The sequence below is a fragment of the Zootoca vivipara genome, chromosome 3, assembly GCF_963506605.1.
Source record: "Zootoca vivipara chromosome 3, rZooViv1.1, whole genome shotgun sequence".
Taxonomy (NCBI): domain Eukaryota; kingdom Metazoa; phylum Chordata; class Lepidosauria; order Squamata; family Lacertidae; genus Zootoca; species Zootoca vivipara.
The window spans coordinates 37,716,078-37,835,614 of NC_083278.1; the positions used below are offsets into that span (position 1 = coordinate 37,716,078).

The window sequence follows — 119,537 nt, forward strand, 5'->3', positions numbered from 1 at the left end:
ACCTGGAGGGGGGAATTAAATGCTGGTGACCAGGGCAAAGAAGGGAGTTGGGATGGAGCAAGGGGGCAGAACCTTGAAGTTTGAGACAGGTATGGTATAGAAGGTAAAAGGTAAAGGATCCCTGGACGGTTAAGTCCAGTCAAAGGCAACTATGGGGTTGCGGCACTCATCTCGCTTTCAGGCTGAGGGAGCTGGTGCTTGTCCGCAGACTGCTTTCCGGGTCATGTGACCAGAATAACTAAACCGTTTCTGCCACAACAGGACACTGTGATGGAAACCAGAGCGCACAGAAACGCTGTTTACCTTCCTACTGCAGTAGTACCTATTTATCTACTTGCACTGGCATGCTTTCGAACTGCTAGGTTGGCAGGAGCTGAGACAGAACAACGGGAGCTAACTCTGTTGTAGGGATTTGAACCACCAACCTTTTGATCAGCAAGCCCAAGAGGCTCCGTTGTTAGACCATAGAACTACCTATTTGTTTAAGTTGCACAGTCAAAAATAGAAGAAAGAGCCTTGTGACACCTTGACAAGAAGAAGAAGAAGAAGAAGAAGAAGAAGAAGAAGAAGAAGAAGAAGAAGAAGAAGAAGAAGAAGAAGAAGAAGTGGAGGAGGAGTTTGGATTTGATATCCCGCTTTATCATTACCTGAAGGAGTCTCAAAGCAGCTAACATTCTCCTTTCCCTTCTTCCCCCACAACAAACATTCTGTGAGGTGAGTGGGGCTGAGAGACTTCAAAGAAGTGTGACTAGCCCAAAGTCACCCAGCAGCTGCATGTAGAGGAGCGGAGGCATGAACCCGGTTCCCCAGATTACGAGTATACCGGTCTTAACCACTACACCACACTGGCTCACACATTTACTATGGCATGATCTCACTTCACCAGATGCATGGAATGGTAATCCTCAACTGCAAGTAGGCATTTGAGGGAGTGTCAGGCAGCAGGCCTACCAGTTATTCAGTAGGGAGAGGAAAGGGCTTTGATGCTGTGTAACTTGCGTACCTGCATCCATAAGAATATGGAGGAACGAAGATTACAGCATGAAGGGGAGATCTTCCGCAGGCCTGTGTTCCTTGCAAATACGCAAAAAGCAGCCCACACATTTTTGTAACTCTGTGATGCAATTTTCAAGACCATCTGCACATTTGGGAGGTTGAGGCTTTAAATAGCTGCAAAGCAGGGCTTGTTGCTCAGCTGTGTATTGACCTTACTTGCATATGTGAGAAGTCCCTTACGTGGACTTGCAATCAGACAAGGAGACACCGAAGTAAGTCTTACCAGTTCCTCTTTATTGTAACGCGTTTGCAAAGGCGGGCTCCTCGACCTGAGTGGTACGAAGAGCCCCGAGCAATGTACAGGCTCAAGCTTATATCCCTACTGCTGCCGCCCCTCTTTTAGAGGCTTGGCTTACAATCTATCTGAGTAAGACACATTTCTATACATTAACCAATCTACGCTCGCTATTTTAAAGTTTAACCTTATTAGGAAGCAAGCAGGGGCTATACTTCCTTATCTATACCCTAACTTAGCTGACATAGCACCCTTTAACTTTGGCTGACGTGGAACCCTGGAACTTTCCACTGAGTTTTGAGACACATCCTGTCTTAGTCTTTCTCACAATCCCCCCTATTTTTGTATCTTGTCTCAAACTCACAGAGTAGTTCGTGGCCTAGCCCACTTTCCTCATCTTCCTCTAGACTACCTTCTGGCGCACCTGTTGGGAGGGGCTTATAAGCCTGCATTAGCATCATTATGCGAGGGGGAACAGTCCTATCCATCATTCTTTCCATCATTGTCTGTAAACATCGTAGCAAGCAGGGCATACAGAAGCAGAAAAGGATTAAAATCACAAGGGGTCCCGCTAATGCAAGAAGGATCCCCCTCAACCATCCACTGGGTAAAAACTTCTCTAACCAGGACATGTCCCACCCTTCCCAGGTCTGTACTGGGACATGTGCTGTTTTTTGGATTTTATCCGCTAGGTCTCTTATGGCTTGTCCGTGGTTGGAGATGTTAAAACAACACGCCTCTCCGGTCAAATTAAGGGCTCTACAGAAGCCCCCCTCCTTCGCCAGAACAAAGTCCAGTCCCAATTTCAATTTCATTACAACTGTTCTTGTCTCGTCAAGCTGGGTGGCGACCAGCCGAAGTGCCTCGGCGGTGGCATTTGCTACTATTTCTACCACAGCCTGTAGCCGAATTATACGATTCAGATTGTAGATGGGTTCCCTTGCTCCCGCTATTGGCTCATTTTGATTCCATGAGGCTGGGTCGTAATGGGCTATTATTCTTTCAGGGGGCCATGCTGAACCCCAATTCTGTGTGCTACCACTTGCCACGCTGAATTTACTAGTGTCCACGCTGGTGCTTCTTCGGCTGCGTCTGGTAGGGCTACCGGGCAGGACCCACATGGGTGGTAACAGAAACGCAGGGAAGCAGGACCCATACCACCGACTGGGTAGAGTCGTATACGCGGTTTTCCCGCATACCCAATAAAGGCCCACTTTTGCCTGCGTGACACGCGTGACACCCCTCCCTGCGAAATTCAGCACTACTCGGTTTAAAAGCTCGACCAATGATTGGCACTTCCCATCACACCCACTATAAGTAACTTTGCTATTCGCGACTGTCACATCGCCGTCGTCACAGGAACAATTACAATGAGATTGGCCCACAAAGATGGACTGAGTGGTCCATCTCCGTCGGTGGACACACAGGTGCCCTCGGACCTCAAGAACCCTCAAGGGGGACGGGTGCTGCCATGTTGCCCAAAGCTCGGAATCTGGGAGCCTGGAAAAGTTGCGAATGGATGACTGATTAAATGGTAGTGGGAGGAATGGCATTCCTGCTTGTGCGTCTGTTGGGCCAAGGGTACATACCAGGCACATAGTTTTGTTAACCGTTTGTGCCACTATTTCAGCCACTTGTAGCCATTTATTATAGGGGTTCCTGGCCCCCCACTCATGCATTCGTTCCGTGATGTTATAGAGGGAAATCTTGTCCCCTGACCTTATGTTCCCAGCGCATTCTGCTGTGAGGCAAAGGGCAAGCACCCCCAATGGTATTGCGGTACCACGTCGCCTCCCACATATCCGGTATCTTTCATGCCAACAAAAATAAGTGACCATATATATTATTAATGCAGCGCACACCACCCCTACCCACCACCACCAATGGTTCCAGGGTTCTTCCCACATGTCTGTCATTTCTCTTTGTGAGGTATAAAGGAATAGGCTCTCCCAGAGGACAATGATTCCAATGCTTGTATTACTGTTGGGCTTTCTAATAATTCACACTGAATTTCCCCCCTTCTTTTGATCCTACAATGCTGAATTATAACCTCCTCTATGAAAACTATATTACACTCTTCAGTACAATGCACACACAGCACACACCCCTCACAATGCGCACAGCAACAGCATTCAAAGAAACACTCACACGTGCAGAACAGACACATTTACGGTCTAGGAGTGCTCTGCTGGATTCTGGTTCCTGATTTTGTAAGAGTCACTCTTAGCGGGTTATCTGGACTGGCCGTTGCCGTCCAACTCTCCGGCGGGGCTTTCTTCACCCGGTGGTAGTGGGTCCATCCATGCTCTCTGGTCCGTACTGCTGACTCAGTGGTGAGTAGGACTTGGTATGGGCCCTCCCAACTCGGGGTGAGTTTCTCCGACCGCCACGCCTTTATCAGGACCAGGTCTCCAGGTTGGAAGCTGTGCTGTTGCTCCAAAAGTGGGGGTCTCTGTGCTAGTATGCCTTGCCTGTGAAAGGATAACAAAGACTGGGACAGTGACTGCAGGTATTTCCGGGTGAACTGATCCCTAAATTCAATCTGAGGGTTTCCTAGGGGAGCTAGATAGGGGTGGCCCATCATCATTTCAAATGGGGACAATCCAGTGTCCTTCCGAGGAGCCACCCTCATTCTCAATAAGGCCAAGGGGAGATTCTTTGTCCAGGGCAACCCATTCTCTAGATACAGCTTGGTCAAATGTTTCTTGATTTCTCCATTTGCCCGTTCCACTTTCCCACTACTCTCAGGATGCCAGGGGGTGTGAAAGTTCCATGTGATTCCCACCGCCCTCATCACCTCTTGCATTGCCAATTGGGTGAAATGGGTCCCCCTGTCTGAGTCTATTGCTTCCGTTATCCCATAGCGAGGAAGAATATGCTCCAGGATGGCTTTTCCAACCACTTGGGCCGTGGCTCTGCGGCTGGGAAAAGCCTCAACCCACCCTGTGAGATGATCCTTAAACACCAACAAATACTTTTGCCCCCCTCTTTCTGGTAACTCAGTAAAATCTACTTGTATCCTTTGGAATGGCCACACCGCTAACGGTCGCCCGCCTCTTTCTGTCTTCCTGGCTCGGGCCTTATTAACCTTCTGACATATTAAACATTTCCATGCAATAGTGTGCGCCATGGGCCACATGTCCCTGCTCCAATACAGGGGTTTCACCAGATTAATCATTCCCTCCGTGCCCAAGTGGCTCCCCCCATGTATTTTCTCTAAAATGCTTAGCATCACCGATTTAGGAAGGACCATCTGTCTCTCTGGGGTTTCCCAACCATCTCCTTTCTTTTTCCATTCCTCCTTTTCCATATATTCCTTTTCCTTTTGAGTAAAGACTAAATCTTTCAGGTCCTGCGGATCTATCACCGGAACCTGTAGGACACATTGCCTAATTACTTCGTCTCTGGGCTCTCCCTCAGCTGCTTCTCGCGCCCTGAGGTCTGCCCATGCATTTCCCTGCTCCTCTGGACTATGTCCTTTGGTATGAGCTAAAATATGCACAATCCCTACTTTCCGTGGTCCCATTAGAGATTCTAGCAACCGTTCTAACAAGGCTACATGCTCAATCTGTTTCCCATCCGCCTTAATAAAACCTCTCTCCCTCCATGTTCTGCCAAAAGTGTGAACCACTCCCCACGCGTATCTTGAATCTGTCCATATGGTTACATCCAATCCTTTTGCTAATTCTAGGGCACGAGTCAATGCCATCACTTCACATTTTTGAGCTGACCAAGTGTTGGGGAGCGCCCCGCTTTCTATAGCCTCCCCATCTTCCTTTACCACTGCATATCCTGACCTCCTTCTGCCTTCCCTGACGTAGCTGGACCCATCCACAAACCACCTTTCTCCTTCCTTCAACGGCACTTCACTTAGATCTTCCCTTACTTTTGCCATCAATTCTATATCTCTCAGGCAGTCATGCTCATCTGGCTCCCATTCCTTTCTTTCTCCCCTAAGAAATTCCGCGGGATTCAAGTTCCTGTCTGTCCCAATAGTGATGTCTGAGCCTGTTCTCAAAATTCCCTCATATTGTACCAGACGTCTGTCCGTCATCCAGGTCGGAGCGGCTCCTGTCATGACCGCCCCGATCTGGTGAGGGCTGTGTACAATCAAGGCCCCCCCAAAAGTCAGTTTTCGGCTTTCTAGTACTAGTTCGGCTGCTGCGGCTACTGCTTGTATGCACGCTGGCCACCCTCTAACCACTGGTTCTAATGTTGTACTCAAATAAGCCACCGGCTGGTATCTTCCTCCCCTTTTCTGGGCTAGCACCCCCACTGCGGTTTGGGATGCCACTGTCACATATAGGTGGAAGGGCTGTTGTAAATTGGGTAGGGCCAATGCCGGACTGGCGATTAGGGATCTCTTAATTTCTTCCCATCTTTCCCTGTCTCCTTCATCCCACAATACTTCCTCTTCCTTCCCAGTCAGCTTCTTATTTAAGAATTGGGTTAGTTTTGAATATTGGTCTATCCATAATCTGCAATATCCCAGCAATCCCAACATTCTTCGCACATCAGTCCTAGTTCTCGGGGGTCTCAATTCCATGATACCTCTTACCCTGTCTGGATCCAATTGTCTGGTTCCCCCATCCAATATGTGCCCTAGGTATCTTACTCTCCTTTCTGTGAACTGCAGCTTTTCCCTTGATACCTTGACTCCCAGATCGCCCAGCCAATTCAACAATCGTATGGAATCCAATTTAACTTCTTTTTCCTTTTCTCCAATTAATAACACATCATCAACATATGACAAGATTTTATTGGGTTTGGTGGGTCTAAACTCCTTCAGCCTTTCCCCCAATGCCTGTCCAAACAACAGGGGACTCTCAGTATATCCCTGGGGCAAGACTGTCCATCTATATTGTCTCTTTTGACCAGTCTCCACATCCTCCCACTCGAAAGCAAACAGATCTCGACTCCCTTCATCTAGTGGGCATGCCCAGAAAGCATCTTTTAAGTCAATGACCGTGTACCATCGAGTGGAGGGAGGGATTCTACTTAACAGGGTGTAAGGGTCGGGCACTGTGGGAAATCGGGGTATAACTATCCCATTGACATTCCTCAAATCCTCCACCATCCTGTATTTACCGTCTTTCTTTTGAACTGCCAGGATGGGGGAGTTAAAAGGTGACATTGTGGGCTCTAGGAGCCCCTGACTCAAAAGGGCGTTTACTACTGGTTGCAGACCTATCCTTCCTGCTCTCTTCATAGGATATTGTGGGGTCCAGAGATGAGTAATTCCGGGCTTGACCATAATTTTTATAGGTTCCATATCTATTCTTCCCATAGTTTTCCCATCCACCCACACTTTGGGGTTAATCTGTTCTTCAGTCTCTGTTTGGAGCACATACATTGGTGTCCCTTGTTCTTCATCCATTAATCTAAACCCCAGGGGAACCATTAGATCCCTTCCCAGTAAATTTACCCCTGATTCTGGTATAAACAAAAGGGAACTTTCAACCCCCCATTTTCCTCGGGTGATTCTGCTTGGTTCTAACTGCTGTACTTCAGTTGGTTTCCCACTTACTCCCACAACCTTAATCGTTTTGGATGTTTTACTTACTCCCGGTATATTTACACAGACTGAAGATCGGGCTGCCCCAGAATCCACCAGAAACACAATAGGTTTCTGGGAGGGACCCACAAATAGATTCACCAATGGCTCATTCCGGGTCCCGGGGCCTGAGCCGGAGAGTCCCTATTCATCATACAAACTGTACAATTCAGCCCCCACTTCCCCCATTGTCCTGGTGGTCTGTGGCTGTTCCTGTCTCTGTCTAGGCACATCAGGTATTTGCTCCCGTGGTGTCCTACAATCCCTAGCAAAATGACCTATCCTTTGGCACCGGTAGCACATTATTCCCCCAGGCCTGGGTCCCACTCCCCTAGTTGGGCCATAGGAGCCTCTCCCTCTATATCCTCCTCTGCCCCGATATCCTTCTGTCATCCTCTGTTCCTTATTTTCTGTCCGTTCCTCTGACTTCTTTCCCCCTTCCCCCGCCTTCTGTATGGCTGCTACCATCATCTGACACTTCTGCTTTTGTTTCACAACATCCCTATTTACAAAAACCTGCTGCGCAGTTCTCACTAGTTCACTTATTGTGGCATTTTGCCAATCCATCTTTTGCAGCTTCTTCTGAATATCCGGCCAAGCTTTGGTAACAAACTGCATTTTCAATAAGTTATCAAAAGCTGGCGAGTCTGGTCCCACTCCAGAATATTTGGTCAGATGTTCCCTGATCCTTTGTACAAAATCTCCAGGTGACTCTTCTTTAGTCTGACTTACCTCAAATGCTTTAGTGAGATTCGTGCTTTGTGGCACTGCAGTCTTAATTCCTTCTATAATCATTTCTTTTAAATCTTTCATGTGTGTCCTGTGATCATTATTATTAGGGTCCCAATTGGGATCCGTCATTGGATATTTCACATCAGGTGCTACTACTGGGTGGGCGGGCTGCAGTGCATGTTGCCGGGTTTCCCAGTATGCCATTGCTGCCCTTCTAATCATAGCCCTTTCCTCTGGGGTGAAGAGGTGCCCCAGAATGTACATTAATTCAGTGTAGGTATATAGGTGAGGTCCCATCCACATCTGTAGCAGGCTTGCTACTTCTTGACTATTCTCATGTAATTTTGGTAGGGTTTGCTTAAGTTCCCTCAATTCCGAGGGTTTGATGGGACTCACTACATATACCATCACTGGATTTCCTGCCGCAGTCAGTCCACCCGGGGTCTCTCGAAGTGGGAACGACTGTATGGATGACTGACTATCAGGCTGGTTGTCAGGTCCAAAATTGCAAGCCATTCGAGGGGTGGGGGGGCTGAGTGGAAGATTAATCACATCCTTCTTCAGTTGGTCTATTCTTTTCCACATACGGGGATGAAGGGGGGCCGCTGGGGTGGAGGTATGAAAGGGAGGTGCGGTCGGTTTAGACGTCCCCAGGGAATATTCTGGGGGCTCATCATCCATTCCCAGACTAATTAGTGCCAAATCTGGATTCAGTAATGACCCTGCCCCTCCTTCCTGTGCCTGGTGGTTGTCTGGTTGGTTGGGAATCCTTTGTGTGCTGGCCGGTACCGACACCATCTCATCCTCCGACTCTTCCTTTTTCTCCTTTAGGGGAAATTGTTTTAAAGGAGGAGGAGGATCTGGGCCAAAAAAGGTTATATGGGACCATAATTCGATGTATGGTTTTTCCCTATCCTTCTTAGACCTAATCAAATAGTACTTCAGCTGTTTTATCCAATATGGATCTGTTTCTCCGTTGGAGTTCCAATTAAATTCCCCTCCTGGCCCTATAGGGTATTCTGGCCATATTATCCGGCAGAGATTTATCATAGTTGCCTTAGATAGTCCCTGGCTGTATGGCTTGATTTCCTTTTCATCCCACTGTAACAGTACTTGTCCCAACGGGCTATTGGGGTCAATGGGATCCTTGTCCCTTGTCCCTGACGTTCTTCTACACGTACTCTGTGCCTTCCCCATAGCAAAATGTCTCTCAATCGCTCACACAAACGCACGGAATCGCCTGGCCGTTCCCCTCGCGGGAAGACGGAACCGCAAGCTAATCCTCTCGCCGGGTCCCGGGCCCCGGTCCACACTCACGCGTCCGTTTGGAACCTCTCTTTCACACAGAGACTTCACACATACACAACCCTCCTTCTCCCAAGTCTTTTCCTTCTCAGGAAATCACACAATACTCACCCCTTTCAGTCCAGTGCCTCCTTCTCGGTGGCTGGTGAAACTGGCAGGCGTCCCTGCAGGGCAAGGCAGTCCCTGACTGCAACGGTCCCTGACCGCTTCCTTTCTCTTATCTCCCTTAGACACACTTAAATCGGTTCTCCGTCGTCCAGCCCTCGGGATCTGTCACCACGGGGTCCGGACAGTGGGTCTCTCCGAAAAGAACGGAGTGCCGGCCGACCCTCTCCCGAGATTCCCGTCGTGCAGACCGTCGAGGGCCCCACGTTGGGCGCCAAATTGTGAGAAGTCCCTTACGTGGACTTGCAATCAGACAAGGAGACACCGAAGTAAGTCTTACCAGTTCCTCTTTATTGTAACGCGTTTGCAAAGGCGGGCTCCTCGACCTGAGTGGTACGAAGAGCCCCGAGCAATGTACAGGCTCAAGCTTATATCCCTACTGCTGCCGCCCCTCTTTTAGAGGCTTGGCTTACAATCTATCTGAGTAAGACACATTTCTATACATTAACCAATCTACGCTCGCTATTTTAAAGTTTAACCTTATTAGGAAGCAAGCAGGGGCTATACTTCCTTATCTATACCCTAACTTAGCTGACATAGCACCCTTTAACTTTGGCTGACGTGGCACCCTGGAACTTTCCACTGAGTTTTGAGACACATCCTGTCTTAGTCTTTCTCACACATACATCTGTTGGGATTACGGAGCTCCTTTTGCCTTTTGCACATTCAGGACAAATAAAGGGTGTTTGAGAGGTTTGTTTGTTTGTTTGGCAAGCTTTGTAAAAGAAAAAGTCAATGGAGAAAATAAAAAGGTGGAATTTGAGTTACTGTGAATCTACAGGAGCTTTGTATGTCCACGTGATTGTATGTGTGCTAAGGGTTTATAGCTGCGCTTGTGTGTATATGGCCCCCACCTGCTTTCTACACATTAATACAGCCCTCAGCATGAGAAATGTTCCCCAAGGCTGGTTTCTAGAGTTTACCCAGAGTGTTTAACAGAAATGGTAAAAATGTGACCCTGTATCCATGCCCCAAACCATTGGGTCGAAATATCCATGCCCCAAACCATTTGTCTATACACATGTTTTCTGATTTGAACAACAAAAGGGTTAAAGGATACAGCATTTCATTTTAAAGGATCAACCACTCTCTGTATATGTATATATGAGCAGAAGGAAATTTTGGAGAAGACCATCTGAGAGGATCTGCTTAGAAAAGGGCAGGTCTCCAAGGCTTAGGACCCCGGTTGCTAACTTGCTAAGCAGCACCATATATTTCAAACAGCTGCTGAGTCAGCCCCCTAACTTTCCAAAAGGGTATTTAAACAGAAGAAAGACATCTCTCCTAAAATATTTAAAGTCATATGAGCATAAATAAATTAGTCTGCGGCTTGGAAAGATCCTGACATGGTAGACATTAAACTCTAATTAGTTATACTAAAGTCTGCAATCCTTTTGATTAAAAGGTTAGACCAGCGAGGGAGAGACAGCTGTTTCAGTGCAATTTTGGCATAGCACAGCAGAACAGATATTATTCTTCCTAAGCACAAGAAGAAAAGTGCATTAAAGAAAGCACATCAATCCATAGCTTAGCTATGACAGAGGGGGTGGGGCAGGCCTTACCTTGCAATACAATCCACTGTTTTCAGGACCATCAAAAGCACCAAGATTTCAGTGTGAAGTATCATGAAAGAGTACATCTCCTGACCTAGGTAAAGGGACCCCTGACCAGTCGTGACCGACTCTGGGGTTGCGGCGCTCATCTCGCATTATGGGCCAAGGGAGCCGGCGTACAGCTTCCAGGTCATGTGGCCAGCATGACAAAGCTGCTTCTGGCGAACCAGAGCAGCACACGGAAACACCGTTTACCTTCCCGCCGGAGCAGTACCTATTTATCTACTTGCACTTTGACGTGCTTTCGAACTGCTAGGTTGGCAGGAGCTGGGACCGAGCAACGGGAGCTCACCCCGTCGCAGGCATTCGAACCGCCGACCTAACTGATATTAAATGTCAATGCTTTCAAAAAATCTCTCTGTTGGTATCTTGCCAAGATATTCCAGAGTACAAAACTCTGTGTTTTAAGCTCCAGTCCTAGACCCACTTATCTGGGAGTAAATCCCATTGAACTCGATGTGGTTTATTCCTGAATAGACACATTTAAGATAGCACCTCACATCTTTCAAATTAGGGATTAGGATGCTGTGGCTTTCCAGATTTTGCTGGACTGGCAGGGTATAGCCATTACCCGTGATTTAACCTTTCTTGTGTTTTTCCCCATTGTAGTGGCAGTGCACATGTGGACCACGGAGTTCAAGGACCGGCAGGTCTGTTTCTGGTCCGATAATCAGGCTGTGGTGAGTGTTTTGGCAAAGCAGTCATCCCGCTCCAGTAGAGATTCTGCCCTGTTACGCATGTCTGTGCTGCGGTGCCTCAAATTTAATATTGTATTTTCTGCCTGTTTTATTCCTGGCGCTAATAACGATATTGCTGGTGCCCTATCCCATTTTCAGATGGAGCGCTTCAGATCCCTGGCTCCAGATCCCCAGCAGCTTCCGGAATATTTCCTGGTTCAGCTTTGGAACCTTGGCAGCAGCTAGTCTTTCAGGGAGTAGTAGCATCTGTTTCTCCTTCCACACTGAGGTATTATAAGAAGGCCTGGATGGACTTTTTAGCTTTTAGAGCACAGCTTTTGACTAGCGACAGTACAGAGTCACCATCCACACAGCAGGTGTTGCAGTATTTGGCTCACCTGCGTTTTACGGGTCTTGCTGTGAAGTCCATCCAAATTCAGTCTTCTGCCATTTCATTTTTCTGTAAATCCCTCTGTTCTAGAGACCCTTGTGCAAAGTTTGTGGTGTGCAAGGCTCTTGAGGGCTGGGCCAGGTTGCAGCCACCTAAGTTGCCAGGTAGGAGGCCGATCACATTTGATATTTTATGAGCTGTGCGCACCAAGCTGAGACTAATTTGCTGGTCTATTTAGGAGACAAGACTCTTTTCGGCAGCCTTTTTTTGGTGCACTGCGTGTGGGTGAAGTGGTGCTGGAGTCATCCCAAGGAAGGGCTCCCAGGGGCTTGCTTTTGCAGGGCGTTCAGCTGTCTGATGCTGAGCTGGTGCTCATTATACGAAATTCCAAAACGGACCAGTTAGTAAATAAATTTACTAACTTCTTTATTGAGAGATACACGTCATTCTACATGGTTTTCTGATATTATCCTCAGGCATATAGGGATTGCAATGGATTCCCTTCTTCTATCAGATGAGTCACACATCTTCTCATCAAGCAGAGAATGTTAGACCATGAAATCCAGAAACTCTACCATTTGTATGTTCATCTGCTTACTTAGGACTGCAGCCCCACCATGGTGCAATGCCTAATTACTTCTATGATTTAGATACTCCAATGCATTGCAGAACTTTTATGCCAGCTCATCTAAATGCATTGCCCTCATCTGTTTTGTTCAGAAGGTTTCAAAAAAATCCCCTTCCAGAACAGATGCTGCTCCTGTTATGAGAAAACACCAGATACAATACATCACTTAATTATGGACTGCCCTCTTCTCAACACCCTTCACAGAGATCTCCTAGTGACTCCCTTACAGCTTAAAATATTGGTTTACAAAAAGTCTGTAATCCAGTATTGGTTTGGAGTGTTTAGCCAAGATCTTTAAAGCTAAAGCTAAAGTTGCATGGTTTATTCAATGGTGGCTATCTAGCCTTTTATATATTGTATTTGTTTGGCTTATCAACATATTTGTATGGTTTTATGATTTTATTGTTTAAAATTATGCCACTAATAATAATAATAATTTATTATTTATATCCCGCCCATCTGGCTGGGTTTCCCCAGCCACTCCGGGTGGCTTCCAACAAAATATTAAAATACACTGGTCTGTTAAACATTAAAAGCTTCCCTAAACATGACTGCCTTCAGATGTCCTCTAAAGGTCTGGTAGTTGTTTTTCTCTTTGACATCTGGTGGGAGGGCGTTCCACAGGTCAGGTGCCACTACTGAAAAGGCCCTCTGCTGGTTTCCTCTAACTTGGCTTCTTGCAGCGAGGGAACCACCAGAAGGCCCTCGGCGCTTGACCTCAGTGTCCGGGCAGAACAATGGGGGTGGAGATGCTCCTTCAGGCTCCAATAATGGCTAGTAATAATAAAATAACTTCTATGCAAAGCAACCCACTGAAATTAATGGACCTAACTTAGTCATGTATCTGTAGTGTGTATCTGAAGAAGTGTGCATGCACAAGAAAGCTCATACCAATGACAAACTTAGTTGGTCTCTAAGGTGCTGCTGGAAGGATTTTTTTTTATTTTGTTCTAACTTAGTCATGTTTGTTAATTTCAGTGAGTCTTCTAGTGAAACGTAATTGAATACCAATCAAAAAATGTTAATGTAGAGAGGTTCCGGTTTCCGCCGGCAGGAATGGCGGACCTGTTTTCCATCCCTCTGACCTTCGTAAGGAATTTGGCGGTTGCTAGGGGAGTAAATGGCAACCCCCTACCCTCTCCGGGGGTTACGGAGAGGGGCCGCTGGCCCGCGATGCCCCCAGACCCACTCCGACTGTTTATGGAGTGGGGGGAGCTTTGGGCTGAAAAGCACTTACGAGGGCCAGGACTCCCGGACGCTAATCTGCATGGCGGGGATTTCCATGGTTAAAGAAGATAATTAGGCTTAAATCTATGGACATACTTCAGAAGGAGGGGAAGAAGCGCTGTTTACTGCTGAGAAATCTATGCTGCTGAGGGAGAGGAGTTAAAGGCTGTATATCATCTGGAAGAAGGATTGATGGGGACGGAGCGATAAGGGAATGGAGTTTTATTTTTCTTCATATGAGTTACTTCGTACCTTCCCAGACGCGATGTCCTGGCTTGTTTGGAGTGAAAGAGAAGCAAAAGACTGTGTGAGTTGAACTTTATAAACTGTTGTTACTGAGCATATTTTTTAAAGATGTGGAGTTGCCGATGAGAAAAGCCCCCCCCCCCCTAGTCGGACGGAAGGAGTCCTGGACGCGTTCGGAGGATTTATGAGCTGTGACGCACTTTGAATTGGAGCAGCGACCTGAAGCTAAGTTCAGCTATAGGGCAAGGAGATCCATTAATTTACCAAGAGTTTATGGTTTGATGTTTGGGTCTTCTGCCTGGAAAAGCTGTAAATTTTATAAAGATCGTTAATCTTCATGGCTATGAGAGAAAACGAAAGTGATTTGAGCTTTTTAAGATGGCGCTGCTTCGACGCAACAGGGAGCTACAGACTAAGAAGATTTATGGGGAGGCTGGACTGATTAACCCACACAGGAGAAAGAACATTTGTGAAACCTCGTTTGATATTTATCTCAGCAGCTGGGAAACAATCGGTTGAAAGTGGAAAACATCTATGTGACTGTAAGGGGAAGATCTGGATTATTATGAACTTGGAGGACGATTTGAACTTTAGAAAAAAGACGGCAGTGGACGGTTGCGAGGAATCCCCAATTTCTTGAAGCATGGGAACCCTAATAAAAAATTCTTTAGACGATTTGGCATAACATTCGGTTTGATTGATATATATATGTGTATAATTTGAAATAATGAATGTGATATAATTGGTTTTAATTGGAAAATTAATAAAATATATTTAAAAAAAAATGTTAATGTAGATTCCACACTGATAGTTGCCTTTCAAGTATAAATGAATTGCCATGACCTTCTGTTCAGGAATCTTTATTTCTCACAGATCAATCTAGATCCAAAATTAATACCCCACACTAAGTGTTAGGTATTATGGCAAGCTCTGACAGGAATTAATTTTCCTTTTGGTAGCAATTTTATAACGATGAAATGTTTCACTTTGAGTGCTTTCTTCTTCTTTTTTCAAATAATCCAGGTTGAAATATCACCTCTGGTACTCACTGTTCCTATTTCACACTTCTCAAATTTTCTTGATGAATTTCTTTTAAGTGCTTGTGAATGAATTAATTAGTTAATGCCATGCAGTGCTTTGAAGACATCAGCAGCCATAAAATGCTAAGTATTAACTTCTGTGTATTGAGGAAAGTTGTCTTAAACCTGATTTGCCATGACTAATATGCAGATTATTTCCAACAAAACTTAACTTTGCATAAAAGTACAGGCTGGAAGGCTTCAGTGTCAATCTAATCCACCCACTGAGGCAAGATTCTCTATACTCCCGAAATTCCTGCATTTAACCCAAATTACAGAATAATGCAGGCGTTGATCATTTTAATTACAGTATGACACAGTTAGAGAAGAAAAAGTATCCATTTCAGCACCAGCCATTTTGCTTTCTTTGTTTCCTTAGGACATAAGAACAACCAAATGTAATAAACAACATCTCACAGAACCTGAGATATATAGATTTTAAAATTTATTTTAAACCCCCTTCTCCATAGCGTCCTCTCCCTTACCATCTGTTCTTTGTTAAAGTTTGCTAATTGGTTATAATGATCATAGATATTGTCTATTTTTATGTTAATGATTCTGTTATTCTGAGAAATTTGCATTTCGCAAAATTATGTGTGAACATTGGGAGAGACAATGAGTATATATTTTCTAGATTCTAGAGAATGGCTACTCCTTGTTTACAAATGCTATTCATTTTCAAAAGTTTGAGCACCCATAGTCTGCCTGTTCTCCTAAGCCATTGACCATGATCAGTGGTGGAGGTGGGACAAAATATCAGAAAGCACTGATGAGTGATGGTTTCCCATATGAGTCACAGCAAGAGTCCAAGAATCCATTCTTCCCTTAACAGTTTTTCTCTGGCTGGCTGGCTGACTGACTGTCTGACTGACACACACACACTCTCTCTTACACACACACACACAGAGAGAGAGAGAGAGAGAGAGAGAGAGAGAGAGAGAGAGAGAGAGAGAGAGATTCCAGTGACAGGACACTTTGGTCCTGCTCATGGAAAGCCCATGTTCCACAGGAACATATTTTGGGAGCCACGAGTTTAAGGTTCTGATACCCTTGCACCCAACCCTGAGTGTAGCATCTCTTAGGACTGAGCAGCAAATTGCATTTTCATGCTAAATATCCCATAAGTTCCCTGTGTATTTTTACATTTTTAAATGCCAAGAATACACTTGAAGTGTAACACACACACATACACACTTCTTTCAGGCATGAAATGCATTACCCAGCATAAGCTCAACAGAAAAAAAAAGCTTTACAATATTCATCTCAGGTGGCACAGAAAGTTAGCTGGCGAATTTTGAACAGCTGAGTCAAGCCAATGTTGATTTATTTATAAACAGATTTTCTTTTTAAGCGGGGTGGGGGGAAAGAGAACAGGTGCAAGGGATTCAAAATATCTTCTGGAGAGAAGGCAATGATAGCTACATAAAGAAAACTTGCACTTAAAGCTCCTGCCATCTGTCCTCTTTCCTGTACCTACTAGTCTTGCATAATCGGCCGATCTTCACTTCCAAGGACCACAGTGCCATTCACTGAAATCTAAGCATGCATCCAAGTTTATTAGCATTATCTGTTTTAAATCGTATCTATTTGCATCTGTCATATTATTGCGCTTACTGAATGATCACTTCTTTTCCTTTTATTTTCCGATGTGTCCCCAAACAAGATTGTCTTCACAATTTTCCCCCCTGCAAATCTGAAAACCAAAAAATTAAATGGTTTAAAACAGACACAAAAACAATATAACTGCAATTTAGGAATCTTGAAACAACTACGTAGGACCATCTTGTGCTAGATAAGTGGTGCAAGTATACTCCTGAAAACACCCCTTTTATTAGATTAATCCTTGGTGCACATGATAGTAAGTCCTTGGATTTACCAATGCTCACATCATAATTTGATAACAACTTTCTACCTACAACTGCCTGGAGGTGGGTGTTCCTCACTGCTTGGCTCTGATGGACCTTAATATATGAGTGGAGAAGAGAAAGCTTGGTCTTTAATTCACCTTGAGATGGAATCTGCAGAGTAAAGATCTTGCTGGGGACTTTGGGACTGTTCTTGCAAATCACATTAAAATGTCATGCAACATGAGGTAAATGGCAGCATATCTGAGGCCACATATGTACATTTTGTTGCTGCTTCTCATTTTTCCTATCTTAAATTCAGTTCCCTGCATCTCTGCATCAGTTTGTGATTATTTTAAAATCCTCACGAACACGCACCAGCATTTTTGTGTGAATTTCCCATGTCATTTTTGTATGCAGTGTTCACATTCTTGCAAAAAAAAAATGAAATGCATTTTTGTATGTGTGTCCGTCCCCCCAATTAATCTGTATGTACACTTTCCCCTAATACAGTATATGCATTTTTGCAAACATGGGTTGGAGAACTGTTTTGCATAATTCGGATAAGTGTGAATTTCCAAGGCTAGCTGGGTTTCCCTTCTCATATCGTTTTGGGAAAAGCAAATTTTAAAGATCTGCCTTTATATACGAACTGAATTGAATTTCACTCCATCCCTGTTGCACACACACCTCTTTCCATGGCGGGAAGCAAAAGGTGTTATCAGAACTCAATGACACATTCCAGTCTGGCAAAAGCTCATGAGAGCTAATGAGGGATGTGGCCCAAGGACTGGATAGAGAGATCTGGAGGGCCTCATGGAATTCCCTACCCCTAATCTAGGCAGCTTACCAGTTAGTCCTGTGGCCTGTCACAGGGCTGCAGGTAAAACACAGCATATAGAAACAAAAAACAAAAACCCACATGTTTCCCTAGAAAACTAGAGGTGTCCGGGCAAAAGCATGTCATTTGATTTTCTCCCCAGCATGGCTCATTTTCTGTGTGTAGGGTGATAGTTTCTTTGTTCAGAAGGCATCTGCATTCCTTTACATGTAGTCTGAAATAGTGCAGCATGAGAACAATTTTACTATTTGATGAACTTTTTGTCTCCTTGAGGCTTTACCACTCTTCCAAGTCTATTTTGCCACTCAACAAAAATTCAAGTGCACAAATCTTTTATAAAGAGGACCAGATGGAAACTTCAGCTCAATTATTTCAACTGACGTTTGCATAAGGCAAGTATCAGATAGCCGAGACCAATTACATTATTTTAAAAGGCTTATAAAGGCAAAGGCAGGGAAGAAAAGGATTTAATGTTATTCAGTGTCGCATTACATTTCTTAGAGAGAATTTTAGTTTTTAGGCTTTAAGCAGTTTTACTCTGAAAGAACTTTATTTGCCTAAAAACATAAGTGTAAAACGGCTTGTCAGCACTTTACAGCGGGGGTGGGGGGGTGGGGGACTTTTGGCGCTCTAGATGTTGTTGAACTGCAACTCCCATCAGCTCTAGCAAGCATGACCAATGGCTACGGATGGTAGGAGTTGTAGTTCAGCAACATCTGGAAAGCCAAAGGCTCTCCATACCTGAACTCAGGAGAAAAGAAGGAAAAGCTAAGAAAATCAAAGTTAAATGAGCACAGACAAAATAAAGTTCAAGTTAAGTGTTTAACTTTGTTTGGATCGTGTTCTAAAACATAATTTTTATTGATTTTACAAATTACAAAAGATGGTACATACATATACACCTTTTCCACCTTCTTCCCACCCCCCTCCATGGGTCCTCCCCTGCCACAGAAGTATCCCACGCAGGTGAACAGTCAGAAGTGGTCCATTTTATGATTGGGTTTCTGTCCTCCTCCCCCTCCCCTGCCCCCGAAGCCCCCCCCTGCCACCAGGGAGCTCCAGTGAACCAGGGCAGTACGCAGGAGTTCATCCATCCAACCATCTATTGTCATACCAAAAAAAAAGAAAATACAAAAAGAGAAAAAGAGAAAAAAGAGAAGAAGAAAAAAGACAAAAAGGAAAAAAGACAAAAAAAAAATTCATCATAATTGTTAAATTCATAATTGTTAAACCATATTTTGTGGGCTTCCCCACCCTCCCCCCTTCCCCGGTTTTCCTCCCTTATTTATCATCTTCAACAGTTTCATAGTTCATATTTTATAACATACACCTTTATATCTTATACCACTTTTAAACTAACTATTATCATTTTCGCCTATTGTCCACTCACTGAGAAATCAAACTCCCATTTTTTCTTCCCGTGCCTAATTTTTACCCCTCTATAGGCCTCCATATTTTCACCTTTTTCCAGAATCAATTCACTTTTTAAACCTATAATTATTCCCAAACTAACCTTACACCCCCCCGAGTACTGGCTCCACCCCACCAATCCAGCAAGTTCCATAGTCAGCAGTCCAGTTATAGTCCTATTAACCCATCCTTACAATCACAACTTCACTTTCCCTTCACCCCACCCCCTGTTTACAGTCTTTTGCCATCCAGGCCTCCATATCAGACCCCTGAGCTTCTTCTCTTCTCTGCTTAATTTTTCCTTCTTCCCTGTGGTCATTCTGGAGTTCCAGTAAGTCCAATCGTGCCCCCCTCGAAGGGGAGGCACTCCATCCAACTTTTTGTAGAGTAAAATCATCATTTTTTTCGTGATGGGCTTCATTTTGTGTTAAGTCATCACAGTCCTCATCATTGTCATTCTCACATTCGTCTTCTTCAGTTTCAAAAGCTTCATCTTCTAAGAAATCATATTCTGCCATCATCATCTGGAATTGTTTCTGTAACACTTGCCGTTGTGTCTCCTCTTGACATAGTTCTATTCTTGCTTCCCACATTAAGGTCAAAACAGTCCGCTGAAACTCAGGCGGGTACCTTTTTGTTGACATAGTTCAGTCCTGTCAAGGTCAAAACTTGTCACATGGGGTGGAATATAATCGCAGTCTATTTTCTCGACTCCATTTTAACAAGCTGGCTGCATTCTTAAAAATAAAGTTCGAACTCGCATTTCAAAAGTATATAAACCAAAAAAGAATTTCCAAAAAGTCCAGAGATAAAGATAGAAATAGAATTTAACTATAAATCCTGATCAACTCACTGGATTGTCTGGGCTGCCGGCTCCCGAGGAACAGAAAGGTCTTTCTTAGTCTTAACTTCTTTCTGCAGGGCAATCACAACCACAGTCTCTCTCCCCTTTTACCCTGCATTTAGGGGAGATTCTCTTTGATGCCTTTGAGGAATCCCTTTAAGTTGAAATCTTCTGTTTACGGCTTCGGGTTTCTGTTTACTGTCTCTTATGTTACCGTAGGGGGGGGGGTGGCTTCCTCTTTTCCCCTCTCTCCCAGGTCCAAATTGTTGCCTTAATTTACATTCCAAAGAATCCAAATTACTCACAGTCTATTCATTTGCTGAATGTTCTTTGAAGAATTGGCCACCTCCACTTCCCAGACTCGCAGCTTCGCACTCTCAGAGCAGCAATGTCAGCCTGTCCGCCGCGGTTCACCTCCTCGCTCTCGGGGGCTTAAACAAAGCCGATCCGGGGAGGAGAGAGCCCGCTTTTGGCGCCGCCAGGCAAAATCTGTCCCCAAAAAGCTCGATTTGGGGCTTTTAAGGAGGTTTCGCTTCGCTGGAACGATTCCCTCCACCTCTGAAGCGCCGAGGTCCGCTCCGCTGTGCGGACCCCCGTCTGAGCAAGATGGCGTGGTCAACCGGAAGCCTGTTTGGATCGTGTTCTAAATATTTACTAATAAATTTGTGAGGGTCTGGTGTCCCACAATTTCCTTTGCCAATAATGATAACTCAGTTGGAAGACTGCCCCTGACCGTTCTCTGTTTTTGGTCTGATGCTTTGCCTTATATTTCTCCTCACCCTGGCAGTCTAAACGTAGCAAAGGCAGCTTAAAACCTGGTTCCTTTTCTTACTGTAAAAGAAGCAGATGTGGATGTCCGTTATTGATATAGACATATACACAGGTTTTTATATAATAATCAATTGTTTTTATCCAGGAGTTACTTTGGAGTTTCACACCGGCAATGTCCCTTCACCAAAGGGAGGCAATGGTCCGAGCAAGGGGAGCAGTCAGTACTTTCTGGTTCCTTAGACAGGCAGGAGAGCAGCAGGGCAAGACAAAAGTCAGAACCATGGACAGAGATCAAGGTGTGACTCTAGCACCATGGACAGTGCTCCTGAAGCTGAAGTGAAGCATCCCATTGGCTCAGATCCTGGAGCAACTGGCTGAGTTTCATAGCAGGCATAGCCAGTCATTCACTGCCTCCTAACAATTTCTGGTGCCTTCTTCTGCAGCTACTGACTCCTTTGAGGTAATGAGGGGCTTGGGATCTCTCCTCAGGGAGAGTCTGTGGACTGGCCTCCAATCTGGCAGCAGAGGTGACACCTTAGGGCTCAGGGGAGGAGAGTAAAGCTCCAGCGTCCAGAGATACGCATGAAATAGACCAGGGCATGGAACCATTTCATTTCAGTTGCTATTATGGATATGAATGGATAGCCTCTGACCTTCTTGGTAGCTCTGTACGTAGCAAAAGACTCCATATCTTTGCACAATAGAGAATGTAGAGGAGATGGGTTTATCTCTCACGAACATTTTTTTAAAAAACATTTGTATCGAGTCTCTGCATGCCAAAAATACACCCTTTGACTTTTATGCATGCATTGGCCCTCTCAATGGACTTGATTCTCATACAGGGCTCAGAACCTAGATTCAGTTTGCAGTGCCCTCCAATGTGTAAAAAGAATGCCTTGAAACATGTACATTTCTTCACATTCAAGCGTTAACCCAGAATGTGTTGATTTAGGAGCTCTAGCATTTTCCAGAAATGAATTGTTAGGATTTTTGGCCTGCAATGCAGCTCTGACCATTTTATACCCTGTCATGGTCACATACCTTTTCAAATATCACTCTCCCGAGTTTAGTTTTCTCATATTGCGACTTGTTATACTGTACAGGCATAAGCCTTTCTCACATGGCCATGATCAATATCCCCGTGTAAAAGTAGTTTGCACAGAACTCAAGGATATTGTGCTGCAATTTTCACCTGTTGGGAAGAATCCATATCCTGGAAAAGTGACATATATGCCCTGAGATTTAAAGAAATCACTATGAGGCCTCTTACTGCAATCTCTCTTTGACGTATTTCATACAGTTTTCCTTGTCGTGGTAGGTAGCAGGTTCAGTCTTGTTAAAAAGCGACATGAGCTAAGCTCTTGGAAATCAATTAAATTGTGATTTTCTATGGAGAAATGTAGACCTCTCCTGCTCAATTGCTTGTTCTGCTCTGTCCCTATCAGATCAGCTTGAAGTGGTTTCCAGTGACTTTGCATGAGAGGCTAGAATAAAAAGTCTGCATATATAAATAACTGATTTGCCTCCTTGCTGTGCTGTTATCAGGTATGTAAATGTATGTCATATTCCGCTATTTGAGCAAACAGGTCGCATCATTTCTATCTTCCTGAATTGCAGGTAAATAATGTCCTAGTCTGGGCAGCATACTAAATCAGACCATGCCTTAGTGCAAACAAGCAGCTTCTCAAACTGCCAATCATGGCCACAGCACTTTCCCCACAATCTTGCTGCTGCCTTAACCCAGGGCTAAGCCGTGGTTTGGCTCAGCATCACATCTGAATGGGGGCTTGCAGTTTGTCTGGGGGGAGACGAGCCTGGGTTCAGGTGTATTATTATTGCTATTGTTCATTTCATTTCTAGACCACTTAATATTTTAGAGGGAAAAAATCATAAAGCCGTTTACAACACATTAAAACACTGAATACAGCAATCCAGAATAAAACATTACTGAAGAAAATCAGATATAAAGTATACCCTCAAAGCGACATAATTAACAGGAAACTAAAATATTATCTTAAAGATTTCAAAATGAAACATTGCAAAGGAAGTAAACTACCGAATGCACACTTAATGCAGAAAAATTAAGAATAAGAAAATCTTAAAACATTTAAAAGGATCCTGGGAACTGTAGTTTGTTGAGGGGGCTGGGAATTGTAGCTCTGAGGGGGAAAGCCATGTCCTTTAAATGTGTGTTGTATATGCTTTCAGTGTTTGGTTTGGTATGGCTCTGCCCTTAGTTGCTTTCAGTGAATAATGAATCACTGAAATGTGTCACTCTGAAAGACTGACTATTTCGTAGTCTCTTACTGCCACCTTATGTGATTTCTTGCCATTGCATATAGTGAACTTTATTTCCCCATCCTAGTCAGTTGTTTTTAGGGTGACCAGATAAGTGACAGGACAGGTCTTCTGTACTGTGGCGCAAATGGTCAGTGTCTGGTTGTTAGCCAGAAGATTGGTGGTTTGAGCCCACCCAGGGAAGGATGTGGGCTGGATTCCTGCATTGCATGCAATTGGAGTAGATGACCCTTGGGGTCCCTTCCAATTCTACAATTTGAGAGAGAATTACAGCAGCTGCATCTTTTCTCAAAATGTATGGCAGTATGACACAATAGCCTGTTTCTTCTCCATAGCTATTAAAGATACAAGAGCTTTTCTGTTGCATGCAGTGACTCTAGCCACCTTCTCAAACAAGGTGAGTTTAAGGTATATACGATACTGGAAGATCCTCGTCTTCCAAATTTAAAGTGCCCAACTTCTGTCCTCTCTATTCTTCTGGGAAGAGTGCAAGTGCCAGACGTATACTTTGTCCCTTGTGGACAGTCCAACTCAAAAGTAAATTCAAAGCACATAGACACAATAAAATCACAGTTATATAAAATCAGTGCTCTTGGGGGGGAATACCATTTAAAATAATAAAATTCATTTCACACTTCAATACTGTAATTGACTTAATGCTTTTGTTAAGAAATTGCTAGCATAGTTATCTGGCATGGCTAAATAAGTAAACTTGCATATGCAATATTAACTGTTGCTTGAGCATATGCAGTTGGTATGTAGGGTATGTATTCTACAAGTTGTTATTGATACAATAATAGTGCATGCGTGGTGGATTTATTCAGGACTGTCAGCACTTAATTCCATTAGTTCTGATATGCTCCTCCAATGAACTATAGCACAAAAAGTGGAACAAAACAAAACAAACACCCTGGAATGGCTTGTTTTTTTGGGGGGGTGAGTTTTCACAGGAAGCTACAGAACACGCACTGATTACAATGAAGTAGTATGTTTATTTCAAAACTTTTGCATGTGCAAACAGTACTGAAAGCCGGATTGTGTGTAACCACCCCAATAACATTGTGAACACAATGCACAATAAAATGCACAATAAAATGATTTATTTGAGATTTAATGAACAATGCACAATAAAATAATTTATTTTAATTTTTAAAAAATTAAATTACTGAAACCTTTGAGTACAACCACTTTTTAAATGATATATTTTTAAAAGATATATCATATAGCCCAATGTCACCCAGCAGCTGCATGTGGAAGAGCAGAGACACGAACCCGGTTCACCAGATTATGAGACTACCGCTCTTAACCACTACACCACACTGGCATCTCTGCAATTGCAATCTTCTTCTTATTTCCGAACAATCACAAACTAGCTCATTTTTTCTTTGATATGCTGGTCGCAAGCATTCTCAGGCATTTTCTTATCCCAAAAGCAAAACGCAGGTCAGATTTGTATTGATTTTTATGAAATGAACTACAATCTCTTCTTCTTAAACACACTTCAGTGATCACTCTAAATGACAATGCAATCAAATGAGCACTGCACATTGGATAAGCATTCTCCTTGTCTGTCTGTGGCATGTAGGTGACTGCTGAATCTGCTACTGGAAGCACCAGTCAGGTGTTTCAAATTTGTCCTCAACAGCAAAATCTGGTCATCAATTGAGATGTATATATGTATTTCTAAAGCACTGGACAGCCCAACTGAATGGAGGTGTTGAAGAAATGGGAGAGATTACTTTCCATCAGTAAAAGCTTCCCAATGCACATGCCCAACGGAATCATCTTACAGTTTCTACATTCAACTGATGCATAATGCAAGACTGACGTGAGGCCCTCTGTTGCACCACAAACTGATTTGAGGGGAAACTGCTCAAACCAGGTTTCTGTGGGTTTAACTAGCAAGGAGGGCTTTATTAGATTGCACTTGTGCTCATTATTATTAATAATAATAATTTTATGTCCATTCTTCCTCCTGCTGAAGTCCATGCTTACGTTTAGGATCTGCTTGTAACACCAATTTGAAAATACGCTTTTAAAAATTGTGCCAAAAAAGTATTCTAACAAAATAGACCTAAACACATCTTTGTAGAAGTCCTCTTGAAGTCAGTGGGATTTACTCTCGGGTAAGTGGGGTTAGGACTAGAGCCTAATTCAGTTCTTTAAGATAGGGGTTATGGAATCAAAGACATGTACACCAAGTCATGGTGGTGATAATATATTATTTATACCCTATCCATCTGGCTGGATTTCCTCAGCCACTCTGGGCGGCTCCCAGCAGAATATTAAAAACATGGTAAAACATCAAACATTAAAAGCTTCCCTAAACAGGGCTGCCTTCAGATGTCTTCTAAAAGTCAGACAGTTGTTTATTTCTTTGACATCTGATGGGAGAGCATTCCACAGGGCGAGCGCCACTACCGAGAAGCACTGGCGGAGAATGAGGAGTGCGGGGAGAGCGCACCACCCCCAGCAGCACAATCCTGGCAGGGTGTCATCACGGCTGCCACCACCACCCCCGCGCTGGACACCACGCCCCCACAGGGGGCGTACCCTGCCCCCAGGACACGCACCAGCCCCGCCCCCACCTGCTCTCCACCACCACCCTCGTGCTGGAGCATGAAGCTCTGCCACTGCCGAGAAGGCCCTCTGCCTGGTTCCCCGTGACCTCACTTCTTGCAGTGAGGGAATCACCAGAAGGTCCTCGGAGCTGCACCAAAATGAAGTGACTATGAGTTTTTATTTCAGTTCACTCCATGTGAAAATAGAGAGCTGGTTTAATCTTATGCATAACAAGCCTCATGCATGTATCTGAAGTGTGCATGCACATGAAAGCTCAGGTATCTGAAGAAGTGTGTATGCGCACGAAAGCTCATACCATTGACAAACTTAGTTGGCCTCTGAGGCGCTACTGGAAGAAGAAAATTATTCCGTTTCGACTAAGCCTCATACAGCTAGACGGGCTTCTCCAGCACTTAAGTAGGCAAACATGCCTTGCTTTTGCATAATATTTTCATTTCTAAAACGTCGCCAAAGAAATTCAATATGTGAAAGGGTGCATGTGCAGCCTATGCTAGCTGGCTCATGTGCAGGCGAGTTTTCTCCCGTGTTGCTAACGAACCCTTTCCTTGGAATCGAGCTAACGCTGCTTGGAAGGAAAACTACCAACTTATTCTCTAAGGACACTCCACGTAGAGAGAGAGAGAATAAAAAACTCGACTAAGCTGCTTAAGGGAACTCCCACAAGCTCCGAGCACTCAAACTGAACAGGGCAGCGGGTTCCCTCGGCAGAACAAAGCAGCGCACCTCGGCAGGCGTCACATGTTCGGGAAGATGGCGCTACGAATCCTGGGACGCCGCGCTCCCAAGCGCCGAGGAGCCACTCCCGACAGGGGACGCCGGATAGGCCACGTGACCCGGCCGAGTCAAGAACTACATCCCCCGTGATGCTTTGGGCGCGGAGGGCTCCGTTGCCATGGCGCCTTAACGGTCTCCTTTCTTCAACTCCCTCGGCGCGGCGGGAGAGATGCCGTTACCGCCGCTTTCTCCAGCCCGGGTGTTTGCCGAGCTGGTCCCTCCTCCCGCCGGGGGGGACAACAGCCGGGAGAATGAAGTCCCGAGGCCGCCGGGGAGGGAAGTTCACGTCAGTGGCACCTCGGAGCTCAGCGCCAGCCCGGACCGGGCGAAAGTCACCGTTTACCTGAAGAGCAAGAAAGGGGAGGCCGGAGCGGCGCAGAGCAGCGTCACTCGGAGGCTGGATTATGTCGCCCAGAGCGCCCGGCAGCGCGGAGGAATCTCGGTGGGTTGGAGGGCGCGAAGGAGATCCGACCCACCTCTCGCGCATGCGCGCAGCCTCAACGGCTTTCTCTGCGGCTACACCTCAGCTCGCACTTCAAAAATGGATGAGGGTGGAGGATATGGGCTTCTCCATCATCACCGTCTTCTGCACCCGAAAAGCTTTCACTCTCTTTTATAGTTGGGTGGGAGGGGTGGGCCGCTTGTACCCCTAGAGATATCCTCAACACCACTGACCTGATGGGAGTCGAGCTGCAACACGTGGAGGGGCAGTGGTTCCACACCATACCCTTCAAACCGAGCAAAACCAGTGCAGTGGAATGATTAGGCTAGAGAGTAAACCCTTGGCTACAAGCCCAAGTTTATTGTGTATTTCCTGATTGTGTATTTGCTGCATTTCCATCCTGCCCTGCTGCCAGTGAACTCAAGGCTGCACACAGGTTGAAGATGGCAACCAGGTTTTTAAAATTGCTCTCTGTATTCTGTGCAACGAGATATATTTATACAGTAACAGGCTGGATGATAAATTATTTCATGCTCTACTTAGGTTGGGTTAACAGTCCAGAATAGTATTTGATACAGTAATTGTGGGTGAAGACAATATTTACTCATCTATGCTAAGCCAGATTTAATTTTTATTTTTACCTTGAAATAGGATGCTCTGCTGCGTTGCTTAGTACTAATTAAGCAACCATAATGTCACCAAAATGCATTCTCTTCCTTAGTTTTGTACTTAAAGATGTTCTGTTTTTTTCCCTAGGAGAATGACATGACTGTGACAAAGAACTTTAGTAGAATAGACAACGTGTATAAGATGGAAGCAGAGGCAAGTGTCTTAAGTATGAGTATTGGTAATGTTTCTCAAATACCATATTTTTTATACCTTGAGCATTAAACAAGAAATGTGAAACTATGTCCTAATATGCTTTTTTGCTCAAGGGTGAAAATGGTTCCACACCCATGCATTACAGCATTACTGCTTGTGGTAGTTTATATATTATCTTTTTTGCCATCCCACTCCTGAAGTATTTTCCTGCAATACCATCTTAATAGCCTTACAAAACTACCGGTATGTCAGCATCACAGCACACTGGATAATGAGATACCGGTACTGGTGGTTATTTATGGAAGCAGAAATTGAAACATCTACCAAATTTACAATCCAATCCTCAAAACATTCATATTGAAACTAAGAAAAGCTTTCTTTATGCGAATTGTGTTTAGAATTGCAGCCTTGGATCTAGGCTTCAATCCCATACATGCTTATCTGGAAGTCTTATTGAACACAGTGTACGGTAGTAAAAAAAGTTGAGTTGTTGAGCTTTTTTTTTAGGAAGGCCCAAAAGTTTGCTGTTTTTAAAGGAAGCCACTGAAATTGTTGAGCTTTTTACAAAAACGCCAAGACGTCAATTCCAGACGTATGGCAGCCCTAACACAACGGGACTTCTCATGCACTGTTCACTGTTTACTTCTAAGGCAGTTCTGTAGCATGGTTATTTGGAAGTTACTGCCAAGTTTAAAAAAAAAAGGATTGAATTGTCTTAAAATATTAGGAGCATATCGATGTGCGGTTGTAAACCAGGGGTTAATATTGATTTCCTGAGTGTCTTTCCAACTCTGTAAATTCATTGCTTCTCAGTAGTTGGTTCTACAAAACAATTGTTATTCTAAAAACTTGAATATGACAAAAATTGTCTGCTATAATTCCATATGATAATAAGCATACAGATATGAGTATTTTTCATGTATTGCTGAAAGCTATGTAAGCCACATGGAGCAAAACTTCCTCTGTACCGAGGTAGCATATAAATGAAAGTATAATCTAATTTAGCTTTGTACAAAATGCATATTATAATTGATCTTGTATTATTCATCTTTAGCCAATTTTTAGCTAAGGCACTGAAAAGACCTACAAATTTTTACATTCCCATATAGGTCTGCATTACATTCCGTGATTTCGGCAAAATGCAAGAGGTCTGTAACTTCCTTGTTGAGAAGCTAGGTAGCTCTATCATAATCAGCCCACCTCACTTTTACCATACAGTGGAGGCAGTAGATGCCCTTCGGTAAGTTATGTCTTCCTCCTTTTACCAGAAAGTTACGTCTTGCTAGCTTGATTTACCAGTGCCATGCCTCTGGGAATCTGTTCTCATAATAAGTAGCCAAAGCTTCTATTCTGTTGCCCAGTCCAAGAAAACAGCTGGTGGAATACACACGTTCATATAGATATGACTCCTACATAATATTAAAACCATCATTAAAATAAATGATGGTTTAAAGTGAATGTGCTAGTGCACACAGTTGGAAACTGCAGGTGTTTTACTTTTGTCCCGTTGCTGGAAAGCAAGCTGTATTATGTAAGAATTCAAGCTCATCTTTTGTTTTCCCCAAATAAACCATGAACAGTAACCAAGAACAAACCTTGATTGCTACTCATGACTTGGAGAGAAGCAGACCAGAAGCACTAAGCCAAGCCATGGCAGGAGCAAATCCCCCATGATTTCAGCAGAGTGGCGGTAGCACTGCTGACATGTGAAAGAGGTTGATATAATATTAAAGTAGACAAAAAAGCGAAACAAGGCTCCATATTCTTCTGAAGGTTCTAAATTGGAATGTATCATTAAGATGACAAAACATTCAGTCAAGCACCCCAATGCTGATACATGAATAACCGTGAAATCCTGTACTCCCAGTAACGTGGGAACAGGATTGCAGCCTATGAGGAGCAGGATGCCAGGCTAAAAAGAAATGAATGAAAATAAATGCAATCACAAATATGTTGACTTAGTTTCAGAGTTTTGCCTTTCTGGTATGGAAAGGTTGAAATGACAGTGCATGTATATAACACCACCACTGAAGTGTATATATAGGCCTTGATTCAGATCTGAAGCATAAAGAACTATTAAACTGTTTAACTGCAGCAGCAGGGTCTGTGAAAGCATGCAGTTGGTAAAACTTTCAAAGAGTGAATCTAGATCAATGGTATCAAAGGGTAGGGCAGCTAACTTTTCATGCAAAACTAACACAAAAGTTAAACGTTGCCTGTGGGAGAAAAATACTTTTGCATTAGTTTGTTACGTGTTTATTAATTGTGTTAACATATCAGAACATGAGAGATTCCACCACCAGCATACACCTCCCTCTGGACACATTGAGCTGGGTTTTTGCTCTTTCCTCTGGAAAGAAAAGACAAATTAACTCTGTTCTGTGTGAGATCGGAACTTTATTTGCCTTTCTCAGCCTTTGACAAACTTACCTTGGATTTCCAATCTGACATGGAACATGTATGTTGTTGTTTTTCACAACAATGTAAACTGGTGGAGTGGGGGACAGGGGTTAATTTAGTTGTTTAAGTTGCATAAATTTTAAATGTCGTAAAATGGGGGAGGTGATAACATCACTGAATATAGAGGCTGAAATCCTACACTGATACCTGGAATTAATCTCATTGAACTCAAAGTAGCTTACTTTTGAGTAAGGCCAAACCCTACGCCAAAGGATAAATGGACATAAATCTGACATCAGGAACCATAAGACTGAAAAACCAGTAGGAGAACACTTCAATCTCCCAGGACATTCTATACAAGATCTCAAAGCAGCTGTTTTATTACAGAGAAATTTCAGGAACAGACTGGAAAGAGAAGTTGCTGAATTGGAAATCATTACCAAGCTTAAAACCATGGAAGCACCTGGGATGAATAGAGACATCGGATTCTTATCTCATTATGCATGATCAAGCTTTCTTTAGCACCTCAGCCCAGGACTAATTGCAGCCATCAGCAGCCATTAACAGCCATCTACAGGTTTACCACTCCCATCAGCCCATCACCCATTCCCACCCACCCCCACCACCCTCTGTATATATATAGGGTCTGACACTTCTGTTTCTAGTGTATCTGAAGAAGTGTGCATGCACACGAAAGCTCATACCAAAATATAAACTTAGTTGGTCTTTAAGGTGCTACTGAAGGAATTTTTTTATTTTGCTTCGACTCAGACCAACACGGCTACCTACCTGTTACTTTTGAGTAGACCTGTATAGGATTGTACTGTTAGTTGCTTTGTGAAGTTCTTTCTCATTGACAAGCAGAGTATACAGTACTCAAAAGTAGGTACTACATTGGTTAATGGTTTTAATTGACACACTCCCTTTTCGTTGCTTTAATTAGCTAAATCTTTTTTTGTTTATTTTGCAGTCGTCAGGTTTGTCTTGCTGCTGTTGGGAGTGCCCAGCAAAAAGCTCAAGAAGTTTGCCAGTTGCTTGGCCAGCCCCTTGGGAAGCCTTTGCTAATAAGGGAAGAGGAAGTGAAAGAGTGGGAGGGCCACCTGGAAAATCACTTGGCCAACACCCCAGACTCACTGGGTTTGCAGCAGAGACTCCAAAGTGCCACTATCTATGTTTCCTCAAGGGTATATGCTGTTTTTGAAATAAAGGGGGAAAGGAAGAGGAAAAAAGCAGCTCACATAAATGTAAACTGATTTATTACTGAAGTCCTGAATCATTGTGTTTTCCTTAGGGAAGAGCATTATTCTTGGGAAGCTTAACTTGCTTTTCCATAATCAAAATGTTAAAGTGACTCTGACGTTTGTTCACTTTTTAAACGGTTCCATGAAATTGTAGCACGGGTTGTAATTCTCCGCACTTGGACGCAAGCTGCGGCTTGGATCCCAATTTACGTTTCGTTTCTTGGAAGAAAACTTCCTGTCATGAAGAAGCCCTCATGTTCATAGAAGACACTTTCCATGATCAGCAGCTCCTTCCATGAATAAAACAAACTTTGGAATCAACCTAGTGAATGCTTGTGAAAGCCATAGATAGAAGTACATTTTTAATATACTGTTTAGAATAATTTAAATACAGGCAACTCCCAATTTACACAGCGGTTATGTTCCAAGGCACTGCACATTTTAAGTGAAATCATGAATATTTGAAACTAAAATAAACTCTGAAAATGAATACTACTGGTAGTTTTTAAGGAACTGGTCTGCCTTTTTAGCGTGTTTCTGGAGCAAGGAAGTTTTTGCTTGGTAACTTAAGAGAGATGAACTTGGAAGTTGTCTCCTACAACAGGAAGCAGCAGCTCTTTGTACATGTGGATTATTTTCAGATTTGCAAATGAATGGAGGCATGCTTTCTTCGCATAGGTCTTTCAGACCTGTGTATGTGGGGCAACAGTTTTGTCCAGATACCCTCTTACTCCCAAGTTTGAAGAGATTGCATAAAGGCCACTTGGTTTTTCTTAATGGCTGATGACAGAAACCAGGTTTTTTTCCCCAGTGTTTTACACTGGACAAATTGCATTTGGTGAAATGCCACATTGTCAATGTAGTTCCAAGAAATCTCTGCTGAGAGCAGTTTAATCAGGGGAGAAATCCCTTGGATGCCAGCTCCTGGGCTTCAAATTTATTTACCGCCTGACATGAGAAATTTCTTGAATATAACCAGTCTGAGTTAAGAAATTATGAATAAGAAATGGAAATACTGTAAAACTGCATTGTTGATGAAAAACTTGCTAATTTTTGGGTGTTGGTGATGAGTGATTTCTACTTGAATAGTTTCACAGATTAAGGAATGCAGTTTAAACAAAAAGGATAGAACTATACTTACAACTCTGCCTAGTGTTTCTTAATCTCCAGTTTAATAAAATTCTAACTTTCCAACCTGTATGAACTATTCACACTTCATCTGCAGTTTGCTATTTTTGTGGAATTTATTCTGGCTTTGCTAATGTAAGGAAGCAAAGTTAAGGGGGCGGGGCAGCTTTTCCTAACAAGGAAATGATGCAGATGTTTTTCATTCTCCTAGCCCAACACAATGTCCATTTTATATTTTATTATCATACCTGCCTATGTATATGTTAAGAATAAGTGTCTTCAGAAAGTTGATCACACATCTCCAGATAATAGAATTTGTAAGGCTGTCTCACACATGTAATGATGGTAGTAAAATTTACCAGTTCCATTAGGGCATTTGTGTTAAGAAATTAAGTTACTCTCGTTGCCAATCAATATCCTTTATATTTAAGTCATTGAGGCTGTAATCCTGTAGAAACTTACCTGGGACTAAGACTCATTGAACTTGATGTGGCTTATTTTTGGGTCAACGTAGGATTGCACATTGGTTCAAGTTGTTAGACACAACTTATGTACGTCACACATTTATATTAGTTTAATAACAAAAGCAAAGCTTAGAAAAACGAGTTTTCTATTTATTTAAAAATAGGTTTGTAGTTACTACATTGCAGTGACAGTAATTCATACACATACATTCTAGTTTGTATAAAAGGATTCCAAGTATTATTCATCAAAACCAACGTAAGTGTTTCACATAACAATAAAAGTTTCGATCAGTAATGTACAAAAAGAAAGGGCACTGTTCATCCAGGTGTGAGACTGCACTTTATAACTTGATAAAGCAGAAGAGAAAGAAAATAACCTTGATAAAACCTAAACTTGTAAAACTGTATGTTGGTTACATGAACATTTTTGGGATTTACACCATACTGTACAAAGTAAGCAAAGCCTTAAAATGTGTCAGTTTCAAAATTAGATGTTCCAGACAATTTCCTTAAGTTACACTACATTATATGTTTCAACATTAAGTGGCAAGATTTAAGGTATTCTCTCAATAACTTTCAAGTTTTGCAGTGTAATGGTCCAAAAATGTAACTTCAACATGTGTGTCAATAGCCTATCCTTAAAACATGCATCTGAGATAAATATACCATGTTAAATGTCTTATGTGATAGTGTAGAAATTTGGTGCTGTATCTTTAAAGGTGTAGTAATTTCCAGCACTAATTATATCATGAACAAAAATTTATACCATATCCTGAAGCAATTATCTGCATTTATTTAAAATTCAAATATTCAGCATTCGGCTCCCTTTTTGGTATCAAAAGAAAAATGATTTTTCATATAAATAGCTCCTTAAATTATTTACCCTTTAAAAAGGCAGATTTGGGGTTGGGTCTTTTAACAGAAAATATGCTATTTCCATCTTCAAAATGCCATCTCACATCTACGATACTTTAGCAAAAATATCCTGCAATAAATGTAACCTTCCTGAAACAGAGGGTACCTTTTATTCCAAAATGTTGTGAACCAAATGGGAAAATGAGAGCAACAAAAGTAAATCTCTGCTTCACCATTATTCCATGAGTAATTAAAATTATCTTAATATACAAATTATGTAAAGTTAGCACATTAAAAAAAAAGCACAATACCAGATTTTGTTATATTAGAAATAATTTTCAGACTTGGCCACTATATATGAAATGTACACCTTTTTTGAATTATAAACATATGTACATTATTTACAGCAGAAACTGAACAGCCCTTTTATCAGATGAATGCTTAGGTCCAAGAACATGAAATGCAAGATTCAGATACATAAAAATTTACAACAAAGCTCAATCCAGTCGGTCCCTTACACACACACTAGGACACAGGTGTCCCACAAGTGCACCTCTCCAGTTGTGGGAAGTCTGATAGCCGGGGGGTGGGGGAGGTGGGTAGCAGGAAACTCCTGCATGCCCTATTCCATCTAGAGGATGCAAGGCACGACTGGATTGTGGCCCTAAGCTTTCACTAAATAGACCACCGGGAGCTCTTGATTCAAAGCAAAGGATCCACATTCTTCAGCACAGTAGATTCAGCTCTTTGCAGAAATCAGCACACTAAGAGCTGTGTGTATTGAGTTCTGGCTGGGGTCTTAATATCACTTTAGAGGTACTAAAGCTCATGAAACTAAAAGTTCAAATTGGTATTTCACAAAGAAATGTAACACAGCACATGACTTATGTACTGAAACTATGTCCCCATTCATTTTTAAATGTTGAGAAGTACTACATGCTTTTGAATCGGTACTTTACAAAAGATCAATCCAAACTAAGATAAGTGTGTTAAACAACTGAATTAACCACACATGGAAAAATTGACAGTATGGTACGAATAATTTTGTGCAAGTTTACATCACAGCAGTACTATAGGAAGACGGGTTTTGTAACGCTGCATCACTACTCATACCACAATGATAAAGATAATTTCTTCAGTACCCAGTATTATACCAATGTAATTCAACCTTAATCCCTGGGAAACCATTAAATTTCAAACCCGCTTAGCCAAACAAGGGACTGAATACTGGAGTGAAAATGAACTTATTTCCCAATCAAAGAAAATGGAATGTGCAGCTATCAGACATCGCTGTATAGTAACCACTGGTTAATATTTGAAGTAATTTAATGTTCAGCATTATGGAACTAATGGACCGCTCTGTATCAGAAGCTGTATCAGTAGACTGCATTTTACATTTGTTTTCATTACTGCCAAGTTTAATTGCTTAAACTGCCAAGATAATTGCTTGTGTGAATATCTGTAATTACCAACAGAAAGAGTGTCTACATAGTATTTTCCATGTAAATGTGCCATAAAATAAATATTACTTTGCTCTCAATAGTATTATCCATAACACATTTCATTACGGTTTCCCCCTCCAAAAGTTAGTGAACCAGTATTTATTGCTTATATTAAAATGTGCTAAATCAAAAGCTCTTCTGTGTTGGTACAATAAAATTTTTGCAAATCAGTCAAATCTAACCAATGACAGTAATTTAAGTCAAACCAATGCAATTTAAAGCACTTATATAGTATATCTAAGACAATTACAGTTTTATGTGTTTCTACACAAATGTATTACCAAAATAATGTTAGAAAAAAAATAAGCTTGTGAATTCTTAGTACAAAATTATTCATGAATGGGGAACAATTCATTTGTGTACTGCAAATAAGAATTCTTTTGTTCTGAAATGTGTAATTTTCAGACACTACGATGGTGATGTGTACTATTCCATTCTCCAATGTTACATACACATACTTGATGTATACAAGTATATACATAAATATATGCTAAGTGGGACATAGTTATAAATGGAGTAACTTACAGCAATGGGGTTTCATGTTTCTTTGCCAATTTCTTTTATATAACAATGCAGATAACAAAAGGAAATCACACATTTGAAATTGATTGCCTTCATCAACAGTGAAATTCTTAAATGGACAAGATAAATCTACTGTAATGCTTCCATTGTGAAATGTGAAATGAACTATCACTGTACATAGGCTGCTGAAATATTTTCATGTTTAATGTCTGCATTAGTAAGAATGCATGTATAAAAACACAAAGTCAGTGTCCCAAATCCCATAATTATAATATGCTAATGAAAATAGGTATCCAAGGATGACTAGTGCCAGTAGAATTTATTATTCCACTGCAAATCATGATTTGGCAAATACTCTTAGTTGGAGCTATTTTCTTAAAAGCCAATGGGTTATTTAGAGGAGATGGTGATGGCAACTACCAACCAAAACAGAATCTTCCATGCCTCCAAATCTTCTAAACTGGCCTGATCATAATGTCAATTAGTCTACTTCAAATAAAAATGAATTATCTTTAAGTTTAGGAGTATTTGCGATAAAATCAGAACTGCATTTTAAAAACCAATTGCCATGGACACAGTTCTCCAAATGAATAAAAGATGCATATTAATCTTGAACCTCAGATGCCATCCACTGCACGCAACATATGTGCACTAATGAATTGAGTATCATGTTGATAGATGTGTTGCATACATAGTTCCTGAAGTTGCTTCTACCTGCAGTCCTCAAACCCAGACTGGAAACTACATATTAACACAGACTGTCAATGTTGCCAACATGGTAGACACACACACAAAACGTAACAGGCTGTTTGTGACTATGTAACTTCTATTTCAAGAACAATTCAACATGTAATATACAATATCACAATGTGTAATTCCATAAACATATTCTGATAAATTAAAGTACAATGGATGATCAGGAGATACAGTCCATTTGGTTATTAATTTGGCAAACAGGCAATAACCACGATATGGTATGCTTATCCTGTGGTGTTCGTCTCGCTGCTTTGAGGATTCTAGCGTTCTAGTGTTCCTTACATGTAGATATCAGATGGAAAGCTTGAAAGTATGGCACAACAAGGATTCCGGGATAATACCTTGTTTCGCCCAATCAGGCTTCGTCAGCCGTGCATAGGATAAGCATACCATATCGTGGTTATTGCCTGTTTGCCAAATTAATAACCAAATGGACTGTATCTCCTGATTATCCATTGGACTTTAATTTATCAGAATATGTTCTGTTGATTTATGGAATTACACATTGTGATATTGTATATTACATGTTGAATTGTTCTTGAAATAGAAGTTACATAGTCACAAACAGCCTGTTACATTTTGTGTGTGTTGTTACCAGTATTATATTCACATAACCTAAGGTTTAGCTGTGTTCTGCCAACATGGTAGAGCCAATAATCTATTTGGAGGTGCAAAAGCAGCCCCTTAAACATTTTTCCCCCACCAGTGGAAGCATGGGAGGTTATATTCAGATCCTTACTCTCCAAACAGCTATGTTGACAGCACCAATTATATTTTGAACAGGTATGTATACATCTGAAACTCTAGATCGAGGCTTACTTCTCCCAAAGGGTGTTAAATGAAAAGTATGGTTACATTTTTGTACCATGCAACTGTTTAAAGATGTATTTTGTTTTCTTTTAAACTGGACTATACTTTCAAACAACGGAAATGGTATTAAAGTTTGTTGTAACACAAACTTTGTTTTAAAGGTATAAAATAAGTAAATGTACCATAAACAAATAAATAACTGTTTCTTTTTCCATAGCAGTACATACAGCAATACATTCCCCTAAGTCATATAGTCATTTACAATAGACAACTTAAGTTTACTAAAGATGCACGAAATAATAGACTACAAGGCACAATCATTAAGTGGGATTTTCCTTTAGGGTGTATATATTGACTTATGTCAGCTTGATAAGTACACTGTAAAAAGTGCAGAAAAACAATGTGCAATGAGAACACTGTATAAAACATGATTGCATAAAAAGTGATTTGGCCTTTTTATCTTTAATAATTGAAAATAACCAATCTTCCCCTTAAAATAAAAGTATGACATTTTAAAATTTTATCTAGTATTATCTAAAAAATCCTGAAAAAAAATATTCCTGGGTAATATTGTATATATTTATGCACTTGTGTACATAATATATACATACACACACTTTTTCAAAATTTTAGTTAGTTTTAACACAATTTGTATAAACTATCGATCTGATCACATCGTAAACATAAGAATCTCACACTTTTCCTGCAGTTTCCTTGAATCCTTTAACCCAATTATACATTTTGCCTAAGGATCCCACCAGTGCATTAATTGTTTTTACTACAAAGTACCAGTAGAGATAATTTTTCAGAACAGTGTATATTTAGAACATAGATTCATAAGCATAATCGAAAAATGTATGCTGCACTGACACTAAAAACTTTTCTACTGCACCGGTTTTCAGTCTTTGGCACAATAAACAGAGATTTGATTGATACGAGAATGAAGGTCTGAAAAATTAGACATATTAGTCAAACTTCTTCCAATGTGGATATATATATCTACATAGTGTGATTTCTCTCTCTGGCTGAACCTACCGTGTTTCTCATATTTTAAGGCATCCCTAAAAAATAAGGCATGGCAGGATTTTCAAGACCTTGCGAAATATAAGGCATACCCCAAAAATAAGACATGAGCAGGACCCGGCAAAGGCAGCAGTGCGCGCTTTGCCGAGCTCCAAGCCGGCGGCGGGCTGCTGCTGTCCCGCTCAATTTCCCTGCCCCCTCTCGCGAGACTCGCCGCCGGGTCCGCTCTCGCGCACATGGCCCGGTGAGAGGGAGCCTCCCCTGCGCGCGCGTCTGCGCTCACCCTCCCCCCTCCCTCCCCCTTTTCGGCCCAGCGCGCCGCCTTGCCTGTTCGTGTGCCGCGCGTGTGAGGCGAGCGGGAAGGCAGGAGACCCAGGAGAGCCTGGCGGCCGCCGAGAACCCCGCCACCGCTCTTCCCGCCCAGGACGAGGGGCCCGGAGGAGGAGAGCCCGGCGGCGGCGGAGAAGGAGAAAGAGGCGGCAGCAGCAGCGGCGACTCAGAGGCCGAGCTGCTGGACGGGCCTTCCGCGGAGGAGCCTGTGGGGAAGAAGGAGCTGGAGCCCGAAAAAGGCGGCAGTGAGGAGAAGGAGGAGGAGGAGAAGCCGCGAAGCAGCAGCCCGCCGCCGGCTTGGAGCTCGAGCCGGCAAAGGTACCGTAGCAGCGGCGCTTTGCCGAGCTCCAACAGAGCGGGAGCTGGCAAAGGCAGCAGCGCGCACGTTGCCGAGCTCCAAGCCGGCGGCGGGCTGCTGCCTTTGCTGGTTCCCGCTCAGTCGTGGCTCGGCAAAAAATTAGACACCCCCGAAAATAAGCCATAGGCTTATTTTCTTCGGAAAAAAAAAAATAAGACATGTCTTAAAATATGAGAAACACGGTAGATAAACCAACAAGCTGCTCTAGGTTTGTTTGTACAAAGCTGTGTGCCCAATTACTACTGAAATTAAACATCTTATTAGCAATGTTTGGAATTTTGCATTTGTTCTCAATGGCATTTACTGCCACTCTCTGCTAATATCCTGCAAAACACAGATACTACACTCTATACAAATGTACTGTACCTTGCTCATTCAAAAATAGGAGTTCTGTTCTCAGTCTGTTACATTAAAAATTCTATCAATTTTAATCAAATAGAGGTTACTGACTGTCCAAAATTACAGTAACATTTCTGCAAATCAAGAATTTCCATTTATACAATCTTCAATACCAACTGAACAAAGTGAATTGAAATGTATAACCTACTTGGAGAGCAATAAATAGCAAAAGTTTAAAATACATACTTCTTTCAAAGAAATGTTCAGTTTGTTTTTGCTATATTTTTTCCAAATCAGAACGTATTCTCATTTGTAAATAGCAGCAGAAAGCAGATATCCTTAGTTCTACCACTTCCTCAGCTGTACCTGTTCATTAGCATTTTTAAATGCTGGTTACCAACCAATGAGATTAGCCTTTGCTTTTTCAGTCAACTTGCGGACTCTGCCTCTGCTAGATGTCCCAAAAGTCAAAGAGGTGTCTTCAAACAATAGTTGTCTTTGCTCCTCCTCCGAGTCATCTTCATTGTAAAAAGCTGTCCTCCTACCCTGATTTCTAGTTCTCATGTGGGGTTCAGAATCTTTAAGTTCTTCATGCTCTTCTACAATAGGCTCTTCTGTCTTTTTTCTCTTGCTTCTCGTCTGAATCTTAGGATCTGCAGAAAACGCAAGTTCTAATCCTGGCTCTTGGGCCTCTGGCTTTCTTTTAGGCTTTCTGCCTCCACGCCCTTTTCTTTGCAGCAAGTCTTCCTTCACATTATTTTCAGAGAGAGAATTGCATGCAGTGGAAACAGATGCTTCCTCTGGTGGTGGTGGTGGTGGTGGTGTTAAGTCTTTAGCAGTTTGGATTGTGTTCTGCCCTAAATTCTTTTGCTGAGCAAGTAATAGGTTTTTTGGTTTCCTCCCTCTTTTCTTGTGCACCACTTCACAACTATTGTTGTTTGTTTCAATCTTGGGTTTCCGTCCAGGACCCCTCTTAAACATAGGCTTTGAAGACTGTCCCCCATGTCCATTTACCTGGATGCTTCCTGATGCCAAAGCCATGACATTATTCTTGCAATCTGCTATAAAGACAGAGTAACATGTCAGTGATTGCATTACCCATCTCCTTTGCAAACAAATAATAACTTGAGTGCAGAGCAATCCTAAGTATAGGACCAATCAGGCCTCAATTTAGTTGCATACAAATGAGACTCATCTGAATGATTAAACACAAAAAAACCCGTAACATTTTCTAGTATTAATCAGGGCTGTAAACTGATAAACTAAAAACTTGCCTTATAAATTACTTAGTGGGAATTACTTTTAATCAATCTAAAACTGCAGCACATTATTATATATTCCATAATAACCAACATTTAAAACTACAAGAAGCTTACCTTGTGGGCTGAGAGTGGAAGATTTTGGTTTACGTTTAATTTGTTTATCCTTCTCCACATTTTCTCTTGCAGTATTATTCCTAGTGTTATGAGTATAATTGGTTTGATTATGGACTGATAAAATATTCTGGTTCTTGGAATGTTTGGTGGAATCCTCTAGTACTGGGAGACAACAGAGAGCAAGAGGTAAGTTTTAAACAAGATTTTCAATTACTATATATTTGTTGGCCAAATAAATACATACCTTATTTCTTCTGAAATATATTTTCAACAAAACATTGTTGAGGGGTTCTATTTAATATTATTTCACCCATTTATCCTCACTCTATGGTTTTCTATACTTCCACGATTTACACAACCCCCAAATCTGCTGACTGTATAGGGTCTGGAAGGAGACATGGCTCTCTGCTACTGAAGAATATTGGGACATGTCCACAATGGTACTTTGACAAGAAGTAGCTGGCATTAGGCCCCAAAATAGTGTATTTGGGAGGGGGAGGTAGTACCCAAAGTCCCTACATTCATTAGAGAAGTGCTGAAATCAGGCCCTCTCTCTACAAGCCTGCAGCTGACAACTAAATTTGCCTCCATTGGAATCTGCAATGGGAAAGGGGTCAGAAATGAAAATTTTACATAGTGAAGGAAAAAAGACAAGTCTGCTGCCTTGAACCCCCCACCCCACCCCCGACAGGCCTTTTGAAGTAGCAGTAAAACTTCCCCTTTGCATCCCCAACCCCACTTCATTTAGGGATTGCATTCCTAGTCTTCCTAATCTAAATACGAACATATAAATGTGATGTTGCATCTGCAGTGGAAGCCATAATATTTTAGGTTCCAGATCTGTACCACTTATTAATAAGTTTACCCACCTGATTTACCTGATGTAACAGTAGCACTAGGTTTCACAGTTGTAGGCTTTCCTCCTGAAGAAGTAGATGGTTGTTCATTAACAGCCATTTCTGCTACTGCCCTGGTACTCCTTGTTCGGACCAAAGTCACATCTGCTTTTCCATTCATCTGAGCAGCAGTGTTTCTCAGGGATGTTGAACGTGACGGTGCAGAGGGCAAAGGTTTAGCAGGGGGTTCAGCTTTCAGCTGTGGTTTTATTATTTTTCGTTTCCTGTCCGGACTACAAACAGATGACAAGTCTGACAACTCATGCTATTTTATAGTGCAAAGTATGTAATAGCAATAGGCCCTGGTTATCAACTAATTCTATCCATAAGCCAGTTTGTCTTTATGTGGTCCAATTCACTCACACACATCTCTCTCAATGCCTCTTCAGCAATTCAAATGCTGATTGTAACCTTTAAAGGCCTAAATGGCTTGGGCCACAAGTATCCAAGGAACTGCCTCATCCCACATGAACCTGCCCAGGTCTTAGCATTATAATAATAATAATAATTTATTATTTATACCCGGCCCATCTGGCCGGGTTCCCCCAGCCACTCTGGGCGGCTTCCAACAAAACAGAAATTCTAAAATACAGAAATCCATCAAACATTAAAATACAGAAATCCATCAAACATTAAAAGCTTCCCTAAACAGGGCTGCCTTGATATGCCTTCTAAAGGTCTGGTAATTGTTGTTCTCTTTGACCTCTAGTGGGAGGGCATTCCACAGAGTGGGTGCCACTACCGAGAAGGCCCTCTGCCTGGTTCCCTGTAACTTGGCTTCTCGTAGTGAGGGAACCGCCAGAAGGCCCTCGGAGCTGGACCTCAGTGTCCGGGCAGAACGATGGGGGTGGAGATGCTCCTTCAGGTATACCGGACCGAGGCCGTTTAGGGCTTTAAAGGTCAACACCAACACTTTGAATTGTGCTCGGAAACGTACTGGGAGCCAATGTAGGTCTTTCAGGACCGGTGTTATGTGGTCTCGGTGGCCGCTCCCAGTCACCAGTCTAGCGGCCGCATTCTGGATTAGTTGTAGTTTCCGGGTCATCTTCAAAGGTAGCCCCACGTAGAGCGCATTGCAGTAGTCCAAGCGAGAGATAACTAGAGCATGCACCACTCTGGAGAGACAGTCAGTGGGTAGGTAGGGACTCAGCCTGCGTACCAGATGGAGCTGATAAACAGCTGCCTTGGACACAGAGTTGACCTGTGCCTCCATGGACAGCTGTGAGTCTAAAATGACTCCCAGGCTGCGCATCTGGTCTTTCAGGGGCACAGTTACCCCATTCAGGACCAGGGAGTCCTCCACACCCGCCCGCCTCCTGTCCCCCACAAACAGTACTTCTGTCTTGTCAGGAATTCTCAGTAGAAATTGATTGCCTCTGCTGCTGTATATTAGGTGGGTGGCAAACTGGGGAAAGGCATTGTATGTTGTGGTTCTATGACTCTAGAATGTTCTCCCTTAGCCAATGAGTCTGATGTCTAAAGCTTATCAAGCTAAGACCTTTTTAATGTCTAGGTTTCTAAATATCTTTTTAGTAGGCTTTAAGTTTTAACCACTGCTTAAGTACTGGTCTGCAAGTATTACCTTATGGTTAGTAAGTATTAACCTTTTGGGCCGTGGCCCTGGCCTGGTGGAACACTCTCCCACAAGAGACCAGGGCCCTGCAGAATTTGACATCTTTCCGCAGGGCCTGCAAGACAGAGCTGTTCAGTCAGGCCTTTGGGCAGAATGCAGTTTGACTTACTTTCCTTTGTATAAAACAAGCCTGAAGGAGGCCTTGTATCAGGCATCCCCAAACTTCGGCCCTCCAGATGTTTTGGACTACAATTCCCATCTTCCCAGACCACTGGTCCTGTTAGCTAGGGATCATGGGAGTTGTAGGCCAAAACATCTGGAGGGCCGCAGTTTGGGGATGCCTGCCTTGTATGATCAGTGGAAACAGTTGGTCCTGGCAATTATTAACCACTCTCAATTCCACCCTGGTAATTGCCACCTGCCTGGATTTTAACCTGTCTGAATTAATTTTAAGATGTATTTTAATTAATTGATGTCTGTTTTTATGCTTATGGTGTTGTTTTTATTATGTTAGCCGCTCTGAGCCTAGCCTCGGCCGGGGAGGGCAGGATACAAATAAAAATTATCATCATAATCATCTTCTCAGATGGGTGTGGGTGAAGCTCAGGGAGAAAACAACTCCTAAACCAAGGGGCCTAGTGGCCTCATGTTTGATAGTGCCAGCTTTGATAACTGGACTGGAAGAATCAAAGCTAGCCCTGGGCCTGTTCATGGGAGTAAGCTAGGAAATATCTTTTTATGCAGTGAACGATATTAATAAAAGGAAGCCACAAGTGCTGCCACACCAATGTAAAACATTCAAATATTGCACTTGGGAGAATGAAGAACTCGTATCATACCTTGATGCAACGCTACTAGAAAGAGAACTGCTTCTGCTTCTTTTCTTCCTTATCTTTTTAATTGTGCTTCTTTTATGAAAACGCAAGGCTGATTTGTAATCTGATAAGATGGAACTAATGTGTTCTTCAAAGAAGGCAGACAGGCGCAGGCTCATGCTGTAAATCTATTAAAATATTAAAGTGTATTAATATGACAAAAGAATTGAAGTTTGTCTCACATGTTAATTTCTGCCCGTAGTAGTTTACACAAATCAGTAGACACATGAAGCAAGATTAACTGTACAGAAGATCTCCATAAGGCTCCACAGCATCACATTCTCTGTTTCCCATGCACTCCAATGGGAACATTAGAAGGAATGTGCACAGTTCTTCACCCAGCCTTGTACTCTCCACAACTTAGCAGGTGCTTTTGGTCAGAATGTAAGGAGCCAACACGGATAGAGGGGAACACTGGATGGGGACAGGAAAGGGGCCACAGACTTCACATCTACACTATTGTTCTTTCCTGTTACATTGCTTGTCTGTATGTCCAAGTGCAGGAAAAATAGGTAGACGGGGGGGAATAAGGATCTGTTGAATTGTATCAAGATTCTCCATGAACAGGCACAAGACCCAAAATAAGGTATTATTTCAGGTAACACCAACTATATCTTTAAATATGCTTTAAATTTAACGTCTGAGACCTGTTTTGTTGTCCATATTAAAATCAATTACACATTCTCTAGCAACAAACCCAACATTTAAAGAACATCAGTACATATCCAGAAATAAATTGCGAAGCCATACTCTTGATCTTTTGCATGGTGTATACACTTTGGAGTTGCTGAAGATTAGCCTCACATCTTTACACAATTCCATTGGCGATTCATAGTTCCCTGCTTCTAGTGTTTCCCGAACCGTGGCAAAATCCATTGGTGTATCAATGATGTCTCTGTAATCCTTTAGAAATGTTTAGAAACATTAATGAACTGATTTCAACAATCTAATGTTATATTACTAATTAATGAAAAAGCAGAAAATAACTGCACAAGCCTGTATGAAAAACCATAAATCTTATACTGTCTTTTAAGCCTAGGAGCAAAATCCCCCAATGGAAAAAAGGCCTAAAATTTCTGAATGTACTACAAATCAGATGTACTGGCAGATGAACAGCCTCAACAAACAGAATGCATGAAATACCAAATACAACCACACCTGTAAGAGAGACAGAGAATAATATTTTGCTGAAAACTCAACATCATTGTCTTTTACTTAATAAAATGTTATCATTATTCTTCCACTTCAGTTTTCTAAGGTGAATGTTTCAGAAGAACATAATATTTTCAAAATACTCACTGGATATTCAAGAAGATCCACTGGTTGGCGAAAAGGTTCAGAATCCTCACACTGAAAAATTAGATTCAGCAATTCCTGGCACTGCCTCTTCCATGCCTGAATATCGTATGATTGAGCTCTATTACGTAACCTCCGCTTGGGCTGATGATCCTGGAACAGCAATATTGAATACGGCTTATCAAATAAGTAGCTGTTCTTGCAAATTAAAGAGAAAACTGATTATCCCCTTGTGGAAAAATGCTGAAGGAAAGAACAATATTCTGTGACCTCTCTCAAATTTTGAGGCCTTGCACTGTTACTTGAATTGAACCCAGTCAATTTTTAATATCTATCTGGTAAAAATCAGGAGAAGGAAGATGGGCTGCTGGTGGTACCCACCATTTGGAAATCAATAGTTTTAACATTTATTGAAATAATAAATAATATTAAACATGAAGATACACATAAACAAAGAGGCCTTATTAAATTTGTTTGTTCCCACTTCATACATAACCAAAGCAGAAATCTGATGTAAAACAAATATTACCTTCCTCTTTCTAGTAGAAGTGCCTGGCATGTTAATGTCTTTCTCTTCTTCCTTTGGGCAATAAAATATTCATGACATGATGCAGAAATACTAAGCATTTGAAATATACTTAACTTCTTCATATTTATTTACTTCTACTTCAGGCATCCCCAAAGTGCGGCCCTCCAGATGTTTTGGCCTACAACTCCCATGATCCCTAGCTAACAGGACCAGTACTCAGGGATGCTGGGAATTGTAGTCCAAAACATCTGGAGGGCCGAAGTTTGGGGATGCCTGTTCTACTTCCTTTCTATTAAGAACCTGTAAGTCTGAAAATATTTTTACACTTTAAGAAACCAGCATATGTAAACAGCAGCCACGGGCACTGCCTATGCTTGCTACTGCTGCTACTAGTTCCAATCGTTTCCTTGCCTGCATGAAGTTCAGTGTGTGATACAAGGTCCACAAATACCTGTAAAGTTATTACTAGAGTCGCTTTGGGGGCGGGGTATAAGCACAAACTTTATTATATACAAGGAGTACCCTATGACGAATCTCGTATTAAGATAGGGATGCATTTTCCAGAATCTCAAATTTTTAAATGGTGACTGTTTAAAACACACACACACACACACACACACACACACACACACACACGTGTATAGGGACAGTTATAAATTACATTATATCAGAATTTATGGATCTGATCAACATTTTCTTATACAGTGGTACCTCGACTTACAAACAACTTGACAACCGAATTTTTCGACTTACAAATGGGGGTAATGGCCGTGCGCTTACAAATGTTTCCAGTGGCGTTTTTCGACTTACGAATTTTTCGACCTACGATGGTGCCTTCGGAACGGATTAAATTCGTAAGTCGAGGCACCACTGTACTAACATAAAGAACATTAACCAGGCAATAATTTATCTTTCTAGCTTAATCTGAACTACACAAGTATTCTTTGTAAACTAGAATCCAAATTCTGCACTTTTATCCAAAAATGCACTCTATGGACCCAGTCAACTGGGTTTTATGTTGCACACTATGCTCCAGATGTGAGAGAGCTGGCAAAAGTATATAGCTTTGTACCAGCATATCATCAAAACAATAGCAGTGGCTCTAAGGACAGAGATTCTGAGGAAGCTACACACCTGCAATGAAATTCTCTGCATACAGAATGCTTAAGGCTTAAATACTTGATTTTACTAGAATTGCATTATATTTGGGGACAGAGGTGTGTACATGTATGTGTGATGCATAAACTTTCATGCAGCTTGTATGTAGAAATAATGTTCTCATAATTCACATTAAAAGTAAATTGTTGTTGCAATGAATAAAGCACACAAATACTACTTCAAATAAATTAGGGACTAAAAACCATCCTTCCTGTAAAGAACATGAGGAGCTTGAACTAGAAGGAATTTGATTATCATTGCCGAACCCCTCTCTGAAAGCTAAATTTGTGCAGAAAAATACTTTAAATAATATATATAACTACTTTCTAAAGAAATGCATGACATATTGAGTTAGCTTACCTCCTCCGAATCAGACAGGATTTTTTTCTTCATGGCATTATACAGTGGGATTATGTCATAGCAAGCCTGATCTCTGTTCAATAAAACACTTTGGATTAATGAGTTTATTTGCAGCCACAGATGCAGGGAGGAAGCAATTTTGGCTGATTCTTTTTTCCACTGCAAGCTCCTTGCTCACTGGGTGACCCACTAGAGTAGACTGGGAGACGGCACTGGGGGCTGGAGGTGGAACTGAAGAGTCTTCCCTCTCCCTTCCACCAGTGGGAGCCTCCACTGGATTAGAGTCCCTTCTATTAATGGAAGGAACCCTTACGCTCATGGAAAACCAAATCAGGATCTAAATGTCTATACAATACAAAATTTTATTGTTTCATGTTATTGGATTATAGCCAAAGTAATGCCAGCAGAGTCCCCTGGTGCAATGCTTCCATTCCCTCTCCCCAATCTTCTGAAGAAGTTTCCTCAACTTTCCAGAGCTGATTTTGAGGGTGTGCACCATAGCTGCCAAGTTTTCCCTTTTCTCGCGAGGAAGCCTATTCAGCATAATGGAAAATCCCTGAAAAAAAGGGATAACTTGGCAGCTATGGTGTGCACAGAGCTGCAGGGGAGAGGATAGAAAGTTCCATTCTGCTATCACAAGGCTTTTGCACTGGCAGAATGGGAGCATGGGATACTGCCCAACATTAGGAAGGTTTTAAGTATCAATATGCCATTTTTTTAAATGGTAATGTTAACAATGTTTTCTCCTCTAAACATGTAAAGAATATGCCTAGTATAAAACATTGTCTTTCTTTGTATCTTTCTCAGATTATATTTTTCCTGCCTCTCTATCCAAAGCCACTTCTACTCAAAAACAAAACAAAACAAAACAGGAAAACCCCATGCACAAGCAGCTTCTAAGCTTTCAGCAATTAATTTGCAGGATTTCAACTACCCGGCTTTCAACCACACCAAGTTGAAATCACACAAATTAATCACGCATAAGATGCAATCGTACTATATTCCCAATTCCTTGCCTTCCAGTAATAAGAACACGATTAAATGAGTCCACAATGGAATTTACAACACACTACTTCAATGGATGTTGTTTCTGGAAGAGTGGTAATTGCTGAAAAAATGAATTCTCTTATTCACAATAACAATTAATGGTTCACTCTTACCCATTGTAAACATACATTGTAAATAATATTCACTATAGATTAAAAGCATGTAAATAATTCCTATGGTTTATGCTATTTCCACAATATGCACTGTGGGTCTGTTCATTAGCTTACTTTATGAAGTGCAGCAGCAGATCTGTGACAAATTTGGCAGATTTAACTATGGGACTTCCTGGTTCATTGAACGTCTGTGTATTGTATTCAATATACCGAACTTCCCACATAAGTGAAGAAAGTCGCCTTTGAAAAAAAGAACACATGCGTATCACAGAAAAAAATAAGTTTTGAAATTTTGTTCAAAATATGTAAAGACATGGAAACGAAGAGTGATGTTCAGTGTTGTACAAGCAAACTTCTGATAACCTTCCTCTCTGTCCCTTCCACATCCCTGAAATCTTCTAAAGAGGGTCACTTCTGGAACAATTTTTGGGATACACATTTCTCAAAGTAGGGCTAAATTAATAATATGGACAAATTGTCAGAAATATAAAACCATCCTGAGAAGAAAAAATTGTGAGCTTAATACATGACTGCTTCAGTCAAGGCAGGCACAAACTGAATTATGGGACCTACCTACTTCCTGCCTTTGACCACTAGGTGGAGCCATTACATATTTAGATTTTAATGGATCGGATTGGGGACAGGTCTTCCATAACTGCGGCACCACCAATGAGGAAGCCTTTGTTCTGTTAGCTGCCCACTTTATCTCAGATGGCAGCAGCACTCACTGTAGGCCCTCCACTGCAAATGTATAGGTATGTATATCTGGCAAACGGCAGCCCTATAATTACCCTGGGTCCAAGCCATGAAGTTTTAAAGATCAATGCCAACACTCTGAATTAGTCCCAGAAATGGACTAGAAAACAGTGCAGTTGGCCTAGAGAAAAGAGATCACAGAATACAGTGGTATCTCGGTTTAAGTACACAATTGGTTCCGGAAGTCTGTACTTAACCTGAAGCGTACTTAACCCGAGGTATGAGTGTAATTGATTCCGGAAGTCCGTACTTAACCTGAAGCATATTAACCTGAAACGAACTTTCCCATTGAAAGTAATGGAAAGTGGATTAATCCATTCCAGACAAGTCCGTTGAGTACTTAAACTGAAAGTACTCAAACCGAAGCGTACTTAAACCAAGGTATGACTGTACAGTCATACCCCGACATCTGAACGCTTCGACTTCCGAAGGTTTCGACTTCCGAAGTCGACAACCCCGGAAGTCTTATCACCACGCGCGGGGGTTCTGCACCTGCACCTCGACTTACAAAGACGGCTGCAGAACAGATCGTCTTCGTAAGTCGAGGTACCACTGTACTGTGTTGGTTGGTTCTGGTTGCTTGGGTTATAAGGACAGGAGGCTCAAAGGGATAAAATTATGAGCTTATAATCAAAAACACCTCCTGCAGCTTCCTTTTAAGCAGTTCCAAGAGGAACAGCAGCTTTAACCTAAGTACTTGCTCAGTTAGAAAAACAGTTAAGAAAAGAAGGGACCCATAAGCCATTTAGGATTTCCTTTAGACAAGAGGCAATCTACATCAAGGTACAGTAGGCTAGCATTGCGATATTTAACCATAGGACAAGAAAGTCTTATACACCAGTTTGACTTTTCATTGTACATCACAGTAATTGATCTGTGCTGTACACAGCTCAGCTAGAAGCAAAAGCTGCCCAAGAAATTACCCTAACATATATAAAATCACAAACAAAATGTCTAATAATTTTTGGAAACACCAACAATAAAATAAACTTAAAACAAACCTGTAAAACCTATTTTCCAGCCTCTGTTTAATTGTACTAAGATCAGTAGGATATGCAATGACAGTGCAATACATTGGATAAGCTTGGAAATCCACAGGAGCCACAAAAGCAGAAGCAATATCTAAACACAAAACAAAGATGTCATTACTACATCAGTAATAGGGAAACAATCCTCTTAAGGTGCAGCAGTAATTTGAGTGAGAGAGTGCCTAGCTAAAGAGGGAAGCTAATTCTACTAGTCTTTCAGTAAGAATGTGATATAGAAGTGACACTTTTTTTTTACTTGTAAGGTACTGAATATTTGTATTCTATGACCAACACACACAAAAATATTTTCTACAAAGTCCATCTCATGCATGCCATTTTCCTGCATAAAAATGAATGCCACAGATGAAGTGGACTGAAAAACTTGAATTTCAGTAAGTGCTTTGAGAAGAATTTTAATACAGAAAGCCAAATAAAAAATATGCAGGAATGTGACACTATCTTAATGGATAGAAATGATTAAAATCACTCTTATTTTCCCTTCTTTCACATTAAACATTACCTAAAGTCATCAGCTGGTTTATCCCTGAAATTATTCTTTCACATTCATCATCACGAGTCCTGGAACCCCACTCTCCTTCCAAAGGCTTGTAGATTAATGATCTGCTTTCAATATTAGTTAAAGGAACACTAGTTCCAAGCTCTTCTGGAAACACAGCTGAAATAGACACAAAATGAACATAATAGCTGATATAATTATCCTTGCAACTTAAGAAATTCCATACCAATTTTTTAAAAAACCCACAATGATATGAACAATTCACAGCCCACTCTTATTTATTAAGAGCAGCTAACAGATTGTGGAATATTATAAATGCATTTGGAAGAAAAACAAATATTTCTGCATTACAGAGCATCTTCCATTATTAACATGCAGGTTTCTCTCTCCCCTTTTACTTATACAGAGTCATAGCTAGCTATGGTGTTTTTTTGTTTAAAGAATGAAATGTCTTATCTATCCTTAAGGGGCTGGACTCAGTTATATGGATGAAAGGCTATACAGTATACATTTGAGCTACAAATCTACATTTTTAATATATATAATTATTTTTACATTATTGCAAATCTTCTTGCTTGAGGTCAGCATGTAAATGAATTCCTCTCCACATTACACAAATATAATGATAAACATTCTTGTTAACCAGTCTGGAGTCTGGCATTAAGCATTTAGGGTTTCTAGGGAAGAGCTAAAATGAGACTCTTAAGTAGCTAAGTTTGAAGAATAATGTTAGAAGGCACAAAAGAAACTTATAGTTAGGAGAAATTATGTCTCTCCTAGCACTAGGGTACACTAAAGCATTTTGTAAACCATTAAACCACTTTGTAACCTTGACAATTCCAACATTTAGTAGTAAAAGCTTTTCTTTATAAAAGTAGAGGCTGTTCCATATAACAAGCGGTTTATGAAGTTTCTACTTTTCTTCTCACTGCACTCAACATGGCAAGTGATCAGCATTACTTCCACCTTTGGAACTATGGAGATGGGTGGGGTACATTCTTGCAGTTGCATAGATTCCTGCCCCTTTTCCAAGCTCCAAGGTTGGAACCAAGGCAGAAAGTTATTTAGTTGCTCTGTTGAGGAGGTGACTAGCACTTCTTGCCTCTTGCCTTTTCTCTCTTCCTGTTTGTGATGAATTGTTTACATTGATTGAGATTCTTTAAATTACGTATTTTAATGTTATTTGTATTTTATAGGAAATGACGTGTATAACAATGTATCACTGATGTTTATTTATTTCCCTTTGTTTTTCATACTTTTCTGTGAATTGCTTTGGGGTGTACTTGTATAGAAGAACAGAATACAAATATAGTCACTGACTGAAAGTTGTATCCAAAAGCATTGCTCAGCAGACAGATTTTTATCAGTGGAACAGGAAGGAATGCAATTATCCACGATTCCCCGTCTCCCTTGCAGCTCTCATCCAATCAGCTCTGGAGGGTTGGGGACCCAAATAGCTTGCCAAGTGCCGCTATCTCCATACAGCTGTAATTCAAGTGATCACCAACAGCAAAGTGGGGGATTTAACTACAGTTCACATCAGCCAAAGCAACCATGACCAATGGCTAAAGTTAATGTGAGTTGTAGTTCAGCAACATTTGAAGGGCCAGAGGTTCCCCACACCTGACCTACATAAACAAATTAATTTGGACAGAGTCTTCATTCTACCACTTTACCACTCATGAGTAGGAGCAATCATCATAATACTTCTAAAGTGTTAAATTTAATCAATTTATATATCATTATCTGTTGAACTTAACAGAGTAAGGATTTATTACAGTGAATCCAGCAGTGTTATGAACTCTGACCTTGGAAATTCACCCCAGCAATGCATTGGAAGGACAAGTTTTGGAATCTTTGCAAAATGTTTGCTTCCAAGTAGTTAAACAAAAAAATGTTTTAATTTCTGAAAACCAGGCAACCAAAATGCAATGTTCATTTTTTAAAAAACAGGTAACTAGTTATTTCACAGACATTTTATTAATGTAATAAAGAAATTGATTCGTTTTTCCTTCTTTTATAGCATAATCAGCTTAACTTCTTTATAGTTCATCACATACGTACATAGTAAGTTCTGTCTCCTTTCTGTACATCTAGGGGAAAGTAGACACATACCATTGTTTGGTATAGGCTCCATATCCCAAGGACTCATTTTCTCAGCATCTCCATTGTCCCAACTTCAAGAGAGCGAGAGAAAATTACAATCAAGTTAAAGTTACTATTACTTATCTGAATATGTAGATGATCAACACTTTACCCCAAAAATATTTTCAACAAAATGCAGGTAGAAAACATACCAGCTAATAATTAAACACACATGAGGTTAAAAACAAAAAGAGAAAAATAAAACCCCATGTATGAAGCAAAAGCTACTAACCAGACATTGTAGCACTGAAACAAGCTGTCAGGATAATCAGGCTGAAGAGGTTCTTGGCTTTCTATTGTTCCGAACCACCAAGCATCATCAATTACTGATCTAAATCGATCACCTGGACAAGAATACAAAGTCACGTCATTACTCCAGAAGGGATAGAACTGTATCTTAACAGTTTCTTATAATCATTACCAATATTATTAGAGGTACGTTTTGCCAACTATTGAACAAACAAGAAGATGAAACACCCTGACAACTTTCCATTAGCAGGACTGCATAAAGCTTCAGCACTCTAATGACACTGTTACAACCAGATAAGCTTGACAAAGGAAGATTCATTTCAGCGGGCTGCAAAATACTCCCAAAGGTAAGATGCCACGGAGGCCTTTTGTTATTAAAGAGGTCTGTGTCACATCCTCTAATCTCATGTTGAGACTGTATGACAGAAGCAGTCTGTTTCCAGATATAAAGGCAACCATAAATTTGGCCCATATTCCTTCCTCCTACTACAGCATTCATTTTCTCAACATCTAAGACATGAACAGTTCAAATACAGATCTGCATTCTGCATGTGGGCTTTAGCCAGCTCTGTTCACCTGGCTTAGAGGGCGAGGGCTGTTTCCTCTCCATTCAGTCCTCTCTCCCCTCCCCTATATGTGATCAGTACTGACAGCACTAACTATCTGTTCAGCACTAACTGCTGTTCCAGGGATAAAAGATGGGCCCTGAAATCCCATTTTCTGACTTACAATTACAGGAGAAGACAAGGCAGACAATACCGTGTTTCCCCTTTTTAAAGACACAGTCTTACAACTTTTTTCCCTCAAAAAAACACACAGTGGCTTATTTTCAGGGGGTGTCTTTTTTTTAAAAAAAAGTGCTGGTACAACTGGGACCCACTGGCTCAGGATGCTCGGTGCTCTCTTCTGCGCGCTGCTGGGCGCGTTGTTGGCGCTGCCAGTTCCGAGCGCCTGCAGGGTGGGGTGGGGGTGGCAGTGCTTTCAACTCCCAACCCTGTAGAAAGCAATGGAAGTTATGGACCGTAACAATCCTTAAGAGGCGCAGGTCTTAAAAAAAACCCTGGTAGCACCCTTGAAGCACAGCCTTCCAAAGTCAGGGGGGAAGAGGTCTGTTTAGACAAAGGAAAGGATCGGGGGTGATTCTGCACCTCGGGACCCACAGAACTACTTTAAAAATCCCAACCTGGGGGGGGGGGGGTCAAATAGTGAAGCCCCATAGCCCTGTAGCAACAGAAGGCGCATTCTGAAGCACCCGAGCTGTTCGGTTCCATAAAAAACCCAGGAATTGTAAAATTAACAACAATAATGGGGGGGGGCACTCTATCCAAAGAGTTAAGAAGGAATGGGAAAGTGTTGAGTTATATATGGAAAAATATGGAAAGTTAATTAAAGATAAAAAATAAATAATTATCGCAAGGGAAAAAATAACATCATAAAGGGTAATAATGTTAAATATAAAATAGACAACACAACAGAAAAAGCAAGTATATGACTAAATGAGATCGCACAGGAGTGAGGGAAGTGGGGAGAGAGGGAGGGGGGGTAAGGAATGGAAGGAGGCAATGGTTGGAGGAGGGTATAGGGGGATGTATTAAAGGAAAATTAAGACTGAGAAGCGCATGGTTTTTGTTTTTTAAAGATGCAAAGGCTTGCAATCAGGCAAAGTATAGAGCCCAACTTCCAGGAGACTGCGATCTACTCGCGGACTTATAAACTAGAGGTGATCTACCCCCGTTTTATTGGTGTTCAGGTCAAAGTTGTTTTTAGAGAGGGGAAATATCCCATTTTTGAGGTTAAAGTAAAAGTTCCTGACCTTTTTTTTATAATGAGGAAATGCTGCTAAAACTCCGTTCTTCATTCCACGAAGGGGAGAGGGGGCGGGGCCGGGTGCTCAAAGACAAAAGAAATGGAAAAGGAGCCAGCGATCAACTGCAGCCTCCTGGGGATCGACCAGCCTCGCATTCATGCAGCCGCCGGGAGAGGCAGGGGCTGCAGCCGAGTGCTGCTTCGCAAACAAACGGGGGAAAGTGCTTAGAACCCAGAGAATCCGGCTGAAAAACACGAAGCAGCAACAGCAATTGCACACACACAATCCCAAGCCAGCACAGTAACCAAGTCCCAAAAGCAAGAAAGGACTCAGCAAACACTGCTGCGGCCGGCGTTGCTGCTGCTGACTCGGGGAGCTCAGTGCTCTCTTCCGCACAGCGCCTATCACTATGGCTTATTTTCGGGGTACGGCTTATATTTCTCAAATGCTTAGAAATGCTGCTATGGCTTATTTTATGACTATGTCTTAAAAAGGGGAAACACGGTAGTTTATTCATTCAGAACATACTCCTAAAAATATTCTAAAACAAAAATGTTTAAATTCTCTTCAGTTAGTTAGGTTTTTTTTTCATACCCAACTGTATTGCAAAAGTAATATTGATTTTGAATGTTATCTATGTTAGTATTACTAATCAATACTAATATTGATTAGTATTGCCAAGCAATAAAAGATTGTATCATAATTCTATAGTCAATTGTATAGTATAGAAACGAATTTTTAAAATTTTCCACTTTAATAATTACTTCTAAAATTCATGTGAGGTAACTTGTTTTAACGTGACTCTCTATATGGCTTCCTGTTTCACTCATCCACCCCAAAATCTGAGATCTTGGTTCAAAGGACTTCTGTTCTTAATCAAGAAGCTCAGGCTTTGCAGGCCTTTAATTAGCTGGCGAATAAGCCATGTTGCCACAGTTTTCTGCGTTGACCTAGTCAGCTCAGCTTTTACCTTCCTTAAAAAAGTAAATGCAAAATTGGGAAAATACATTAAACCTGGCATCTCTTAATTCAAAGCAGAAAACTTAGCTGGTTTGAGTAAATAATCCATATTTATATTTAATGTTCAGAATTATAATTAACGCCTCCCAAAATTACTGATACAGTGATTGTATTAAAGGTACTGTCAGGGGATTGTTGCGGCTACTCCCAAGTAAACACGCCCAAGTCTGTTCTGTCTTTAACGGTTTTATTGTGCATAGTATTTACAGAATACATGACCTCCTAGTCACTCGCAGAATCCGGCAATGGTGCCCTTCTGCTCCTGGGCCAGCATAACAGCTTGGGAACCCCGAAACGCCGCCCTCTAACCTTGCGTTTGGGCGCGCCTCAATTCGGGCACCGGAAGCGGCTGTGCTCCCTCTCCTACTTGTTGGCTGGAGTAGTGCAGGGGCTCAGATACATCGCTGAGCCGTCCCTCCTCCACTCCGCTCCCATCCTCATTTCCTCTCCCTGACCCGCTGCTGCCGCTTTTGCTGGGCGAAGTGTTGGTCGGGATGATTGGGGGAGGCTCCCTGTAGGAAGGCCCCCTGACAGGTACTTTACCTATGTTCCAGCGTCTGTGTTTTGCATCATCAAACTGCTGCCTTAAGACTAGGAAATCTATAACATCTGGCATGTCATGATACCTGGATATAACCAAAATAAGACCAAAATATTAAGAAAGGCATTTGCTATTTCATAGCCAAAAGTATTTGAGAACATATCAATGCCAAGTAAAGATTTAGTAGACCTTGTAGAAGAACTTCAGTGTTTTTCCCCCACAAATACACTGAGGGATAAAGTAGAAATTTGGTAGGAGACCAAATTAACACTGAATTGCTGGGATGTTGGGGGGGAGGGCTGATTAAACTGAAGCGCGCACACAGAAGTATAGCCCATTACTGCTCTCTTATCTTCTCTTGACTTCTATTTTCAACAGGTAAAAGAAAGGGAAGCAGGAATGTCTTTCAGAAGCTCAAAGAGATGAATATTTGAAAGTTACTTAGGAAGCCCTTTTAAGCTTCATTTTATAAGGACCTTTTAATTTAGATCTATTGAGAGCATATTACAAACACTTATTTAGCCACAAATATTACAACAGCCATATGTGAACAGTGGTCCTTACTTCATTGTAAAAGATCCTCCAGTCAATTTACCAGTATCTGGGTCAAGAAAAGCAAGTTTAAGGCAGCAAAGTGTAGGTAGCCCAACTTCATATTTTATTCCAACTATTTTCATGAGTTCTTGTTCCTGATGGAAACAAAAAAAGCCCTTGCATTCAATATACTAAGAAAACACAACAGAAATATCTAACATATGACAGCATAAGTAGTCTGAGAGTTCTAAGCTTTATCATATATTTCCTTGTATTCTGAAGTGAAATGGAGTCTACTTTTTATTAATTTTTTGATGTATTTACTGTTGTACATTGCTTCAGTGTCTTAAGATGATAGAGAATGTGATTCAAATACTACAGTACATGAGAGGGTGCTGAGGAGAAGGCAAGGTGGTCTATGAATTATACAGAAACTTAATATGCAAACATTATACAAAAACATAAGAAAGAGGACTGTGTTAACAGCAACTCTTCATTTGACAATATATTTATCCTTTGCTGTCATGTCCACAAAACATTGGAACTGCCCCCTACTTACAAGAAGTTAGGAACAGTCAATGGCAGCAAGGGATGGGGGGAAATGCACACAAGATAGGAGAGGTTCAAGGAGAAATAATGCCACCTTGCCATGGTTTGTTTTAGAGGACAATCCTATTTATGTCTACAAAGTAATAAATCCTTCTGAGTTCAGGGGAGTCACTCCAAGATAAATATGTACAGAACTTAAAGGGGGAAACAGAAGAGACATACCCGTAGTTCTATCTTATGCCATGGCTGTTTCTTGGGATTAATGCTATATATTTTATTCTTCTTTGCCATTAAAACATACGCTTCATGGCCTTGTCGGAAATAGTATACCTTAAGAAAAGAACAGAGACTTTTAAAAAATGCCACCTGACTTGATGTGTGAAGAAGTTGGTGATTCAAAAACATTAAATGTCTAGAGATATTTTTCTTGATATTCTTTTCTTTTTAAAACTTGGGAAGTCCATTTACCCAGCTGCATAACGCATACTTAAATATCAGAGAACATGCAATTTGTCATTTCTACTTCCTGACCAGCGGCCCCCTCTTCCCTTACCTCATTTTCACTGTTCCAGTCATGTCCTCTGCTACAATTCTATTTCTCCTCCCGCTAGCCTTTTCCTTTTTAAACACAACAGTCAGACAGCATTCCATGGCTACTGAGCATGCTCCTCTATCACTGGGGGTTTTGATGGTGGGGGTCCTTTAAGAATCTACCCCCCTATATGATTCTTTGCACTTCTGCAGACATAGGGATTCCTCCAAGCCTGCTGCTACTTCTGCAGGAGTGGTGCTGTTTTAACTATCTAAGCCACTGTACTCACACCTGAATATAAACACAGAGAACAAGTATGGCTCTGCAACAAAGTGTTATAGCGTGGCAAATTCTGTTAAGGGTTCCAGCTACTGCATTCCACTCTCTCCCCTCTCATTTTTATTCCACAACATTCACGTAGAATTCCATGGGCACAAAATATACTGCTCTTATTGGGCTACTTTTGTTTTTACCATCCACGGGTTATGTGGGGTAGACAACTGGCGCCCAATCCCAGCAACATTAAAAACTCAAGAGTTTTTCATAAATGTCCAGAGGCAGCTCTCTTCCATCCCTGAGGACATTTAAAATTAGCTTTTCAGTATGAACCATAAATAGCCTGTGTAAACAATGGGACAGTGAAATGGTTCTCTCTACCCTTTTCATATATGTGTTTTTTCCTTCTATCCTCTCCTGACAGCAATTCTGTTCTATTATTTCTCTCCCTCCCACCCCCTCATCTTCTTTCTTCCTCCATCTCTGTTCCAGGGGCACTTTCCATTGTGTTGCCCCCCTCCCCGGGCCAACCCCCCCCCACAACTCCATTATTTTCTTTGCACTTCTGCAAACCTCAGGGTTACCCCAATTCTGCTGCTGCCATCCCTTTTGTGCACAATTGATGCCTAGACAGAGCACAGCATAAAGGGGGGGGATTTTATTTATGTACCTCATCTCCCATTTGTGGTACAAATGGACATCGGCGAGGAACAAGGTCTGTGATCCACACAGAAGGCAGCCAATCTTCCAATGTCAAGCCATTTTCTGCCAACACTCCCACAGCCAACCTCTAAAAGAAACCCCCCCAATAAATCCAAATTAATCTCTAGCATTTTTTATTTTATTTTTTAAAAAACTGCATTTACTGAAAAATATATTTTATTTGAAATATTTTGGTTAGCCATCCTGGGGTAAAAAACGAAATAGGAGAATGTTTGTAACACCCCTTGCCTACATAGGACTCCCACCACAGGTCCTGCTTCTTATGCTAGATTGTGATAGAACTCTGGAAATGAAAGATTGTGTATGTACTAGCACAGGCATCCCCAAACTCTGGCCCTCCAGATGTTTTAGACTACAATTCCCATCATTCCTGACCACTGGTCCTGTTAGCTAGGGATCATGGGAGTTGTAGGCCAAAACATCTGGAGGGCCACAGTTTGGGGGTGCCTGTACTAGCACATCTGTTCCCATGTGTGCATGGAGGGACCATGGGAAGGCACAAGTGGGTGGGTGCTTTGTGGGAAGCCACATATTGCACTACTGTAAGGCAACTCAACCACTTCCGCTATACCTCAATTTGCAGTTCATTTGCTTCATCCCATTGATCCACTGGTTGCCACTAAGAATTGACCCAGACTCTATCTGCATAATTTAGCTCTGTTGCAAGATTCAGTTCTCATTATGATTCTAAGCATAATGGAACCCTGGGAGCTAACTTTTTTCAATGGGTGGATATATAGAATAGTGCAGGGATGAAGAAACAGCTCTCTGTAATACAGAGAGAATCTTCTTATTGCATACAAACTGTTATTTACTGAATCTGTATTTTCTAACTATCAGGTCTGAAATAAATTCAATTGTGTGATTTGGGAAACTACCCAAAATGTTTTTCATTAATTTAAAAAATGTCCAAATGCAACGCTGCTCTAGCTACACTGTTCTCTGTCACACCACACAGCCATTAACAGCAACTACAGTCTGGAAAGGATTCCAGGAGGGAGAGGGAGAAAGGGAAAGCCTATGTTAAGTGGCTGATCCTTTTCCAGCTCAGCTGCTTGTTTGTTTGTTTTAAGTATATGGTTTTCAATGTGTCCATTCCTTTTCCTTAATGTTTGGAGTTGCTTTGAGGAATACAGTTGGAAAGTAGAAAACAAGTCTATTAGAATCTAAACGCACAGTATCAAAATTTTCTACAAGCTTGAATTTACCTTGGTTGTGCTTACATCCACATTATTAAAATAAAGCCTAATTGAGGTCTTCAAAGTAAATTTTCAGAAATCTGCTCTGGGATTGGGAAGCCCTAATGAACAGTGTGGGATATGGTACAGAGGGCTACAGACAGAGAAGGGGTTTGACAGAAATGTCAACTTAAGATCCAAACCATTATCTGGAAAAGCCCTACAAAGTAGTAGAAAACACAGAAGCAATACAGGAATACAACCAAGGTTGTTGTTGTTCCAAGTCCCCAAACAGCTTTTATGTGGCTGTCCTCTATGACAATGGATTAACATAAAAGCATTTCACAGGTGAATGATTAAAAAAACACCAAAGTGCATTCAAAATGCACAAGGAGGACAGCTACCATCACTACATTTAATCTGAATGAAAGTCACACTGCCTGGGAACAAAACTACTCTACTAATGGGTTGGATCAAAGAGATTCTCTTCTGTTGATGAAAGGATTCCTTTCCTGTGTATTTAACACATGCAAGACTTCAAAACTCTTGCAAAGTAAAAAAGAAAGTAGCACGTTCAAGTTCATAAACATGTAAGTACATTAATGTAGTGTGGTGGGTGCCTAAAAATTATAACTGCCATTCATAGGGATCAATACTGACGACAATTAAAGTAACATTACTGCTAATCAGAAGAATGTTTATACTGTATTAGCTAATATTCTACTACTATAATACAACCTTTTGCTTTCTCTCTTTGGGTTTCCTTTTCTTTGGTGATGTTGGACCGTCTTTGTATTCAGTATCTTTTTTTCTTTCCTTTCTGATTTGCTTTTGCCTCTGTTTTTCAGGACCTTCCTCATCTTCTGAGCTGCTTTCTGCTTTCTTAGTCTTAATTTTAGGAACTTTCTTTGGTGGTTGCAGATTAATTCCAGCATCTGCTGTCCAGTCCGAATAATCACTAGAATAGTCACTAGAAGAAAGAACAAGCCAATACTAAATTCATGCAATTCATCCAGCTAGGATTTAAAATCTAGAGAGCTATGCTAAGAAGATTTAAGTGTTTCCTACCCCACCTTTACTAGAACTAGAATTGATTGAATCTACATGCATTTCCTGAATGAATTGCTAAGGGATGAACAGATGGGATTTCATAAAACATAATCCTAAGCATAAAAACAGGTATACAAGAGCAGAATGTATTTTTAAAAAATAAAAACTACCAAATTATGAAACTTTCCTTAAATATTCCAATTAACACATATTTAATCTTGTTTCTAATACAGCAGTTAGCTTTGGATCCCAATTACAAATATAAGCTTGAAAATATAGGTTAATGCTACTTATATTTAACATTTACTGTACTTAAAGTAACATTTCTAATGTTTTAAAATTTCCTGTTTTCTAGTTTATACTAACCAGGTTTAGGTTACCATTCTGTGTAACACATGAAATCAGTCACTTGCAAAAATGGAGAACTACTTTTCCAATCTCGTTAAATATACTTCTGCAATTAAATATTTAAGAATAATTGTCCTACTGAACGCCTCAAAAAATAGACCCACGAAGTACTGCTTTTAATCACTGTTACACTGCCTCTTCTGTTATTTAAATTTTTTCATTTTGTGCATTGGCTCAACAATGCTTTGCCTTTATCTAGTGACCCATGTATACAGACTTTGCAAAAATATCAATACAGAATATTTTTGACAAATTTCCAGCTCCTTCATTTACTTAAACTAAAGTTTCCCTCTAGACCAAAATATATTTATGCATGTTTCTTCAATGTCTATCTTAAACTATTCAAACTAGAGGAAATCAACTCTCAATGTTCAACTTTTGCTTTAGCTTAGACCAGAAAATCTTATAGACTATAGCTGGGACCTAGAAACACTTGAACTATATATGCAAGGGATATAGGACTGCTACCCTAGAGCATCTCACTACCTTGAAAGTGGGTTTTGATGTATGGAAGAGACTGGTGCTTAAAAGGGGAGGACGAAAATCCCCTGTGCATGTACAGCAGCTTGGATACAAGGCTAAGTATTTTCTGTTCTCTTTCTTTTCCCTTTTTTTTGCATTCCATAACTGTTAATCCATCTTTTCTTAATCTCATTGTTTTTATTTTTTTCCTTTTTAAATTTCTTTCTTTCCTTTATGCTATATAGAGAGTGCACACACAGGCATTTAACAGCCTTTATGGACCTTTATATTCAGTCTCTTACCTAGAACTGCCATCACTGTGCCATGCTTTCCTCTCATCTTCAGATGTTCTGCCATTTGCAACAACTACTTCTCCCTCCTAAGAGCAAGGGAATATAATGTTTGTTTATAGCAAGTAATACATACTAGAATATAATATCTATCCACATAAACAACATAATATAAACATTATATATATATATATATATATATATATATATATATATATATAATGTGTGTCCAATAATATTTCTTCTAATAAATATTAGTTGGGTTGGGTCTAGACTTGCCCCCCATGAGCAAAGGGCTCCTTCTGTTCACAAAGGCAGAATCAGCTTCCAGCAGAGGTCCCTTTGTTGTAGATTCCTCTCCAATTTTCATCTACTGCTCCCTGCACTCCCCCACCCACATGCTGTTTCCTGGTAGAGGGGTCTGGCTGCCTGGCATGATGAACAGAAGCCCTCCACACTGCAGCACTGCCTTGCTAAAGCAAGTATGTCAATTTTGATGTATACTTAAATGTCACACAAAAATTTTGACCCACCACCAACATAAATTTGAATGAATGCTACTGTGACCGTCCCATAAAATATAATTCAGTGTCTTACTTCTGAGGAACTGCTTCCTTTTTCCGCATCTTCATTTGGCCTGGCAGTTTCTTCCAATGCAAATCTAGTACGGTAGTTATGCTGGTTGGCCTGTTGCTTTTTTGAATCACCAACATCTAATAGATGATCATGAGAATGATTCTAGGAAGACATGAAATAGCCATTACAAGAAGATACACAAGAAGTCACTGTTCCCAAATTATTTTTGATGAACGATCTTAACATGTAGATTGAATTTTTAAAAAAGATTTAACTTTATATGGTTTTTATGATATAGAAGATTGGGATGAAGCAACTGCAACATTTTATCTAAGTATACAAAAGTAGGGTTCTGCTTGTAGCAACTGATCCAGTTCACATACTGCTACAATGTCCTAGGGCATGTTGAATTTTTCATTTTTCAAATTCAAAAAATGAGTGGTACTAAAAAGTGGTAACACAACTTGGGAATTCAAAAATGTTTTGTTTAAATTAATATAATTTAGTTTTGCTTGGTAAGTAAAATGTGTGTAGAATTACACAGAAATCAGTAAAAATAATTTCCAAGTACTTGCAGTTATATATTAATATTATTCAGCGTTCACATTTAGCTTACATTTTCAGAAAGTAAAATTAAAATTATTTGGTTTTCCAAAAGCAATTTATGTGCTGAATTCCTCACACCCAAAAGCATATTTTAAAGACGCCCTCATAGAAGAAATTTCGCAAAAAAAAAATCACCCCTAAAAAGCCATGCCCTACTATCCCATATACCCTCAGCTTTCCATAAGATCTGCCTTGATATGGTTGAAATCCTGTTCTAAATCATATCAGACTTCTATCCCAATTATATTTGAGTCTTCTCAGCAATAATTCCTACTGATGGCAATGAGGCTTAGTTGCAAGAAATTCTGTTTAGGGCTGCATCCTTCATGAGGGATTACATTAGAGACAATGGTTCACTGCTTACCTTAGGTAAAGATGGTATTTTATTCTCTCTAGGAACATGAGCAATAATGTGTTTTCTTTTCTCTTCTGACATGTATAACTTGATTTCTTCTTCTCCCTTTGCTGTTCTCCATTCCTCCTGCCTACTACAAAAGAGAAATTTAGATACTAATGTGCACGTTATTTTACAGTATAATTCTACATACGGTAGAATTACAAGGTCCATGGCAATTCCTGAAGAAGAGGCCATGTGCCCACACACTTCAATATGTTCTATGTTTGACAACGTAGGACTCCAAAGTAGTTATACCAACATAAATCAAAAACTCCTTCTGCAGTTTTAAAATAGCATACCAAAAATTTTAATCCCCTCAAAAGGTGAAAAAGATGATAGATCTGTACACACATTTATTCATATTCACAAAACTGAACAATTTTGTAATGAACATTTTAGAGTTCTAAAATGTTCTGTCCAAAGAATGCACACCCACTTCTGGCTCACAGAATTAACCCATATTTTAAAATTAACCCATATTTTAAAAACAGGTGATTTTTCCCTGTGTCATAAAGATGAACTTTTAACAGTACCGTAGAACATCTCTTTCTGCAACATTGAATAGATACTGTAAAAGATAAAGAATGATTAATTCAAGGCTAGATGTTCAGGACTCTAATGGTATAGATTCTCCAGAACCAACATGGGTGGTAGTTTTTTGTTTTAAAGGTGACCACTAAGGACATAATAGATATACTCCGGGCACAGCAAGTGAAAGAAGAGATTCTGTATCATCAGCCAATCCTCCCATAATAAATTTGGAAACACTGCTTGTTATATGGATTTAAAGAAAAGCAAAAGCATCCTGTGGAGACTGATACCAGTTTGGGGCTTTTAAATGAAATATGTACAAATAACTTCCAAGGAAAGCCTAGCTATTCAAACTTAGCAACTTGATACCAAGATACTTGAATTTACCTAGCTACTCCTGTTGACAGCTCTGGCACCACAACCCTTCGACTCCATGCCACTAGGTCTCTCTCAGTAGCTATCTCACTTCTTGGTGCATTGCTATGCATCTGCCGCACTCCTTCAATTTGTCCACTGCGTCTTAACCCCACATTTGGTGGTGAATGTACCTCAGAGGTAGAGTTTACAGAGCCTTTGAAATGAAAAACAATATTTTCAGATACAGGTAGGTAGCCGTGTTGGTCTGAGTCGAAGCAAAATAAAAAAATTCCTTCAGTAGCACCTTAAAGACCAACTAAGTTTATATTTTGGTATGAGCTTTCGTGTGCATGCACACTTCTTCAGATAAGTGTGCAGGTATCTGAAGAAGTGTGCATGCACACGAAAGCTCATACCAAAATATAAACTTAGTTGGTCTTTAAGGTGCTACTGAAGGAATTTTTTTAATATTTTCAGAGACAGTTCTAAGGGAATCTGATGCATAAAATTAATGGCTTAGATTGAACCTAATTCCTGTGAACAAACTCACTCACAGCATGTTACTGCTGGCAGAAAGGGGGATTTTCACAATTTCCCCATCTCCCCATGGTCCGGCTCAAAAGTTGGCTCCAGAGAGTTAGGGAACCCCCCCAGAACAGTGTGAAAAGTGGCACTGAAAGCCGTAGAATCAGGAAAAATCACCTTCCCAGCTCCAAGAGCCTTTGCTGAAACTGAACCCCTTCCACAGACAGAATATTTGTTCTGTTCACAGAAATACAACTCAGGATCTCAAGCAAGGTAATTAATTACAGGTAGATTAAAAATACAATTTCTAAATATAGTTTGGTAGCCTGGCAATCCGAATTAACCACCCTTATAAAGCACTACTGTAAGTCCACTATATTCAACTACTTACGGCTGTAAACTGTAAAATGGGTGCCACTATTGCCTTCTTCAGGTGTTACAATGATTGAAGTGAACACATGGAGGGAGCTAGCAGAAATTAGCACCCTACTTCTACTGCCCCCTCTAGAGGGTGAAAATCTGATGCAGGGAACCTGCTGTACTATTCTGTATTACTCTTGTACAAGGAGGCTCCCCACACAATGCAACTTCTGATTTTCCAGGGATCTATAATGCATGGGGAACCTTCGTGAGCAGAAGGCTCCCTGCTGCAAACAGTCACCTTTCGCAAGATGCTGTGTAACCAAAATGGCAACACAGCATAAAACTTGAGTATTCATCCCCACTGCCCTCCTTGTGAGTTCGCTCCACTCCTTATTTTAATGTCTGAAGACAGCTTATGTAACTCCCTTAAGCTTTCCTGCTAGTTGCAATTTGATGAAGTTCCCTGGTTTAAAAACAAATGCATTTATTACTGGAAAGTGATGAAAGGCATTATTATTGTGCTCAAGTGCCCCCTTTCCACAAATGTGATACAGCATACGGAAAGGAGGCAAGTCAGATTCTGCTTATTTGGCTATTTAAATAAAGAGTTATTTTACCCCTGCCAACTCTGTTAGTGTTGCTAGTTCCAGCCTCTCCTGATTGCCTTTGATCTTGCTCTTGTTGAAGTCTCTGTATCATGCTGTCCAAGGGGCTAACTTGCTGACTCAAAACCTGGTTCAGTCCTATGAAAAGCAGAATTTGAATTTAGTTCTTCAGATGATCCATAATTTCTCAATAAGTATTAGAAGTACTGGAATATTAGCAAGTGATTCCCCTTTGCATTAAAGCTAGCTGGAGGTTATGAATGTGAAATTGCCCCTTTATTAGTGATCATTAAGAGAGCATAAATAACGCTGAAAAACCATTAACATGATCTCACTGATTTTCCCATATGCACACCACTCTGTGAATTTAGTCTGGTAACAGTGCTAAGACATCTTCCTTGGAAATCCTGTTGAATACTGCATACTCAAATAAAACTTCAAAGGCCCATGCCAAGTTGAAGTTGTTGATACCTGAAGAAGTTACCCCCATCTGGGGAATAAGTTGCTCCTCTCTACAATTTTCACGTCCTGGAACTAATCTCTGGTATCTTGATGGATGAGGGTTACCATCAACATCAACTAAAAATGGTGGAGGCATGAGGTGAGGTGCTTGTTGTGTCTGTTCATCCAACACAAAGTTGTTGGCATCACGGATGAGAGGCCGATAATCACTGTGAAAGAACATCTGATCTGCTATCTGTAAATAAATCAAATTTTAAATTATAGACAAAACTAGTATTCCATTGTTATTTGCAGCTCTTTCCTATTATTATTTTAAGAGTCAACTGCAGAAGAGCCATAAAGCACTAGCAAGCTATAGAAACACTTGTGTTCTTTAGGTACAAATAGGAAAAGCTATTTAAATAGGAAAAGCTATGTAAATGCAGGAATATCTGGATATAAACCAGAGTCAGTTTAGATGGCCATGATAAGTTACAGATCAGGGGTCAGCAAACCTTTGCAGCAGGGGGCCGGTCCATTGTCCCTCAGACCTTGTGGGGGGCCGGACTATGGTTTTTTGTTTTTGTTTTTTTAAAAAATGAACGAATTCCTATGCCCCACAAATAATCCAGAGATGCATTCTAAATAAAAGCACACATTCTACTCATGTAAAAAAACGTTGATTCCTGGACCATCCGCAGGCCGGATTTAGAAGGCGATTGGGCCAGATCCTGCCCTCAGGCCTTAGTTTGCCTACCCATGTTCTAGATCCTGTACAAAAGCTACAACTGAAACAAATTTAAGCTGATTTCTGCACGATACCTTGTCATATTTGCTACTGGAGCCAAATCCAAAGATCAGAAGATGACCGTGAGAGTCTGTACAGGCAAAATGCTGGCCATCAGGAGAACACTTGCAGTCAAAGACTGCCCCATGTCCTTGTCCTTCAATCTAAAATACAACAACACACAATATCAACAAACTTCTAACCAAAATTATCATATTCTTTTCAAACACATGACAAACCTATTTTTAAAAGGAAATATGCTGTTAGATGAAAATTACATTCAGCAGTTTATTTTTTTATATCACTTGTAAGCAAAGTCAGATATACCATTAATTAAACAATACTACATTTCCTATCTTCTGACATTTTAAGAAAAAATATAAGGTTACTCAACTAAGTTTACACTGTCTTTCATATAGTTATTCTTAAGGAGGATATACAGTTTCCTCCACTATATTTTCAATAAAGACAAAGCTGTAATCCTAATATTCTATTGCTAGGAAGCGAGTCTCATTTGAAGATACTTCTGAGTAAACATGTTTAGGATCAGGCTATTAATGTAACTATCATTAAAAGCTGCAATCAAAATTAGTTTACAACATGGGAACAGAAGTATTTGACAGTTGCCCTTTGGTCTCATCTCATGACTAAGTGCTAAATTAGTTCTTGGCCTTCTTGCAAACCACAATGAATTTTGTATATTTAAATCACTTGCCCAATTGTTGCCACTGCAATAAGGATATTTGAACGAGTTGCTTTTTACTTTCAACCTGAACACTGTATTTGATTGATTGCAACTCATATAACGAACTGCAAATATTTTTAAAAAGAATTTACCTGATACTCATTTTCAGGTTTTCCACTTCCATTAATCCAGAACAAATGGGTTTTTGTTTTTCCCTGAAACCTGTCAACCAAGCACAGGTGACCAATCACCACTCTGAACTTTCATGCCCTATGTACTCTACCAATATTCCCAGTTGCAAAATAATTTCCGTGGTACTTAAGAGCAAAACACTAACCATGGCAAGGCAAGTGAGGAAATGGGGTTCCCTTCCACAAATAAGAGCTAGCTGAACCTTGCATTCTCTGAAGAAAGAGAATGATAAATAGTCCTATTTCTCATCAAGAAAATAAGGTACAGAGATTGTCTTGATTCGTGTATACAGCATAGCGGGCCCAGATATTATGGTGTAACTCCATGCTCTTCAAAATTCTAGATGTGCTTCTGGATCAGCAAACAAGAAGTCATAGTAATAAACATATTACTTGACAGTAAATTCCATTTAGTTCAAATAGAATTTACTTCCAAACAACAGGACCAAGGAGTAGAAGAAAAGCATTTACTATTCTATCATAAAAAGGAGTTAAAGAAGGGGTTGTTTAAGAGGATAAGCAACCTTTATTAAAGATAGCTACATAAATTTTGTATCAACTCAAGCTCTAAATGGCACAATTTTTAGTCTTTGATATCAAAGGGAAAGGAGGTTGGACCCTTTGTATCATGGGAAGGGAGGAAGTTATACAGCACAAGCTCAAAAATGCATTTGTGCTAACAATGCCTTTGATGGATACAGCCTTGTATCTCACATCAGTTGCTATTCGAACGTTCAATGCTATAAGACTTACAAGTTTGTCTACAAATTCATTAAACAGAATTAGTTTACTTAGAAAAGTCATCTGACTACCAGTTTAGTAGTTTTTCTTAACAGAACATTCAGAGCCTGATCCTATACATGTTTACTTGAAAGAAAGTCCTGATTTCAACAGGATTTAATCCCCAATAAGGGCAACCTAATTAATAGTGCAGGCTTAGGGTTGGAAAAGTGGCAGACGCTGAAAAGGTGTGCGGGAAGTACTGGACAACAGTAGAGATGTGAAATACTTAATTTTAAAATTAAGACTAGATTTTCAACAACCTGGATAGCCGTCTGCTACACTTAACAGCAAAATGGTGTGGGATAACCACAATTACTAACAGAAGCACCCTAAAAGATCACGAGGCAAGTCATTGGTTTGCACTGGCTCAGTTTTATCTATTCCTTTTATATAGCACTATCTTCAGCAAGAGACAACAACTGAAAAATGCAAGGGATTTACTGAATGAGCATGAGATGTGGAATAATCACGAGTATCACAAACCTTAATCTCTGCTTGATTTACAGTTTACAAGAACCCATTTGCTCTGAATTAGTAGATAGTATCATACTATCCAAAGAGAGTCTAGGCAAAAAGAATTCAATTATAACATTTCAATAAATCTCAAGTGCTCTTTTAAAGTTGGATTTCACCATAGAGTTTAGAAATGAGCAATATTAGCATGAGAAGAATTCCCCTAATTGTCATGTGCAGTAACTGTATACAAATAATGTTCCTGTTACAAGGGATAAAGGAAGTGGTCCTAATTCCTTCATACAGCAAGTTTATAGCTATTGGCAAACAATAACTGTTCTAGGCAACTGGACCACAGCCACATTCAGATGATCATACTTCTGCTAAATAAACGAAGATATCCACAAACCCTTTGTCAGTGTACACAGCCCTTTCTTGCAAGCCATAATTAAACCAGGAAATACATAAACAATAATTGCTTCTTGCTTTGCCTGAACTGGGAAACTATGACCACCAGTTTCAGAACAAGCCAGGATCTTAAAGCATGTTCTGAATTTGATTTATGATCCTGGTTTGTTCCAAAGCTGGTAACCACCATTTCCCAGTTTGCACAGAACAGAAAACTATGTTTAGCATCTGTTTTGCATTCAGGCACAGCAAGAAGGGAAGAGCACGTGAGCATGACCAAAAGGCTAATTTGTATCTTGGTCCATTGAGCAGGTAAGCATCTTGGTGAGCTTCTTTGTTCATCTGGTACAGTCGTACCAGGAGCTTTATGCAGCCAATCAGAAGCCATGCTTTGGAAGTCGAACCGACTTCCGGAACGGATTCCATTCGACTTCCCAGGTACAACTGTATATACCTTCTTGGTATGCCTGAATGCAATGAATGGCATGAGACCAACTCATTTCAACATGCTATCTTGTACACTACATTTCCATTTGCAAGATTGGACAGAGGCCCAGTTTACTTAATGATATCAGGAAAATAAGCTGTGGCTCCCTCCTCTTTGCACTCCTGACTTCCAATATCATATGAAATGTTTCCTGTTACACCTCAACTCAGAAACACTGGTTTAATTTCTGCTTAATGACCTAGATATAGCACCATGTCACCAACATCAATCTGCACAGTTGTGCTGTTACATGTGATCATCACCAGCAATGCAGCCCCCTAAACCTCTATAAACTCCGCCAGGGGATACTGTTCTTCATTCTCTTTCTATAAAAGAAATTTACCGTAATCTAATCTTTCAAGTCATTTTCAAGGTGTCCTAAATTACTTAAGTTTGCCCAAACCTGATCCAACTATGGACCAGATTTGGACAGACTAGTGATGGACTGACACAACATCATCAAACAATGCTGACTCAAAAAAATTCTAAACTTTACCCAAATGTATTCCTCAAGTGATGAATAGGAGCTCTAGCTGAGATGTAACTGATAATGAATAAGGTGGATCTACACCATATTCTTGGTTTCAGATTTAACTTGACTAAGCAGCAATTAGTTTTTAAATCACCTAATCTAACATTAATAAGGCTAGAAAAATGTAAAGTATCAACACACTAGTGTTTACATTACTAATCTGTCTGTATTATGTATGCATCTATAATAAGTATATACCACATACTTGATTTCAATTGTTAAAGGCAAAATGAGCTTCTATAACACCCTTTTTAATATAAGTAACCAAATTATTTACCATGTTGAAGTAAGATCGGATCTTTACTCCCTTTGTCAAATCCCATACTATGACATTTCCATCATGGCCAGCAGAGAAGAGAACTCTAGGATCAAAAGGGTGACTCTCAAGTACAAATACCTCATCCTCGTGACCCTGATTTTTAAAAAAGAATAGAAAACAAATTAACTCAACTGTACATGTTAAATCCAATTATTTAACATGTAGTAAGTTCCAAGCATTCCCTTAGCCAAATCCCATACAATGACATTTTCATCATGGGCATGATGAGATTACTTTCCATTTCAAAGAATCCTGATTTAGCATTACGTAAAAACCAGGAATCCTGTTATAAAGTTGGCTTGTTAAGCAACTAATAATAGATTCTTATCTATTATTATTAAATCCAATTTTTTTGAAACTGTGTGTGAACTCAGAAGCAGTTTTCTTCCTGGCCATACAGAAAGTGGATGAAATAGAGAGGCACTCACTGAAGCTCAACTACATAGCACTAAACCATAGTTTAGTATTACATGCAAACCAGCCCATTAGGATCTATAATATTTCCAACACTTCCACCCTCCAAAAATTTGTTCTCCTATCTTGCATGATCAATATTTTAAACTATCTGAAACGATTAAAAAAATTATATACAGCAGAAGAATTTCAGTAGGAAGGCACAGCAATGAAAGAGGAACGTTAATTTACTTACCATAAGGACATGAATAAGTTGCCCAGTAAAAGAATTCCAGACTTTCAAAGTCATGTTATTAACTGCAGTAATAACAGAGTTGTCATGACGGTCCCAAGCCACCATTGTAACTTTCAGCTTTGTGATTTTGTCTTCTACGCCTTGTAAAGTTTGTCTACAATTAATAAACAAAATAGCATATAAAAACGTTAATCAGAAACTATCAAAGAGTTTCAGGAGTGCAAAGATTATTTTTAGAGATTTGGTCAACTTGAAAGTTGTCATGATACTTTCACACAGTCACTAGGTAATAGATGCAAAGAGACTGCACAATAAAGTTGAACATTAAAAAAACACAGGTGGCTGGAAATTATCCTGAAAACTAGCATTCCAATGCATAAAATCCAACATTCTACTAACTTATCCTACAATATTCATTCTTCATTCCTTTTACATTCTTAGTTGAATCAGAACATTTGTCCACAATCCCTACCACTGTGGTATGGATGGAGTCCTCACTGATTTCTAAGTGGCATCACTTTTCCTGTCTCCCCTGCCCTTCCTTTCCTGTTTTGTTTAACAGACTCCTGGGAGCCAGTGTGGTGTAGTGGTTAAGAGTGGTGGATTCGTAATCTGGTGAACCGGGTTCGCTTCCCCACTCCTCCACACGCAGCTGCTGGGTGACCTTGGGCTAGTCACACTTCTCTCTGAAGTCTCTCAACCTCACTTACCTCAGAGAGTGTTTTTGTTGTGGGGAGGAAGGGAAAGAAGATTGTTAGCCACTTTGAGACTCCTTAGGGTAGTGATAAAGCGGGATATCAAATCCAAACTCTTCTTCTTCTAAATATTTCATGCCTCAGCTACTCCTAACCACATACAGTACTTAACTGACAGGTACAGTTTGACCTGGCAATTTTTTACCCAAGAAACTCTATAAGAAAATGCCCCATTTCAGTAACCACTTAATGTGTGAATGTCTATAAAAAGATGAAACTCTAAGATGACTAAGTAAATGTCTGAAGTTCATCTCTTTTTAGCACTAGGATGCACCCCTGAGATGTAGCTTCCTCTAAGAAATCCTGCAAATGATGGATGAGAGCCTTAATTGGTACCTGTTTCTTCCTTCTGCCTCATCCTAGAAAGCATCAGTTAATATATCCTGTGGAAGTTGGTCAAATGTTTACAGGAAGCCACAACATTCTCAACAACACTGTCACATTAGCAAGCACCTTCTTACTGAATTATGAAACTTTCTAGTGGTGGAAGTATAGACAGACTCTACTGACAGTGCAATGGACAGATCCGTCAAGATTGGTGAAGAATATGGTGGTGAAGGATCCGTGGCATCTACCATGGTGTCCTTATCTATTCCTACAAGCAACCACATTAAAATCATGGAAGCCAGAGCTAAAGTCAGGTCCAACAGAAACACTTCTGTATTGGAACTGATAGTTCCAGCAGTCGAAATAAACTTTCAATGAGCTTGACAGATGAAGCCCCCTGGGTGAATAGCTGCTGCCAAGATGCTCTTCGCAGAACCTAACTAGAACCTCTTCATTGCTAGAAATCTGATAACAAACCTTTAAATCTTTAAAGCTCTAAAGAGAAAGTATTGTAGAATCTCCCTGGTACTGCAGAATATCTCTGGCCATCATATTATCTCTATTGCTTGAACTGTGAGAAGGTAAATCAATGACCACCAGCATTCTGAGAAGTTCCAGTATTCCTTGGCCTGGGAAATACTAGAAACCTAGAGAGAGATGGATTTCACTGCCAGACCATAACTCCACTTAATCGATTCCAATACCCACCAGCTTCAGGTAAACTGTTCCCATCTGTAGCAGAAGTTCTAAAAACTAAAGTTTGCCTACATTGGTGCTCTCAGTGTATTTTGAGGTCTCACTGCAGAAGAGCTGGATCTGCAATGAAATTTGCAAAAAGCCCAAAAGGTCCCTGGCAGGACTGAAAGGAACTATGCAAGGATGAAAATAGCTCATTCCTTCTAAATGGGGATGAGAGGATTGAGCCTGTGAATTTCTGCACACGAACGCTGGGTACCCCTAAACCCCTTATTACAACAACAACAATCTTTATTACGGTCCATAGACCCATCAATTCGTTACCAAGCGATACACAGCTGGGACACCCCGCCCTCAAACCACTCAGACATCTTACTCAAATTCGGAGTAGGAAAGATTAGTTCTTGTGACCACCGATAACATTAGTAGGAAACATTAGTTCTTGTGACCACCTTATTACAGTAGATGATACCTAAACATAAATAAGACCAAAATGGCTTACCCTGCAGGCCGAGTAGCCATATCTAACAAAATACTCTTCCACTCTCTTTTCTTGAACATCCAGATGCGTGCTGTGCCATCACGACTTCCACTGACAAATCTAACAACGAGAAAAATGGCTTTTATTGTCTTCCACAAGCAAAACTTTTTTTGCAATGCTTTCTCTACAGATTTCACAAAAGATCATATTGCAATCTAGTAATACTTTTAAGTGCACTAGTCTATTTATGGTTTCTTGAATTCTTGACTAACAGCTTTAGATGGAATCTGCAGGACATACACAAAGTGCTGTGTAACGAGAACAATACTGCAATCCTATACATGCCTACTCAGAAGTAGACCAATGCTCAGTAAAGTCCAATGGATTTACTGGGACTTACTCCCAGAGAAATGTGTTTAGGATTGCAGCCCAACTTTTATTAACCAACAACCTGAGCCCAATGCCAAAGCTTCCAACCTATATAATCTGAAGCAGGGGAAGCAAATACTGGTGCCCTCTAGATGCTGTTGGACTACAGCTGCCATTGGATTCAGGCAGCACAGGTAATGGTCTGGCACCAAGCAAAAAAGGCACTAAAAAGAAAGAACTGCTGGATAACACAACTGGAAGAAAGGAAGTAAGTAGAGGCAGAACACAAGCCTACAGAACACAAGGTCAGGATTATGAAAGAGAGCTTTTTTATTAAAAAAACCTCACATGGGGATGGAGCAAATGTTTTTAAAAGCATTTTCCCCTCCCCAGTATATATTTTATCATCTAAGGGCTGCTGCACCTGCTCACTTTGTTGGCCAAACCCACGTATCCACCCCCGATCACCTTGCCAAAACAATCCTGTTAAAGGTAAAATAAAGGGACCCCTGACCATGAGGTCCAGTCATGACCAACTCTGCGGTTGCGGCATTCATCTCGCGTTATTGGCCGAGGGAGCCGGCGTTCAGCTTCCAGGTCATGTGGCCAGCATGACAAAGCCACTTCTGGCGAACCAGAGCAGCACACGGAAAAGCCGTTTACCTTCCCACTGTAGTGGTACCTATTTATCTACTTGCACTTTGACATGCTTTTGAACTGCTAGGTTGGCAGGAGCAGGGACCGAGCAACAGGAGCTCACCCCGTCGCGGGGATTCGAACTGCCGACCTTTTGACCGGCAAGCCCTAGGCTCTGTGGTTTAACCCACAGCGCCACCTGCGTCCCACTCCCCTCCTGTTACTCCTTATCAAAACCATTCTCCCCCTGCTCACCAGCACACACACCCTTTCAGCTTGCCAAATCCTTAGGCTATGGGTGGGAAATGATTTTGATTCCATAGGGGTCAAATTTGACAGGCATCCCTTATGATATACACAAATGGTTAAGTTGCTTACCGATTACTAGTGTTAGAAAACTGAATGCTGTCCACTTTGTCCTGTGTAAACAAGAAAAAAATTAACATCATGACTACAAGATGCCAAAGCACTTCAAACAAATAGCTAAGCAATTTTGAGGAGGTATTTACAGTATGAAACTCCAACTCTGATATCTTCTCTGGCTGACCTGATCCAAAGTAATAAACCCTAATGATGTGATCTGTACTTCCAGTGGCCAGAAACATTCCACCTAAAGAAAACAAAAAGTATCATCATCATCATCATCATCATCATATTCTATTTCTCAATTTGACAATCTTCCATCTCACTTCCAAAGGTCTGCTCCAGTGTACTGACCATTATGGACATGGCCAAAAAAAATCTCAACACCAAAACAATAGTACTTTTACTCAACCACTATCCAAATCTATATTGAGATTCAATGTTTCTATACATTTTCTAGTATTATTAGATACTTCACCTGAACACATATTTTAGCAATTAAATTTCATAGGCAGAAGAGGATAACGGTACAGGATATCATTTATGTATCATTTAAGAACATTGCCACTTAATGGGAAATCACAAGTCTTTCTCAGACACTGCTCTCCTTACAAGATTTCCTTCAACAAATCCTTTGCTTACTGTTTACAATTCAGACATCTAGAACTCAGCATCAGGATACTACTTAGCAAATTCTACTGCTACATTTTTAAAAGTTATGAATATGTCACTAATACAGGGTTTGAGAGGAGGAGCACTTTACCAGCACTAAAAGAAGAGCAGATCATTTGGACTCCAGGTCTTGGACGCTCTGTAAACTTTGTTGGTCTTGGACTGCAAGGTTAAAACACACAGTTAAAAGCATAAACAGAATCTAAGACAGCAACTGAATTAGTCAGTAGCTCATAAAGGTATTAATCTAAATGAGAAAGAAGGCAGCCTAAGAGAATAGGATGAACTCTATTTTAGTTAAGATATATTCTGTCACTGGAAGCTCAGGATGCCTCAGTGGCTAGAACTACCTGCAATTGGCTCAACAGCTACAGCTATTCCTAGACTGGGAAAGTTGAGCCCCAAAAGTTAAAGGATTGGTAACTTCAAGTCTCAGTGTGGGGTTTCCCATGTTCTTGATCCAAAAGCTGCAGCTAAAGCAGAACACTGCAGCAGGAATGAGACCTGTCAGCATATAGCACCTGTGTTCAGAGACCTGCACCAGTTGCCAATTTGCCAAGTTCAAGGTGTTACTGCTTTGCCAGGCCAAGTTCAAGGTGTTACTGCTAGTATATAAAGCCCTTAACAACTTGGGGCCAGTTTACCTGTGAGACCTCCTTATCCCATATACTCCTACTCAGCAGCTTCAATTTGCAGAACTGGCATAGTTACAGGTGTCACACAGTACCCACTTTGGAACTCCTTGGCTATTGGTATCAAGCATGCACCTTCACTGTACTCTTTGTACAAAACATTTTTGTTTAAATAAGTCTACCCAGATATTGACAATGCTGGTACATATTTTAATCTGTTTTTAATTTATTAGTGATCTCTGACAAATAGGTTGCATTCAGCAACCAACTCCATGCAATGTTATTATGGGGGGCAGGGGTGGGGGGGAGTTTTTTGGGGAAAAGATTGGCTTGGTTTTTTTCTTGCAGTACTTCACCAACTGCTTGTTATCAATCAGAGTCTCATTCATTTCATAATTGCAAAAATCACCATGCTGTGCATCAGAATCCAAGGTTTCATAAAATTATTATTATTATTATTATTATGCTTTATAATGATGGAAGTAGCTGGGTTTTTTTCTGATCCTAAATCTAGACACAAGCCCTAGGCCTGGACAACATGTAGGAAATCTTCTTTAATTATATTCCCTGGACAATATTGTAGGATTCAAATTAGGATAATGAAGCAAACTCCATTGTAACAGAAAAGCAAAATACAACCTTACCGAAGACAGGTTTTTATAACAGTATAAGTTTTAGTTCCTTTCACAGGGATCTGAACAGTACTTCTTAGTAATAAAATAAAGGCTGTGATGCATTAGAAACCACATCTCTGTGTTAGGTATTGTCAGTATTTTCCAGAGCCATGCCTTTTTATTTCTTTTTGAAAGGACTACAAAGTCATTTCATAAACTGTCTACTCTTTGCCTAGAGCTATTTCAAACTTTTCCCTGCACTACAGGTACATTGGTGTTTGTTGCAATAAATATGAAAGATGTGACAGGGAGACAAGTCTCCAAACACACAGTGGGTACATGCCCTAGAGCTACAGCCACATTGTGAATCCCAGGTATATATCCCAGGTACATTCTCCTAGTATTTCAATACACAAATCTAGAATCCCATTCTTTCTTATGCTCTAATATAGGAGAAAGGCAATCAAGGGTTACTAACATAAATCAGTGGCCTATTGAAGCCAGTTTCATTAAGAGTATTTCCTGTATAAGAACACATACTACAGTAGTTAAAAAACGTATTGATTTGTAATTAAATAGATCTGTCATACAGCATAGAAGCACTATCTAAAACCTATGCCCGTGCTACCTACCTACATTTTGCTCTATGAAAATGTAGACACTTATAACGAGGGTGGAGAACTGGATCTGGCCAAAGGGCTAGATTCTTATCTTCCTCCCTCATGGCCCAATTTGACAGGTGTCTAAGGCTGCCCATCTGTTAATCATCCAATGTCACAATGATGTGCAGTAGAGTCATTGATTTACCAAAGAGGTTACATTAGTAGCCTTAACATGGATGTTTACCTTCAGCTCAGACATTTTGAAACATTTTTATAATTAAAAAGATACTGTAACTGAAATTAGTAAAATAGTAAACAGAGTGTGTTTAAATGCTGCATCATCATTTCAAAAGTAGTAATGGAAGAAGACTTTTGAACCCTAACACAAGATTCGTGGCTTAGGCAGCAATCCTACACATATTTGACTAGAAGTTTAATTAAACTCAATGGGACTTGAATAAGAATAAACTGTAAGTCTATAATCCTAAGAACATCAACCAAGAAGCATGCCTCACTGAAGACAATGTAGGTTACTTATGAATGAACAGGCATAGGATTTTTCTGTTATGCTATTATGAATCCTCTGCTACTTTTCTGATACTGTATATAGAAAGCAATATAAATTAAAATATTGCCTTGAAGCATGGGAAGTCCTGAAAAAATTATAATTAGGAAAAAATATTTGGCTTATTTGATATGTATATGTATAATTTGGAATATTTAATGTGGTTTTATTTGACTGTTAAAGTGGAAAATTTAATAAAAATGATTTACACACAAAAAAGGATTTTTCTATTATGCTATTATGAATCTTCTGCTACTTTTTCCTGATATATAGAAAGCAATATAAATTATAATATTAGCACCGACACACACAGAAACAACCTAGGGCAGAATTCCTCTACTTCTCCTGTCCCCTTCAGCCCCCAATCCACACACAAAATCACCTCTGGAGAGTTTAGGGGGGGGGAGAATAAGAAATGCTCACCAGCACAGGAAAGTTTGAGGATATTGCACCAATCCTGACCCGACTTCAATGGCTGCCAATTAGTTTCTGGGAACAATTCAAACTGCCGGTTTTGACCTACACAGCCTTAAATGGCTCAGGACCACAATACCTTAAGGATCACCTCTTCCAACATGAACCGACCCAAATGCTGCAATCATCATCTGAAGCCCTTCTTTGTGTGTCTCCTCCGCAAAAGATCTGAAGGCTGACAACACAAGAATGGGCTTTTCCGCCAGTGGCTTCCTGTTTGTGGAATGCTCTCCCTAGGGAAGCTCCCCTGGTGCTAGGCAAAAACCTCCTTCTCCTAGGCCTTTGGCTATTTAAACAATCTATGACCTTTTAAACTGTGAGGGGGTATGGTTTTGTTTGTTATTATATAATGTATGTTTGTGCTTTCATTCTGTAAACCAGGGGTCCCCAAACTAAGGCCCGGGGGCCGGATACAGCCCAATCACCTTCTAAATCTGGCCCGCGGACGGTCCGGGAATCAGCATGTTCGTACATGAGTAGAAAGTGTTCTTTTATTTAAAATGCATCTCTTGGTTATTTGTCGGGCATATGAATTCATTCATATTTTTTTTCAAAATACACTCCGGCCCCCACAAGGTCTGTGGGACAGTAGACCAGCCCCCTACTAAAAAAGCTTGCTGACCCCTGCTGTAAACCGCCCTATGATCCTCAGGTGAAGGGGAGTATATAAATTTAAACAACAACAATAAAAGCCCATAACTTCCAAAAGCCACCCATTATCAACTGCAATGTTTAATTCCACAGTGTACTTAATACCATACAAGAGAGAAACTAACTTTATTTTAAGTGTACCAGCATCCCATAACCAAAAGCAAATAGTGCCATCTGCCCCAGTTGAAGACAGGTATCGCTTTGAGCCGCTGCATAGTGGTGAAAACTGCAAAACAAATAAAGCTATTTATAATTCTTGATTTTTAGCAAACAGTGAAAACAAGTGATCCAAATGATTCAGTATAAAGTGAAATTTCTATCATAATTACCACTTCTATAAAAAGTTACTTAATCAGCCACATGCATAAATCTATCAGAAAGCTCTTCACGGCAGGCAGAAGAACGCGCGCACACACACACAAAATCACAAATAATATTCCTTTTCCCCTGCCATTCTTTGTTCAGAACAGTTAAAACATATACTGTTTCTAACAGGAATGCAAAATAATCCACTTAACAATTCACACATAAGCATTTGTCTAGGCATTTGATATCTGACTGAGCAGCCCAAGGCCCTGCCTTGTTTAAGTCAAGTGTCATAGATATCCACAAGTGAGAAGGTAACATTAATAATGCTCAAATCATGCCATAGAAGGAAGCAAACTGTTACCTGTAGTGATGTTATGGATGCACTGTGGCCTTGCAAAACAGCCAAAGGGGCGCATGTTCGGAGACACCACACTCTGATCATTTTGTCACAGCTCCCTGCAGCAATCATGGTATTCTCATAATTAACAGCCATGTCTGATATTTCTGCTGCATGTCCTCTTAAAGTAGCAAGCAACCTTCCATCATCTGTCGCCCAGATTTTCACAAGACAATCATCAGAACCCTTAAAACAGATTAACCACAATTACTGCCCAATTGAAGTTCATGTAAGAGCTCAGCTAGTTTAGGAGACTCTAATACAGATTTCATATGGATCCTGATACGGACCCTAATATACACACATTTGGATCCAAGCAACCCCTTCTGCAATGAAGTTTGCTTCTGATTCCTATTCAGTCATTGTACCGAATGTGAATCTCTCCTCCCTGCCCTGCCCAATAGCATCACACACCTTCCTTCTGCAGCAGAAATAGACATATATGTTTCAACCACTGCAAAAGTTACACGTTAAAAATTAAGAAAGAGCAAAACATTAATGATATGATAGTAAAGCTACAAAACTAACGCAATTAAATCGAATTCCAAACACTGCATTAAATGCCAGCATTTCTGTTAAAATAAGCCTTTAGTAACTATTTACTGAACTATGTTAAGAAAGATTTTCTATCCCTAGTATCATTTACAAGTTCTCAGTGTATGAGTGCTGGCATAGGTTAATTCATGGAGAAGAAAATAAACCAAAATCCTTTTCGTCTGATTGCCTACTTTTAATTATCACTTTCGCTGAGATCTAAGCATTACAACATTAAGTCTGACAGCAAATTCTCTTAATAAGGGAATGTATGAAAGGAAGTTCAGTGATACCTATATTGAGAGGGGAGAGTAGACTACATCTTTCCCAGTGACCCCATACATAAACAACTTCCAACTTTTTCACCAGAACAGAAAAAGCAAACAGGAAGCAACTTCAACTGCCACCACAACCATCACCAATTATCATGATCACCAGAACAAAAGGGCTCAAGCCCATCTAAGCCTTCCTCCAAACCTCCAAACATTGGGGGGAGGAATAGAGAGAGAAATACAAAGCACATATAGCCATGACTGTGTCTGGGGGCAGGGGGAGTTGAACCCATAAAGTTACTAATACAAATATTGCCACCACTAGACTTTTAACCTTTTCCAGATATCTTGCATTTAATGTTGCCATGCAGGTAGGAAATGCTGCAATCTTAGGATTGTGAAGTTGCTATATTAGACCTAGAAGTGGTATCAATGTTCCAATGTTTTATCCAAACCTCTGCATGGCACCTACAACAAGAGCTGCATTAAGAGTCCCCTACCCATCCCAATTGTGTTTTTCAATCAAGTTGTTGGGACCCTGCACCCTCTGCTGGTTCATATAATAAGGCACTGTACAGTTACAAGCAATTCAGTTAAGGCCTGCGGGGCAAAGAGTGGAAGACAAAGGGGCAGGAGACAGTATTAGCTGCTTCTGTGGGGAGCGGGGAAGACACAGGGCTGTCAACTGGGAGTGAAAGGAGAAATGGCAGAAATCAATGCTCTAGTTGCATCTACAGCCAGGATAGCTGAAGCCCTTCCAGGAGACAATCTGATTGCTCCTGATGAACAAGTAAAACGGGTGAAGAGGTCAGCAGAAATTTCACTGCAGCCATTGCTCAGACAGCCCACTTGTTTAGTTTTGACCACTAAGATATGCTTTACAGAAGAGGTAGCCTTAGGCGCTTCCCTTCCCAAGAGTTGAGCAGCAGGAATGCAAGGAGCAAGTCTGAGGAGAAGGGCATAGGAATAGAATGATCTCTCTCTTCTTTTTTACATAAAAAATGATAGACAGCAGCAACAGCGGAGAAGAGGCAAAGACAAAAATGGCAGGAAAAATAGAATAATACAAGGGGGAAAGCACATTTCTCTGAGCTTGAGAAATAAACACAATGGAAGAAAGGAAACTGGATTGTTCTGAGTCAAGAAATGAAATGAAGACTCAGCTGATGGGGAAAACTTCAGCAAAGCTATGATACATGGTTTTCTGCCTTCCAAGCAGCAGGAGGGTACATAACTTACTTGGATACCTACTACATCCAACTGAAATGGGAATTATTCCATGTTATCCTCCAGTCACTCCCAATCAACCTTTAATCTTTCCTATCCAGAATAACGGAAGGTACACAAGTGGAGAAATCCTTAAAGATATATTTAAACATTTTCATGACTATGCACATTTTCATGAATTTGCACTTACAGTGAATATCCGTCTGCCTGTTCGGTCAAACGTTACACAATAAACCGAAGACAAATGTCCTAGGATTCGCTTGTGCATTTTCATATGTTGATATACAGCAGTTGGAACAAGTTGTTCAAGTCTGTATTTTCCATTTAGTTTTCTTGAAAAGAGTGTTTCAGCTATTTAAAAAAAAGCATTTTGTATGTCAGTCAGGTGGCTATCCAGAAAGAGGCAAATACCATACCTAAAGCAATACAAAAATTGTTCCTTTTTAGATAGTACAAAGTTGACCACCAGTGATCCCCCAATTCTTTCACTGTTACTATTCAATAGGAAGACAACAAATGTGGAAAGAAACAGATTATGACTTCCTCTTGGCCATTCTCTATACTAACTTGCAAACATGTAATCTTCTCCAAGCTCCCAAGTACCTTCTTGCACTGAAACTACTAACTACAAGAAATGGGAGCAATTTGGACTTGCTACCTAGACTGATGGGCAAAAAAACAAGAGTGTAAAGAGACAGCATGCATGCAGAAATAATCAGAAAATGATCATAACTTATCTAATATGGAATGTAATATTCCTAATGCTGTAGACACAGGATTAGATGTTCCATGAGATGTACACTATAATCAAATGTCTGGCAGGTTTCACAGTCAGTGCTGAAGTCTCCCAGACACTGGGATGTGGGTGGTGGTTACAAACACATGCAAAGGCACCTAATCAGCTCTTTGAATACGTAGATACCTTCCTAAAGCCTGAAATCAGATGTAATACCAGGATTTATGAGCACTAGGACTAACATACAGAAGAATTCTAAGTGGTAGAAGTAACACACACCACAGCAACAAATGTCCACCTTACTGACATAAATCCAACTGCTGCACTAACTATGCTGCACTTATTTAGTAAGACTCTTACCTATACTAGGTGGACTGCCATAGTTTACTGGTGACTCTGGAGGTCTTCCACAGTGCAATGCAGCAAGAGCAGATCCCTTCCACACGACATGCTTGCAGCCTATTTGATTATATAAAATAAAACATAAACATAGAAACATAACAAAATAAGTGTTCAAGTCATTTGGGGGGGTGGGGGAAACATACTTTTACTTGTGCGAAGCAAAGACTGTCTTCCAGCTCCTAATAATGTTTGGATTCCTGGAACGCTCTGAGGAATTTCTTGCTCTAGAAGTGGTCCTAGTCGATGGCATATCTGAAGCAGGTGATCAGGTGCCAAATGTCTATAGTATTTTACCTGTTAAGAAGCGAGGAGTTAAATATCCAATATTCTTCTGTTAATTTAGAAAACTATTAAGGGGGGTGTGGTGTTTTGAAAAGGGGACAGTATTTGACACCTGAAATGCTTCTGTGATTTCTAGTAGTATACACAGCAGTGAAAGTAGTATTTAAAAAAGGACTCAAATGCACACAAATAAAATCTAGACTGATTTTTTCCTAACCTGATGTTTAAAATATTAATGAATTTGAAAACAAAATTATTTGAATCACTACAGAAATAGTATTGAATATGCAGTATCATAATGAGTTGATTTGAAAACAAGCATTAACACTTTAATGTTAAAGTTTTGATAGTTAAAACACTTCACATACATAGGCCTGATGCATTTAATATGAATGAGTGTGCTAGTGCACACTGAAGTTCCCTTGACCACCTCCCTTACTCTGGCTGCCTCACAGTCTGGTTTGTAATGCTGTCTGAACCCAGGCTTGTGGTCTGTTTCTCTACAAACTAGGAGGAGTTACCAAAGTCAGTTCTACCAAACCAGGGATTGTGGTATGTTTCTCGTCAAATCTTAAGCCATGGGTTTGTTGATAACTTATAGATCATGACTTATTAGGGAGAAACAAAACAAGATCCTTGGGTCTGGACATAATGGAAAGCCAAGGCTTCCTGGATTGTTTACTGCACCAGAAGAGAAGCAAAGCAGGAGTGATCGCACAGTGTGCACTAGCACAGTTTATTTATAGTATACCACAATAAGCCAGAAACCCTGGCTTACCATTATATGCAAATGCAGCCAAATTTGGATCTGCAAAGACAGAACTGTGTATTCTTTATATCTCAGCAGGGAAACTTTTTCGCACCGTATTTTCCCTCTCAGTATGAACTCCATCATGCAATTCATGCACTTCTTGTTCAAACACTCAAACAATATCAGTTGTGATGATACTCTTTTTAACAACGGGTTTTCCCAGATGACTAGTTTATTATATATTAAAAGAATATTTTTTTCTAATTTGTGTGCACATCTGCAAGTATTTTCTCTCAATAGCACTTAAGTTACAAGGTTATTATATTCAGAATTCAGGAAAATGCAGTACTCTTCCCCAGATAAAAATGTTCATTATTATTTTAATTGCCACATGAAAATGTCATTATCCAAGTTCATCAATCTACAGGAGACAATTTATGATGTAATCAAGTGACAAGCAACCCAGCTTTCTCCCTTTTCACTGAAGTAGTTGACAAAATATTTTTTAAAAAAAAAACTTTTTTGTTTTTAAAGGGTCCTCCCACCCCTACCTTGCCTTTATAGATAGGTGTGGTGGTGTTTTTCTCACTGCACTTTTTGTCTATTGCTGCAGAATGACACATCTATTTTTTTATAAAAGAAAAAGGTGGCACACCTTCCCCTTTCATACTTATTTAGTGCACAGGAGAATATTTTGCTGTACTCACCAAAGTGAATGGATAAAAACCAATTGGGGCATGGTTTGAATTAACACAAACTGCTAGATTTAAAGGACATCACTAACTTTTTAGTAAGAACTTAAATTTACAACATGTTCTGGCCACACTTTGCATAACAATAAATCAAAACCAAAGTTCTAGAAGTGAAAAATTATTTCTATTTGCTTTTATCACTACCAGTTATAGCTTCTAGAGAAAATTTAAAAGGTTTCTCCCTTTTTCTTTTAATGCGATTTTTCTATCATTATGATTGTATATAAATGCCTTTATGATTGTCAATGAGGCCTATCAGTCAATATGCAAGCAAAATTTTAGAAGCACGAAAGTAAGGCCCCGAATTAGGAAGAACAAAAATGTATTTTTAATGTATTCCTCTAGAGGCTTACTTTTATATTAACAAGCAAGAAAAAGGACACTAGTAACTAATATTATTATAATTATTATATTTATATTCCGCTTTTCACCCAGAGACTTAAGCGACCCACACAAATTAAAATACTGATAAAATAAGAAACATTAAAAACATATTTAAGATAATCATTAAAAAGTAAGTAAATGCAAATTGAAATAAACCAATATATAAAAAGTAGTTACTGTTCTTAAAATGGCATGTCAGATGTTAGATTTTTCCAATACCATATCTTTTAAAATGAAATGTGGAAAACAGTGACCAAAATAAGGGGTTAAAGCATCACCCCTGTAAGGAAGAGCTACAGTGTTTTAGTTTCGGAGGATTAAGAAGTGAGGTGTGACAGCTGCATAAACTTATGCAGTGTAGAAAAAGCTGATAGAGAAATGATTTTGTCCTCTCTATGGGTTCCAGAGCCTGAAAGGAAAAATGCTTGATCTCAGGGCCACCCAACAGAACATATTGGAAGTACATTCAGAACAGGCAAAAAAAAAACAAAAAAACTTTTACATAAAACACATGATGGGACTATGAAATTCACTGCTCCAAGATAATTGGCATGGCTTCTAAAAGGTTTATTATCTCTCTAATAGGAAAACCATACCTACAGCAATGGAGACAAACTGGAGACACTGAGGGGAAAAAGGTGAAGATGTAGCATGCTTGCAGAAGGTACAAGACCTCACAAGAACAGAATGAGGACTCAGCACACTCAGTATACACCAGAAACTATGGGGCGGGGCAATATGTTGGGGGAACAAAATTGGCCTCTATGAGCACTTTACAGCTTAGCATTCTGGAGAAAGTCATAGAGAGTCATGAGGAACTCAACAGCAGCACTCTTATTACAGGTTGAGGAAACACAAAAACTTGTTTTCTTTTTTTAAAAAACTTGGTCAAGGATCTGATGAACAAGAACTTGAGCAGCCTCATTACAGTTCCTCCTCAATAGGTGATAGTTTGCTTCAGCTTTCAGAACTGCAATCTCTGAAACCGAGGAGGTTAATTAAAGATGAGTGAAACATTAGGGTTAGAAGCAGCCTTCTCCTGCCTCCCCCCAACCCTGATAGTGAGTGCTTCTGAACTTGTAGGATCCACTGAGAAATCCTGGCTAAAAGCTGCTGCCCTGCTCTGAAGACCCTCCAGCATATGCAGCAAATACTCCAGGCCCAAAGAGGTCAAGTTAGAGATGCCAAGACCCAGGTTGGGGGGGGGGAGAGAGAGAGATACAGAGAAGGGAAGAATTATTTCCCCTCAAAAATGTTTCCAGTGGAAATGTGAGGAGAGCACTGTGGGTGAGTGTCCTATGAAATTTGCTTTTCTTTTAGAATGAGTGGAATGCTTTCAAAGGTGGTCCCTTCCACCTCTTCCCTCAAAATGACTGTGACAGACACCTGGCTACAAACTAAGAAACAAGTAACTTACTGCCCTGGCCTGCTGGATGATTTTTTAAAAAGGTCAGGAAAAAGGTGGAACAGGAACTATGGGTTCCAGAGCCTGAAAGGGAAAATCTGGAAGTCTGAGTAAGAACTGAGCACCAACCACAGAAGTAGACTAAAATTTGGGATATTTGCATTCACCATTTTAAATTTCATTAAAAATATATTAAATGGTGCAATTTTATATTCTAAGTTATGATACATTTTATTTTGTTAAAGCAGAGAAGTTTTGTTTTATAAGAAAATACTGCATAACCTTCCACTTCTCCTAAGGTTTCCCCTGCCCCTTTAAAAAACTGGGGGGGGGGACTTTGCTTAATCAGCAAAGAAACAGAGTTCTTCCAGGTCCCAGCTGTGCTGGAGTTCTCTGTAGGGTTGTTGTTCTTCCAAAGCATCCCTGGGGTCCTTGTCAGGCGAGATCCTTAGAGGAGGCCACATAAGCTGTTTGTGTGCCCCTCAGTCTCATCTGAAAGACCTGATAGACTATCCTCTTGAGATCTGACATTGTTGGGAAGGAAAGTCTGCTCTTAATCTGAAGGAGAAAGGTCTGAAAAGTCCAGCAAACAGTAGTAACCATGGCAGTCTTGGAAAGAACGTAGTCCATCTTGTCCCATCTTATATTTGTGATGGTCCTTGTTATCAGCAAGATAGTATGAAAGGAAATATTCATCCCACCTTAAAAGAAATGCATTCTCCAACAACCCATGGTTGCTCAGCAACAGATTTAGAGGTACTCGTTGTTAGCAGAGATAGAGATCCCCAGAAATGGAACAGGTATTGGACCACAGTGCAATCAGCATCCCATCTGACCAAGAAGCCTGTGAGATCCCCATCCTCTCCCAGAGATCAACTGCTGTAGGAATGATGCCACTGTGTACGCCCCACTGCTATGTTAAAGTTCAGAGGCAAGAGCACTTGATTCAATACTTCTCTAATTACTTATTCTGGGAATGATTGCTATGCTGTGAAGAGATATTTCCAAGGGGAATCTTGCAGGCCAAAATGTGTGGAAGACGTGGACATTTCAAGGGCCTTGTACCACAAAGAAGAAATGAGGAGTTTCATACAACCTACTCCCCAAGCTTGATGAGAATCATGTGATGACCGCTGCCACGGAAATCTGTGGAGTAAACAGGACTCGCAGAGTGCCTTGCCAAGAGCACTCACCAGATGGAAAACTGAGCCCAGTCAAATAGCTTTTTCAAAGACATAAAAGGGGCCTCATGGTGGCCAAATCATGTCCAGAAAGAAGCACCAAAACAGGTGAACAGGAAGGAAGTCTCAGCTGTTGTGTCAGTTCGCAAGCCAGCAGCCTCTGGATCCAGTTAGCCAGCCAGCTGGATCCATCCTCCTCCACAGACCCATAGACATGGATGGTAATTTGAGCTGTGCAGAAGGACAATGTGCATGACTGAACATCATCTGATTAATCTATTCATCATGAATTCTGTCCATGCTCTCAATCTCAAAGGGCAACAGAGGCAAAGCCTGTTGCTGTGACTGAGGCCATTGCCATGAGAATCAGGCATAATCACTTAGCAGAAGGGAACCATGTTCCAACTAGTGAGAGAAAGGCTGTATCCAATGCCACCATCCTGAACTTCAGAGGTTGCATTAGACATCCCAAAATACTTCAAATAAAAACTGTAGAGTTAAAAAGTACTTGCTACCAATTCAACTGCTTCCCTGCAGGGAAGAATTTTGATCCTTTCTTTAGCTGTGAAAGGGTGGGAAAAAATTCTTTGGGGCTGGAGGGAAGAACTCAATCATGTGCCCCATGAAAATTATAATCAGTACCCATTTGCCAGTTACCAGGGGAACTGAAGGAATCGGGGTAAAAATACTGGACCATTAGAGTGAACTAAATTATGGCGAGTCTGGAGCTGCAACACCAGATGATTACTAATATATCTGTTAGTCATGGGTTAAGGTAGCATACTTTTTTGGAGAGGGGTGATATTCACCCATAGTGTCAACATGGAACTTTTAAAAAGCAGCAGTTGAAAGAATCACAGCATCAGTAGCAAAGCTCAGGGACAAGACATTTTCCATCACCGTCCCCCCAGAACCTTCATCAGGCCCTCGTCATCAGAAAACGCCAGGAGTTGCTGATTGTCCAGCTGCCCATGTGAAAAGATGCTCTATTCTCTTGGGGACTGAAACATCTGGTACTCCCTGGCCCTGATTTATAGGTAACAAACAAGGGAGGGGTCTACTATCCTCTATGGCTTCCATGGAACCTTCAGAGAACAGCAGTTGAAACAGACACAGAAGTGGCAACATCTAAGGCCTAGGAAGAGAATATGTGCCATCACTGTTCCCCCTCTTCCTTTTTAAATAAAAGTCCATCCTTCCTCTTTAAACAATCTTATTAATTTGTTAATATATATCAGTTTTCATCTACTTTCAGATACCTTAGCAGGTTCCCAAAGTGTGTGACAATTCAAGCATAAAAACATCTAGACCAGGCATAGGCAACCTTCGGCCCTCCAGATATTTTGGCCTACAATTCCCATGATCCCTAGCTAACAGGACCAGTGATCAGGGATAATGGGAAGTGTAGTCCAAAACACCTGGAGGGCCGAATGTTGCCTAGACAAAGCAAGGGCCACAAATGCATAGGTCCTTCATGGGTGGAGGTTTGAAAGTATTATTTCCTTGTCAATAAAAGTAAAAATATTGTTTACTGTACTATGGGGGAGATGCACACATAACCATAAAAATAAACCTAACTGATATCAATTAGTTTACATTAGAAAAGTATAACCACAATTGGAACTATCATAGAATGATCATTTGGAGGGATGAAATTCATTCTCCTTCTAAGCACTTTAATTCATTCTTGAAAATGTGGTACTGTATTACAAGTGTGCAAATAACAGCAGCATCTAAATATCCCCATACAATCGCCTCAAGCACTTTCGTGCATGCACCAGGATTTCTGCAACTGATGCTTCTGATTACAGCTCCTGGTTCTCCAACATTTGGAAGTAGCTGCTCAGCAAACATGAACTGGTGGGGGCGGGGGAACTTCCTGCAGAGTTATTAACAACTTTCAATTCATAGACACTTTTGTTGCAAGTATTGAATTTGCAACAATGAATGTGAACCAGTTTAACAAAGTACTTAAATTACGTAGATGTTTTTTAAATGTAGCTTTACTCCCTAGAATTTGTAAATTAAAGTAATAGCAACAAACAATTAAAGCAAGCAAACAAGAAAACCATGAGTAAATGAAAACATGACTCTGGTGTATGCATAGTTTGAAGCAACAAACCATAGATTAACAAAAGTTTAGGATTTAGGCATAATGACAAGTTGAACGTAATCAAAAATGGAAGCAAAAGCTTCCTTAAAGCCATGCCAGAGGAGGGGGAGCACACAAGTTCAAGGCTCAGTGTGGCTCATTCCTATGATAACCAAGCACAGCCACTAAAAGCATTAAAACCAAAAAGTGAGAAGATGCTTCCAAACAGATGAAATCAGAAAAAGGTTTAGGGGGAAACAAAAACTAACAAACTCAGTATGATTTTAATGTAAACAGAGACACAAAGCTAGAATGAAAAGTTAAAATATGGTGGTTGTCACTAGTTTTAGATGACAGTATAAGGGATTACACAAATTTGTGGTTAATAGCTCTAGGGATTATAATTGTGTTAAAACGGATACCCCACTTTAGAGGCAGCAACAAATAGGAGAGGCTCCAAACCATGCAGCTGGTCACTACTTTAAATAGAATGCAAGACAATAGACTCTGGTCTGGACTGGTCCAGAAATATGACTAGGTTTATAATACTTATTGGAAAGTAGAGACAAAGTGAGGGATCCCAACATGGGCTTAGGAACTTTCACAGCTATAATAATCAACATGAGAGGAGCTGTAAATGCTTGATAAACAAGACCTGGAAGAACAGGACAACTCGAGAGCTTCTGTATGTGGTGTGATGTAGTGTGGGTATGCAAGTAAATGTGCCCAGCAGTGTAATACGCAGAGCTTACACAATAGAAAAGTTGAAAGGACAGCTGTGGTAAGTGTTAATAAAAGCATTTATTACATTATTTCATATTCTATTTTCTGGTCTACTGCTATTCAAGACAGGCCACAACTTTTTTTAAAAAATGAACAATTCAATCCATTTAAAAACACAATAGATAGTAGGAAAATAAACTATGCAATAGCACATGCAATTTTCAAAAACTTTCTGCTGCTTGTTATTACCAATCTCATCCTCAGTTGCTACCACTGAGACTTAGCCTCGAAGCTACCAGCCCAGCCTCACTCTAAAAGAAGAAAATGTTACCAACTTCCTTATTCTCCCACGATCTCTCTTTTTTCTCAACAAGGAAATGCAATTGCTTTAGTATTTCATTGTAGAGGAAGTGCTCCAGCCCTTAAATCAGTTTAGGTGTCTTTTTCCTATCTTTTCCTGTTCTGTATATGCATTCTGAGAAATACTTGATACTCTCACTCAAAATCAAAGTGCAAATAAATTAATCTGGCTCCAATCCAGTATGCAGAATACATACAGCTAAAAAAGACTATGCCAGCCACGTCATAACAAGAATGCTACATGCTATAACTTTTTCTTCCCCTAAGCAATCATATAGCACAGACGGAAAAGCAACTATCATGAACTTCTAAACAAATATTTCTTTCCCAACACAACTCTACACCTATCAGAGTAAGGGTCATATATGAATCATCCTCAATGTTGTGATACCACAATTAGCAAGTGCATTTGCCACTTCCAAGAGTCTAATTTAATTCTTACTATACTTACAGATGGGACACAGGTGGCGCTGTGGGTTAAACCACAGAGCCTAGGGCTTGCCGATCAAAAGGTCGGCAGTTCGAATCCCCACGATGGGATAAGCTCCCGTTGCTCGGCCCCAGCTCCTGCAAACCTAGCAGTTTGAAAGCACGTCAAAGTGCAAGTACGTAAATAGGTACTGCTCCGGCGGGAAGGTAAACGGCATTTCTGTGGGCTGCTCTGGTTCACCAGAAGTGGCTTAGTCATGCTGGCCACATGCATGGCTCCCTCGGCCAATAAAGCAAGATGAGCGCTGCAACCCCAGAGTCGGTCACGACTGGACCTAATGGTCAGGGGTCCCTTTACCTTTACCTTATACTGTACTTACAGATATGTGCCAGAAAATTGTCCGCTGATATATTTTGCTGACAGAAAAAAAATCAATTTCTAAAAAGGCATTGCTTCATAAAATTAATTAACAACATAATGAATTGATATGATACATGTAAACTGAATGGTTTCTGATGTGTGATTACATTTTTCAGACAGCTTCTTTACATGTTCCAGCCACACATTCTATCAAAACATGGCTGGGGGGAGTAGTATTGAATCTGCCAGAGTGCCCCCACTTTCACATTTTTAGCAGAAAGTCAAAAAAGGCTTTACAAACAAGAATCTGTACTCACAATAAGGGTCCCTAGTCTACACAAACAGATCCCATCCTTGCCTTCCATTGAATGAATGACCAGTTGGCAACCAAGTTAGGGAAGCCTGGTTTGAAAGATGTAAATGTTTAGAAGAATTTGGCAGTGTCTAGATTTGCATTCTCAACTTGGGACATGTAGCTTTATCAGGTAGTTATTTAAATCATTGGCATTCCCAATATTGAATTTTTTCTCTAGTATCAGAGGTGGCAGGCCTCTGAATACCAGTTGCTGGGGAACACAAGTAGCAGGAGTGTTGCTGCAGGCTTCCCATAGGAATCTTGTTGGCTACTATGTAAACAGGGTCCTGGACTAGATGGGCCTTTGAGCCAGCAGGGCTTCTTATGTTCTTACACTTATCTAATTTTTCAGACAACTAAACATATCCTTCCAGTTTATGGAAGAACAGGAAAACTGCAGAAGTACTCAGAAACCCCAGTGAGAACTAGGAATCCAATACATTAAGTGGCACATTAAAAGCATGCTAGCAAGTACCAGTAATTCCCAAGTTCAGTAACATCTCACAGGCACAGGAGCTTCAATGAACAAGCAGAGTTCTCATACCAGTACGATTTCTAAAGCTCAATTCAAAAGAAGCAAACATTACTGATACTCATGAATTGCTGTGTCTTCCACTGAAATGACTGGAAAGCTTATTCCTACAGGAGGTATTTGTGAACATCAAAACACACATGCAGCTCTAGAATAAAAGTAGTTCAATTCTGCACATCCCTTTTTGAGCATCTAACAGGTCTGGATTTCTATTGCATAAACTTTACATAAATACCTTCTGAACTTCAGTTCTTGCAGACTCAATGTATCTCACAATGCTTCTGCTATGAAAATAGAAGCCATGTTTTATCAACACATACTGTAATACATATTTATGAAGCACCACAACTAAAAACAAATGCCAGCACACATTGCCACAATAAGTCAATGCTGCACAGTCACATCTGAATTGCAACCAGAGGATGAGGAACACACATATCACTACTCTGCTCCACACTCTGCAACATTATGAAAAAATTGATCGTGAATACTTAATGCAAGCAACAAGAAATACACAACAGGATCACTGAGTGGAAGACAAACTGGTGATGAGAAATGGTCACAGTGTTATCTTCTCCACTTTGCAGACATGACCAGCTACTAAAAACTCCAATTCTGCAACTGGAACAATGCACTTCTGTACCACAAACCATGCACACAACGTGAGGCATATGAAGATCTCACAGCAGTTCATAAAAAACAAACTACTGTCATAAAAATAAGTGAGTAAAAAAAAAGTTCCATAGACAAACCACCACAAGCCCCTGGAAGGCTTCAGAAAAAGAAGGAAGAACAGCATAAATTACCATGAGGGGACCAGGTACTCCACCAATAGATACAACCAACCCAAAAGGCATCTCCACTATCCCTTGTACAAGCAGCATCAAAGAACCTAAGTTTGGACTTTCAAAAAGGACTGCGGAAAGTGCAGGTGGAGAAGTGAAACTACTAATAGGAATCACCTTGAGAATGTGAACACACATTAGCATTCGAGAAGGAGGGGATACTTGGTTAAAGGCATCCAAAACACATGTTTTATCCTTAAAACATACATCTAATATGTTCACAACGGAACACAGAAGTGCAGCGATCAGTAACCCAGTGACTGAATTGAGTAGAGCGAAGATTCTAAAGAAATGACTAAGCAATCCCCAACAGCCACTTCTGGTATTACTGACCATATGCCCAATAAAACATGCAGTGTTGTTCATTCAGTAATTAACAGCAGGGGTCCAATAAAGGCAACACCTTTAGAAAACTAATGGAGAGACCTGGTCTGAATAGAAACATTGGATTCTTATCTTATTATACATGATATAATGGCCATACATGATATAATTGGCCATCTCTTCCCTTACTTTTTCCTGTAAGACCAACTGCAGTCGATAACAGTCGTCAACAGATTTACCAAACCTATCAGCCAATCACCCATTCCCACCACCCTTCTGAGTAATACGCCTCCCCACCCTCTCACTATATATAAAGGTCTGGTGACTTCTGTTTCATTGTATCGGAACATGCACACAAAAGCTCATACCAAGAACAAACTTAGTTGGTTTCTGTGTGTGTGTGTACAAGAAATTAACCAAAAGAGTATACAAGTGGACAACAGTGGAAAGATGAGGAAGAAAGGGACTAATGGTGTAAGGAGTCAATAGTACTGTGTTGGATCACTCGTTAAATCCAAACATATTGACCAGCATAGCTCCCTCCAGTGTCTTCAAGATTTGTCTCCAGACACACATGAACCTGAGACCTTAAGCCACATGCTTTCCCCCAGAGCTGTGGTTTGAAGGTGCACAACATCACCCAAAACCTTAGGGGTCCAGGAATAAACTGAGGGTGTGAGAGGACAAGGAAGTGGCACTTCACAGTTCAGGTCTAATGGAGATTAAATAAGCATTACTGTGAATGGTGTCTGACACTGTTTAGGAAGTCTCCAATTGAGAAACAAGATTCTAATCTCAATGACTACTGAATTTATTCATTTGAGTTTACAACACTTACTTGCCAGGCTGCCTGACACAATTAAGAATAACCCCTGTGAGAGAAGGAAGGGGTTTTATCTGTTTTATTTTAAGGTTTGATTATTTATCTTCCTTCATGCAGTTAATATGACACAAATTAGTATGTAGTACAGTGATGCTTCGCAAGATGAAATTAATTCGTTCCGCGAATCATTTTGTATTGTGAAAATTTCGTCTTCGGTTTTCCAATTTAAACAAATCAAAGCAAAAAAAATGCAAAAAAATTCGTCTTGCAAAGCACAGCCATAGAAAAATTCATCTTGCAAGTCAACAAAAAGATCGCAAAACGCTTTCGTCTTGCGAGTTTTTCGTTGCGCAAGGCATTCGTCTTGCGAGGTACCACTGTATATGCAAACAGACAGGTTAGCAAGAATTCATGTGATTAGTAAGGTGTGTATCAGATTTATAAGGAAAGGCTAACTTCATCCTTGCTTCTGTATCATTCAATTTAAAATAAATATAATATCATTATATTTTTTTAAAAAATCAATGTAATGTCTATCAGGAGCCAGATTAGATCCCAATACTGCATCAGCCACTGACTAACCCTTCACTTTAGTCTCACTATTTTTTCTTGAAAAACTGTGCCTCCTTCTTGTTCATTCTTTAACACACACACACTTTTACAATGTAGACATAATGTACTGTATTTTAATGTAGGTATCCACAAATTTCACTGCAGCAAAAATTAAACTGGGCTCAACTTCAAATCCAGAGTGAGCATGGGGCACATTTTACTTCAGCAAGCCTACCCAAACATATAATATAGTTATCTATGTGTGTTTAACAACTTCTTGTTTATTTTATCTGTTTTGCTGATAATTTTATTATATACATCACAGTTTTCTTATTATTAAGCAATGAAAAAATTGTCCTTAATAAGAAATAAATGGCATCAATTAAGAAGAATAGAATTTGGACATTCGTCCTTCATTTAATATTGTAGCACTCTAACCTATGGTTTCAGTCCTGGTCACTGGCTACGATTGGGAATTATCAAACTGGCTGTCTGCATTGGCACCAAGCCATCCCAACCAGTGTCTTCTCTATGGTGTTGCTAGGAAAACTGTTTCATTGCAACATGAATGATTGAGAACTTATGCAATTGGAAAAAACCAGATAGGTGTGTTACAGGTCCTTTTGTTTAACACTATTTTAATTCTGCTATTTCATGCTGGTAGAGCTGGGCACTGCTGGCTGAATATGTGATACCGTAACTGTTTTGCTTATAATAAGAGTCCAAGTACCAGGAATCTGCGTAGTTAGACTACAGAATTTGGCTGTTGACTTAGAATGCGATACATACAAGCAATTTCATTCAGCATTTTTATGTTCAACATGGATATAACTCTGGGAATGCAGAACAGTTAATTCATCAACACTACAGTATTTAAAACTAAGTTACATTGATCTAAAGCAGGGATGGAGAACCTGAACCCTCCATATACTGCTGGAGCACAACTCTCATTATCCCCAACCATGCTGGCTGCGACTGAGAAGAGTTGGAGTCCAAATTCTTAAAAGCACTTCAATTCTGTACTGAAAGAAGAGTTAAGTAACTGTAGGAGTATTGATTCCTCTTTAAGGAATGCACTCCTATGATTCCTCACCTCACCTCTTCTTTCATTGTCAAGTCAAAGCACTTCAGGAATTTGTTAAAAGTGAACTTTACAAACATGACCTCAAATCATGTTGTGCCGTTATAAAAGTTTGCTGTTGTACAGTACTGGTAACCAGGAGCCAAGAGAGATTTCTGGCTTTATAACTTGGGGGGGGGGAGAGCCAACAAATTAAAAAAATCCAAGACTTCACACAAAAATAAAGTAATTATACATAAACTTTACTTTCCAAAGACACTGCTGCCTTCCATGTGCCTTTGTGCCTCATTCAAATATTAACATCACTGGAAAACATAAGCACTCGAGAGCTATCTCCCCAGGGATATCACTCACATGCTGCAATGGATGTATAAAGAAGAACATTCCGACTGTAGTAGTTTAACATGCAGGTAAAGCCAAAGATTGACTTGAAAACAAGTCATTTATCTTTCACTAAACATTTCCAGCTTATTGATCTGAACTACTAGCATATTAAAAATATTCAGGCCCATGCCAAAACTGACATTGCATGAGAAACTGTTAGAATGTCAAAAATACTTTAAAAGCTTCTGTGAGCCAATAGTACCCACTCAGAAAAGAGGCAGACCACTGCAAATCTGCATATTTTACTGCTTTGGCCTTGTGTCCTTGTAATAAAGACTTCACTGGGCACTGGAAATTTTGGGTGTGATTATCATTCAGTCACTCCTGCTGAGAAACAAAGCAGAACTACCTGCCCTTGGATGTTGCAGCTAGCTGGGCCTATCCTGTGTGAGTCACTGTTCTGGTCCTGCTTGCTTTCTGTCAGGGAGGCATGGCCAGATCACTCACTCAAATAAACACACAGGATGAACAGTTCTTTAAGTGGATAATTCTTATTCCGATATACTATGAAAGTATGGTTTGGGGAGTGTACAAATGATGGCACAATTCTAATTTTAGCTCATAAAAAGTGTGTCCCAACTATTAGAAGTTTGAAAAATGTTGATTTAGACACAACTAGGAAAACCACTGAAAGCTAAATGATTAAATTTCTCACAGATTTCTCTGTCACACATTTTAAAAGCAGCTATGTGAAGGAGTGAAATTGCTAGAAAAGATGTTTAGCTCTCACCTCTGTACTGTTTTCCTGATCTACAACTCTTCACCCACCTGCTACTTGGCCTGAAAAGGGTGGGGAGTAAAATATATCCTGCAGGCATCTTAAATGCTACAGTACTTTGAACTTCCCCCCTAAAAAAACCAGATCTGAGTTCCTCTTCTAGTTTAGCCTGACTTTTTTAAAGCAAGCACTCCTTCAATCAAGTATAGAAAACAAAGCCCACCTAAAACTGACAAGCAGAATGAAATGCAGGACAGAAAAAAACAAATTCTGCAACAATATACCTGTATGAACACACAATAATTGTTCCATAAAACAGCACGCTAGTCCACAAAGTTGTCACTGCCTAACAGATCTCTATTTAAAATTATTGTTCTGTTCTGAAATTCCACATTACCAGAACTCAAACACAAAGAGCAGATTACGGTATGATTACTGACTGAGACTACAACCAGAAAGCAGCTTTTATTAATTATGTTCCAAGCAAAAGATAAAAGCTTAAGGAAGTTGTAGGGCTTCCCTGAATAAAGCCTGCTTACAGTTGCTCAATATCTGCTCAGCCCCATTGTGTATGTGAAGCAAGACTGCATGGAATAGAGCGCCCCCATCTCCTACAGGCCTGCCTGTCTCTCGCAAGCAGTTCCTGCTCGCTCCTCCCCTCCCTGTTCTCTCGCTTTCCCCGCACAACATCCATGACGTACCTTTATTTCTAGCATAGTGACTCTAGGGCTCTCGCATTAGTAGGATTATTATTATTTACCCTAACTCGGGGACCCCAGATTTCTGACTTCGGAGGCACCATCTGCTTTCCTATAAACAACACACACCGCCACGTCCAGGAAGCAGAAACCGGGAGCTGAAAAACTGGCCCTTATTTTTTTTTAAGTTGCTTTAAAAAAAATTGCGGGAAATTCAATTTTTAAAGGGCTGCTCACAAACTTTCCCTAGTACATCACATCGCAACCACGCCGACCGGCCGCTTCTCTTACTAGGCTCTCGTAGCTCCTGGGATGCTCCTTCCCCGTCCAGTCCGTGCGCTTAGGAAGCAACTGGGGGGAGAAAAAAAGACACACACACCCGGTCACCGAGGGCTACTAGCCGCCCCCCACCCCACCCCCCCACCCGACGCCCCAGCAGCGCCCGCCCGCCCGGGATGGCGGAGGAAAGGGGAGGGGAGGAGGGGAGGCCGTTGCAGCCGCCGGCGCTGAGGCGGATGGAGAGCGCCGGGCTGGAAGGCGCTCGCAGCGCTTACCTCCTTCTCGGCGACTTGTCGGATCAGGACCTGCGGGAGCAACAAAAGAGGAGCGGAAGAAGGGCCGTCAGAAGCCGGAGGAGGCGGCAGCAGCAGCAGCAGCCCACCCCGCAGGCCCAGACCCCGGCGCCAGCGCGCTTACCTGAGCCGCTTCCTCGCAGGGTCCGTTCTCCAGAAAGCGGGCGATGAGGAAATAGAGCTCTGGGAAGAAGGGGAAAAACGGGGGGGTTGAGAAAGGCAAACACGCACCGTGAGGGGGGGGGGAACACGGCCTTGGAGAAGGAGGCGGCAGCCCGGCCCCTCACTCACCCGATCGCAGCTCCGCCGTGTGCCTGCCGCTGTTGTTGCTCCCAACGCCGCCGCCGTCCCCGGACATGGCGAGCGAGAGGAGCCCGGCTGGCTGAGGCCGAGCTCCCCCGGCGGCGGGGCCCTGCGAGCCGAACACGACGGCGCTCGCCCAGGAGCTGTCACTGTTTGTTCGGCGGCAACAGCCGCAGCAGCAAGGCGCTCAGCTCCACCATTCAAGCCCCGGGCGGCAGTAGCAGCGGCTGTGGCGGCGGCAGCAGCAGCAGCAGCAGGAGGAGGAGGAAACAACAACTCGCAGCAAAACCCGCCGCCAACCCAAGAGCTGCTGCTACTGCCGCTGCTGCCGCTCTCGTCAGCCAGCCAGCCAGCTTCGGGCGCGAGCGAGCTGGCGGGCGGAGGAGAGAGCGTGATCCCTCCGCCGAGACAAAGAGTCCCAGCCCCCCTCCCCTCGGCGCGCGCGCGCACACACACACACACAAACACGCACGCCCCCCAACCCACTTCACTCCCTTTCCTTCAGGTCGCCTGCCCCCGGGGTTGGGTAGTGGTGGTGGTATTGCGCTCCCCGCCCTAGAGAGCCCTGCCTGTTTCCCCCCTCCTCCTCCTCCTCCCCACACAACAACGCGCTCGAGCTGGAGCTCGCTCCGGACTTGGGGGGGGGAGCCGAGCGAAGAAGATGTCGGAGCGAGCGGGCAGAGGCGGGGTGTGGAAGGGTGGGCGGGCAGCTTCGGCTGAAAGGCGCTTTCTCTGTAGAGAAGGGCTGGGAGGCCTCGGCGGCGGAGGGATACGACGCGCGCGGAGGCGGGAGGAGCGATTGGGAGGGGGGTTGTGCGAGAGAGAACGCGAGAGGCCCTTTGGCAGCGGTGGCGCTGGAAGTTGCTCAGTTTCAATGTAGCCGAACTGGGAACCGAATGAGGCAAAAAAAAAAAATGCCCCCAGGGACCGCAGGACCCACTGGGCGAGGCGGGCGTGAGAGGCTCCTCTCGGCCGTCGTCGTGCCAGGGCCTACTGGGGGAGGGGGTGAGCAGGTCGGGCCCGTAATCTCCAGGCTTTCTCTCTTCTTCCACATGCCTCCTTGTCGCCTTTAAATGCTACAGATTCCCATCTGCTTGTAAGTTGCAATGTCATGCGTGGTTTTGGTTTGTTTTCTTTCTCTTTCCTAAGTGTTACTCATTATGGGTGGGCGAGCTTGTGTATATGTATTTGTGTGTGAGCAAGAAATAAAAATGCATATATATTTTTCATACGCCTTGTCTCTACAGCTTTTCCTTTGTTATTGACTCTCTCCCTCTGGCTTAAAGATGAGCATGAAATGACTTCCTGGTGTTATTAAAAGGTGCGATGTTAACATTTGCGTTTGCCCTGGTTTATTACTTAGATAGTGGGAGACGGCAGGTTAAGACAGCAATATTATTATGAAAGCAGACAAGTGAAAAGGATGAAAATGGATGCAACCTATGGCTGGACTTGAGGTAATTTACAGCTGGATCGATAACATACAGAAGGGTTATTGCATGATTAATGGTTATATTTACATTTTGTGTTTCATGCTGTATTTAGGTAATGAACAGGGCTCACCTGCCTAAAGTGTTCATTTCCATTTTAGGGAAGTGTCTTTAGAGGCATTATGTGTTATACTGTAGTTTTAATTTTATCAGAGTAAACAGTGGTCAGCATTTGTTATGTAATATATCAATGTTTTGGGATTGAAAGTTGGGCATAGGGCATTTTTTTGTATTTCCAAAAAAGAAAAAAGCGGCCATTTAATCAATTAGTGCAGATCAGTTAAAAACTGCTTATCAAATAAAGCTACAGTGATATATTCCAGAGATGCTCAAGCGATGCCAAAATGATTTCCTCTCTCCAATGTTGCAGCTTTGAACTAAAATAAGGTATGTAGTTTTCAAGTAAATAATTACTTACATAATATATTGTATTAATGATATTTAAGTCTCAAGTTATTAAGGCCCCAGCTCACATATATGCTTATTTCAGCACAAAACTGGAACTGTAGTAAGACTGCAATCCTACACCAACTTATCCTGAAATAAGCCCCATTAAACTCGGTGGGTCTTCCTTCTGAGTAAACTTGAATATGATTGCATTGCAAGAGCAATTGTTACAGTAGTCATTTGCATCATTATATCACAAAAAAGAGAGACCATATATCTGGAAAATGTATGAAGGTATGATTTGCAGTAAGTCCCACACTGCTTTTAGTTATTTCTGGAATTAGAAAAATTGATATCTAGAAGGTACACATGTCACCCTGAGGTGAGTAACAAATTAATACAGGATTAATATTAAGTTAGAACTGAAGTCATTTTGTACTACAAGCTTTTCTGTTTAAGCATCTTCACCATTCATTTTCCTACTATTTTTGTGGCCCCCATTTGAACCTGGTACTTTTATTTTACATTATAGAATTGTATGAAGGTTTTAGTTTCATCAATCTTTTAACAAAGTACTATATTTTTCAGTTACTCTGGAGTCTTATATTTAAGATGTAGAATGTGAATAAAGACCAGAATAGGCAGTGCTAATAAGATTTGCAAGTTTATCCTGCTCTTTTTATAGTTGCTTATATGTGTACAAATATAGCTAAGGTATTTATATGAATTATGATCTATTGATATTGGATCTGTATTTCAATGTTACTTACTCTGAAATAAATTAGTTTTTAATTAGAAGAAAGATTATTGTGACTATAATGGATTTCCTTTTTTGTATTATATATCCCACAGTAATTCTGTTGCTTGAATTCACATGCAAAAACACTGACATTTCTATTATCAGTAGTATAGCACACTAAAAATACAAGCAGAGGGTGCACTTCTATAATTTTAAAATTATTTCTCTGCAATAAGATCATTGGCTTTTGTTTTGCATGAAGGTTGTTTTTTCTTCTACAGAAGTCTTAGAATTATTTTGGTATTGTACATTTAGAATAGAGGATGTTGAGGTTTGTTCGTTCTTTTAATTGTAACAGCTTATTATCAGTGACATCTCAGCAGTGCATTGTGCTAATTCCCAGTAATGTTATTGTTTTCTTTGCTAGAAAAATGTATTTCTGAATTCTCTCACACGGTCTCCAGTAGTATATTTTGGAAATCCTGCATTTGTGTCGAGTTGCATTATCCTTAAAGAGAAATATTTTAGTTCCACTGTCATTGAGATGTAATAGGTTCTTTGTGAACTGCTTCTGTTATAATGAGGCTTGTCCTACACAAGTAAGATACCCCTTTTCAGATTAAAATAGCTGTTTAAAATATGTAACAATGATGTAGTCTAACTAGTGACGTTATGGTTTTATTTTTACAAAATGTTATAATTACAGGTGGTAGTGACATGGTTTTAATTTGACTTTCTGAAAATGAATGTTTGGCATTCCTTTCACTACTGTTGGGTTGCTGAGTTTCAGGAAACTTACAAAGATTTGTTTTCCCCATGGTAGATGCAATACCATATTTTATAGAGAAATTGAAAGACCTTTAGTAGCAGTTTATGAAACTCTTTCCTTCTTTAGAAAAAATATTTGGCAATAAAAATAACATTTGCTATATTTAAAACAAATGTAGATAACACTGACTGTAGTATTTCTGGAATATTAGAAATATATATAATTAACTGCATATCATTGTCTGTACATTTCTTTCAGTAAGACAGGAAATTGTGAGAAACATCAAGGGCATTGCCCCAAAGGAAAATGTTTTTATTAAGGCTGAGAAACACTTTGGGGGATGGATCCAAAGAAACATGAGTAGAACAACTATGCTTATTATTGTTTCATGAACTGTTTGAAAATTTCATGGAACAAATACCTGGAGGTACACCACAGTTTGCAAATGAAGTATGGTCCCCACTGTAGTGTACAAGTGCTGCATCTAAGCATATGATCAATTATGGGGAGATAGGGGACCCCATGTTGTTTAAGAGGTGTTCCCCAATGAAGAGCGTGGGTGCAAAAATTTCTACATTGCAAGACTCACTCTGCAATGCAGAACTCTTTGCATCCTAGCCATTAGGGTTTGCTTTGCAGTGGGGAGCTTCTTGCACCTTATCCATTAGGGCTTGCTTTCCAAATGTGTGATTTAAACTACAGTATAAGCATTTCTGGAAGATTTGGAGCTAGATCCAAAGGTGGCCTTCCACATTTGTGAGGGCCTTTATTCTACTAGAGGCTCTTGCAAATGTAAAGGAAAAAATGTGATTTTCACCTACTTCTCCCTCCTTCTGCAGACAACCTGAGCCACCTTACGTGCTTTTTGAAAGATTTCACAGTCCTCTGGAGCAGAGGCAAAATAAAAAAATTCCTTCAGTAGCACCTTAAAGACCAACTAAGTTTATATTTTGGTATGAGCTTTCGTGTGCATGCACACTTCTTCAGATACACTAGAAACAGAAGTGTCAGACCCTATATATATACAGAGGGTACTCTGTATATATACAGAGGGTACTCTGTATATATATACCTCTGGAGCAGAGGTTTAAGGTATCAGAGAATCCTTAAGAATCAAATTCCCCCTTCCATTCATAGAAGCCAAGAGCAACACTCATGCCATCTCTTAATTCCAACCAATGGAAACCAGAGAGATATAGCAAACTGTCTTTCACAAGTGGTTGTGCAATGTCTTGCACTAACTATGTTTCACTTTCCCCCCCATAATGCTAAGTCAGAAATAGCACTTCCATGAGCAGAAAATGCTTTCTGCTTGTGGAACAACACATTTAGATCTAAACATACTGTTACAATAAAATAGCAGGAAATACTTTATTTTCGAAAGGAAATAGCAATGTTTCTACATATTTATCATAACTACCATACTAGTAGAACACAGTATTAATAAAGGACCTCTAATGGATTGATAACTCAAGTTATACAGTACCGTTTTCAGACCCACTTATAGTGCATTATCAATATATTTGCATAAATGTTTTTGCTGGCACACACCCTGTTGAGGATAGTGGTGAAATGAGGAATGTTGTGAAAAGTAGTTTAAAATGACTACACAAATACATTTCTGCAAAAACCCAGAGCAATGCATCTCTTGCTTTACCTGTTTTGTACTTATCAACTTGCAGATTTAGTAATGAGGAACAAGTGTGATGGGCAAGTTGCCAGGGCTAATACACTGAGAAAATGTGAGGGTAGAATTCTTGAATTTGTTTGTTGCACAATCAAAGGCCTGAAACATAGTCAGGGAATTAAATTTATCCTAAATTGTCACATTCTCTAGTGGAAAGTAGTGCTGAAAATACATGTGAGGGGTGATGCCTGTAGTTGAGATGTCTTACAAACATTTTTTTTAAAATGAACTTCATAGCCTTTTTAATATTTCTTACTCTGGCTCTCTTCCTATGTAGTTATTTTTTACTATTTTGTTTCACATGTTAAATTATACATACAAGTGTGCATCAAGGTATTCTAAATGCTAATTATGTAAACATGGTCCAGGATTAGCATTTGCACATTTTGCCTTACACGTTTCATGTAATTTCAGTCCTTGAAGTTCAGTCATTACATGTGAGTATTGTGGATGGGGACTAGCAGAATAATCCTAATAGGAAGTTATGGCATTTAGGAGCCTCTGGGAGGGACTATTGCCAACTAAACTGGCAGGGGAGTGTGGACATGAGTTTTGAGGAGTGGGCCCTAGGTGACATGACTGTGCTGAACAGGTTTTGGAATAGGTTTCTGCTTGCCCTGTCTCCCAGATCATCCTTTTTGGGGGACTTGCGTTGTTCTAAGTTCCACCACCTTATCTCCAGCCCAGCTAGGGTGAGGGGCTTATACCACCAAAGCCCCAACTTAGAAAGAAAGTCTGGGATCTGCTGAATCTAAACACTCTCATCCCAGAGGATCTTGAGTTTGGCTCAGACTATTAATAAACAAACCTGTATACTAGCATTTCTAAATAGATACATATTATTTTATTTATTTTATTTTACTGTTTTTACATGCTGCCTTTTGCCCAGTGTGGGACCCAAGGCTGCTCACAGCATATATTAATACAGTTGCAACTAAAAGACACAATAAATATAAATATTTAAAAAACAAATAAATAACCCTATTAAAAACAGCACTGAAAACAAAACTATTTATAAACACACGTGCACAGAGTCTAACACTCATCATCTGATGACCCTGCAACGTCAGTTAATAGCTAAAGGCCTGTACCTTTGGAAAGTTGTAATTTTTAGTTCACAGTACTGCTTTCAATTGGCTTTTGCCCCTAAATGCTGTTGTCTACCTCACTTCACTACAGTTACTTAATGACAATTACTGTCATGAAGCTAAACCAATCTGACATGGGCTTTGTTCACTATGAGTGATTGAAAGAAAGCTTGAGTCAACTTGCAACTTTCTACAACAACTACAGAAGTGTTCCTCAAGGCTGCAAATAAGATCCTTCTCAAAGATTGATCCTGATCTTAATCTTTCTGGTATCATCACCAAGCAAGCCTTAAGATAATAGACGGGAAAACAACATTTGAGGTGTCAGCAGCTCAGAACCAGTGCCCTAATACAAAGGTGTTGTGGAGAGGGGGAGTCCCCCAAATTGGCTTTTTGGTGGACAGGAGGAATGGATAAAGCACCCTCTGTCTCTTCCTAAACAGACAATCAGCTAAATGTTACATGTTTGAAGTGTTACCTTACCCGTGTGCAGTCCCTAAGCTGTAGGATGTGAGAGAATAACTGGGTAGCGTAAATTTTTATACACACACATGAACCTGCTACGAATCTGTAGGAGAGTGAGGAAACAATTCTTGGAAGATAGGTTCCACATGCATTGAGGGGTTACTCAGTCAAGGCACTGATCTTAATACACAGCCTTGTGTTTAATATGTTGCATCTTTCAAGACATTGGTCAGATTAGTGTCTTGCCCTGTAGAACAGTTTAACAATAATATGTGGTGGTATGGAGTGGAATTGCATGATATTTCATACTCCTTTTACAAATGTCATCAGTTGCTACTATCTAAAATCAATAATAAGCCCATGGGGAGAAGTTACATAGAAGTGTATGTCTACTGTAAACTACACAGTTATTCAAGTCTAAGTCTCCTTACGTTAGATATTTCATTTTAAGATACTGTACATCACTAGCATCGTAATAAACTAACATGTTGCTGGCAGTGTTCAAACTATTTCTTAAGTTGATGAAGTTTATGAAGCCAGGAATGAGAATTTGGATCAAATGTTCTTCCATTCACACAGCAGCTTCATTCTCATCTTGATGTAATCCCACGGTCCCATTACATCTGAACAGGACAATTCTGGTTTACTGTCAGTTAACAAGCCAAGATAATGAGCCAGGATTTGAGGGGTGAAGCAGAGAAGGAGCACTTGTTCCCAGAATCATAAACCTCGGTTATCCAAAACCTTGCCGTTGTGTATCTTTCCAACATGTGCTATTCCTTTTTAAATTCTGTAAATAATCTAGTCTCCTATGGTTATCAGATGGGGAGCTTTCTGGAGAAAGGATTAAACAGTGTTAAGGTATATATGGTGTGCATGGAATGTTGCAAATTCAGTCCCTAACCTTTCCAGTTAAAGGCTGTCAGGTAACAACATTTGAAAAGACCCATCCACTGTCACATTAGGCTGCCTAGAGCTAGCGGAACCTATAACCTGGCTTAAGAATATAACGAGTCCTTCGGTATCAGACCAAAAGCACCTTGTCCAGCACCCTGTTCTCACTGTAAGCAACCAGGTGCCATGGGGAAGACCATAAGAAGGAGGACATGAGTGCAACAGCACTCTGCCCTCTTGTGTTCCCAGCAACTTGGATTCAGAGACATACTGCCTCTGACACTGTGGGTAGTACATAGCCATCATGACCAGCCTTTGGTAGTCTTACCCATGAATTTTAAAGTCCTTCAAGTTAGTGGCCACCACTACGTTGTGAAAGAAACTTCCGTAGTTTAAATTTAATGCTGTGTGAGGAAATGCCTCCTTTTGCACATTCACCTTCATTTGATGAGCCCTAGTTCTAGTATTAGGAGAGGAAGAAAACATTCACATTCTACTTTCTGCCAGCATGTATAATTTTATATGCCTCTCTTTTATTTGCCTTTTTCAGAATTAAAAAGTCCCAAAGACTTTGTATAAGGCAGCATCATATATGTCCATAAAAGCTTGATAAGGCCGCAAACTACTACCAACTGAGTTTAGGCACACAAGATTAGTGAAATTTTCTGTGGACATAATGCAAGCCTTTCCTGATGCAAAAGGACTTTTTTTCTGAAGCATCACATTGCTAGGAAGCCACTTAATTAAGGAAGAATGGAATAATGTTTTACTGCAGATTTCCTTTATCAAAGTTATAACAATATCTTTCAAGAATGATTAATTTGGTGACTCGGAAGGTGTACTGATCGTTCCTTTAGTTGTAGGTATATTAATGTAGTGCAATGTTTCTATTTCTGTTTACAATTTATATTAAATCAAGTACTGTATTTATAAAACCAATATGAACTGGTTATATCTAACAGAAGTTCTTTGAAAGCCATTAAGAATTCAAATACATTTCTAAAGCTTTTATTGTTTATTGTCGCATATTTATTGTTTTTGCATTCTCTAAATGAGCTACTTCCAAATCGGTTATTCACTATGCATTCAAGTATAGTTTCCTTACATCATATGTCTGTTTAATGTACATGTAAAACACATAATGTACAAACACATTCCATTTGTCACAATAAGATATATGGGGGAAAGATCAATTATTCCTACTTGGTTAGAACAGTATATTGTCTGCTTTCACGGTCTTGTCTCTAGGGAATTGGCTCTTGCAGCTGTTGAATTGTTTTGCTTACATATTATAAGTGGGGCTGTCTACCGATTAAAACCTTTTAGTCGATTAATCATCTGACTTCCAACAAAATAATTTAAACTTAAATTTCAAATTGATATAAATGAAGGGGCCTTTTTGAGATATTGAAGGAACTGTGAGAGCACACAGTGGATTAAGGAAAAGCTGACGTTCATTTTTGATCACTCAAAATATCCCTTTTCATTCTCCGTTACAGTTACACTAGAACCAAAATAGCTTTAAAAAGAACTGTGTGTTTAAGACTCAGCCTCGCGGTTTAACATTTGCACCTACTGATTAATATAGTAGAAATTCAGCATATTAATTGCCAATTAAATAAGTGGTGGTGGGCAAAGTAAACACATATATTTATGTGACAAACTACCACAAAGCAACTAGTGTCAGCATCTCATGTGAATGAAATAAAGCAAGGAAATTATGAAAAATTCTGAGGGGCAGCTCACACATGTTTTTAATGTGCACATATGTGCTTGCAATGTATGTGAACTTACAAGGCTCGCTACACTTCCTGATACAGCGTCTGTGCAGTAACAAATCCCACTGCAGCCAACTGACCACACCCTAGGCCACCTCAACCTCTCACCACCAAGGAAACATATCAAGTGAATAGAAAGAGAACCTACCCAAGTGATGCTGACACAAAAACCCCATACATACACTAAGTAAAAGAACACAAGCTTTACCACCCTACCCCCTCTCGTGCCCCCTCTTTTCTTCCCATCCCTATACTGCATATAACGCCAATGTCTCACAGCAAATGTAGAAAATGTAGAAAAAAACAACCTGAAGAAAGTGACAATGCATGTGCTTTTGTAAACTAAATATATATTTGTCTGTTCATTGCATTTTATATTCACCTGTTATGCAAATGCATGCATTGCAATGCATTTTTTTATCGTTTTAGCTACTGTCTTTGCCTCCTTAATTTTGCCATTCTTGGGTTGTTTTAATTGTATTTGTGGTGGGGCTGCTGTTAACGCCGGTCAAGAAACAGCAGTTAGTGCAGAATGCAATGGCTAGCTTTCTAATTGGGGCAATTTATTGCAAATTTGCAACACCATTTTTTTATTTTAAAAAATTGAACTGGTTTTAGTATGCTACTGAGCCAGGTTTAAGGTTTTGATATTTATCTATATAGCCGTAAGCAACTTCTGACCAGGTTCTCTAAAGGAATGCCTTCTCCCCTAAGATTATCAAATGAGGCCCTCCTGTTTGTTCCACAGTCAGTGGAGGTCCACTTGCAACAATAAAGAGGTGGATGTTTTCTGTTATTGCACATGGTTTATAGAAAAGCCTCCCCTTCTGAGATAAGGCAAGCGTCTACTTTTCCTTTATTACTGGCACTTGCTGAATGACTACTTCCTACTCTAGGTCTTGCCTGGCAATTAATACCAGCATATTGAGCCTATCCTGACTTTGTTCCTGCTGTATTTACTGTGCAGCACTTTGAGATTATTATTATTACAAAAGCATTTTTAAGCAAATAATTTTTTGTTGTTATCCTGGAACCAAACATATTTATGAAAAAGAAGGGGTATAAATTCCTATAATAATAAGATGGAGTTTCCATAGTGGAAAGCACTTCCTTGCTCCCCCCCCCAACATGCACACACAAAGCATAACACACTTTTTTTTTGATACCTTCATAGATGAATAAATGGTACTCTTAAAAAACAAATGCATACCTCTGTGGTCTGCTTTCCGAAGATCCAAGTGTAATGTTTGTTTCATTTGATAACTAGTTGTTGTATTTCTTGGTATTTCAGCTGCAGACAACAACTAGTGAGTGGTAGGTGATAAGGAGCAACAGCAAACAGGCCTGGTGTCAGCACCTGGACCAGCATGGTGCTGATGCTGGTTGTTGCAATATCCTTTCTTTTTAATACCGTATTTATGTGAATCTAATGCGCACCTCAATTTTCAACCAAAGAAGAATTTGCTAGCAAATGTAAATGTACCATCAAATCTAATGTGTACCCTAATTTCTATGACATAATTTGTCCAAAAAAGGTGTGCATTACATTCACATACACTGTGTGTGTTAACAGAGTTCTAGACCATTATTATTATTATTATTATTATTATTATTATTATTATTATTATTTACACACACATATATTTTCCACAGCAAAATGGTGTGCATTCCCCCCAAAATGTGCGTAGCAACAGGGCAACAGAAGCAAGCTTCATTTTATTCCAATAGTCATGATGATCCTATTATTTAAGTGAGTTTAAAACATGAAACTACACCTGCTCAGAATATTTCTTGTTTAAATTGGGGCTGTCTGTGTTTCAATGCCACATGTCAGGAATATAGAAGCAGTTGTAAAGCATAGAATGACCTGGAGCGGTGGGGAGAGAAATGTTAATTCTGTTTCACAATTGAGGTAATACATGTCGCCATCTAAAGGGGGATGGTGGCTTGTAAGACCATTAAGTCCAGGTTCCAAAATTATCTACCTGCACCACTGCTGTATAGTACACGCTCTAATTAGAACACCCAAATCGGTGCATTCATTCAATAGTAAATTATGTATTAAGTGTTTTTTGCAAGCTTCACTGCAGGTTTCTGTCCAAAAGGTAGTTAATGTGAAGAAACCTGCTGAGTGAGGCTTTTCTTCTGTGCTTGCCCTGAAAAGTAAAAGTATAATGATCCCTTTCTTATATATCATATAGCCCTAGTGCCGTCTAAAACAAAACATTATTTTGAGGCAGAGCTTTATTTTAGAAATGTCAGTTCTATTGGCAGCAGGTGGGCTGCTGAAATTATTCCCGAATTAAAATCCAGTCTACTTGTCGTCTTCTAGGTTGCGCAGAGTCAAAGCACTGCCATGATATTTGTGTCCCTAGCTGGCTGGTGAGATCACAGCAGAATGTGTCCTAACGCCACCAGCAAATGTTGCTGTTGTGCAGTAGATAATAGAGAAGCGTGTGTGATGATAGGAATTATATAGTTATTTATGTTCAGCAACATAGCAGCATCTCAGTCATCACACAGTCTGCTATGGCAATACAGCTGTACATGAAATAACGTGGCACGTTAGCTACAGCTGACTTGCCATATAAAAGGGCAGGCCTGCACCTCTAGCCTTAGAAAGTAGTGGACAGTGTTGAGACTGTGCCACTCACCTGACCTCTATTCAGCTAAGTCATGGCAGCATAAGGGGGGGGGGGGTTTACTAATATACACCAGGAGGCTTGATTTGGTCAGAATCAAGTATACACTAAATACATTACTTCTGGTAATGTAGAAGAATAGCCAATGCTGGTCTCTAGTACTATGCTATGTTCAAACGGTGATTCTGGATCATGACTATTATTATTATTATTATTATTATTATTATTATTATTATTATTATTATGTCCTTAGTATCATTTGATGCTCTTGCTCTCCTTTTGAAAAGAGATCCATATTCTGCAAATAAATAAATAAAATTATTTTTACACTACACTATACTGAAATGTTTAAATGTTGCTTGATTGTCCTTGAATCTTCCCACCACTCTTGCCATCCTCTCCTGCCACACCAGTGTGGCACACCACGCCCTTTGCGAACCACGGTCCCAGACTCTCTTTCGGGTGCTCCTCAGTCTTTTCATTAAGGCTGTCTAGCAACAAAAGCATACCAGGGCCTCTTGTCCCTGTCTCCTTGGGCCCCCAAAATGGCAACCCCTCTGACGGCAGGCAGAGTCTCAACCCAACTAGCAGATAAGTACTGGGAATGCGGCCCAGGTGTTTGAACTGACCCCCTTCTTCACAGCTGTTCCCCAAGTAGTGCAGGCATGAAGTTCCCAGCAAGCCTTCCGCTTCTCCTCTTGCACAGGATTGCTATGGTTGTAAAAATTTCAGTCAACATCCCAGCCCCCTAAGATCTGTCTAATTGTAATAAGAAGTTTGACACTCTTGCGAGGCTGGGTTAAAATTCCTTCTAAAGATAGCTGCTATTGAAGGTGGATGGAAAAGGTATGTAAAACAGTAAGGCTGAGAAGCATTTGCAGTCCATCTGTACTGAAAAGTTAAAAGCATTGATTCAGATCACCTCCAGCTCTGTCCTACTACTTGATGCCTTTTAAAGTGGCACTGCAGAGAGAGATGCAGGAGTTAAGATATAAGCCTTTAGCTGGGGGGGGGGTGTCAATAAATTATATACAGGTAAAAGTGTCAAAACAGCTTTAAAGACAATATGAAGGTAATAGAATATATAAGAAAAGCTATTCTGCTAAATGGAAGGTAGCTTTCGGGAAATAAACAACACAAACACTACACTACTTTTAAGCTATCATTTCATCGTAATAGAAACAAATAGTTCTGAACAGCTGAAGACTACGAAAGCAAAATTTCTACCCTGCCGTACTGCTTAGTGACCTATGCATGTTGCTGCTCAGAGATTAACCATTTCATTTGAAGAAGAAACAAAATACTTTACAGATGAGGACTGTAGGACTGGTGATGCAGCCCTTGAAAAATGGATGGTGGTATTTTTTTTTAATGCACTCTACATAAACCAGTGACTACTGCTAATAAGAACTTAAGCTGGATGACTCGTCAATGGGATTTGTATCCAAACATAAACCTAATTGCTCAGAAGAAAGCCCCATTAATTTCAGTAGGATCTGCTTCCAAGCAAATGTGCAAAAGAAGCATTTATTCAACTTAAATTAGGGTACTTTAGCTTAATGTAAAATTGTTTTCTTCTACATTGTAGTATGCTATAGGTATACCAGCTTTGATTGCATTTTCCATTTTCCTATAATTAAATGCCAATAAAGTAATAGTTACAGACATTTCAAAAATGATTAAAGGTTAAATTTTAAAAATGATATGTAAAAACTCATAATGAAACTCATTTCACCATATGGGTGAAATATGGAGCTGTAAAAGAAAAGCCATTGCTGTTGTAGAATATACCGTATATTCCGGCGTATAAGACGACTGGGTGTATAAGACGACTCCCAACTTTTCCAGTTAAAATATAGAGTTTGGGATATACTCGACGTATAAGAGATACGACCCGGCGTATAAGACGACCCCCGACTTTTGAGAATATTTTCCTGGGTTAAAAAGTAGTCTTATAGGCAGGAATATACTGTAAATAAAGTAAAAACAGCAGAAGTAAACTGATATTGCTGGCATCTGTCTGTCTCCGGAGACAGTGGAGGAGTGCGCCTTTGGGGGTGAAGTCAAGCTGTTGGAAGGTTGCAGCACCTGCTGTGGCTGTAGAGACCAATACAGGAGAGACATGTTTTGTTGCAGCTGGGGCAGATGAAGGTGTCCAGTTCTGTTGATGCATGTATACCATGGCGTTTCTTCTTTCTGCACTCCTCCCAGTGGTCATTCCTCCTCTGGTAACTGCTGTGTTTACACAACCTGGCTGATTGTCACCAGACACTACGGTCATCTACAAGGGATTCCCACACAGTGGAATTAAGGTTGTTAGCCTTGATGTCACATTTGCAGACATCGGAGTTGGTCTCTCAATGGGCCTGGTACCTGAAGCCAGCTCCCTGTAGAGAATGTTCTTGGGGATCCTGCCATCTTCCATTCTGTGGGCATGACCAAGAAGCATAGATGTCACTGAGACTCAAATGCAAACATGCTGGGAATGTGGGCTTGGAAGAGCACATCTTTGTTTCAGATTGTCCTGCCACGATGCCCAAAATCTTCCTGATGCAGTGCATGAGGAAGGCATTGAGGCTTCGCTCCTGGTGGGTGTTAAGTTGCCCACATCTCACTACCATAAAGCAATGTGCTCAACACACAAGCCTGATATAAAAAGGTAAAGGACCCCTGACAGTTAAGTCAAGTCGCAGACAACTGTGGGGTTGCGGCGCTCATCTTGCTTTACAGGCTGAGGGAGCCAACGTTTGTTCACAGACAGATTTTCAGGGTCATGTGGCCAGCATGACTAAGCCGCTTCTGGCGCAACGGAACACTGAAACCAGAGCAGCACACGGAAATGCCGTTTACCTTCCCACCGGAGTGGTACCTATTTATCTGCTTGCGCTTTTTGGCGTGCTTTTGAATTGCTAGGTGGGCAGGAGCTGGGACCGAGCAACGGGAGCTCACCCCGTCGCGGGGATTTGAACTGCTGACCTTCTGATCGGCAAGCGAGGCTCAGTGGTTTAGACCACAGCACCACCTGCATCCAAACTTTGATATAATGTCATTTCCACAGCAAAGTATAAAGGGACTATTTGTGTACAATTAGTTGTTCTTCTAAATATCCTGCTTCTTCACTGGCCTTAAATATCTCTCACAAACTACATCAGTTACATGGATTGTTGAAAAATAAAACAAAACAGGGCACTCAAACTCTGACAGCAAATTTAAGGTAGCGGAAAGAGGAAATCTAGAACTGCAAAGGTTTGTCTCCATTCAATATTTAACCCCCTGGATATTTTGTTTGCAGATGTACCAAAGGATTAGTATGACCTCAACTGTTCAAAATTCTATTGACTGTGTTAATTTTTTGCTACAGAGTAATCTATTCATTCTTACTGCAGCCACAGCCCACTATTCAAAACCCCAATATTTATCTCCTTTTCAAGCCATGTCTACACTACACATCCAGCTTGCTACTGTCTGCAACTACTCCAACCTCCACTCTAGTTGCCATCCTACAGCAAGGACAGTTAATAAGTAAGTATAGCCAATTGGTCAGAAAAAGGTCAATAGGGGTTTGGAGTCTAGCATCTAGCCTGCCTCCTTCACATATCAGCCCTATACACTGGCAAGCAACTAGACAGTTCATTTTTCAGGAGTGTTTTGTGACACCACCTAGCTTGGTTTTGTGATAAACAGGAAACAACTTTTTTTTAAGGTACAAGGGGATTTGGGGGGCAGGAGAGGGGCAGAACGGTTTCTAACCACCTGAGCTACATAGGGACTCTGGCATTTCAAAGCAGAAGACAAAAGTTATATTGTCTGTTCTGGAGATCATACTCAGAATTATGTAATTTTGATCAGCTGCTCCATGACATACTTAACCTACCCTGTTGGATCCAGAAAATTGTGGTTTTCTTCACATTCCATTGCTGCACTTTCAATCTTGGTAACAAGAAGCTGTGATTTTTCTTGATTTTTAGTTAAGAATACACATTACAAGATTCTGCCATTTCCAGTCTGTGACGCAGGAGTATAGATTCCCCTGCTATCTAACCTTTAGAGTACAGCTTTTCATAATACTCTGCTTCAAAGTCACATATCAGAATGAGTTTTCTAGAATCCATCATTTATAGTAGGATCCAAATTACCTGACACTGGTCTTCTGCAATAAGGAGAGGCTTTATAGTGTGTATTCAAAGTCAGAAATTGTCCAGGCTACTGGTGCACATCATTTTGCAATAAAACTCTGTTGTCAAATAGTTCTGAATCCTTAAATGTTTTTTCCTTGAAAAATATATTAAATTACTTATTAACAAAATAACATAAGAACCTACTTGATTAAACAGAATTCTCAAGAAAGTCAAGGTCAAGGAAAGGTTTTCTGGAACTTCTGGTTTCAAGAACTGTACTTACCTCAATTTGTGTTTACAAATGTGATAGAATCTAACAGTTGTGCAAAAAATTGTAAATCGTAACATTTTAGGTGTCCCAAATCAGTCACATTTTGTATATTGTTATTTGAAGTTCCTCCTTTGATGTTTAAAGGACTACTAGCACTAGCAGGGCAAAATCAGAAAAAGGGACATGCAATGGAGGAATCAATTTTGTTGTAAATAGCTCTTGTAAAACGGCAGGGAACTTTCCAAACTTTTCATGTTGGTGACACACTTTTTATACATGCATCATTTAGCCACACAGTAATTCAGTTTTACTAGCAAACCGGAGGTTAAACTAACCCATTTCCAGCTCCAGGAGGAGCACGGGGAGCGTTCACATGACACGCCTACAACCTGCAGCCAACACACCAACGTTGCAAAACAGAGTTTGGAAAGCTCTGGGCTACGCAATTGGAAGCCAGCAGGGTATGTTGGACCTATTGTGCAGTCTTCTCCAAAGGGGAAAGCTGTTATATGTGTAACACAGGAATCGGGTTTGCTGTGGGGACCACAGTGTTTTGTTAACGGAAGTCTAGAAATGAAGAACCTGCGTCCTTAATACCTCCATGCATTTCCATGGGAAGCACAGCCCAGTCAGGGTGCTCAGTCATATGTGTGTAGTGGTTCAAGGATGTGCAAATGCATATTTTACCAGTAAGCAGCAGGAGAGGATGGTGCAATATGAGTGGACCAGCAGCAAAGTTGATTGCTTCCTTTAGTCTGAATCCACTTGTAAAGTATGTATTAATTGGTTTTCACTTTTTCTCTCTGGAACCATGATTTTCGAAGAGAGGGACATGGCTTACATTGCTACGGTAGGTGAATATTGACACAACTCTGTTGTCATGAATCCCTACTTAAAAGTCTTGTTAAAAATTTAGAAAAGTCTGATAATGGTTGAAGATTAGGATGCAGAGCGGCATTGCATGATCTTTGATAACATACAAAACTGCTGGTCTGAAGGACATACCCTAAGAAGCAGCATCTATGTACGCCTAAGCAATACTCTGATACAGAAGCAAGTGGCAAGGCAGACACTACTCGGCACACACAAAAAAGCTGCAGTGCTTTTTGTTATGTTTGTCCATCTTTGATCAGTTAAAAATAGGTTATACCATCGATGAGGAAGCAATCACACTCAAAACTTCGTTTCCCTAGGGAGTTCCTGGGTAAAAACACTAATGTGTCTGGCTAGAGACTTATTTCAGACAGGAAAGCAGATACACAAAAGCGAAGGCAGATAAACAGCACCTGCTCCCTTATTAGAAAGACAGCTGATAGGGTGCAGGTCTGGTGTGTTCATGTTCCCACAACACCACAGCCAGGGATTTGGGAAGCAGGGTGGGGATGAGCAAAATACAGCAGCTTTCTTCATTTCCCATACAAGGTACATTGTATGTATACATTACTTCTACAGAATAATGTAAACCCTACTCCCAGAAAAAGCACTGACAATTTCCAGCTCTGTCCCTTACACATAGTATCATTGTTTCATAGTACATTGAAACAGCCACTAAATCTTATTTGTTTGAAAAGCTGGTACCAATAATTTTTCCTTACAATGGATTGAAACCAGTGTGGATTAGTAGAACTTTGGTTGCTCGTGATTAACCAAAATCCCTTTAATTTAAATGAGTCTGCTCCAAGTACAATTTACACTTCGCTTCAATTCAAAGATACTAGATTTGTTATCTTTGGAAGGAAAAAATATGAATCCCTGTGACCACGTGTGTGGGGTGAATATAATAAAGGCATTGGTTGGGTGCCTAGATTCAAAACATGGGGCAGTAGCAGAGTTTAAACTTTAGCAGCAGTAAACTCTGAACAGCCCACACACTGCAAAGTTTTAAATGCTTTACTTACAAAATGTTGCAAAGGTCAAATTCCTGCATTTCTCAAAGCAGCAGCAAAGGAGAATACAGGCAGAATACGTTTGGGTAGAAAATACAGAGATAGCTTCAAACACATGTTCAAAGCTTGGCGCTTGCTTAGGCAAGTCTTCCTTGGTCAGTTACACGGCATAGAGAGAGAAGGAACAGGAAGGGAAGGCTTTACTTCAGGGGTCAGTAAACTTTTGCAGCCGGGGGCCGGTCCACTGTCCCTCAGACCTTGTGGGGGCCGGACTATATTTTGCACACAAAAAACCCCGAACAAATTCCTATGCCCCACAAATAACCCAGAGATGCATTGTAAATAAAAGGACACATTCTACTCATGCAAAAACATGCCAATTCCCAGACTGTCCGTGGGCCGGATTGAGAAGGCAATTGGGCTGCATCCGGCCCCCGGGCCTTAGTTTGGGGACCCCTGCTTTACTTCCTCATTGGAAAAGGGGTGTGTGTGACCTAGCTGAGTCTAGGAATCCAGCTCTGTAGTCTTTATCCCTTCATGCACTAACACACACTCATGCACTGATGCTATTCATCAGAGGCTCCTGGAGGGTACTGACACTTTCAGGAAGACATCTCTTACTAGGTTGTGTTGAGTTAGCGCTCTTAAGAGCCTAATCCCAAGGTTTGGGTTCTCCATTTTATCTTGGGGGGGGGGTTAGCTCCCATCCTCTTCCTCATTTCTCCCAGCACTATTTAGGTAGTATGGTCCTATGGGCAATGTTTTTCCACTTTAGAGAGGGAGGTTTCTTCATCTTACTAGTGAAATCATGTGGGTGGCACCCAGAGAAGGCCTTGTTAGTTGTGGTGCTCAATCTATCAAATTCCCTTTCAAGACATGTTTGTCTGACACCAGCTGCACAATATTTTTGTCACTGTGCTATTTTAACATATAAACTATGCTTTATTTTTACTTCAGTATTATATCTTGCTTTTGTTAAATTGTCTTAAAGTATTGCTAACAGTTTAAATCCTTTAATTAAATATTGCTCAGATTCTGCAAACACCAAGAGCTGCTTCTTACGTTGCAGTGACCTGAACAGTATAAAACAAAATAAAGTTTAATGGTTTGAAAGCCATCCAAGTTGGTAGTCATTACTGCATTTTGTGGTAGCAAATTACACAGTTTAAAGAAAGATTTATGTAAATACCGGCAAATATTTCCATTTGTCTGCCCTGAATCTTCCAATATCTGGCTTCATTGGATGACCTTCGGTTTTAATACCAAGGGAGAAAAACGTCCCTGTTTCTTTTCCAAACTAAAAAGCCATAATTGTTGTCATCTTTCCACATAGTGGAGTTCACTTTAGCGACTGGTTAATTTCGCTTGCTCTTCTCTGTATATTTTTCAGCTCTGCAATAGCTTTTTCTGAGATGTGGTGACCAGAACTGTAGTTTTTCATGTGTGGTCACACC

At 40.6% G+C, this 119,537-nt stretch overlaps 2 protein-coding genes across 6 annotated transcripts; one reads left to right on the top strand and one right to left on the bottom strand.

The window, feature by feature from the left end:
* Positions 1–26,361: 26,361 nt before the first annotated feature.
* IRAK1BP1 (interleukin 1 receptor associated kinase 1 binding protein 1) lies at positions 26,362–36,443 on the top strand. The gene is made up of 4 exons (XM_035109560.2): positions 26,362–26,715; positions 27,472–27,537; positions 28,647–28,777; positions 30,908–36,443. The coding sequence occupies exons 1-4, from the start codon at positions 26,443–26,445 to the stop codon at positions 31,188–31,190; spliced, it is 753 nt and encodes a 250-aa protein (XP_034965451.1). The 5' UTR covers positions 26,362–26,442; the 3' UTR covers positions 31,191–36,443.
* Positions 36,444–38,980: 2,537 nt separating this feature from the next.
* On the bottom strand, positions 38,981–100,299 carry PHIP (pleckstrin homology domain interacting protein). Of its 5 annotated transcripts, none has more exons than XM_035109557.2 (40): positions 99,858–100,299; positions 99,691–99,749; positions 99,549–99,578; positions 99,286–99,345; positions 84,106–84,256; positions 83,921–84,019; positions 83,015–83,175; positions 80,756–80,977; positions 80,211–80,311; positions 76,639–76,709; positions 76,022–76,122; positions 75,891–75,931; positions 74,529–74,627; positions 72,249–72,402; positions 71,558–71,692; positions 67,777–67,905; positions 66,985–67,210; positions 66,526–66,651; positions 65,051–65,234; positions 64,100–64,220; positions 63,151–63,291; positions 62,566–62,642; positions 61,082–61,313; positions 59,113–59,232; positions 57,857–57,964; positions 57,116–57,240; positions 56,554–56,636; positions 53,167–53,278; positions 52,854–52,966; positions 50,793–50,948; positions 50,246–50,366; positions 48,603–48,728; positions 47,329–47,401; positions 45,811–45,861; positions 45,285–45,434; positions 44,736–44,888; positions 43,950–44,113; positions 41,511–41,770; positions 40,642–40,803; positions 38,981–40,326 (listed from the first exon to the last, which is right to left on the bottom strand). In XM_035109557.2, the coding sequence occupies exons 1-40, from the start codon at positions 99,922–99,924 to the stop codon at positions 39,659–39,661; spliced, it is 5,532 nt and encodes a 1,843-aa protein (XP_034965448.2). In that variant the 5' UTR covers positions 99,925–100,299; the 3' UTR covers positions 38,981–39,658. The 5 variants fall into 5 exon arrangements, with proteins under 5 accessions (XP_034965448.2, XP_034965450.2, XP_060128539.1 ...); XM_035109559.2 differs by having other exon boundaries at positions 52,905–52,966; positions 64,100–64,223; XM_060272556.1 differs by having other exon boundaries at positions 41,520–41,770; positions 64,100–64,223.
* Between the last annotated feature and the right edge of the window lie 19,238 nt (positions 100,300–119,537).

Bases quoted from the DNA above. Each gene is read 5' to 3' on its own strand.
- PHIP (XM_035109556.2), bottom strand. From the start codon at position 99,924: ATGTCCGGGGACGGCGGCGGCGTTGGGAGCAACAACAGCGGCAGGCAC. The intron at 48,729-50,245 runs GTTTGTTTTAAG...TTTTTTTCAAAG, and splicing joins CTGGAAAATAGGTTTTACAG to GCGACTTTCTTCACTTATGT. The intron at 47,402-48,602 runs GTAAGCTAATGA...TTTATTGAACAG, and splicing joins CTGCTGCTGCACTTCATAAA to AGATCAGGCTTGCTATGACA.
- IRAK1BP1 (XM_035109560.2), top strand. From the start codon at position 26,443: ATGCCGTTACCGCCGCTTTCTCCAGCCCGGGTGTTTGCCGAGCTGGTC. The intron at 26,716-27,471 runs GTGGGTTGGAGG...TTTTTTCCCTAG, and splicing joins GGCAGCGCGGAGGAATCTCG to GAGAATGACATGACTGTGAC. The intron at 28,778-30,907 runs GTAAGTTATGTC...TTTATTTTGCAG, and splicing joins GAGGCAGTAGATGCCCTTCG to TCGTCAGGTTTGTCTTGCTG.